Source organism: Solea senegalensis, linkage group LG13 (genome assembly GCF_019176455.1).
Source record: "Solea senegalensis isolate Sse05_10M linkage group LG13, IFAPA_SoseM_1, whole genome shotgun sequence".
Classification (NCBI taxonomy): Eukaryota; Metazoa; Chordata; class Actinopteri; order Pleuronectiformes; family Soleidae; genus Solea; species Solea senegalensis.
In genome coordinates this window covers 16137306-16281484 of record NC_058033.1, presented here as the reverse complement: position 1 = coordinate 16281484, position 144179 = coordinate 16137306, and the positions used below count along the sequence as shown (strand labels likewise).

At 39.9% G+C, this 144179-nt stretch overlaps 4 protein-coding genes across 14 annotated transcripts in view; all 4 read right to left on the bottom strand.

Moving 5' to 3' along the window:
* The window catches only part of LOC122779366 (RNA-binding protein Musashi homolog 2), a 315696-nt gene extending 243781 nt beyond the window's left edge, over positions 1 to 71915 (bottom strand). For 6 of the 7 annotated variants that reach the window (XM_044041611.1, XM_044041616.1, XM_044041614.1 and 3 more), the window contains exons 1-5: positions 71703 to 71914; positions 71216 to 71256; positions 70756 to 70837; positions 68079 to 68163; positions 53427 to 53468 (exon numbers count right to left, since the gene is read on the bottom strand). In XM_044041611.1, the coding sequence (XP_043897546.1) occupies positions 53427 to 53468; positions 68079 to 68163; positions 70756 to 70837; positions 71216 to 71256; positions 71703 to 71764 (312 nt within the window). In that variant the 5' untranslated portion in view covers positions 71765 to 71914. Of the gene's footprint in view, positions 1 to 53426; positions 53469 to 68078; positions 68164 to 70755; positions 70838 to 71215; positions 71257 to 71702 lie in introns of all 7 variants that reach the window. The other variant, XM_044041613.1, reaches the window with a different exon arrangement.
* Positions 71916 to 85798: 13883 nt separating this feature from the next.
* Positions 85799 to 90902, bottom strand: LOC122779719 (oligodendrocyte-myelin glycoprotein-like). The gene is made up of 2 exons (XM_044042305.1): positions 90688 to 90902; positions 85799 to 88778 (listed from the first exon to the last, which is right to left on the bottom strand). The coding sequence occupies exons 1-2, from the start codon at positions 90900 to 90902 to the stop codon at positions 87416 to 87418; spliced, it is 1578 nt and encodes a 525-aa protein (XP_043898240.1). The 3' UTR covers positions 85799 to 87415.
* A 2977-nt stretch (positions 90903 to 93879) lies between these two features.
* Positions 93880 to 97386, bottom strand: LOC122780217. 3 transcript variants are annotated; one of them, XM_044043075.1, is made up of 3 exons: positions 97236 to 97386; positions 94359 to 94997; positions 93880 to 94263 (listed from the first exon to the last, which is right to left on the bottom strand). In XM_044043075.1, the coding sequence occupies exons 2-3, from the start codon at positions 94987 to 94989 to the stop codon at positions 94256 to 94258; spliced, it is 639 nt and encodes a 212-aa protein (XP_043899010.1). In that variant the 5' UTR covers positions 94990 to 94997; positions 97236 to 97386; the 3' UTR covers positions 93880 to 94255. The 3 variants fall into 3 exon arrangements, with proteins under 3 accessions (XP_043899010.1, XP_043899011.1, XP_043899009.1); XM_044043076.1 differs by having other exon boundaries at positions 93880 to 94260; positions 97236 to 97385; XM_044043074.1 differs by having other exon boundaries at positions 93880 to 94997; positions 97236 to 97383.
* Positions 97387 to 102467: 5081 nt separating this feature from the next.
* Positions 102468 to 141916, bottom strand: ksr1a (kinase suppressor of ras 1a). Of its 3 annotated transcripts, XM_044042197.1 has the most exons (21): positions 141370 to 141916; positions 126428 to 126568; positions 122970 to 123117; positions 121342 to 121831; positions 113770 to 113951; positions 113423 to 113492; positions 112471 to 112554; positions 112159 to 112220; positions 111964 to 112073; positions 111025 to 111193; positions 110702 to 110743; positions 110329 to 110377; positions 110163 to 110226; positions 107697 to 107990; positions 107414 to 107610; positions 107226 to 107322; positions 106667 to 106800; positions 106048 to 106176; positions 105824 to 105959; positions 105363 to 105496; positions 102468 to 104180 (listed from the first exon to the last, which is right to left on the bottom strand). In XM_044042197.1, exons 1-21 carry the CDS (start codon positions 141601 to 141603, stop codon positions 104174 to 104176), a joined length of 2973 nt encoding a protein of 990 aa, XP_043898132.1. In that variant the 5' UTR covers positions 141604 to 141916; the 3' UTR covers positions 102468 to 104173. The 3 variants fall into 3 exon arrangements, with proteins under 3 accessions (XP_043898132.1, XP_043898133.1, XP_043898134.1); XM_044042198.1 differs by lacking the exon at positions 110702 to 110743; XM_044042199.1 differs by lacking the exons at positions 121342 to 121831; positions 122970 to 123117; positions 126428 to 126568; positions 141370 to 141916 and adding an exon at positions 116835 to 116897.
* Between the last annotated feature and the right edge of the window lie 2263 nt (positions 141917 to 144179).

The window sequence follows — 144179 nt, the reverse complement described above, 5'->3', positions numbered from 1 at the left end:
AGGACACATTTTTTTCATGTAGCATTGTTTTAAAAATATGAATTACTTGAATGAAAATTCAACAAGATCAGGTTGTCGTGACTATTTTTATCACAATGCATGATAAACTTCATCATCCAAGTCACAGTATACAGTACACAGGCACAGGGAGATGAAGGGCAGGTGGGTGGTAAACACTCACATCCTGATTCTAAGCACACAGGCAGCCACAACTGTGCGTCCAGACTTGTTCAAAGGGTTGGCAACCTTCAGACCAATTAGACATCACAGGACAGCCTGCACAGCACCCGGCTTTCATATAAACGGCTCTCCATGAATTTTTAATCAGCTATAATTTAAGGATTTAAATAAAGATCAAATTCTTCCGGCTGCACTGCGAAAGAGGTGTCTGCCTCCGTCTGTGAGTGTGTATCAAATGGAAGGGAGTCTGCCTGAATGTGTTCATCTGTTCCACTCTGTCTTTCCCTCGTCCTTAAAGTTTCCTTCTTCTATCTTTTCCCCACTCCCACCTGCTCCCGTCTTCGAGCAGAGGCCCGGCAGGTTGTCTAACCCACAGCAGAAAATGTCCTGACTGACTGGTTGACTGGTTGGCTGGCTGAGTGGCAGCATGTGAAGAGCAGGAGACAGATCTGCGGGGAATCACTGACAGATGTAATTAATGAGGTCATACTTGGAGTTGGCAGTCCCCTTCATATCCAATCCCTGACAATCACAACTGAACACACCTGCAGCTCCAACAGCAAGAGGGGGGAAAAAAAGACTACACCTTCATTTCACCAGACAAAGAGAAAGATAGATGTTCGGGCTACACAGACTCGGACATTATTTTTTACAGTGATAAGAGATAAGACTTTACATGGCGCCAACCACAAAACATTATCAGGTGTCATGGACTGAAATATATGGGTGGCTATATACTATATATATATATATGTGTGTGAGTGTGTGTACATGGACATCTAAAAAGACAAATGTGTTTTAATTGTGATTGAAAGTAAATATAATTTTGGCTTAAGACAGCTACAAACACACTTAACACCTCATAATTGGAAATCATAAAGGCTGCTCCTCTGATTCTCTAGTTTCTTTTTCTTGCTCTATTTCTGTAACACTCAGAGGTGTTAAAGGTACAATCTGGGTAATTAAAGAGCCTCGAGCTGTGATGTCTCTTGTGGTGTATATATTATGTTTTTTTTGGAGAGCTCAGACTTTCCTGAATGAATGAATGAATGCAAGGCCGCAGAATCATATGTGTTTACTCAGGGGAAAAACAACTATTGTATAAAAGTGGAAATAAGTTCACTTAAATCCTGCTATAACTTGAGCTTGAACTGGGGGCTCTAACTAACGATAACTTTAAGAATCCATTAATCTATTATTAATTTAGTCCATACAGAAAAACGTTAGAATATCTTTCCCAAACATTAATTGTTTTGTTTTGTCCACAAACCAAAGTTATTCACTTCCAATGACATCGTTGTTATATGGAGCAAATAAACCAGGAAATCTTCACACTTTCAGCTCATTACAGTAGTTGGTGAATCATTTCATTTTAGTATGGTTGGAACCATGAGCACGTATTTATAAGAGGAATGCATGTGCAAATGCCAGACGTTCCAGCAAATGTGCTAAATGACCCTTTAAGCTATTTCTTTCTTCTTCTTTTTTTAATTTATTTAGTTGTTTGACTATTCAGTTCAGTGAATGGCAGAACATCATTCACTGAACTGAATAGTCAAACAATTACAAGATTAGCGAATAGACATTCAGTGAATGGCAGAATGCTGGAGAAGCTTATGAAATACAACAGAAACATAGTGTTTCAGTTTTTCTCTTGAAATGATCATTTCATCCGTTACTGTTACTGAAATCGCAGCACAGTTTAACTGTTTAACTTGTTCTGGTTGTTTGTGGTGTTTCTGGTGGACGACTTTGACAGTTATTTATTTATTTATTTGTTTGTTTGTTTGTTTTGCAGTGCAAAGCAGCAGCTTGTAAAAGGCTTGACAGTGACTGCTGGTTAACCATTGGAATATGGTTGAGTCACTCCTTTTTTTTTTCCTGATGTCTGACAACAGAAACAGAACAACATGTAAATGAGAGCAGCTTTAAGGGATTTTGACTATTAAAATACTGTAGGTGTCAGCAGACAGGAGGAAGAGGAGAGAAGCAAACAGACAGAGGGATTCAATCAGCCGACACCAGACTGAACGCAAATACAACACAACTATGTCATGAATATGAAGATATGCTTATGACCCACAACTGTATGATACTATTCAGGGTTGCAACTAAGAATTATTTTCATAGAAGCTTTTGATCCTTTTCTCAATTAATCGATTAGTTGTTTGATCCATAAAAATGTATTGTTTTGTCCACAAACCAAACGTTTTGATGATTTCTTTGTCATATGGAGCAAAGAAACCAGGATATATTCACATTTAAGAGGCTTAACAATCACAAAGCTTGTTCTAATTATAAAAAAAAAAACTCAAACTGATTAATTGTTTATCAAGATAGTTTACAATTAATTGAATATCCATTAACAATCGATTAAACATTGCAGCCCTAATTATTATTAATTATTACTAATTATTATTATTCCGTGTGTTCCTATCTTGCCAAAGCTTTTTCAGGTATTGTGATTTAAATAACTTAACTGTTCTCACAATAACTTAACTGAGGCAAATGTATATAATCAGGAAAATGATGAATGTGGAACATTGATTTCACATTAATGACTTTACATTGCTGCCCAGCTCACCAAAATACAGTCCTGGTGAAAAAGTCTAACTAGTGGAAGTATTGTTAAAAAAATAATGAGCTTTGATTCACGATGATTTTCACTGCAGACATTCATAGAGAAATACTTAATGCAAAGAAAAAAGTATTTGTTTCTTACCAAAATATAAATGTAAATGATTATTTTTTTTACAATTCTCAATATAATTGTATAAGTCAAAATATCACATGAAATGATAGCGATAGATCCGAATGAAAGTTACAGCATATACAATAGCACTACAGCAGACAGACAGAATCCTAGCCATCAGTAGGTGTATCAGTATTCCTTCAATTCCACCTATACCATCCTCCTGACCTGGTTTTCTAACACCATAGTGGAGAGTATTTATTACCTGTAAACAAGCAGGAAAACAGGCCATGTCACGTTTCACTGGGGGCTCCCTCGCTCATCACTAATATGTGGAAATATGTATTCAGGTCAAAGATTTCCAGCCTTCCCCTGAGACTCCGTCAGTCTTTGTGCAAACATGCAAACAAATATGTACTAAAGGGCACGAGTTGCCCAGCAAATACTGTACACTCAAAGGAGAACACAGGGATACAGGGAGGCACATTATGAGCGTTACACACAGGTATGGCCATGCGTGTGTGTTTCCATGTTCACTTTCATTTTTCCTCCATTCAATGCAGCATCAATAGAACACTTACTAACCCTGAACACAAAGGAAGAGCCTTGGCAATACTCTTGTTATCCATCAACACTTCAGTCTTGCATAATCATCATCACTCTATTTTTTCTCATCACTCCGCACTGTCATCCTTTGTTTTGCTTGTTTTTTTTTGTTTTTTTGTTGCCTCACTTAGCATTATAGGGCACTAAATATGTTTCAAGAATGCAAGATTTCCTTAGACGTTTGGTTCCTGTGTAGTGAATTTATGAGGCACGGTCAATCATTAGGGCCCGTTGATTTCTGTGATGTGGAAAAAATGGATAGAATCCTGGAACTGAGCATTAAAAATTAAATACACCGTAAATCGCGGAATCGTGTGTATTTTTTGTCATAATTTGTTTGAAATGTATTTTTTTTGTGTTGCTGAGACAGAGGGGACATTTATGTGTGACAAGTGCAGCTTCCCTTCATATCAATGTCTAAGCAGCCACCTGATACAAACATGGCATGTCGTGAAATTCAAAATTAACTTCTAAATTCAGAGCGGATTCGCGCGACATGTTGTTCTGTGAATTCTACCACAACGCGTGCACACACACAAAGTCCACTGGACCACTGTACTTGCTATAATAATCACCAGCCTTAGATCCGGATGAGGTGAATTTTTCCCAGCCACGGCTCCTCTCATTTCTGGGGTTCCCCAAGGCTCCATCTTGAGAGGACTTGTGCACTTGACCATGTCACACATTCCTCTGAAAAAGCTAAAGAAGCTATACATGAGGGAAATTCTGTAAACAAGGAGGGGGGCGTGGCATGATCATGAGTCTTCTACAAAATCACCTGTATCTACAGCAGGGTTTCTCAAGATTGGTTGTGGGTCCCCAGGACCAGGGTTAACCTTGATCTAAAGTTCAAGAAGAACATCATAAAAGCAAGAAATATTACTGACAAACTCTGAAAGAAAATATTTTGTCTGAAGTTATGTATTTCATTCAGATTTATGTACTAGTATAGAATAGTAATGTTGTGTTGCATAAGTTTACTTTTAATATGTTGTTGGCTTTTATTCAAGCACATTTTTAGACATAATTTGCTGGTAAAGAACAAACAGGAAAAAAAACAGAATTTAAGAATTTTTCATGGAATTTAATACTTCCTGACATGTCACACTCATCATGTCTCAGTTTTGAAACAAACAATCACTATGTTTTTTTTCTTATTTCATATTTATTTTGCTGATTAAATGCTTTTTCATACAATAGGTTTAACCTTAAGTTACACACATCTGTATGTACTGCGGCTCTCACTGTTATTGCCTGAGAAATAAAGGTAAATGAGATGATTGAGTGTCAGAGGACACAATTCACCTGCAGTTTGACTTTGTTCAAATATTTACAAAAGGTGTGTAAAGCGTAATGGCGAGGGGATGAAAAGTAAAGCCATCAATGAAATCATAGCTGTGACCCTCAAATTAACCACCCTGACCTTGGTGCATGTGCTGCTCCTCATTTTGGTGTGAAATGACTTCTCTGTTTCAATAATGCGGGCGACTGTGAGTGTGTTTCTAAGTGTTAATATTTCTAAAGGCCTATGGCATCGCGGCTTCTTTTGTCATGTCACAGAGTGCAGCACTACAAACACAATGAAAGCTCCGCATAAAGCTCTTTCGAGCAGTAATTAAGAAATAGAACTTGAACACAACTACTAATAGGTGCTAGTGCTAGAATTGCTCGCTGAGTGCAAAGTAGACTGAACCCATTGAACATCGCTATTTGTTTTGTCTCCGCATCTTGTATTCCTCTTCATCACGTCCCAAGTGCTATCGTTGTTTTGTTTTTTTCGGTTCCCCTTTATACACTCCACCTCAAAGAGCTGTGACATGCTTTATCTGACCATCTCACACAAAGCCTGGAGAGCTCATCTCTTATCTGACCACCTACTTCTCCTTTTCTCTGTCTTTTTTTTTTTTTTCTTAAACGAAATGAACACACAAACCTACCTGTTGATGTGTGTGTTTGTGTCTGTGTGGATGTGTGTGTGTGTGTGTGTGGGGGTCTTTAGTGAAAATGTCAAAAAGTCAAAGGTTAAGGTAGCCTTCAAGGAAAAGGTTGTTTTGAGACGTCATGGCAACAGCCTTTGAGGAAAAAAATCAATCAGCACTTAGGGTAGATGGGATCGAATGACATCAGAGAGGTTTGCACAAAGATCTTAAATACGGACATATAGCTAAAAAGGTAGAGACAAACTTGGTTTCATCTGCACAAGCACTCAGTCCCCATCTCTCTCTCCCAGAACCTTTCCTCCCCTCCCTCCCCTCCCTCCCTCTGTGCTTTCCCCTTTCTTCTTCTTCTATCCTTAAATAGAGCTATTTCTTTCACCATCAAAGACACTGGTTAAGCCTTCTTGACTATACCCAGGTTATTTATAGACAGTGAAGGTTTCTCAACAGATAACTGTTGTCCAAAGTAGGAAGAAGAGGGACGATAAGTGCTAATTTAAACCCAAAGTGGCAGGACAACTTTGACCAGAACAAGCCCCCCCTGTTCACATAACCCCTTAATGTTGCAAAGAAGACAATGAGACTATATTAAGTGCTCAACTATTGGGTTTCTTAAGTATGATGAGTCCCACAGGGTCTGCTGGAGTTAAAGGCTGTTAAGGATTCTGTCCATTGGTCTGTGATGAATGATGCGGTACCCAGTGTACTTTTGCAATGATAACTTATAGCGCCATTAGCCCGTAACTACCAAGAAAGGGTCAGAGAAAACGGTGAACTCCCTGGCTACATACAGAGCATTGGCTGGCTGCAGTGGCCAGAAAGATTCATTAATCTAAGATGACGAGTCTTGGTGGGCATAATTAGGCCTCCTGACACAGAGAGCCTCACTAGAGTTGTGATTAAGCCCTTTATGGCAAAAAAAGAATCTTCCCTGATGTGCCAGCAATGCTGAGCCGTGAAACAAATAGAGCAATGAAGCTGTGATCTCATTGTTTACGAGCATGTGTCTGTGTTTTCCTGAGGTGCCGCACTGGGTCTGTGGGAGTTAATCATTCATAGGTGGCGGGTGGCTTTAAGACACAAATGCAGCTCACGCTGGCACCAGAGCTACCAGCATCACCCACACTTTCTATATTTAACTCTTTTTCCATGGCGAGGCCATCTGTAGAGCAGAGTTCACAAGGCCACTTCCCTGAGGAGATTTCTATTCTAATATTGTTCACTAGACCTAAGGAAACATAACAGTCAACAATCTCTTTCATGAGATTGGAAAAAGTGCCAGGACTAGTCCACAAATTAATATTATTATATTGTTTAATGGGGAAACTCAACTCATGAATCCAAACAAAGAAGGGGCTCCTCTTTTTTTGTTGGCGGAGTAGGGTTTGTTTTGGGAAATTCTGTTCGTATTCGTTGTTTCGTATTTATCTTGTTGTGCAAATTGTGCTATTAATATTATGCTGCAGTATCTGTTCATTTTGAAAAAAACAATGAAACGAACAAAAGACATTCAGGTGCATTAAGCTGAAGAGCACACACCTGCCCAGGCCAGCTGGAACAGAGCAATGCAACTGCCTCGATAAAAGCCATAGCCACAGTAGCAGGCAGTGTGGACTAGCTGCGGGGAAAATTACTCCAGTTCTTAGATGCATTGTAACTCTATCTCAAACAATTATAAATCAATGCAGAAAAGTCAAAAAACAGCAACAGCAACAACAACAACAACAAACATCCCATCTGTCTGTAACCATTTCCCTCGTGCTCTGTTGTGATGATAACATGAAGAAGTTAAATACGCCTCATTAAGTAGAATTCCAAAAGAACAAGCAGTGCTATAAATATAGTTTAAATTTAGGAATTATTTTTTGTCAAAATCAGCTGGAGGACTGACAAATTAACAGCTGGCCACTGTGGCGGGTCTCACATTTGCTTTATACTCTATACAACTAGAACAGCTTTACACAATTTTGTTGTTCTCACTATTTTTGTATAGATGTAAAAAGTTTAAAGTCTCGAAAAATACAACAGTGAGACTGAATGAATTCTGTATTAATCGCAGCTGTAAGAGGGGCACTGTTTCTTGTTTACTTGGGAATACGCTGTTCCATTTGCACTAATAAAAGATAATGGAAGTAAATACATCCTAATACTAAATTATGGATAATTAAATACACTATGTGTACAAAGAAGGTTTCTGATGCATCAAGACACAAAGTTAATTGTTTTATAAGCATTATGGAGATGTATGGATACATTATTTTGAAAAAAAAATGTGCATTAGATGTGATTCATTAGCCAAAAATATCTGTTGATAATACAAAAATATATATACAGTATATAAAAAAGGTCAAAATGTTTATTATCCCAATTTATGAATACATTTTTGGAAACACTGGCTAATATGACACTTGTTTTTGAGCTGAATTAAAACTGTAGCTTAGTGAAGACCAGACTATGAACTAGGGCTGGGCTTATCACAACATCCTTTTATATCATTCGGTATCGATTCATATCATGATATGAATCAAATCAATGTTTCTGTCAAGCTAAATGGTAAGGCTGGCCAACATGGCTTATAAATAATATCTGGATATGTTTAGGCTCTATCCCAAAGTTATATGGGACATATATAGCTGCAAACTGGTGGTTTCTCTGGACTCAAACTTTACTCATTAAGGTTTTCTTTTGAGATGGAGGAAGGAGAGTGACAATGCACTGTAAATACACTCTAAAACAAAATATCTACTGATCATGATCTGTGTTACATGACATACTACATGGTTTACTTATTTGGCTTTTTAATGTCAAATGAACAATATTTATATGTGTTAGAAACAATATAATGTACTTTAAATATGGTCAAATTCTGGTATAACACAAATAATTAGGCTTAAAATTTAAATTTTAAATGTATAATTTTGTCAATTCCATGTATTCTTTCCATATAGATATTATTATATACATGATATGTCGATATCCAAAATCTAAGACCATATCTGGTCTCATGCCACCATATAGATATAAAATTAACATATTGCCCAGCCCTACTATGGGCAATAATATGGAGTATTTGAGTGCAATGTTCCACATATGAAGGGGATAAGAGTCCTGTTTTTGCTCTGCTGGACAAGCAGGAGAGCAAATGTTATGCCCTCGAGGTCAGAAGTTCACAAAAATAATGAAGCAAAGAGCCGAGCCGAGTGATTGAGCTACTACTGCAGTTGCATGCAGATGGAGACAAAACTGTGATCACGTTTGCGTAAAATACATACATTTAGCAGCGTGCACCCTCTTTGGTATAGCAGAGGACGAGTCATTTGAAAGCATCAGTAAACACACAGAATGTTACTGATGACACTTAAGTGAGGGCTGCTCTTACAGCCCCTGCCTCCTCTTAATAACCACTGCCAGCCGTGTCCATGGGTAACTCAACAAGCCACAGCCGAGTGCACCAATTGGGGACCCATTCCTTAAAGAACAATTAACACGGCCATTTAAAAAAAATCATCCAGCCCACACACTCAATTAACACAGCCCACTTTTGCACTTTCCCCTCTATTGTGTCCTAGAATAGCCCAGTTGAATTGGCACGATTAAGCTGTGTTGGTAAGAAGTGCATCACAGTAGGCCCCGCTGTTATTCCCACAGCACCCTCTCTGTTTGCCTGTGTAGCCTTAAAGAATACTTAACAGCTTTGGGGCTCACCTATCAAATGTGTGTCTTTCAAGGGTCTAAATGAGATGTAATTATCGTCTGCTTATTTTTCCTTTTTCTTTTTGTTCCAGGACAAGGCAGTCTTAATACGTCGGTTTTACAAAATGGAGTTAAACAAAACAGAGAGATGAAAGGAGCAGCCGTTGTAGTTAAAAGAGAGAAAGAAGGAGTTGTTTTTTCCGGCTGCTCCTGTTTGCCCTTGATGCGTGGTGACTGAAAAGCTTTGCATCAATATTTACCGTCATCAAAAAATCATCTAAATACATCTGTGCTGAGTCAGATAATGTCGCCATATATATATATAGTATGATGCACACAGTCCTGGCTCTCTTAAAACACAGTGGTGCTTTAAGACTTTAGCACAGTCCTCCAAGTGCAGTGAGTCCACGGCAAATACCACCACCACCAGCACCACCAGTGTTCTGTAAAATGAAAACTCGGTGTCCTAAAAATAACTCTTATCTTGCAGCTGTCATTATCATTGGGAGCACTTCAGAAAAAAGCAGCCTGCAGTTGTGTGTAAATAAACAGTGGAAAGCGGAGGAAGAAGAAGAAGAAGAGGAAAAAGAAAACACACTGCAAGAAAAACTGATCAAAAGGCAGAGTGGGATGACTCATGAAAATAAGTGACTTTGAGTTTATGTGGGGAAGGACAATAAGGAGCTTTGAAGCTCCCAGATTGCAGAGAGGTAGCTGATGAAGCAAAACCAGGGTGGCCGGGTGTTAAGGCAGAAATGTAGCACACACCGTGCACCAGCTCTGGTACTCACTCTTCTGAAAATACATGTAGGGCACAGCTTCATCAACCCCCTGGAGGGATGCAGCCATTACATTAACACAGCTCACATAGTGAGAAGACAGACTGGTGTCTTTTATGCAGTGCAAGTTCACCTATAGGTCCCACGAGACTACCCTGCATTCATTGGTCATTTGTCTCTGTCACATGACAGGATATGTTCTACCTTAGTTCGCAACACTTGATAAAAATGAAGTTAGAAGTTTGGGGTATAATGTTGGTGTCACTGATCAATAATTCCTTTAAAATGAGATTTCAGCATAATGTAAATCAAGTCATCTGAGCGAGAACAGCCCTCCTGCACCTGTTGTGGCCTCTGTTTACAGTCTCACAACTAAATGTGTAGCATCACAGGAGGCATCGCCAATCACAGAGCAGTTTAGTGTACGATGAGACACTTGCACAAACATACTTATGGGTAGTATATTCAATTTCTGCCAATAAACCCTTCTAAATGTTACCCACTGGACCTTTAAAGACCTTTGTGGCTTACAATAGAACAGGGCAGCCAGACGTGTTTCACGCTGCCTGCTCCGTACAAAATGTGCATGGCATTCATAAACAACTATCCAGGACAATGGTAGATGATAAATTCAATTCAATTCATTTGCACGTCAAAAGTTATATGGAACAACAAGTCAGAATTCCTCTGTGACAAAAGGACCATATACTGGCTTTTGCCATGGACCGTGTGACATGTCAGTTATGGTCAGTACGTCAGTAATCAACTAGTGTTAGCCAAGCCACAGTCTAATTTAATAAAGAAAACTGTTCAGTACAAAAGGTTTTTTTCTGCCTAGAACAGTTTGCCAATTATATAAAACAAATGTGCAATAGAGACACATTTACGAGATCACTAAAAAAAAAGAATGTAATCCTATATATATACATATATATATATATAACATACAATTTTTACTCCCCTCCACAGACAGACAGAATCCAGCAGAACATCACACATCATTCTATCATGCAGTGGGCATGCATGAGCGCAAACTACATACATGTTCACAGGAAAATCCCCCAGCATCATCAAACCTTTTAACTTTGTGCCCTGCATAATCTCCACCAAAACCAGCATACCTGTATATATAAAGATAACAAGTACATATGTGGCTATCAATAGACTTAGCCACTCACCATTCTGTACCTGCTGTATGTGTATGATTGATCCGTCAGCCCATTCATCTCTTTAGTGCTTTCTCCTTTCGATGGAAAGCAGTGAACCATCTGAGCCATGTCTTTTGTAGTCGCAAGTCATGGCCAAAGATGTATAAAATCTACAACTCGATTATTAATCAATTACTAAATGAATCATGAACTGTTTTGATAATTGATGAATCGTTTTGACTGTTTTTAAAAGCTTTCTGATTTTCAGCTTCTTTGCTCCAAAGAAATCATTCAAAATCATTTCTGTGATTAATACATTAATACTAGTCTTTGAAATTGTGATGTTTTTATGATTGTCTGAACTTGTTTCTCCACTTCACGTTTGTCCGTCCCACCTCTGAGGTTTCTCTCACTTGTTGTCCCAGTTCAAGGGGTTTTTGTGGATTGTTTCCTCACTCGATGTGAGGGTCTATAGGATAGAGGGTGTCACTTGCTGTACAGACTGCAAAGCCCTTCAGGGCAAACTGCGTTTGTGATCGAAGGTCGGCCATATAAATAAAATTGACTTGACTTGATCAATTGAAAAAGCAACCAAAGGGAAACAAAACATGAATCAATGTAACAATGTCACTGTGTTTTCTTCTTCCTATTTCTATTTCTGAAGTGTTCATGACATCATGAATTCACACAAAAACACCACAGGGCAGACCAGAATCAGTGTAACCACCTTTTGTAGATGGTTAATAAATCCCACATATGATGACTGATTTGACTGTGAATATGTAATTATTTTGGTTTGGTTTGAAAGAATTACCCAATGAATTTAACTGGTATCTGCAATGCACTCCTATGACCACTAGGTTTCCAAAATAGGAACAGCAATTTCTCAGCCAACACCTGTTTTATGTGAACAGGTGAACACAGAGACTTAGTAATACTCTCTGTGAGTGTGTGTGTGTGTGTGTGTGTGTGTCTTATCGGCTTCAGGCATGTTCATATACAGTACATATTAGTCCACACGTTGCTCTGTGTGAAACCTCTGCCTCCATCTCCAAGGGTATCCAGGTCCAGCAAATACACCTGCCTGACCAATCACGAGTCAGTCTCATCTGTCAATCATGGCACTGCACGAGCATTAACCGACAAGAAAGAGACAAGAAAGAGAAAGAGCACAGCATTTCTGAGATGCGATAGATCCAATCCATCCATCTACACAGTGGTGAGTGGGATGCTTTGCATATGAGAAGTATAAGTATGGGAACACCTGAGGGTCCAGTAATGCAACTCACAGCTTGTGGAACTGCAAAAAAAATGAACAATAAATTGTAAAATCATGTCTACTCGGGCAGGACAAGAGTGAGACTGAGTTAAAAGAAGAGTATGGTTGTTTGTATGGATGGCAATGAGGGACCGAAAAAGTGGGTTACTGCACAGATAAAGTCTGTCAACGTCAAGATTATTCCTACACACTGTAGCTGCGTTGGCAGGCGCTCACATGCAAATGCATGGAAGTATATCTTCACTATGTTTTGAACACAGCTGTGACTGCAGATCGTTTAGTGAAGTCGAGGACAGTGCAATCACGTTCGTTTGGACAACTTTGCAGTGGGGTGACGCTGGACATGCTGCACCGCTGTATCGCTCTTATGAGTGATGGCTCTCTCGTAGATAGGTTTGGCAGTGGGTGGTTGAGTTAGGCAGGAGGATGTCTGAGTTAATGAGAGAGGCAAAAACTCAACTTTGTGGAGTGTTCTTTTTTTCTCCACAGAGTTTTATGGCATGTAGGAGTACAAACGGCAGTAAGCATATGCTTAATTGGTGACGGGATTATGAGGGGGTCCTTGGAAGACTCTCTCCCCTCTGAGGAGTCCCAGGCATAAAAAAGTTTGAGAGTACCTTGCTAAGTGGAGATGTGTTTGTGCACATTAGAGCCCCCCCAAGTCCTATTTTTGCTTTACTGCAGTCACTAATTACACTAAATATACATTCATTCATTCATTGTCAGCCACTTTATCCTCCACATGAGAGTCGTGTGGCAACTCGAGCCAATCTCAGCTGACACAGGACGAAAGGCAGACAGGTGGCCAGTCCATCACAGGGCCTACATAGGAAGAACCCATAGAATACCCAAACACACACACACACACACGGGGTAAACACTTCACACAGAAAGGCCCAAACATATGAAACGATATGCAAAAGTCACAGTTCATGGCCCACAATGGCCCACAATTTCCTGAATGAAGGATGTGTTTTTATTATTATTTTTTTAAGAACAATAATAATAAAAAAAGGTAAGAATGATTACAAAACAATTCTCAATATTGCTGCACCTACTAAGAACAACACTTAAAAATGAATGTCTGTTCTCAAATAAATAAAAAGGAAGTATAATAATAAATTGAAGATCAATTTTAGTGCAGCAGGTAGAAAATACTGTAAACATTCAGTCAGTTTCAACAGTCCCAGCTTGTACTGGGAGTGTACAGATTAATTCAGTTTTCAAAGCACATATCTTTCTTTGTTATATATGAAAGGGAAGCCATAACAGAGGAGATTTATCCAAATTCTTAATAAAGACTGCTTAAATGTCAGGTTTATCTGCATTTGCACTATTATTTCAAAGAGATCATGTTTGACGCACAACCACAGTGACAGTGACGTCATGTTGTCTTCACATGAACGTCAGCAGTCTTTCTCTGCTGCTGCTGTAGTTCACTGGGAAAACACAGCGCTTGTATATGATTTGAAATGTTTTGGGTTTTTTTTATCTAATGGATACAGCATGGAACAAACAAGCATTTTAAGATATAAGGTAACAGCACAGTTACACACATACATGCAATCTCGTATCCACACCTACTCTGGAAAAAAAGAGGAGCAAAGAGTGCAAGAATTAAATAGAATCTCAAATTTAATAGCACCAGGAGACTCAGTGTGAGGACTGTACCCGTCAGGGTGAGCAATGAGTGCTCATGAGAAGGGCAGAAAAGCAACTCTAGACCATGGGTTCAAATAACAAACTCCCACCACAGGTGGTGTTCAGCTGTAGTGCACCCCAAGGCTCTCTCAGTAGCCTGCATGGAGGTATCTGTCATGTAAATGAATCGACTAATGAAATAGAAAGAGACTCCAATACAGAACCGACCAGACTGAGAAGACAGGTTGAGACCCGCTCTGTGAAAGATTTTCGAACGTGGGATGCGGGTGGAAACATCAAAACAACACGCTGTGGCTCCATGAAGATGTACAATTTTCAAGTGTTACAGAGGTCACCAAATTATTATTGCTTAGCTGATGTTGACTGTGTCTATAAAAAAAAAAAAAACATCCTGAGCAGTGAGGCAAGAAACTGAGCCATAAAGTCTGCTCTGTTTGTGGTATTACTGGCTATGACATCAACATTTGATGTCACGTGGATGCCGAGATTTTACTGCACTGAACAAGAAAGCAGGGGTATCCTGGAAACATACATATTGTTCGTTCATCATTAATGTACTAAAGCAGGGGTGGGCAATTATTTTCCCCAAGGGGCCACATGAGAAACAAAAAATATTGTTGAGGGCCAATTTGAATTAATTTGTATTTATTATTTTAATTTATTAAAAGCAGTAAATTGTATTGTTTTGGTGTAAATTTGGCAGCATTCAAACGCACAATAAACACAATTACTAACAAACTCTATTAGAAATATCAAAATATCAAAACACCCCCCGCACAGAGCGCACCTGCACGCTTATGCACGCACACACACTAATGCATACGTCAGGCTTTTCAAAATAAAAGCAACAGTTGTATTGCATGCGCAGCATAAATACTTGTTCATCTGTTTATGACTGACATACCGCGGGCCGGACAGGGATGCGGACTGCGGGCCGTAAGATGCCCAGGTCTATACTAAAGTGACATCCAGGACTACATAGAGACAAATAACCATCAATTCTCACACACACACCAGTGTCCAATTTGCCTAATCCCCAAATCTGTAGGAAAAAAGAGCTGCTGGATGTCCTCCATTTTGTCACATTCGATGTCATGCTAAGTATCACGCTGACGCAGAACACTCCAAACCATACTGTACTGTACTGTACTGTACCAAAGCGGAGTGTACCATGATGGAAACTCAGTTTAAAGGTAGCGGCCCTGCAGGTAGCTAGCGTAGCATCACCATGAAGTCCTGAGACAAAGTTTGCAACATTTTTTTTCCAAGGTTTTTTGTAAATGACGGAACACAAAGTGAACATCACACAAAGCACCTGAAAGTGATTTGGCTGGAACACCTTAAATTGGACAGGTGTTTGATGTCAAGTGGTGGTGATGATGATGATGATGATGATGGTATTCACATCATCTTTGCAAGAGGTTTGAAAACTCCACAAGATAGTGATGCAATTGCAGCAAGGGGATATTGCTTTGTGAACATGTGAAGAGCTGATGGAGGGACAACCATTACCAAACAATGAACAGGAGAAGCTTAGACCCTTTACTTGGAGAGAGAGAGAAAAAAAAGGGATCTATGTTTATGATTCAAGTCTTGTATATACACCCTTTAACCAAGCTTTGGACAAAGAAAGAAGTCAATATTGTGTTCTATTACAAGATGACAATATTTCCACTTGCACCAAGTATCTTTTCTTATCAAACCAAGAGTGCTGTGAATAGCTTTTCTCACATTGAACCTGTTTCTCTTTTACCTTGCAGCTTCACCACCTCATGATTTCTTCCTTGTTGTGCTTGGCAGACAGATGGTGAAAGGGTGACAAAACAAAACTGAATGGAAATTAATTTTATGGTATATACAGTATAGTTATTTTCATCACAGCATTGTGCATCTTGGATTTGGCTTCAAAACCTAGGATTGTTAGGGTTAGGGTTACTTGCTGTGCCGTACTAATTAAATTTCAAGATTCAACTCAGGATTTGCTGGCTCAGCAGATGCGAGGGTCAGTGCCAAATGCTGGCATTTCTTATCATATCGTCTTTCGCCTCAGAGTTAAGTTGCAAACCACCAGTCAGGGCTTCCAAGACTAGAACTGTAATTTTTCAAGCATTATCTCTAGCCCATTTCTCTCGTGAGTGTAAAGCCAAATCTGACGGGATATGTTATTTTGCAAGAAATGCTTTTCATTTTCAAATTCTATTAAAACTAATAAATGAATAAATAATAAATAAATACACTGACAATTTCATGAAGATACAGATGCTGTGGATATACTTAAATATACATATATATATATACATATATATATATATATATATGTATGTATATGTATATATATATATATATATATATGTGTGTGTAAAAAAAAAAAGATAGTATCTTGACAGGTAAATTTCCTTTTCAATAAAGACAACTGCATTGAAAGTGAGGCATCTTCATGCAAAACCAAATAATTAAAGATTTTGAAATCCTAAGTCGACCGTTTCCTTGAAATGACAGACTCAACACTTCGTTCTGACAGGGTGGTCTATCAACTGTGAGATGACTCTCTATTTGTGGTTTATATGCGTATATAAGATCAATAAGGAGAGAAAAGCAATCATGCAAGTTTGTCTAGAAGCTGTCATCAAGCACACTTGGTCCCGACCTCAAATACAAAGAAAGTTTGATGTGCTGTACATTTCAAATGCACTTTATTAGTATTGACTATCAAGACAATTACAATCTATCATCAGACATTACATCTGCAGCAACAATAGCAACAGCAATAAACACGGTCTATATTCTCCCACTATCACATGCTATTCAGTGAATGCACTTTCTATAAGAAAACAATGACATTTACTATAAATAAAGTTAAAACGAATTAGGTTTAAAATGAAAGAAAAGTGTATAAAGTGTTATTAAGTGACTTATTTCAAAATAATTATGTCTATTCTATGTATTTTTAATCACTATATATAGTATTCAACTTATAATTATTTGTATTTTTATTTACTTTACGTATGTGTGTTTCATTCATCACGATTAAAAATTCAGCCTGTCTTTACATTTTTTCAGCTTCGTCATTACAGACCTTTACAAATCAATACAAATGACAATATCCAAAATCTATATCTTGTCTCATGTCATGATACAGATATAATATTGATGTACTGCCCAGCCCCACTTACACTTAAATAATACTTATTTTAGCACTAGTGAGGATGGTATAGAGCATATGTTCCAGGGTATCAGTATAAAGATTGCAATTCTAGTATCGCTGCAAACCCCACTTACTATATGTCCTGTGTAAAGTGCACAGAGCTCTAGGACGCCCTTCATGCTGTATACTTATAACTCAGCCGAACCACTCCAAGCAAGCTACTAATGTTGCTCCTGTTTACATTCAAACAATGTGAAGAGCTGCAGCCAGACTGGCTCAGTAAACAGGGACAACAGCACATTTTCTCATTACCAGGATGCGTGAGGGAGGCCAAGGCTAGAAATTAGCGCGCAAAACTGCATGGAAAGCAAACCAAGCAGGTCACCTGCACTGGTTGGAACCCACTGATTTTAATTTTAATATTATCGTACAAACAACGAGAGGAGTGGATTAGACGATAAACATGCTCTTTATCCTCCCCGCTAGTCAGAGATAGTGGTGTGTACAGTGGGTGATCAGAGCGAGGGGGGGGTGGGGACCAAAATGCATCTCCCCAGTTAACCTTAAAACACGGTAAAAAAAAAGGCAATTGTGGTGGAGAGAGGGGATAAAATGCACTCGTAAAATTAGAAATGTCACAGTTGTGGTTATGGTGTCATGTAACAATGTCCTCTGGGAGGTGTGCATGGGTGTGTTTTGGTTGGCGGTGTGGAAGCAAAGATAGACCAGCTTATCTTTGAAAATAATTCTTTACACTCATCCAGGTAAAGCATTTTCACTGGTAGAAAAGTAAACCCATGGCCTATTGTTTGCCCATTGTAAGAAGCGGTAGGCCCTAAGGAAAGAAAAACAGCAATCCCCATAGTCACACCTGCTTATCCTCACAAGCCCCCAGGGGAAACCACAAACCTTCCCCTTTATGCTGTCAGTGCACCAACATCCAATATCTGCTCTGTCTCGAGCTGCATTTTGGCACAGAACAATATGAAAACTACACAGCGCAGTTTATGGTATCATTGCTTCACGTGTAGTAATATGCCTTAAATTTTTGCATAGGAAAAACAAGAATCTTAAATAAGATCACTATAAACCACACAGTTCTGGAATGACTAATGCAAGCTCCCCATTGTGGCACTTCAAAAAACAAGTAAGAATAACAATTAAGAAAGAATTTTCAAGCCACAGGTGAAATTATAACAATTCCCCTCACTCGTGATTATCCTGATGATATATATTTACCACAATCAATTTATTCTAAGTGTTTTTAGCGCAATTAAAAATACATATTTTATCCCTAGAAAGCAACACATTCTAGAAAAGATGTACAATGTACAAAATTGAGAGCATAATTATGGTGACATTGTGAATATTTCTATGTCCATTGTGTACTTGTTGCATATTTTAATGATCATTTATCCGACAAACATTGTGACTGCAATTAAATTACCGTCAAAATATCAACTCTAATGCAAAGACAAAAACTTAAAGCCATTGTTTTTAACATTCATGTATTCTATTTTTTAACTGACAAATCAGGACAATCAAAATAAAAAAGATTAAATTGCAGGCTTTGCAATTTGCTGATTGCATTGATTCTAATTGCGATTTCAATTTGAAAATGACTAATTATTCAGCACTAAATAAGATCTTCATATATCACACAGTCCTAGAATGATTGGAGAAATGCAAGTCTCACCTTGTGGCTTTTTCTTGCAATTTGCAGAAATGTGTGTGTCGCCTAATCCCTATCCGCATAATTTCAAAAACTTGTACCAGCGACTGTCACACCTTCAGACAGTTTACATTTAGAAACACAGTGACGCTGTCTGTTTTCATTAACAACTGTGACGAACATCCTGCCAAACATCCCATGAGTCAGCGTTGAAAATACAGTGAAACTACACCTGCCCGAGGATAACTGCTAAGCACCAAGCATGGAGTGCGGGGATAATGTGCATTCTTGTAAGATCATGCTTAGAGCAAACCAGAGACTCCACTTTTTTACCCCTCACTGTTTCAGTACAGCCACATACTGAACATATAACAGAAAAATAAGCCTCTTCGGCTGAGGTTCCTACATGGTGGGGTAGATTTAGCTCAATAGCCAGAATGATTGAAAAGGTAATACAGCAACTTTCAAAAAATAATTGCTGTAACTATTGGAGAACACAGAGCAGCAGCCTCTGGAAGTGGCTGGTTTCATTTTTCAACCCGACCCGCATGTTCTATCTTATGAATATCAAAGGAATAAATCCTGCTGTAGTGAGTTTACGCAGCATCACAAAATAACTAAGCCTGCTGAGCGATGAGAGGAACCATGATGGCAAGTTATGAGTAACACATAATGAAACCTTGTTGTGCACGTTTCACACTTGTTAAGAACAATATGAGCAATATCTCATAATCTAACATTCACATTTTTGCCACTGTGTCACTGACAGCCATGCTGAGTGATAATGTAATAATAAAGTATCCTGTTTTATAAGATATTAGCCAAGGTATGGATTTTATTATGTCATAAAAATAAACACAATTTGTGCATATACTGTATTAGTGACATTATTTAATAATAAATATTACACACAACTTACTTAATATACAGTGTTTATCCAACATGGACAGATACTGAGTTTTTTTCTATCTCTAGTATGTTTTTCTTTACTGCAAAGGTCATGATTTTAATAAAGTTTATGGATGTGACGTTGTCACAAGGACGTCCAGTTAACAATGTTGATAAAAGATGGATTTCTTGCCAAATATTAGCGAGAGTCTGTGAGGGAGTTGATGTGCAAATGATGCACCATTCTTGACCCTCACTACCACAGAAGATACACAAGTGATGATACTGCTTTGGCTGAGATAAAGAGTGCAGTGCAGTGGCCAGTGTGTGAAGTTTAGGAGGGAGATGCACAGTGGATGACGGTCAAGCACAAAAAAAGGATGACTTAAATTCATTCATTTATTCATTGTCCAACGACAAACGCTTTATCCTTCACATGAAGCTCCCGGGGGAGTTGGAGCCAACCCCGACTGACATAGGGTGAAAGGTGGGGTAAACAGGTCATAAGTCCATCGCAGGGCAAACATACAGAGATTAACTTAAGCATGTCCAATAAACCCCCACACACACAGGGAGAACATGTAACTCCACACAAAGGCAATTTGTCAACCTTCTTGCTTTGAGCTTTTTAACTGTTGGTGGAGGATGGTAAAATATAGCAATACATGTTCCAAAGTTATTTATTACAAGGTTTTTAATGTATTCAAAATTGGATATTGTTTTGAACATGGGATGTAAAGTTCATGTTCAAACTGCAACTAACACACAGCAGCATCATGATCATTTGAAATTGTGCTGCCTAGGATCCAGCAGAGGGCGCTTGTAAGATTTCCGACTATATCATATGACAGTGACCTGTACAAACCGTGTGACTTTGGCATAGGCAGCCGCAGCAGTGACAGCACCTTGGGGATGCAGGCCAATTTGAATGAGATGCAGACATCTGTGTTCTCATCCGCAGGTGATATTGTAAATAAAAAGACAGCCACACTCGATCCCGATCAAGTCGACATACTTTGGGCCATTTCTTTCTTCACTATCGGTTCTATAATATTGATTAGAACTGATTAGTGAAAAGCTGTTGGAGCTTCCTCCTGTCATCGGTGATTGCAGGTAATTTTAAAATTTAATTGACCAAAAAAAAAAAGAGCATTATGATTTCAACATAAATATCTTACAAACAGCTACGTTGTTCAAAAGAGGTAAAAGACAATGAGAGACATCGGCACAGTGAGTGCTATTCGCATTGGTAGGAATTCAAACCAGTGATATCAATATCCTGTTAGACACAAACAAAAAGTGGTATTAAACCATTCCAAGAATTTAAACAGTATATGTTGATTGGCCCTAAAAATAAACCAAAGTATCTACTGTGTCGTTGTTGCATTTGTTTCTTAATCGTTGCCTTTTTATTTTAGCACTCCCCTGGGCCCTATGACATGATTTAATAATTAGTAACTACAATACCATATACCCTAGGAAAATATGGAGGTTTCATATTAAAAATGTGGATATACCACCCCCACCAAAATTGACAGTTTTCCTCTGAGCACATGTCAAAGTGTTTGAAAGGCACCAGTTAAAAGTCATATCGGATCTTCTTAGATAAGCCCAGCTGACATTTATCCCCATCACACATCACACCATAAACTACAGCTGAGTGAGAGTACGGTGTGCAGAGCATAGTGCTGTTACACAGGCAGACACCCACCGCATCATTTATCCTGCCCATAAATCAGCCCTCTGCTCTACTGCACTACCTGCTCCTCTTGTCCCAGCAGATCTCACTGACGTATAATTATATCTCATATACATCCACTAAAATAACCTCTGCTGAGCCTAAGAGCCTGGGATGTGTGAAAAGGAGAACCCTACCTTCTCTCCATCTGTCTGCCTGGATGATGCTTTGCATAAGAGCGTCAATTAGGCCTGTGATCTATGTGTGTTGTTTTACTGCCTGCTATTTGGTCTGCGTTATGGTTGGGATGAGTAATGCTTGAGGTTTTATAACGCACCATCTCTTCATAGCAAGTCTAATCTTGGGTCTAAGATATATCACTGCAGGTGAGAGTGTCTGCAAAATGAGGACATACTGTAATAATGTGGATAATTAAAGAGCCGAGCTGACACTAGGTCCTGCATCAGGCTCCACATTGTCTTTGCTGCTTACCTTATGTGGCACTCATCCCTGAATTTGAATTTTGCATGATTCCACATCACCACATCTTCCTCTCTGATACTAGCCTAGATTTCCTTTTAAACCCCCATAACACACATATGGTATGGCAAGTACAAGTCTCAAAGGACAAAGACAACGACGGCCACATTAAGCTTCATGGTTCATGTACAGTATGAATCACACTTGTGAAAATATTATATAATCTAATTAATAACAAAACTCATTTCATCTTAATTCTGAAGCTTGTGATAATTGATTTTTTTAAAAATGTAATATGATAATTAATTTAGGAATCAACACAAAGGAAGCACATTTAAACTAAGACACTATTGTTATTGTTATAATAGATTCTCTGCTGTGAACTCCAGATGGAACTTAACACACTCTATGCAATTACATGCATTAACACAAAAACAAAACCCAGGCCAAACTAAAGAGACATCAGCACCATTAAAGGGATGTAAAAGAAAAGAAATTTCATTTTCTTGTGTGTCTTCATTTTAATATGGTGCCGCTCTTCTGTTTTATTCACAGTTAGTGCAAACGACTGCAGTTTCCAGTCTTCAACAGAGAAGTGACATCATTACTCGCAGAGGTCTGGTGCTCTCATGGTGAGACCAAACTGTGTAACAACTTCATCATCGTCATGTCACGTGTGTGCATGACATAATGGTTCCTCTGGAGGGTAGAGGGTCACATGTTTGCCTGATGCTATTTGAATGTTTATTTTCTCACTCCGTTGTCCTCTATTATGCTAATTTGGGGAGCCGATTTTAAACTACACTCCTGCTAACCACAAGTTATGCACTCCTGCGTCGTTAAGACTGGTGAGCTGTAAAAAGGGAGTCTCTACGGGGTGTTTTGTATTGCATTGCTAGAATTGGAGAGTTTCCACCTACAACTCCATCATGCATAGTGGCTTTTTCTTTTGAATGATATGGTGGCATTCTTTGTCAGCTGTCACTGGGGTTACCACATGCACAAATTTGATTTGGCAGAGATTTTTTTTTATTTATTTTTTTTATGCCAGATGTCCTTCCTGATGCAACACTTTATTAGTGCTTGGGAGAGGTTGGGGTCAATGCAGAGTGTCCAATTAACCCAATCAATGTGGAGCAATGGGGGATTGGGTACCTTGCTCCAGCCCTTGACCTGTCCAGATTCAAACAGACAAAACTCCATTTCCCAGTTCCCCACTAGGCCATGGGCAACCCACAGGTCTGCTCTCACAGTATGTAAACAAAACTCCAAAATATTTGAAATGAATTGTCAGGATTAACATGTTAATTTCAACAGCACTAATATTGCACGTTAAAATGTTAAGTGTTTGTCACATACCTCTGACACGGAGACACTTTTGTCTCTGCTAGTAACGTTTGGAACATTATAAGAAAGCAAAGAAAAGCTTTCCAGTTCCAGAGATGTAAAAGGAGAAGTTGAGTTTTGAGGTTCTCTGGTGGAAGAAGCTGCCATGTGGGGACAACAAGACATCATTTAAAATGGACAGAGACATGCGCGAGTCCCTAAACTGCTGAATGGAGATGATGGTAAAGAACAGAAGGCCTCAGGGGTTAACATCTGTAGGGATTAGAGATGCTACTCATCAAGCAGGCAAAGGAGGCTGAGCAAAGCCTGGGTCGCCTATCAGCGGGAGCTGAATCAAGGCTCTGTGGAGAAAGGCAGCAAAGCAGTGCAGCAGCACTCAGGCCTGCAGACACACTGTGTACCTCTTCACTTAGCCAGCACTCAACTTCTGATTCAAGTGACAACGTCAGAGGGGGAGACAGAGAGAGGGAGAGAGAGAGAGAGAGAGAAGCAGTACAGAAGGTAAGAGGCTGTCAGTACAAGAGTGAAAGATAGAAAAAAACAGACAGTTTTAGAGGTGAGACAAAAAAAAAAACAAGGACCAATTTATTTTCCAAACTGAAAGCTAAAATGAAAGTGAAAAAAGGGCAAACACCAACGAAGTTTAAGAAAGGAAAAGTTTAGGAAAACACCACCGATTCACTTCAAAGTGGTAGTTGAGTTTTGTGGGGTTTTCTTATAAACTATTGTTGGACACACAATCAGTGCCGACAGTGAATGCCTTCAACACTCAAGCTTTTTCTGACTGGAAACTGAGGTTTGGAAACCTCTCACTCTCCCGCACCAAAGTCCATAGCGAGAATCAGCATTTTTATCTGTACCATGAGGTCAAATTTTCTCTATGGACTTTTGTGAGGGGAGTGAGCATTTCACTTTCCAGTCAACAGGGAATCATTTAATTAGGTGAGGCTTTTGTTAAATGGCTAAAATCTTTGTGTCCCCCCAGCAGCCATGCTTAAACTGAGAGCTAGCATCCATGTCTCTTGCTGGATGTCAGGTCAGGGGGCATTCTAGGGATACACCTTGGCCCAGTCAGCTGACTATGATACTGTTCAGACCTGGTATTCTGGTGATCTTAGTGGATTAATGAATGCATCCAATGTGTCCCGAATGTGTCTTCGGATCAGATTGTGTTAGGTCAGTTGTCGTGTAGGGAAACGTGGACTTTTTGAGATAATGTTAGTTAAAATAACAGATATTGTTTTTTAGAAGTTGTTTTAGTCGTTAGCTCTGAGGGATTCAGCATGGCCTAAATTGAAAGAGGTGTTAAAAAGGTGTTTAAATTTAAGCATCATGAGGGGACACAAGTGGGGCACTGCTGCATCCCGCTGCATCATTCATCACTGAACAGTTCTGGTAACTTCTGCAGACACGGAGTGTAGAATGCAGGCTGTACATATAGTCATGTGACACATCTGCAGAGCCAGATGTGTTCTGTGTCCTCACAGAACACAAATGACATCAGTGTTTGTCACATGAGACAAATCCAAGCCTCTGTATCGATGCCACATACCATAACCACACTTCAAAAAAGAATACTTTAAATGTCTCTTTAAAATTCGGTAGAGGAAAAACACTTATTCAAAACAAACTCCCGTCCACGTGTTGACTTTTCTCCCCTTGACTACTCATACCCTCGCCATTATTGCTCCCCTTCCTGCCTCCACTTTGAAGAGAGGGTGGTGTGTTTGTCTTGCATCACACCTGTTTGTTTAAGCTGCACATGACGCTGGAGACGGAGCGTAATCGTCTCTGTGGACCGGCCAGACATAAGCCTGTGGTTGCCAACAACACAGGACTCCCTCTACCTCTCACCCTTTTCGTCACTCTGGCTCGCCCCCTCGGGGTCGTTTTTCTCCCTTGCTGCCTAACGGGAAATGGAGAACACGGAGTTTCAGTAATATTTCCTGCAAGAACAGCAGAGCGCTAAATACTCCCAGGGCACCTCAGCCAAGTCCCGCAGATAGTCTGAGGTAAAAACACTCAATGCAGATGCACTCTGGCTCGTTTAACTTCCACTTATAACCATATCAGCCGCCTATCATGGCTCATAACAGACCTGTAAAAAAAGATTAAAGCAATCACTTCTAGGGTAGTACTATCATCTATAAATAAAGCGTAGGCTAAAAGCCAACAAAATCTCGATCGCAGTCAAAAATAATAATCCACTGTGAAAGATCTTCGACCTAGAGTTATATAGAATCACCAGCTCTCCAGCCTTAGTCAGCACTTTTAGATCCATACCATACAATGAGATAAGAAACCGAGATGTGGAATTTATTTAGCACAGCTTTATCACAGAGAAAGCCCAGCACTTCTGATTTTACACTCACAATAGGTTACGGATCAAAGCCCCTGCTATCAGCAGCCAACATTATTCTCTTATATAAGCCAGAGAAGAACCACACCGTATTTGCTGTGTGCATGTAATTTGATTAGATTTTTTTTCCAGATGCAAGGCACATCAGCACAATTCACACACACACACACACAAACAAAGACGGTACATATACAATCAAAGCCACAGGACAAAGCATTAAAGGGCGAAGGCAGTGGAAGAAATGTGTAGGTAAAAGTTGAGGTCAAAGGTTAAGGACATAAATACATCATCAAGGTTAATGGCCCTGCTTGTTTTGGCACCCAAAATGGACTAAAGAATCAATCTCTTTATTGACAGTCTGTAAAGTGAAAGCAGTGGCAGGCAGTTATTTCCTATGACTGAAAGGTCCAGTATAAAGCCTCTTTCACACATAAATTATTGGGTTGGGTATACCTGCAATTTGTCAACCAGGGTGAAACCACCAAAAAAATAGGGTAACTAACATATTCCAATTTTCAGTCCTGTGTTTTTGTTTTGTTTTGTTTTGTCTTGTTTTTACCCCCTAGCTTCACCCCGCACATGAATTGTGACATCACAAAAGTGGTAGAAACAAATCCGAGTCTGGAAGAAGACACCATGGAGTTCAATGATAATGTTACCATGGTTACTATTTTGTACCTTTTACTTTGGTTCCTCTTTCAATCGGTGATTTGATTGTGTTTAAATGGGTTTTTTTTAACCAGTGGGAATATGGACAATGACTATAGTGGTATAGCGTCATACTGAAAATTAAGATATTTGTTATTAATACTAAAGAGGCCATCAACGTAGTGATGTTACTGTGTTTTGTACGGATTAGATAATTGTTTAAAAAGCTAACAGTATGTGAAACCTTTTAAGTCACACAGCTGATGATAGAAATTAATGATTTATCTTTTCTTTATTTTCCTCCTTGCTTCATGCTTGATACTGCGTTTCCTTCTTTTTTTGTGTGTGTTTGTTTCTTGTTTTTGTGGTGCTGTATGTGCCCTTCAGCTTTGTATGTACCTGACAAGAGTGGAATTGAAGTCAGATGTGTTCCCCTGGGGGATTTCTCTCTCTCTCTCTCTCTTTCTCTCTTTCTCTCTCTCTCTCTCTCTCTCTCTCTCCTCCCTCCTCTCTCTCTCTCTCTCTCTCTCTCTCTCTCTCTCTCTCTCTCTCTCTCTCTCTCTCACTCACTCACTCACTCACTCACTCACTCCTCAGAGCATGTATGGGTGAAGTTTTATACAAAAAAGATGTTGTCATTTGCAGCCACAGATGGACCAAAAACCACGGCGAGTGAAAACCAAGAATGAGTTGTGAGCTGATTTAGTCATCCACATTAAAAAACATTTAACAAAAGCGAGAATTCATATTTGTTATTTCATATTTCAGGGAGATGTGTATTCCATTATTGTATGTCAGGGAGTGCTATTTGTTCCATTTGCTCACATTAATATTCAGTTACAACATTTACGCTTACACTAGTAGCCAGCCCAAGAGTAAATAAAACATTTGCAGCTTAAACATTTTTAACATGCATCTAATCCCATACCGCTTGACATTTACTGATGGAGGCAGGTCAATGCATAAAAACAAATCCCACAGCTGAAAAAGGGCTCATAAAACAAAGGTTTAATACCCCACATACATACATACATCCATACAAACAGCAGAAACTATTATTAAATTGGACATTTGGGTTTTAATTACTTGGTTTACTGAAGGAAACAGTTTGTATCTACACCTACAACGCTTTCTACCTTCTGTTCTCACATTTTCACATTGGCCTTATAAAGTCAAGAAGCACACCCAGGTGTCCTCTCACTCTGTTTTCAGCTCTCTTTCTTCTGTGTTCCTCCTTGTGCACAAATCTCTCATGATTTCCAGTAATGAGTCATTCTTTTCAGAAATCACACTCCATTATTAAAGCTGAGCTTAAAGGGATAGTCCAGCATTTTTTATCTGTGGCTGTAAGAAGTACTGACACATTACTAGTGCTGATACTGCCACAATGCTCCCCACTGCAAGGAACCAACTTGAAATGTGGACGCTTACTCATAGACACAAGGAAAAACCACTGAACAAAAGCCTCATTAAACTATGTTTATAACTGCTTTCATCCAATAGAACTTAAAAAATGTGTTTGCTGCTTAATCTCACCACCACAGCCTCTTCTGACTGGAAACTGAGGTTTGTGAACCATTCACTCATTGCACCAAATCCCATTGAGTATATCAGTGATTCTACATCAATGCAGGCAGCATTAGACATTCAGCTCCTGTGTCCACATGGGCTAAAAATGCAGATTTTCTCTGTGGTATTTGGTGCAGGAGACTGAGCAGTATACTAACTTAATTTCCCTGTCATAAAAAAAAAGCTGTGTAACAGAGAAATAGATGGGGATGTGCTTAGCTCAGTGAGTGCTGACAATATAACTCATACAACTGCGCTTCAAAAAAAAACCCTGAACTGTCACTTTAAATTGGGGGTACAGCTAAACAATCAACATGAATGTTTCTGAAAGAGGCTCTGAATGTGGTTATCTCATTAACATTGCTAAATTGAGTTATTGTAAATATGACAATGATAGATTCAACCCGTCAAACATTAAGTGCACTCCAGCTGGAGAAGGGGGTTACACACAGCTTCAGTGGCTCTAACATTATTATCATTTCAGCCACAAGATGGAGTGACAGGTAGACAGCCACAAACACTGCAACCCAACCCCACCTCACTCATCCTTCCCTCTCCTCCTCATATAGCGAGAGTCTCCCTCCATCTGTGAGCCTGAGGGAGAGAATACCTGCTACCAAAGGCCAGTAACATGGCAACAGGAGTCAAAAGGCCTCCATGTCTGTTGCACAGCAGGGTGCTGGCATTCACTTCCCCTATCCTCCCCACTTGTTTCATCCTCAAGGCCCCAAGCTCCACCCATGAGACTAAAAGAAATTGACTGTCCTTTGCTTTCTCAGCTGCCTTCCATCCAAGCAAGCAGGGAAAACAATATTCCACAAAAGAGCCAACAAGGACTTCCTGTCCTTTTTTGTTGTGAACACTGGACTCTGGGATTCCTGTCTTTACACACATGCAGCCAGTTGATAAGAGATGAAAAGTAATTCAATAAGTGATGTTGCCTTTTTTGGAAAAGGACATGTGGACATAGTTTAGATTCAACAACACGGAAAATGTTTTCTTTCACACACACATTGTGTCAGAGAGCCAGTCAGTGCACTGCAGCTGCTTGTTGCTTCACAGTATGTGGACAAGTTTCCCTCCAAGCTTTTAAATGGGTCACATTCTGACTTGTAAGACGTTAGATGTTATGCTCACACAATTGATAATCTGGTGCGCTTTGTTCAATATTGTGATCATGATTTTATCTCATTTTGCAGGAAACTGAAATTTGGTGCATTGTGTTTTTGCACCTGGCACATTCTCAAAGCTGTTTTTTCCAGTTAAAAAAAAGGCTTCAGATAAATAAAAGAGGTCAAAAGCACTAAGGTACACATTGTACCTTATATTCAATTTATTGGATTATTTATTTATTGTTTTGTGTTGTCACCCATTTTATTTGGATCTGTCTAGACATGGGTGTAACCAGTTAACCACCTTAAAGAAAATAAACTGTTCAAATATAGCGGTGTTCAGAAGTGAGTGTGATTCAGTGAGATCTGAGTATTTTCATTTTAAGATTTCACTTGTACAAAGTTCCCACTCACCCATCATGGGGGTATCAAAGAGTACTTAGGACCTTTGTTGGGGTCAAAACATTTAACCAGTCAAACGTCTCTGTTTCTCTCTGACATGCAGAAAAAAAACAAGTGATATCAAACTGCAAATGAGCACAATAATTCCTCCTCTCCACGCACACTCTGGATTAAATCGTTATTATGTGTGGGAGGAAGGATTGTTGTTGGCTTTTCCCAACAGAGAATACGTCTGGCAAAGACATTAACGCTAAAGTGATAGTTCAGGTTTTTTTTGAAGAGAGGCTGAATGAGATACTGACACACGCCGTCAGTCCCAAGAACCAGTTAGAAACACAGATGCTCACTCCAACTGAAAACACATTTTTGCCACATAATAAGAGGCTCACCAAATAAAACCTCCACCCACTTAATTCTATGACATATTAAACGAAATAAGAAATACAACAGAAGGCAGACAATGGTTATATCATTATATTAATGGTTACTAAATGCTAAATAAATTCCAATCAATCAGAACAGAAATGAAATTATACCTACTTGCACTGTAAGAAAGTATTGTGATATTTTATGGTAATGTGTGATTCTTTGATGCAATTCATTAGCATATTGATATGGAAATATTCTTGACAGTGATTTTGTCTTGTATTTAAGCCTCCATCCACTATCTGGCAGCAGGCTTTTCAACCACTTCGACTCACTCACGGTGCTTCAACTTAGTGACGGGACAATATATATCATGAAAGGGAGAAAAACATTAATATTTCACAGTGAGTGACTTGAAAATCCTGTCTAGCTCACCAGCATACAATTTAATTTACTTTCTTAATGCGCCACAATGAGATTAGAATCAAATTGCCAAATTATTGCCAATAGACAGACATTTCTTACACATTATTAATTGTATACAACTGATAAAGGATTGCAAGAATGCAGAGTGACAAAGAAAAGGCTGGACTTGAAAAATGAAAATCATGCATGTATTCAAAATTTACATATTCAATGTAATCAGTGATGGTGCCTCAGGGTCCCTGTGTTAACACAACTGTTTGTCACGAGGCTTTGTGACATTGGTATTTTTACATTTCCTGCTTTGCACCGGCTCTACAGGGGATTCCTCCAGCTCGCCGTGTAACACAGTGCATTCAGAGGAGGAGAGGAGAGGAGCTGTTGTGCTCGTTTAAGGAGGCGCTAACCCACCATCTTGTGCAGTTCTCAGTGACAGGAGGAGAAGGACTTGCCCAGAGTGAAGGAGCCAGTGGCAAGCTCATCGATCAAAGGCTGGGAAATGTCAGACACAAAGTACAAGGCAGAGTTTTTTTTTCTTTCTTTTTTTTTTTTAACCTGAGAAGCTATTTCTGTGAATTGGAATTTATACTTCTTCACAAATTCAGTAAAATGTATTTTATTTGTATAATAGTGCCAAATTACAACATACTGTATTATTTCAGGCCAAGACCTACAGTAGGAAAGAGGGCCAAATGTAATTAAAATTAAAACAGTCCATGATTCCATTTCAATATGGTCTTCACACCCTTTGGTGTTCCAACTCTAAAAATCTAGTCCAGCCAAAAAGTATTATATGGAACACCAACTATTTCAAATACATTTTTAATTATCTAATTATCTTAGTGCTTTAAAGTTCAAGTATTCTATCATTTAGATTTAACCCAAACCTGAGACCCAGGCATTAACTGATTGTCATCCTCTCAGTGACACAGCAAATAACGATAACATAACCAGATATTAGTGTCATCTAAAATATGCAATTTAGCATTTTAGGGGAACATTCTCCAAAACTGGCATATTGTTTGTGAAAGTTTGGGGAAATTGCTCAAACCTCACATATTTCCACAGAAAACCCGACACTGGAAAAAGTGCTTGTCAGATTTTCTTTCTCCCCACAGATTTGTGTCTTTTGAAAAAGCCAATAAGGATCGACACTGTAAGAGAGGGTCAAATAAAACTACCCAACAGCACAATGCATTGTGTGAAACACCTACAGTAACACGTGTTTTGGACAGGATCTGAATTTGGAATATGTTAATTCTGATTTGGGGACATTTTTGAAATGGGCTTTTTCTTCCCCCTGTCTGATCGATTATTAAAATAATCATTAATTGCAGCTTTACAGTGGATTACTCCAAACAAACAGGAGCAAATCGAATAAAGTTATGGCGTAAAAACGTAAACTGAAGAATTTCAATTAATTTATATTCAAAGCCCTATATTTGATCTAAATTCAGCAACACTGACCAGTCATTCAAAACAAAACTATTGCACCTATTGTAATGAAACTATGGTCAATAAAATCAACTGTGACTGACAAGGTGAGCGTGGCGCAAACATTTAATTATGAATATCAGTTACATACGTAAAGGTGGATAGGGAGGATTTCTTTGTCATTATTGATCAACAATTCAATCATAAACTTTCAGCGTGATGTAAATCAAGTGATCTCTTTCCAGCCTTAAAACTAAATCTGTAGCATCAAAGGAGGTTTTGACCAATTGAGAGCAGGAGCCCCTATTGTTCCACTACACCTGCTTACAAGACCCTATACATATTTATACACTGCAATTAAACCTAAAAGTGTGTCTAAAAGACTGTCAGACAATAAGAGCAATAACAATATGTGTCAATATGAGCAGAGAGTTTCAGATATGGAGAGATCGCCTTGGGTCATCTCTTGCCTATGAAACAGCGTGTGTCCCTGTGGTCATCTAATGAGAGAAGCACAGGACAGAGAGCTGCGAAAACGTAAGCATTTTAATGAACTGCTCAAGAAACTCAACAATCAACTATTTTCCAGCGATCCTGTCTTCTTAAAATTCTTCTTAAATCCAATCAAATGTCTCATTTGTAGTTGTAAAAACAGTGCGTGAAATTTCCCAGATTAAGAAACTGTAAAAATGACATGCTGATGATGTGCATCCATAAAAACAACACTTTAATGCAAGAGACTTTTAAAAAGTCAATGAGTGTGTTAATGAGCGTGATAGCTTTCCTCTCCCTTTAAGTGGCTGATGCTGTTTACCCGATGGCTCCTAAAACGATCCAGGATCCAGCAGGTAACTGCAGTGTGTGAATCACAAATAATTACTTTCATTCGCTCTGAAAACAAATGTACAGCACATTATAGTAGAACGCCACTGCAGGATGCCACTTTACTGCACAAGAAGGAGATATTCCCTCCTTCATATTCAACATAAACAAGACACAGAAATGTGCTACAGAGGAGAGAGTAGAAGAAGTATTTCAAACAACAAAAGGTTATAAAAGCAGCAAGAACATGATAAAATGAGAGAGACGAGTTTGTTTTCTGTCCATGCCAACCTTACTTCTTCAAACACAACAATACTGTACAGTGACTCCCTCTCGTTGGTTTATTGTAGAGAACAGATGGAGAAACTCTGCATTCTAATTACAAACTCCATTCTCTGCAAACACAAGCTTTAAAAAGTACACTAACGCAATTACAGGAAGTTATATATCCCCGCATAATAAATGTGCATCGTCTTTTCCTGTGCAAGGCTGCAAGCAACACATTTTTCACAGCATCCACCACATGAAATAAGCAAAGTAAAAATCGAGGATAAGATTAAAAAGTGCAGCAGTTTGGTGCATGAAAGAGAAACACTGTTTTTTGTTTGATTAATTTTAAAACAAAGTAGATCCAGTGTTTAATCACTTCATCATGAATAAATATGCAGTGTAAGAGCTGTCTCGAGATGTGGAAGGGTATGTTTTTCTATATTTTGATTTCACTTCTGGGAACAAGATCTAAACAACTTAAGTGTATGTGTATGAAAGTGCTGAACCACTGTCATTCAAATATATCAAATTCTTGCCCTTGTTACTGAAAAGACAACGTTTTAACATAAAATGTCGGCTGTAATGCGTTCTCAATCTTTTCTGGTGTCTTTTGAACAAATGTGAGTATACCTGTTGTTTGGGACAACGAGAGCAAAGCTAAGAAAACACAGATAAATGCACTCAGGACGGTGCATCATCTGCACCACTTCCAGTTTTTTTTATAATTTTTTATATTATATATAAAATGGTCATGGAGGAAGTACCGAACAAATATGTTTAATTAGCTGATGCATTTACAATGAAAACTACTGCTTTACAAGTCCCTAGTCATTCGTTTGTGACGAAGTAAAACGAAGTAACAGCAGTTTCATGCAGCCGCGCAGTGATGACTCCGCCCACGTTGAGTAGGTACTATTTTGCAGAGGTAAACCAACCTAAACCGTGCCGTGCTGAGGCAAGCTGGGACCGTAGGTGGAAAAGGGGTTTATGTGGCTTATAATGCGACACAAACGTCATTCTTCTGTCGGAAAATGCAGTCAAAAGGTGAGCTAGAGTGGCGAGCATGTTCATAGATATCATACACCAAAGCTAATATAAGGCCAGCCTTTAGCTGAATTTCTGAAATTTGTTTTACAATCACACTTGAAAATTGAGCTATCACTTTAAAGCGGGATGCATGAACGCTCAATCCTGCTGCACTCGGAGAAAGCACATTAGCAATTTGCAAGGAATATTCTACTAGATATATATACTAGAATCTCACCCTCCTCTTAATTTTATAAAGCACACCTCACTGAGCTTAGTGATGTCTTTGTGAGTTTAAATGTGGCCATATGAGACAAGACCGTGACCACTGACATTTGACTGGGGCACAGAACAAGTTATGGTGGCAACAAAGAGACAAAAACCTCACATTTTTCAAACAGATAAATAAAAGATGATATGCATGGATTAGAGAGAGGCCATTTTGTCTGTGGTCTCCTCTCTTTCTAGTCCTGGTGACTTTGAGAAATATGTCTCTAAATTTAGCTTCGGTTTTATCAAGCCCAGGCAATCCAGGGATGGAGGGACTTGGGAATAGAGAGCGCAAAAGACGGAGACAAGGTTGAAAGGTATCTAAAAGACAGGTGCAGCAGACAAAAAGATTGAGGGTAGTGGAGTGGGAGTGGGGGAGGGGGGTCTTTGTGTGTGTGTATTCCTGTCAATCACTTGCCACGTTTAGAATGAAAATACATCTCCACTAATATCTGCAAACCCCCCCCCTCCCCCCACCCCACTTCCTACACACACACTCGCACGCACACAAAGAAACGAGCCGGATACATAAAGAGAGATGAATTTCAATTGAGCTGGTAAGGAAATTAAACTAGAGTTACAGGTAGTCCACCAAATGAAGACTGATGAAGGTGTATGGATGAGACAGACAGTCGGATGGACGGACGGACGGGAAGGCAAACGCATCGTCTTGCACACAACGCAAGTAAACATAAATATGCTATAACCAAAAGAAAGCCAGACGGAGGACAGGCAGAAGGTAAAAAAAAGGTCAGGTGTTTACAGCGCTGCTGTCCGTCTTTACTAGTGTCTGTCTAATAACGGTCCACACTGTGGAGCGGGGGGAGGGTTGGGGTGGCCTTATTAAATGGTGGTGCAAGACATAATTACCAATAACGTTAATGAATCCTTCCCTCCCAATTTATTTTCAAAGAATTTGTAGATGCTATTGTTTGCCGTTTTCAGTCACCAAGTGTAGGTTCTTCTTAGTGCAGATGAAGTGCAAGTCAATGCTGCCTGAATCTTTTCAGCATTCTTTAAGTACAATATGGTGACCAATTATTGTGTTCCGCCATCGAGTGGAGCCATCAACTCTGCAATGGCAGGTTGCAGTGACTCATTCAAGTAGCATGGACAGTCAGATTAGGCCAGTGGTCACCAACACTGTGCCCGTGGGATATATTGGCAGCGATATTACCCAAAGTATGTTTGTACAAGTGTATAATTGACATGTGTTTTTTGTATCATTAGAGGAAGACTTTTATATGTACATCAGTGCAAAAGCCCCCGCTTGTTTTTTTTTCTCACTCGCAGCTGTTTGAACTGCTCGCAGTTGTTTAATGTGTCGCAAGGACCTATGTATCTGCACATGTGCAGTGATATTATTTGCTCGTGGGCATGTTGCCATCACATTAGAAAGGGGAAGCAATCACTTTTCTTTTTTTTTTTGTTTTTCCCCTGAAGTGCTAGAGGTGGGTTAATGCAATGAAGACAGAGAAGTCTAGCAGCTATTGTATACATCCAACACGGCGGCCACTGAAGAGCAGCTATCTTTAGATTAGACCGTTGCTTCCATTTTAAGTGACTTGGTCGACATGGCTCCCCCGAGCAAGAGTCGTTAGATGCCATTACCATCTCTACTAGAAAACTACAACGAGCACGTTTGTTGACATGTTTTCTGTCACTCTGCACAAGTCATCCTCATCATTGGTCTGATTGGTTGTATGTCTATCAAACTGCGTACAGAGGCCTTTTCATCTACGTCTCTTGGTCGCGCCTCTTGGAAGCGAGAGGTGACAGCACCATTTCCAGACTGCATCTCACAGGCACATTTCTTACTTCCGGTACTGTCACTGTATTTGTCTACGAGGAAAATAAATGACACAAAGTTAAAACTAAAAATATTCTTAATTGAGTCAGAGCTTTACTTCCAAGTCTTATTCCAAAAGCATTTTTCGAAACTGCCATTCAAATGCTGAACGTGCGTCAGCTTTTAGTCGCAGAGAATTGCATCAAATGTAAAGTGTTCTCACTGCTCTGGGTAGTCACATTTGCCAGCTCGTCGCTGCTGTTTTCTTCCAATTGCAATGAATTGAATCTTGTCATTCAACTCTATTTTACAAGTAGGAGTAAACGTTCCTCCTCGCGTCTCCTCTGCTGTCAAATTATCTTTCCTAAAATGTCACCGTTTGGATTGAAGATTTACATGGGATTTAAATTTTTTAAAAGAGTAAAGCGTTTGACACTGGCACAGTAAACAGCTGACTGCCGTGTCTCAGACATTTCTTTCTGATGTGTTTGATGCTCTGTCACATTACGTTGACGTCATAAAAAAAAAATCGCTCAGTGTCACAGTGGAATAGTAGGAGACCTTGCCGCTACAAAATCTGGTGATGGCTGCATGTGCTGCATGTTCATTCAAATTTAATATTCGTTCAGTAGATGAATGGAGTCCAAATGAATACCAAACACCTTCTCAATTGAGATTCATCTGAGGTTAGTGTTTATTCGTTTACCAATACACACATCTGCTCATTATTACATGGGAGATTAACTAGTTCCATATGAAGGATTTATCTGAGTGGAGAGTCATCATGCACCTGTATTCCCTAATGACGTATGTAAAGGCTTTCCCTCTTAGTCAATTAAACAGTTAAGTGGTTGTTATAGCCTAATTCCACTGAGGTATGTGTTTTTTATTCATAATTTTATTTACCTATTATGTTATAAATATTCCTATGTATATGTATTATTTCTGTGCTGCCTTTCACTTGAACATATCTCTGGGGTCAAGAGCATTTAAAAGATATCCATTTCTCAGATGATTTCATTGTGTGTAATCAATCAAACAATTAATTTTACAGACCATCATTAATTCATTTCAGCCTTTTACGTATTTCATGCAGTGTATGTGCGGTTTATAATGTTGTAAATGCCTGTATTCATTTGACAAAAGTTAATGAAGAAAGAAGGTGAAAATAATTTGGAGCAATATAAATGCAAAGCGAACAGAAGGTCAAAGTTGGTCTAATTAAAAGTGCTATAAAATTGTCCCACACTATAAAATGACTGCATGTAGCTATCAATTAGAAAATCACAAAATGGTCTTAGTGATAGTAGCACGGAAATGAATCTGTCAACAGTCTTCGTTATTGTGTGATAACAGAGGAGAATATGAAGTGGAAAAAAAGAACTCTTACCAGATGGAGTTAACCTGCTTACGTTTGATTATTGCACTGTTTCCACTACGTTTCAGCAAAAGGTAAGAAGGCTAATTTTTTCTATGTGAGTTTGATTTATTGCATTTTTAACAAGGGGTCTTATTTTAATGAATCAAGGTGAAAGCACAGTCTGCAAACTTGTGGCATAGAGCGTTGCAGGTGTGACAAAACATGTTTTGGCGATTTTGTGACCAAATAGGCTTGCACAGCAGTGGCACACCAGTAGTGCCGTTGCAAAAAAGAGAGGCTGGATTAGAGGGAATAAATTAACAGTAGATCCGAGGCCATGTCAATCACAGTCTATGAAATTAGGTCCTCTCACTTAGTTTTAAAAAGGCACTGACATTCCACCTCCCATCCATGTGCCAAAGACTGTTTCACCATAAATGAAGGTCCAAACAAATTGCCCAGAAAAAAACTGAAAAAAAGATGTGAGAGGCAAATATTAAATATTAGATATTAAAAATTAGATGACAAGACGAATGATTTCCAATTTTAAAGTTGAATTAATTGCAGTGGGGTACTGAAATTGAAATCTCACATTTGGCACAATAAATCAAATCTGTGAACAGCCAAGCTTGACACCAAATGTTTTTAAAGATTGGATAATTACTTGACTTAGATGTTGGCTTCACTTTAATAGAGAGCATGGTCCTCGCTAACAGTAGTTAAAATGTTCTTTTATTAAAAACATAGTGTTTATGATCAGTGAAGTGGGAGAGTATTTAGAATGACAGAGAGTTGTAGGACAAGGTCATTGACTGCAAAAGACTACAAAACACAATTTATTTAAGTGCAGGCCTGGGTGATATGGCAATAACGTTACTGCAAAAGAAAAAAAAGATTATTAATTTGTGATTAATAGCAAAGACTTTTGCAGATTTACATTGTGTTGTATGTTCAGGCAATGCATGGAGATTTAGTAAAAAAAAAATTTAAAGTAATTTCTGCTTTATTTCTATTAGTAATAATTATTGTTATATCACAAGTTTAGTACAAAACATATCCATCTACTGCTGTATTGTTCGGGGAAAAATGTAACAACACAAAGTATATGCTGTTTAAATTTTACACGAGAAGTAAAACAGCCACAGACTGACTGCTTTTATTACAAGATCTACTTAATTATTTGAAGCGCTCAAATGTAAATAGCTGTATTTATGACGGCTAAGCTCAGAGTGTACTGCATTAGGTGCATTTGAAAACAGCATAAATACAGTTTTGCTAACCATGAAAAGTATTTATTTATTTTTTTGCTTTAAAATGCTTGCCTAGGAAAGAAAAATAAAGTATTAGAAAATGGTTCAAACATATAAAATAACAGCACTAATTTAGTAAGAAGTAAGAAAAATAAAACAGAAAAAGCTCTTTTTTTTCATAATCGTGTTTGTCAATCATTTCTGTGCAAAATAACTGTGACGACCTGTTTGTTTACACACACACACACACACACACTCACATACACACAGGTATTCATTCACACATTTACATACATATACACACCTTATCAAATCATGTTACATATCATTCATTTGACGTCTAGACATGTATTTCCCCAGTGACGGCAGATTGTGTTTAGATCTGTGTTTACATTATTTTCCGAGTTAAATTGAATATAGAATGGAATCTCTGGGACAGGCACATAAACAGTCGAACACAAATTATGGAGAGCCCACATGAAAACACAACAGAAATTTATCCAGATGATAAAATATGATGTGTCTGACATTGTCTGGTATGAAAAATTATTGGCACGAGCCAACATGTCAGCGGTATAATCGTGAGTGATGCATGGAGGAGAAAGGTCACAGCTGAGGAGCGAGGCATTATGTAGAGGAACAGCTAAGCTCTTTAGCGCGCCCCGACTTAGATGCACTAATTCCTTATTGAAGACTTTGTGTCTTACACATATGCACCATACATTTTTCATACAATGTGGCACTGACACACAAATGCAACATGTTGTATGAAAAATAGGAAGAAAAAAAAAGAAGAAATCATCCAACTTCAACTCAGAGCAGGTGGGGGGATAACAAAAAGGCAATTTTATTCCATCTCCATTTAGGATGAAAAATTGTGCACATTATTATGGACATGAATGACAGACCACCCTGCAGGGAAAAAGCAGGTGAGGCTCCCCACAATAGATGTGGAGCAGCATGCCTGACTGCCTGAACTCCTGCACATCCTCCCTGTCATGCTTTGTTATGGCTCAACCACCAGATTCTATCTAGTTCTGCCTACTGGCAACATGCAGATTTTCTGCCACTGTGGCCATTTGGGAGCCATTAAGCAGTTCCTGCACTAAGTACAGGCATAACTGTGGCCTTTCAGTGGCTCCCAACAGCTGGAAACCCCAGAAATTCAACATTCGGAGAGAAATGGGCAGAAAGTAGGGACGGGCACCAAGAACAAGTATTAAGTTGGTACCAGTTCCTCAATGGTCAATACCAAGGAATATGTAAGTATATGAATGAAGGCTGCTGTGATGGTTACTTATGTTATATTTATTTAAGATTCACTTCATGGTCCAGTGTCAACAAATTAAGCGAGTATAAAACACATTTTACAAGTATTAGGTTAAAAAAAACATTGGTTTGCTTTGTGTGACCTTAATGTAAGCCTTCAGAGGCCACAATGTTGCACCACTATGATTCTACACCAGCCCCAACGGACATGCAGTGGGCACTTTGAAGCAGAAACTGGCTTTTCTAGCAAAGATAAAACAGGTCCATCCATATAAACCCCATAAATCAACAGAAAGGTTTAGTAGCAGTGTAGTAGTTCCCTGACGAGAGCGAGGGGTGAGAGGAAGAGTCCTACCATTCATCCCTATAGCTGAAAGGTGGGCGTATGATTCCCGTTGACCTTTTTTATCTTTATATCAAGACACATCTGTTGAAGTGAAACAAATCGCCCATAATTAGGGCTTACTTTAATTAAACAACAAAGCATCAGTGTTCTGAATGGTTTCAGCTAATTATGCAATATTTATCCATGGAAGTGACAACAGACACACAACTGTCACCTTCTACTTAAGATATTTGGAGGTTTAGCACACACACACAAAAAAAAAATCACAGAGCTGCTACGGGTGACAAGTAAAATAACAGTGGGAGTTGTGAAATATGTAATTATACAGCATGGAATATATTTCTGCTGCTGTATTTGCTGATGATTATTTCTTCCCTCTCCACTCGTGTTTGGTTATTGTTCTAGTGTTGTTCTGTTAACTCTGAGAGTGCAGTGGCAAAACCAAACATTAGACAGGTTTTTAAAATCAACCTAGATATATACTAAATGTGACACCGCTACATTCATAAGACGTGTGATGATCCAAGAACTTTTCTATCCAGCTATTATGTATTCTATGACACTAATTGTTTGAGGGTCACAAGGTTAGGGCTCGAGCTGACACTGGATGGGAGGCAGGGTACACACACAGGACCAGTCACCAGCCAAACAGAGGACCAACATACAGAGACAAATAACTGCTCACAATCACATTCACACCTACTGTCAAATAAGACTTACATAAACCTAACCCACTGTCTTTAGACTGACTCTGGCCTAAATGAGATTCAACCAAAGACCCATCTTGTTGTGAGGAACCAAGGCTTAACACCAGAACACTGTGCTACCATCACAAAAGTATTTTTTCAATTAATTTAATATATAGGACTGGGCAATATATCGATTGACAAGATATGGTCTTAGATTTTGGACATTGTCATATTATGATAAGGTATCTGTGGCTCCTGCTGTTGCTTGACAGTCATCACATTTATTGTATTGAATAAATTACTGAAATACCGTTAATATTTAAAATTAAATATTACATATTGACTAAAAAATACATTAAATCAACAAAATGATATTAAGAAAAAGTCATTGAATAACATTTATTTAATTTTGAGCCAAATTGTATGTGTTATAGCAGAATTTGACCAATATCAATAAATAAACCAGGTATTATCTGAAATGAGAGGTGATTGATTTGATTTAAATGCTCTCGGTCTCCTTCTTATCTTTCTTCTCTTTGCAAACGTGATGTTTTGTTTGTAACCTGCTGAACTTGTTTCTGTACATGTGAGAGCTGCTTTATCGTCTGGGAGAGGGATCCCTCCTCTGGCTCTTCCTAAGGTTTCCTGAGGTTTCTCCCTAAAGGTTCTTGTGGAGTTTTTCCAGGGTCTAAGGAGGGTGTCCCCTGTTGTACCATGTGTAAAGTCCTCCGGCAAATTCTGTTTGTGATGTTGGGTTGTATATAATACAATTGACTTGACTTAAATTGACTCTATGACCAAGTAACCAAGAAATATTGAATATTTTTTGGGTTGGGGCCAAAAGAAAAGATACGAGGGTGAAGTTTTGGAAGATTTTTATGTTTGGATCTCTGTATATATATGCTTTTTTGTGCTGCTTTTTCTCTGACTTCCTTCAACTCCTAAATAAGTATGTTTTCAGTAACAAGTAGCAAACTAAAATTTCAACTGGGGAAAAAAAAGTGACAAAAATCTATCAGCCATCACCATTAATCTGACAACAACAATGGCACAACTAATAACCTGACAGGCTTGTCTTGCTGCAAGAATATCATTCTTAATCCGAGAGGCTGGTGCCCCAAAAAGAGAAAATAAAAAAAAAAACAGGACATGAACTGTCGCACGACGTCAAAGTGACAAAGAGCAATCTGGCCTGTGAGATTCCAATATCTTCCTCTACAATGACAACTGCATCCAATCATGGAGGAACACTTCAGTGAGCCAGTCAGCCCATCCTCCAATCTGACACACACTAAATGATCAGACTTAAGGCCTTTGCACACAAGACACAATTTGATTTCTTTTTTCCTGTGCACACATTAATATTCTTTTTTTTTTCAGACAAAGGTTGATTTTTTTCAAAGTTTTGAGACGTCTAACCAATCAAAATGAGTGATTAAAAATATTCAAATAAGCAAACGCTCACTACAGCTGCGACTGTAAACAAAAAACGTTTGTGATGAGGAAAGGCAAATAAGTTTAAGATTGTGAACCCAGCAAGGTCTCCTCTCTCCTTATAAAGACATGGCCAACACTGTTTGTGCATTTGGAGTTTGAAATATCTGAATCGGACCCCAAAATGTGGTATTGTGTCATCCCTTATAATTATTACATTTTTTTGACTAATCTGAAATAGATCTGAAATAGACAGAAACGCAAGGGAATCTTATGGTGACGGAATAAAAGAAAGTCTTCCCTTGAACATCATATAGATGCATCTAATTCCACACCATCTGGAGACGCTCTTCAAAACATTTTTAAATCTCCGTATAGGCGCTTCTTCAATGTTTTCCTGACTGATTGGACGATTTACTCCATACTGCCCCCGCAATTTCTGGCAGTATTGTTTCTTCCATTAAGCTCCTGGTATACTTCCGCGTAGTGTTGTAGTCAAGACCACCTAAACCGTGACCAAGTTGAGACCAAGACCACAGTGTATCGAGACCAAGAAAAGACCAAGACTTTGAGGGGTAAAGACCGAGACAAGACCAAGACTTTGAGGGGTCGAGACCGAGACAAGACCAAGACCGAGGACTTGGTCCCGTTAGCGTTGCTTTGCAGAATTTACACGCTGCGCTGTGTTTTCTTCTGGAGGTATTTATGCACAAAAAGTCTTTGTGGTTCAGGTAACCACATTTTATTATAGATGAGTTGGCTGACATCTTCTCACGGCCTCTTCTCCTGTCACTCACATGCACTTTTGTGGGGGTGTGAAAGTGGGCGGGAGGGGTGACAGCCATTAACGGTGAGAAAAATTTAAAGTCAAGTTATTGGTTGTACCCGAAGCAATACGATTTACACAAAATCACAGTAATGATATTACCAAGTTAATCCAAAAATGCACTGGGGATTTATTGATATCCCCACAGTTGAAATAAAATCCCGAGTCTGCTATGTCCAAGACCGAGATAAGACTGAGAAAAATGCACACAAAGTGCGCGCCGCACATTGCAGACCCTGGTATACTCGCACGTCAGGGTCCTGTAGTATCCCACTTCACCATCCGAGGGTGTCTGGACGCAGGGAATAACACGGATTCCTACCAAAGAAGAAGAGAACGATGCTACAGCTCCCCCAGACTTGTCTAGTTCATGTGGCTGGAAGGTCTGTCGGGTGGGGGTTTCGGGGTGTGAGCCAGGTCGAGGCTCGGATGATTATCCTTGGCGACTACTTCTTCTGTTGTTGAAATGTTTTATTCTGCTTGGTGACCAGGGCTAATAGTCCACTACCGGTGGGGTGGAGCTTCAATTTGTGCATGCGCTGACCACACGCACATGCACTCTTTGCACAGTTCCCCACAGTTCTGGGCTGACGCAATGTATGCCTTTATTGTGCATGTCGCAGGAGAGCTTACAATGACGGCTGAAACAGAAGTACGAAACAGAAGGTTTTGTCTGTCTCCATCTTTCGCATATAAATGACCCTTTAACCAAATTGCATTAAAAAGTCAGCGTAACACAAAAACAGTGAATTTTCACACACAGGAGTTACACACTATAGAATCATACATTACTGTGATTGTAAGAAATCCCTGTATTACATGCCTGTTAGTAATAATTGCACAATCCTGAGCCTCTCTTATTGAAGAGAGCACACCTCACACCTTTGTTGTGCAAATCGCAGACAGCGTGTTTTGGAGCAGAAACAGCAGTGAAGGTGGACAAATCAAAACTAGGTGATGATGTGTCCAACCCCACAGTGGAACTCATCACCCTGATTAAGATGTTCTCTCCTTTTTAGTCATTTGTAGTATGTCATTCCTTCACAAGTTCACAATAGGTCAATGTTAAAAAAATAACATTGACAATAACATTCCCTATCTCATTCCCCAACCAGAAATGATGTCTTTTATCGTTGTCTCTTTTAAAACCATTTTTTGTTTTGTTTCCCGTTGCATGGAAAGAGACTTGAACTAGTCAGGAAACAAAGTGTACATTTAATCTGACAAAAAACAAACATAAATTACTAATCCACCAACGCGTGTCATAGTCAGTTCATGCTGACCGGAGCCACATGGATCATCACTGACACAGTGTGACCTCTAACCAAACACTAATATTTGATTACTGTTACCTGCTACAATCAATCTTTTTTGACCTCACAGTTACTATGGTGATGCAAACAAATGGTGTTTACAGACTGGATTTTTCCAACATATTTGAGGAAATACAATAAAACATAAGATATTATAAATGGCTGGGTCTTTTCAAGGTTACAACAAAATAACAAAAACAAAAATTGAAAAAAAATGCGTTCACTGAAATAAAAATAAAAACCAGACTTAAAAAAATTCTAACTAACTGAAACTGAATTATGTGTTTGTAAAACTAAAATATGGTTAGTTTTCATCTTTGTAAATTTATTTTTTACATAATCCTCTTATTTTTTCTCTGCTGGGAACTTTGAAAGGTTGTATTTGAGACAGCATTTTCATTCATTCATGATAAAAAAGGTTTTTAATTTGTTTGTGTTTACAATGTGGAACATAAGGCTGTGCAAGTTAAACATAACATTCATTTTGCAGTTGATTGGGTTGAGTTGCTTCATCTAAGTCAATCAATAGTCTTCTATTGGGTTTATTGTTTTCTTTTTTTTTAATTTTGCTCATGTTTTTCCTCAGATTGAGCAAGCAATAAGCAATGTGATGTGTTTTATGAGTTATTTATTATCATTATTATTATTTATGTTATGTTTATGTGTCTTTAGTGTGGATATATTTTTACCTGGCACACTAACTGCATCCAAACTCTGCACTATGATGCACACTTAGCACTTCAGTCTACTTTCATGTATAGTAGACTGTTATAGTTGATTCAGGGATGGTTGTTCATCTGTCCAAATAAACTTTTAAAATGGCATCTGTTGCTGGATTTGTATGACACACAATAGTTATTATGATCTTTCTGAATCTTGCACCTGGCAAATAAATACTCATTATTACAAAAAATGCAAACTAACACTAAAACTAATAAAAACTAAAACTAAGCATTTATACAAAATACGAACTAGCAAGCACATTCTACAAACTAATTAAAACTTAACTAATTTTAAAAACAAAAAGTCCAAACTAAATAAAACTAATGAACAATCCAAAACTATTATAACCTTGGTCTTGTTTAATGGTTTAGCAGCAGTATTGGAAAAAAAAACACTTTCAGAATGGTACTGATCCCTGTACATATTAATATATGTCAACAACATAAAATAATGGCTTTTCTTATATTATTTGACGAATGTGAACTTCAAATTAGACAATATTATTAGACTATATTCTCTCGTTAAATACATAGTGCTTTTGAATATCACCATGTTTGCATCAAATCCTCATTTGTGTCAGATCTGATTTCTCCAGGTGAAAATAGACATTCAAATCAAACTTTTAAAAACAAATGTCAGTCTTGTAGATACCAATCAGTATCATATTGGGACCCAGTTTTGGTGGCCTACCCTACCTTTAAGCTATTACTTGACATTCATGGGTCAGGTGTTGTTGTTTTGCAGTGACTGAACAGAAACTCAAGGAGCCGCTGATATAACATAGTATATTTTGAATGCTTGACAGCTGATTTGATTTTTTTAAAACCCTGCTCTGCAGTTCAAGAGTAAAAACAAACTAGACTGATGTAACAGAGCCCAGTGATGCATGTATCATGCGCTCTGACCAACCTTGCGCATTAAACTTGTTTTTCTGTGTGTATGTGAGTGTGTGTGTCCATAGAGCAGTTTGATAAGAGGTCTTGAGAGTTATAGTGGACCATGCCCTCCTCTCCTCTCTATCCTGGCTAGAAGGCTGTCCTCATTACTGTCAGTCAGCATCAGGTTTAGCAGTGACATGCTCCTGCACGGCCCTCTGTCCTCTGTGCCCTGCCAGCACTAGCCTGCCTGACTGCTGCCATTGGTAGGCAGAAGAAGTAAGAATCCCTCAGTCCCCTAGAAAACCTAATTACTCACGATTTGCAACCAAGGAGACCAGAGAGGAAAACACGGAGGTTGGGGAAAGAAGCATCACACGTGTGTACTCTACACTCTCAGGCAATTACTCAACAAAATAAATGTGTACATGCTATTTGTACATGCTATTTCAGCAGTAAAAATATAATTACACTTGCATCTACACTTCATTCACATCATTCATCTTTCCACAGAAGAATAAATACGAGAGACACAAGACACTTTTAGAAAAAAAACAAACATGCATGAATCAAACTGAGCATCGCTTTGACTAGCCGTAAACTGGGTCACTCAGTTGGTGATTGTGTCTGACCACCAAACAAACAGTCATTCATATGTCTGTGCCGTGGCCCCATTTTCATCTGGAGCAGTTCCACCGAGGCCAGTGAAAGCAGCGGAGCTGACGGGTCAGGGATTTAAACCCATCTTCAGCTTCAGCACAGGAGCCATCACCACTGAAGGGAAAACAACTCCCTTTGACATCTTTCACCTAAAGAATAGTTAACTTATGTTTGGCTGTGTTTCAGGGGAGAGAGAGAGAGAGAAAGGGAGAGAATGATGACAGTGAAAAATTCCCATCACCCCACTTCTGTCATCTTGGGGTCCACCTTGGTCTACCCTGTTCACTATCACACTGTCTTAGTCGCAGTGAAATATCAGTGTGTCCGTTATAAAATGCAGAAACAATTCACACTATATTCAGTTTCTTTTTTTAAAAAAAAAAGAACTGCATGTCCTTTTTAAAGAAATCCTTTTGACATCATGGCCACTCATCAGAAGAAAACTTGTGTCCTTTCTCTGAACTGGTTTTCACAATGCAATACTGTTGCCGTTGACTGTGCTTTTCCCACAAATTGTCTTAGCTGAAGAAATGACACTGATATGGCATTCTGTTCTACATGAAGGACTTATGACCTTGAATATTCTTTCAGTCTCATGCAGCTGTGCGAATACGAGTTGGAACAGGGAAGCTGGTGCTTTTAATAAACTCACAGGGACATTCAAAGGGGCTGGCAGCCACAGAGGTTTCATTTTCCCAGCAGTGAGCTGTGTCATTTAAAATGAGGATCGTTTTGAGGAGCTGAATATCAAAATACTAAATCTAGATCAAATAACTGAGCAAGGTGTAAGACTGGATTTACGAGGCCTTGTAATCCTAACAGAATAAAAAAGCAAAGAGAGAAGAGAGCACAGAGAGCGAAAGGTGGAGACAGAGTGAAAGAACTTGCATGAGGTTGTTTTTTTGTGTACATGAATTTGTGTTGTTTTTTTTATAACACACACAGTTCAAAGGTACATGGGCTGAGAATGTGTGTTTGCTTCATGCAGATTTATTATTATTATTATTATTATACTCCATTAAAAGGTTTTAAAGATTTGAAACCTTTAGAACGATAATACACCTGAGAGTCTGTTCTTCAGGTAAGAACATTAAGTACACACAGTTCCTGAGAGACAAGCAGGAGGGGGAGGGACAGTGGTCAATTTGATTTGCCATTCACACAAAATGTGTGTGAGACAGCAAAATACAGACACAACGGAATAAAGAGAAAGTGACATGTTAAGATGGGAAGTTAGACAAAACAGAGGGGGGAAGGAAAGAAGGAGCACATGCTGCCAGTGACAGAGCAACAACACTGTGCAGTGGGAAGCCACACGGTTGCAGCATCATAGGGTGGAGTTGAAATTGGGACATTTTTGACTGACAGTCCAGATGCACCTCAGGCAGTGGACTAGCTCAGTTCCTCCATAATGTCACTGATGCAAGCAGTTGAACCTCAAGGGAGATGTTTCAGGGGAGAAAATGGTCATTACAGATCAAAACACAAGATTGCCTGGACATGCTGCTGCAGCTGCATCTCTGTGCAGTCCTCTCTGCATTGTAAAAGACTGCCGGAATTATCATAGCGTCACAGGAACAGCACAGAGCCTACACTGTACCCTACAAAAAGTGGACTACACCAGTTTTGAGAATTCAAAGCTCTGCAATTACACTGCCCAAAATTCTCACTAGCATGTGGGGTATCTATGCCATTATGTGCATCAGATTGACACCAAGCACCATGCTGTAGATTAGGGCTGCAACGATTAGTTGAAGTTTGTGGTTTATGCATTGTCAATTTGTTTAATTAAAACACTGCATCTCAGGAACCACATTCCATTACTGCAATACACCACAGGAAGTGCTGGGGGCAGTAATCCTACTTGTTCCATCTTATACGTATACCACATTGAGATATTATGGAAAACACAAAACATGCAACTGAGCTCAACAATCACTAGGACTGTTGCAGTCTCTGGATACTCTCCACCGCAGAGTCAAACTCAGTATTATGTCACCAAAAAATAAATAAAATAAGACGTGCTCTCAAGCTTTTGCTGATTATTGTAGATCATAACTTATGAGGACTTATTTCCCTTCCCGTCAGTCATTGCAGTCAGCTCAGCAGATGGGTGAGTGCATCTCCTGTCAGATCAGCTGCTGAAACTGACACGTCACGTGTTTCGTCTCCTGTCATGTAGTCTCCCTGATTCAGCTTTGAGTGTTTTCTTACTTTAAGAGCACATGAGTTTTAAGGAACATGACTGTGACCTTTCTCTCTCTCTCTCTCTCTCCTTGTCTCTCTCTCTCCCTGCACTAGCAATAGAGCTCACTGCACAGCCAGAACAGCGTATTATAGGTCAACATATATATATATATATATATATATATATATATATATATATACATATATATATATACAGTATATACACACATGTCCATAATAAAGAAAAACAAACAGTAAGTTTTGTAGTAAGTTGAAAACAATTGATACACCATCCACAGCATGCAGATGAATTTCTAGAACGCTGCACATCAAACAATGGCATCACAATACCTGTTTTCATGCAGAAGTATAAATTGGCCTTTAGTAGACAAAATCCCTTCATCAGGTGCAAGGCAAGGGCTACGCCCATTGCTGGGGAGATGGCAGTCATTTACATGGCTCTAAATGTTCCTTCCTTTCATTTCCATAACAAGCTATCAGAACTCATCTCCCACTGAAGTGGCCACAGTCCCACTGGCAATTAAAATCATGCTGGGACATGCCATGGTAGTGTGTGACTCCACTGTGGGAAACAAAAGCAGCGGCAGCAGTGGTAATGACGCCAACAGTTGAGTGGTAAATCTCAAGCAATGTCGGCGGAAACAGCCACTTTGATTCCTCCAGGAAACTGAGAGCATGCCTCGTTTACATCTTTCACTGCAAGACTTCGGTCCAAAATATCAAACAAGGACAAAAAGAAACCACATCATCTCCTCTCTGTCCTCTTTAACACTTTCCATACACAGCTAAAAGAGCATGTGGGTTTTAACAAAGAATAATCTGTGCAGTGTCACAAAAAACGTGGTCTGACAGAATTAAGACCTCAAAAACACACTTGAATGATTTTAGTGCACGTTATAATCTCTTTACGAGAAACAGTTTGTCTTGATTTGAAGTGTCATTTACAGGTTCGTAATTTTATTTTGGGCTGTGACAAGAATAGCTTTGCATGCTATCATATTCAAAATCTACATTTTCATTCCAGTTCCATTATGTGCCTTGCTATAGTGCCACTATATTAAATAGCTGACGTCACACAGCCAAGGTACCGTCCGCTGGCAGGACACGACACTTCAGCTTTGCAGTTTTTATTGTGATTAGTACTTTGCAATGTAGATATTAAGAATGTACTGTGGAAAACATCAAATCAAATGTTTTTTTATTTTTAATTTTATAATTTAGTTCATAACATCTGCTCTATCTGTTTTCTAGACTGAAGATATTGTTGCATACCTACTGCATGGAGTGACATTGAATAAAAACACTTGTGCCGTTAATGGAATAAACTGTGTGTGGTTTGTTGTGAAACCCAATGCTGAAACGCTGAAACATTTATACAGAACTCCTGGCATTTTAAAGCTACTTTTAGCTGCCTATCTAATAAAGCCATGGCTATCTCCAGTCTGGCTGCATGGGCGAGGAGGAAGCAAGGCATAAATGAATGTGCAACAAAGCACTTTGCATCACATCATGATGTTTAATCCCTTCAGTCTCATGTGTCAATCACCCACACATGCAGACTAATCCCTGAATACTTGTGTTTTAGTCTGCATTGATACAGTCACAATGACACTGTACACACAGCTTCTATTTCTAATAGAAAAATGTTTTTAATCTTCAAATAAGCCTCAGTTGGGTGGCATTTATTTCTAGTGTGTGTGCCAGTTTGCAATTCTTTAGCATGTTTTGTTTACACGGCATGACCTGTGGTTACAGAGGGGATGACTGTCTGTGTCTATGTGACCCTGTGATGGACTGACAACCTGTCCAGGGTGTACCCCACCTCTCGCCTTCTGTCAGCTGGGATTGGCACCAGCACCCCCGTGACCCTCATGTGAAGGATAAAGCGGTAGAAGATGAGTGAGAGAGTGAATGTGTGACCTGTGGTTACCGGTGTCCGATTCTTTGGTGCAGTGGAGCACCAAAAAAAGACATAAAGCCGCAGTGCATAACTCTTCTTCACGAACATAAAAAATGTAACATTATTTGATGACTGCATCTGAAAACTCTGTCAAGCACAACTATCAGTCCTGATTGAGAGCGTGTTCCAGTCCTGTCAAACTGCTGAGCTGTTTTCAGTCACACGCCAACATGTTGCAGTCCTCTCACTTTACTAGTGCAATGTTGCCTCCATCTGTCCGGATATAAATTAAAATGACTTCCTTCCAAGAGTGCAGCGCAGTAATGACTCGAGAGATCTAAACAGGCACGAGATCTAAACGCCACCATACTGAGAAACGCAGAGAGAGTCGTGTGGAGCTTAATCAGTTGTGTGAACTTATATGACAATGGTTTGAATGGAAGATTTGTTGATATTATAAATTACACACTTTTAAATCAAATACAAAATTTGCAAACAAAAAGCAGAGGAAATTGGAAATTGGCACACTGTGGGTGATTATTAAAACACAATCATGAGAGTAACATGTCCAGTGTTCCATGCTCAAATTCTCCATTATTATTTATACCTTAAAAATGATATAACTGGTCACTCTTCTCATTTATTTCACATGAGATTCATATAAAACCTTCTCGAGGCGGTGTACTTTACTATAGTCTAATGATCAGTTGTTGACAGGGTGTCTCTGACTGTCTCTTTACTGTGGGGCTGCCTGTGCTTTGGGGCCGTGTCAGCGATTGCTGCTGATACAAGTTGTTTTTCCTGTGATCCTGTCATCCTGGTGCAAACACCTTCAGTTGTTTACAGTGAAATGTCCTCTGTGTTCACCTTCACTTCCTGTCTGTTACTCTACGTGTTGTACATACTGTATAGTTTTGCTGTACTGCAGGATTCAGCAGAGGGGAGGTCATTGGCGGGGTTACTAGTGAGGTCATAGTTAGCCGTGAGAAAATGAACACTGATTGGTCTCGTTGTGATGTTGCTCCCCGCGGAACCCGTGCCAATGAGGCACCTGCCAAAAAGAGATTCTTTAAACAAGAGCGAAGACTATTCAACAGCTGCATAAGCAGCCAGATAGACAGACAGCGAAGGAGCGACAGGGACAAAAGAAAGCAAATGAAAAACAAAGAGGACTTATTCTAAATGGGAACCTTTAAGAGTGGGACCTCTTTTTGAAGGTCTTAAATCAATTAAATATAAAGTGCAATAACATGCAGTGTTAATCTATCAAGCTTAATCCCATTGCTTTAAGATCCTTTATAATCCACATTCAATACAACCATTTTTCTACTCTAACAAGCTTGCCCTATAGCCATTTTATAAATCATTGGTACAAGGCTTTTGCAGTGCCACAAATTCTGTTATGGGGTCATTATTTCACTGAGTTATGAATCTTGTGAGGCATAATGACAAATATGTTTAAGACCTGAATGACACCAAAATACTGTATTTGCCTTTCTGAGTCATTGCCAAAAAAGTACAGCACTGTTTAGAAAAGATTAACAATGACAGCAGAAGGAGTTTCTTGTTACTTGGAAACATCATCAATAATTTGACCTGCTTTATTGCACAGTTATGAACACAGAACAAGTTAGAAGTGATATACGTGCCATGTTATAAAATGTGGAGAAACACTGGTAGTTTCTCAGCCGTTTGCCAATATTCTTAAGTCATGTGCTGTAGCTTTGAAAGCCTGCACTGCCAATTCCTCGTCTGAAACCTGAACAACTCTTTAACAATGCCTCTCTCTGATCTGGTGGAAAGGAGAAAATCTATTATCGATTTCCACCTGGTGTAGGTGGAAAAAGCCCAGATAGCAGCGCTGAATAGCGCTACACTGCACTGTGCTATACTCTACACATTAAACACTGGGGGATGGTGTAAGAAGACATGTCAACAAAGCCCTTAACTACGCCACTGCACCATCTGCACACATTGAATATTTAATTGTCATTAGAATAAGCTCAAGACCAGTAATCAAGAAAGAAAAAGATGATACGCATCATAAAGAGGTCACACGACAGTTCCTGTGTGATTGGAGCACAGCGTATTTTTTGTAAATCAACTATTGTTTTTAATGCTAATTGTGGTGATTTCTGCATGCATGCACCACAATTCAAGATATTCCTAAATCTCTTGTGTCATTCAGTGCCATTCAGTGCCATTCATCTCCAAATGCTACAGGAAAACAATTCAGACTTATTACTCTGCCAGCAACTGTAATTAGTCACTGTCAATGAGAAGTTGTATATTATTTCTTGCCCATTTAGTCTAGTATCAGGCAATTCACACACAAAAAAATGGATCACACTTGTGTGCACTTTTAAAAATATTCCAACAGCCAACACAAGAAAGGAAAATCAAGACCCCACTAACATTCACTGCATATCTTTAAAGGCTGACTCCTGTTGGTGACAAACTCAAGCTAACAATTAAGCTTCATTTCATGAACAATGGCAGACTAAAACTGGAAGCCTCTGCCTCAAAGTAAATATACTGCAACTAAAACACAAATCATTTCAAAGCCATTTGTGCCATTTAAACAAAAATGGCAGGGGAAGAAATGCTTAAGTAAATATGAAAAATGATGATGTATATAAAACACAGAGGTAATGAAAAAAAAAAAAATGTGCTGAACAGTTCCTTTAAGTGTAATATGTCCAACCTTAATTGCTTTGGCAAAACAGCACTGACAAAATGAGCACAATGGAGCCAGACTCTGTATTTCTCTACAATAACAAAAACAGACAAGCACAACCTCTTTGTATCTGCTGTGTGAGAACACAAAATTAGGTAAGCTAGTGACATGAGACATAATCATTTTCTTTGAGCGGGGTTAGTGACCAATTTATTCTTACCTTAGGCTGGGCGCGACGGGGAAAGGCAACCTTAGGATCAATCTGAGAATGAGAAAAGAATAGCAAAAATGTTGTTAAAGGAGTAGCTGTGATATTTCAAGGGTGAAAAGCAATAAACAGGTGTTGAAAATGTTTCTCCAACCGAGCCCGAAAATAAAAGAGCCAGAGAGCACTCCTCGCCGAGAACGTTCATACATTTACATTTTAAATCCTTTGTGAGCAAGAAATTATACACATATTTTGAGAGCACTAAGACCTGCTAATTAGATTTATAGGAATTTGATACTTGCAGTGATAATAATTTATTTAAGCCTTTAAGATAAAAAAAAAGCTGTATAATCAGCCTGTGGCGATTGAGACAGTCTGCTTTCAAATTAGAGAAGAATGTTCAGTCAAAACTGTTGTAATTGCAATTTAAATGCACATGACCAACTCTTTGGTGGTTATAAGGACATTATATAAGACTGAAGAAAGGTTTGTTGCACATGTGGTTGAATATTTCACTGATCATTGGTAGCTTTCAGTTTTTTTGATGTGTTGTTGTATGAAATACTGACAATCAACACTGACGGTGCTATGAGCATCCTCTGGGCAAGGAGCAACCTTAAGACATGGTCACTTCCTCTTAGTGAAAACATAGCTGCCAGCCGGGGACACAAGATAAAACAGATTTTAGACATTTATCTTTATCTCCCCATGAGACAGCGTTTTCTTACTGAAACTGACATTTGTAAACAGCTCACTCTCAGCTTTGGTAAGTCACAAACACACATCCGAAGTTCCCAATGGAGGCAGCAGTGACTCAGCAACTACCGTTTGCCGTGATGTAGCATTTTGAAATCTACTTACATGCAGGAGAGTGAGCGGTATACAGCGCAACACAAACTTCAGCTTCCAAAATTCATAAGATATCGTAATCCAAAGCAGGTGTACATTTAATTAGGTGAGCTTATTTGCTAAGTGGCTAAAATTAGTTTTTCATTTTCTCCCTGCGATAAGTTATGTTTTCAGTCGGTGTCTCAAGCCGTAGCCTTGGGCCCACTGGGATCATGCACAGCACGTTCAATACAGACCATGGAAACTATCCCTTTAACCTCCCAGTAAATGTTGTTAATGAGTTGTCATGTCATAAAGCAGAACTATGCAGGATTGTTACCCTAATTCAACAGCTTCAGAGTCAATGTGATGGTTAAATGGCTTGTTGCAGGAAGACTGAAGGCTCGCAAAGTGTCGGGGTCTCGCAAGAAACACAAATTGCTTCACGGCACTACAAACACATCTCTCAGCCAGGTACCTGCTATAAGATCAAGGCAGTGATAGCATTATTTTAGACGGTCGTCATGGCAGAGCTGGCGAAAAACAAGTAGAGACAATTGTTGTTGGAGGAAGCGAGGAAGAGGAGACGACTGTCTGACCGAGTGAGGGGCCACATACTAGCAAACTAGCTTTTTTCTAATGGCAAGAATTGAAAAACACAGAAGCATGCAAAACAGCAGGGAACGGCTCCACGGCTTGTGTTTGCCAGCTCCGTTGAAAACAAATGCACATGGCCAGGAGTGGGGAAGGGAGGGGGAAGCGACAGTGGGGAGTTTTTACAACATCAAGGATAAAGTGATGAATGATAGCTGGACGTTTACTCCAAAACTGTAGGGGGAGCTCTGTAGAGAAAAAGGCAAAAAAAAGCATCCAGACTTGCAAAGTTCCACTTTAAGTGTGCTGTACTTTTTTCTTGTAAAATACCATTTAATAGACAATCCAATACAAGAACCTCATTATTTAGTGCAAATTCATCCCTATTTTAAAACATGAAGTCAGTTATATTACTGTTGAACTACTGGCTGTCTCCTTATTAATTATAATGGTGCATCGGCTGTTCAACTCTGGTTTAATCACTGTACACCATCTTGTTTAAGTGGACTTTGGGTGCATTTGTGAGAACTTGATCCACTGGGTTCATGGTCACCCCTATCACCAAGATCCTTTTTCTCTGATAGTTCAGTTTGGCAAGATGACCAACTCTATAAAGAGACCTGTTGTACCAAACATCTGACTTAGGAAAAGTTCAATGTAGCATAAATGTTTGTATTCAGATCTATGCCTCAACATAAAACATAAAACCATGAGTTCCACTGTGTCCAGTTAGTTCCATTTATCTGGGGTGGTCTCAAGTCAAAGTGTAGAAAAGAGAATTAAGAAAATGGGAGCCAAATGTCACAGCATAGGCTTTTGCAAAAACATGTTGGAATTGGTTTTGTGTTGTCATATCAAGGTAGTCATTTTTGAGAAGAAGAGATGTATTTATCATTTTAGCACAAAGTTACAAACTGACTGACATAACCTGGTGCTTTGCACTTACAATTTCAGATCTTTTAACCTTCTGTTTTTACAGCTTACCCTGCACATTTGTGTTTATATTTATATTTGGCTACTGTTGCTTTGGTCTTGTTTTGCACCAATGACCAGAACAAATTCCTCATATTGTGCAAACTATACCTGGCCATAAACCTGCTTCTGCTTCTGAATGTAATGTGGATTATATTATAAAAATGCCAGTGTCACAAAACTTGTTTGTAGTGAGGCTGGTCTGCACGGCCGTCGCTCAGCTGGTCATGGCCACAGCACAGACTCCCTTTTTTTTAGGCAGGAATGCCTGATTGAATATGACAGGGAGAAAATGAGAGTCTGAGGCCAGTGACGCCTCCAGATATTGCCAAATAACCAAGAGGATGCATCAGATCAGCCTCTTTCTCCAGCTTGTGCTTGTTATTTCATTAGTTTCATTCTCCTCATTAATTTCACTTGGATGAAGGTATATAGGGTGTCTCATCAACCTCACACTTAAAGTGAAGAGGAGCAATGTCATTCTACATTGACCTTGCTTGGATATTTATGAATTTGGAAATGAAGTGGATCAAGTTGTAATATTTGGCAGAATATTGCTCATTTGTATTTAACAAAGGATCCTGTGTGTATGTTGTGCTGTGTGCGGTATTGGAATATTTTCAGTGTACCAATTCGATGTATTTGTAAAAGTCACTCCTTCAGCACTGATGGATTTTTCTTTCTTTTTTTAAGTGAAGTCTTTCTGCTGAAGAAAACAACGGAGAGAGAATGAATTAAGGAACACAAGACGAAAAGACACCATCTGCGCGGATCAATTAAGCCAATGAGACTGACTACATTTTAATGTGTTTGAAGGGAAACCATGATGTGCACTGCCATTGTCATCTTTTCTGTCAGTCTGTTATTACCATTATCTTTCTAAATCAGGTCAAAATGAGAAATGAATTCAATAACACCTGGGTATGGCAACCCTGCTTGTAATGAATTTCATTTAAAGATTTGTTTTAGCACTTAGCCCCGAGCATAACCAATTTAAACTCAATTATTTTGTGCTCCCTATTGAACAAAGACAACACGTTACGCTTTGAATACCAGCGTCCTGTTGACGATACATCTCACTTTTTAAACCTATACAGAACATATCAAGCTGCATTTTGTCTCCTATTCACATGCGAGCAATATTGTCAGTTTGAAATGTTATGATTATCACAAAGACAGTTAAAAACAAGGCGGATATTTAAAGATTGGTTAAATCACACTCAGAGCTATGCAGCCAAATTAAGCAATGAGGACTTAGTAACCAAACCATCTGAGAAATGCTGTAGCAGTACCTTTTTAGGTCATAACGTATGATGAATGACTCCTTTGAGAAATGAAATTCATGAGGGGGGGAGATATTGCAATTGTTTTCCTTTACTTTACATATTCGCATGCATGGGATTTCTGTGCTGAGAGTGCCTCCATACTTAAGGCCAAGTGAGTTCATTTTACACCATGTAACTGCACCACTGAAGCAGTGATTATGTCGTCTCTGTTTAACCTGATACTTCCGTCCCTGAAATATTTTTTGTTATTCAACACGTACTATACCACCAGGTTTGAGATCAGTCATCCAGACCTATTTGGCAGTTTTACAAACTTTAGTCTTAAGTCAGAAAAGACTGTCCAAGAGTGAGATAAGCTGTGGACATATTCTTAAGATGTCATAGACTTAAGAGGGTGTAGATTTTGTTCAGTGAGTTTTATGCTCAGTGGCTAACGTCCATGTTTTGGGCTGGTTCCCAGCACCAGTGGTGCACAGGGGCACACACAGCACAGACAGTGCCTCACACAACCACACTTCAAAGAAACTCTTCTCTTTGGCTTGGATTCTAGGGAGGTTTAAATTAGGGGGACATTTGTACCAAGAAGCATATAAAACACTTTTAATATTATTTAAAAACCCATTAGCAGAGTGTCGTGACTGTGCCATTGCTTTCACTTGAATTCAACAAGTTCAGGCGTATTCTCTGTGGCTTGAATTTTAGTAACAAATCACAAGCTGTTGTGGAAGCAGAGAGGTCAATTATGGCAAACATGTGCACCAAGAAGCATATTAAAAAACACTTTGGCACAAAATAATTCCCGTAACGTATTAAGTGCTATAAACTGAAGACACATAACTGCAATGTAGAACACTAGACCTCCCATCCAGCTGTAGCTGTATCGTTATCATTTAGTAGCAGTAAACGCATTTTATTATTCTGCCTTTAGGAAACTTATCACAGAAACATCACCAACAGAGCACAAGAACTAAACAGCACATAGATCAGAACGCTGACTCTAGGGTGTAGGAACAATCTGCTCTGAATTTGAATTGAAGTTTTATTGGTTACCATATGAACTGCTCAAACGAGGGAAAGTCGCGTTACCAAGTCGATAAAAGCCAGGATTTACCTTTGTTTATTGTTTTCGTACTCTGGAAGAGTGAAGGTCATTTGAACCACAGCACTCATTAAGGGTTGATTGATTGTTTTGACCGCTGTTCAACAACATCTACTAAGTAAGGATGCCCATTGTTTTTGACTTTGTCGTGAGCAGGGTTTGTACACATTGCAACGCCCTTACATCGATCATAGTGTTTTGCACCTGAATGGTCCAATGTTGCCTAAGGCCGGAACAAGAGGTCGAAATATTATATTGTGATTAAAGGTTCAGTAGGCAGAACGTTTTGGTGTCCTTTCAGCATACTGTAATCAAGTGATCTGACAGAGAACATCATATCTGAGCCTTTTCTGCCTCAAAACTAAATCTGTAGTGTCACAGAAGGCATTAATCAATCACTGGGCAGTTTAGGGAGAGAGTGGGTGATTCTATTAGCTGTTCCATCACACCTACTCTGCATACAGGAGCATTCTGGTAGCACCAACTTTCTATGATTCAAAGAAACCTACAAAAAATAAAAAAATCAGTGACCTACTTTCAGAGGATAGAGAAATTAGGTGCATTTACATGCATGTTATAAGTCCAATTTTAGTCGTAATAAGACAAAAATCAGTTTTCTTAATCGTCGGTACATTGAAGATTTTAATAGAAATATTGATTCACTTTATTTTTATTTTTGCAAGGAAACAATTAAAAAAAAAATTAACCGTTAATTAATTAATAGCCAACATTAAACAGATGCACGGAGCAAGTCGCATATTTTAACCTGTGTGCAGTAATAACGGATTGGAACAATCAGCAAAGAGGATCTGAATATTTTGTTGAATTTTCATACAATAATTTAAATAAATTGAAATTCACAAAAACACAATTTATAATGAGCTTTCGAATTACTAATTTTACAAGCGAGCGCAGTAGCGCACACCCATGGCGCGTACCTCTATGTCAGATCAAGCAACTAGAAAACTAAATATGTTTTGTTGATTTTCGACAACTGTAACACCACCATGTTGTACTTAAACAAAACGTGAACCAAAAACATAACAAAACGACAAAATGATAACAAATTCCACGTCACTTTATTTTTGTGAAAAAGAAAAGAAAAAAAAACATTGTCGTTAGGAGTGAGATCACAGTATAATCATAATTACCACCATGTGTTATCTACAACTGTAGGATGTATGAGGTCCTGTTTTCCATTGATTACATTAATGTAGCCATGTAATGGTAGCAGAGCCTGTTGAGCGCATTTGTCTGGGAGACTAATGTAATGTCATCATCAAAAGGCCATGCAATTATGGCATGGGTGTCATTCGCAATATGGGTGTCTGGTAAATCTTAAGTTTATGCAGTTTATGAGGGCTATATGAGCATTAATAGTGATATGTGCAGGTGGAGTATCTCACAGTACATCACTTTTTATGTGTATGTTCACCCTATAGCATTTTATTACCATAACGAGTGATTTTTTCAAATGAAAATGTGATATATATATTTTTTAAAACCACTTGCACCTTCTATGCGACCATGAGGCAATGCGACCTCACACAGAACAAAAGTGCATTTCCTCCAGACATCATACAACCTGATATGTCAGCGTAATAAATGAGAACAGGCCAAGAGGAATCCCAGCAACCCCTACCCCGCGATCTTTTATCTTCCCCATCCTTTTACTGCAGGGTCTCAGAGGGCTGCTTCTGCATACGGCTGTGGGAGATCAGGGCAGGGAAATGGCATATATCTTAAGTTCACATCTTATATTACCACCGCTCCGGGGTAAACTCCCTTAAAACATATCTAAACTATAGCAAGATGATGTGGTGTTTAAGCTAAAAGGAGATATAAGGAGATATAAGCCTTGTCAAAGCATGTCGTCTCTTCCAATTTAAGTGTGTGTGTGTGTAACATATGTTTCAATCTTAATTTACTGTTTTATTTTGAAAGATTATTCTCTTGTCGCATGTCCGTTCACTTCCTTTTATCATTCCACACCCACCAACTTGATAATGTACTCCACCTTCATTACATTCACCTGTGTTCCATTAGCCACACCTGCAGTATTTAGTCTTGCCTCATCAGTCAGTCTCTGCCAGTTTGTCTATGTAGTCACCAGATAGCAATCCAGCATTATTTCCTGTTTTGTCTCCTGTGTATGAGCCTTGTTGTTTTCTTTGACTCTGCCTCTGGCCTTGTGATTATTGTACCTTTGCCTGCTTCTGCTTTCTATAGCCTGCAGTGTCCTAATTTTGAGTCCACTTCCTGCTCCACTTGTTACTTTGTGAGCAGGTCAACAGGTAGACTGGTGTGATACTACGAATTAGACCAGAAATTACAACAAACTAGGGCTGGGCAATATATTCACCATTATATCTATATGGTGACATGAGACAAGATATCATGTCATACCGTGATAATGTATCTGTGATGACTTGATAATCATCATATTTATTATATCAATTTGTGAAATACATAATAAATATGATCAATTAAATATTATAGTTATTGATTAAAAATACATGGAATCAAGTAAATTATATTTAAAAAGTCACTTTATAACATCTCTTTAGTAATAATTATAACTTATTATAACTTTTCACAAGTCCAGTGAAACAACCTGTGTGCAGTTGTATATCCCTAACATCTCATATATCAGGATATAGACTAAAATTATCCAGATATTATTTATAAGCCGTATCGCCCAGCCTTCGTGAAATATTGATTTGATTTGTATTGTGATCAAATGATATGAAAAGTATGTGCTGATTTTTTTCCCCCCAAATCAATAATCAATCACTTTTACCAATGTCACACTCAACTACTTTTTTTTTGGTCTTAAAAGTTTGCACCACCATTATGAGTATTATCCAGATTCACTGACAAACAACAAACAGCTTATGTTCTGTGAGACCAAACAAAAAACACAGGTACAGCACTAGCTCATAATGCTTTGAAATTATAATTAACTGCAGGGGACAAAGCACCTGCGAGTCGGGATTTTAGCTCACTGACTCAACTCTACTTGCAAATCCTTTCTGATGAACAAGCTTTAGATTTGTCCAGAACAGCTGTTCGTTCAAGTCTTTTCTCCTCCTTTTCTTGTGTCATTTCCTGTCTCACCTCTAACATCAAAACTGTGTGCATGAGGCTGACCTCGGGGTCATTCAATAAAGACTGAAATTCCACCAGCTACACGTACAATAAGTTTATCTTACATAAAACATACTGTCGCTGTATGTGAGTAGTACAAGTTGAAGTGAATCAAACACTGATGATTAGTATACGACATATAGATGACTCCATACCACTTTTTCTTATCCCATACCAATATTAGAGGTCAGCTGATATGCTTTTTTTTTCTATGGCTGATGCTGATCTTTAGAAATCTGATATGATACATGCTTTTGATTATGTTGAGCTGATTTGTCCTCTATCTGCTACAATATAACACTGATAATAACAAATATTACTTCAGGATCCGTCTCTTTGTGTCTGTACATATATATATATTTTATATAAAAAGAATAGATATTAGAATAGAATAGATACCTGAAAGAGGTCGTCAAAAAAACAAAACTTTGTCAAATAGACAAATGTGTGTATACTTAAATAATGATAAGCACGGGTATTCACTAATTTAATTATTAGCCTTACATACATACAAAACAATGTTTTGGTTTGGTTTTTTGCATTGCATTTACAAAATCCAATTCTTCTTCTTAAAAATAAGAAATTTACCCTGGTCTTTGAATGCATCTTAATCACATCATTTATTTTCAATCATAACTGCTTTATGTTAAACAATAACAATGCTTTCCTGGACTCAATCAACCATGCTTTTAAAGCTCTGAGCTGTTGCTTCTTAAATGCAATATCATGTTCCATTATTTCCCCTGTTCATAAACGGTCTGCCTTGAAACATCTTCAGGAACAGATGCTACGAGTTGCATATTTCTAAACTGAACAAAAGCATCATGAAAAATGGTAAATATGTTCTGAATTACCAGCATGTGTGTTTTGAAGCCCCCGGCTGTTCTTCCCCATATGTCTCATTCACATTCATCCTTGTCTTCCTAGTGTTTTCATAACCGGACCAAAAGCGGAGCAAATGATTTAGAAAAAATAAATAAATAAGATGTTTTTGCCAAAATGACGCTCCATCCTGGAATCCTTCAGAGGAATCAGTATGAGTGTGAAAATGCATGAAAATGTACTATTTAGCTGAAATAATGTGTGCAGCGCAACATAACACTGCACATTACACACTGATTTAATTCAAAACTTCTGACTGATAAAATACATTCCCCCGTACAGAAATACTCCTAATAACGTATGAGTCAACTTGCTCACAGTCACAGCACCTCCAGCCACTGCATCAGTTCAAGGTGACGAGGGACAAAAACACTGCTGAGGATTTTATCAAACACTGCAAAGGCTGGCATCAAAGCAGCATGTGCGAGCTCATCCTGGACCAAATGAACATTTGCTGGACCGGTTTCATTTTCTTCATTATTGCTGTACAACTTCATAAGAGATATGACAGATCCCAAAGCAATGCAATCTTGATAGTATGAATGTTAAGATATACAACCATGCATCAGATACAGCCCAGTGACTAATGGTTAGGGAGACAACGCAGACAGCTTAGGTTTGTAATCTTCTCCTGCACGCTGACAAATAAACAGCACATTTGCAGTGAGGAAATATCAATTTCTGAATCAGCAGCATCTTAGCTACATCTCATACACAAGTACTTCTATCTAATGACACCCAATTGCAGAAGTTAATAATAAATAATAATAATATTGTATTTTTCCAGTTAAAACTAGCAATCAATCAATAGAGTGAATTTGACCTCGGCATTGATCCCATCATTTTTACCCAACAGTACTGAACGCAAATAAACCAGGCATAGGAGCAGTGATCTACCCGGGGGAACAATGGGGGATCGGGTGCCTTGCTCAGGGGCAATCCAGCCCTTGACACATCCTGGGATTTAAACCAGCAACCCTCCAGTTGCAAGTCAATTTCTTTTCCTCTTGTCCTTGGGCTGCCCCCAATAAAAATAAAATAGGAAAATAAGAAACAATTGGAACAAACACAATTATGCCATTGTTCTAAAATTATTCAACTTATTAAAACTAATTAAAAGTACACTAATTAAAGACTTATTTACAACATGATCAGGAGAAGTTTGTTCCAAAGTGTTGAGCAAATATCAACAAAAACAGCAAACAATCAGCTTCATTGTCGTCAGTGAGAAAAATCCATTAGTTATCACTATCATTTCTGATCAGTATAATCAATATATTTCATGTTTAAGCGTGTGGACACAAAAAAAGCCTGGCCATATGAAAAAGCAAATGAACCACACACGTTAACACTCCATGAAGGATAATCTTATTTCAAATCCAGATGCTGTCAAAATCATGAAATCCAAAATTATTATGTTAATGGTCATTAGAAAACTATTTATCCAGGGCAGCCTGGTGGCCTTCATGATTAAGACAGTGACCGTGTAATCACAACATTCCCTGTCTGGTCTCTCCTCCTCCTCCTCCTCCTCCTCCTCCTCCTCCTCATTTCCTGTCAGCTCTGCACTCTGAGCTCGTCTGAATAAAAACCCTCTTTCAAAACTTCTGGATTCTACCGAGAGGGAGAGAAATACCAGAGAGAGGTAATGATAAAAAACCATGATAATGATAAAAAAATAAAGTGTTTTACAACAGGCCTGGAGTGATTTATTTAGGATAGCCCAAGTTTATAAAACTTTGTCATGTCAGTGCACTAAAAGGCCACACTTCAGACAATGATGATCAGATGTCGAGCCTTAAAATGTCAGCGTTCACATCTCAGACTGAGCTGCTGTCAAAGCTGAAGAATATGACATAAGTCTGTCAAATATGACCTATAGCCTGCAGTAAGTGAGATATACTAGGATTGTATTTTTTCGTATATAAAACAGTGGCCAATAGTCCAAAGAAAAAGGGTAATTCTACATATCATACATCTTGAGTATGACACATTGTATATGAGCTGCAGGCACGAGTATGGTAACTTGAATATATGAGCAAGAGATCAGAGAGTGTTCGCTTACTGGGGTGGGGGGGGGGTAGCGATGACTTAATCAGCTGCAACATAGAAGTTTCAAACTGTGGTATGAGCAGGAGGTCGTTAAGTTAAAATGAAGTGAATATCTTACCAGAATAATTAAAATTTAACTATAACTTTAATTTAACTATCTCCTGCCATTATGCTAAGGATGCCTTTAGGCACTGAAAGGAAGACTGCTCCATTTATACTGCCTCAGTACCAGACTGGCTTGTTCAGTACGACACGCAGGTGGAAGTGTATTTTTAATATGCACTCTTCTCTCTAGTGTGTACATATACTGTATATATGGATGCACCAGTACTGAGTTCAAGAACTATTACTTCAATTATTATTGCCGATACTTAATAATACCATTACAGCAAAAAATATATATACAGTCTGTTTTTGAAAACAAATGTTATTTGCCTCACTTCGACAAGATACGACTTTAAATAATATTGCCGCTAAACACTTACATCGTAAAATATTAAACAACATTTAGACGATGCCCTGGTTTGTAATGGAATGCCACATTTGTAGGTGAGTAAAAGTATAGCAACAAATAGACTTGAATTTGACTTAAATGAATACTTAATATTTAGTGCCAAATCCCTTGCTCTGTGTCATGTTGGTTCTTCAGATGTTTTTTTTATCAAACGACTTGTGTTGAATGAGCTACTTTTCTCCTCTTCTTCTTGACAGTCTAGCAGAGCACAGGTTACAGTCTGTTCTACTTTTGTCCTCATTGTTTATCTCAAAGTATTTCCAAACTGCTGACATTGCAACACACGCACAATTGCCGCACAACTGCTCAGCTCACTTGAAGATACGTAAAGTGGTATCGGGTTCAGCAGTACTGGAGTAGTTTTACGAATACAAATACAAGTACATGAGGGCAGCATTAGACCCAATACCCGATGAATATATATATATACACACACACACACGTGCTGTCAAGCTGTCAAAGCGCTCAAAATGCCAAAGTGTGACATTTTCAGAGTGCTCTACTTTCTGCATCAAAGTATTTTTGCATCATTATCCCTTCGAGCAGCTCTTAACCTGCTTCCATGTAAAACCCCTCTGCATAGGTGTGCAAGATTTGCATTGTCATAACTCTTCCCTTGTCTTCTCTCTATGTGCACTCCTTCAGAACAGAGGGGGCAGTGTACATTCTTATTACCACTATCCCTGTAGAGCACAACTCAACTGAAGGAGGTTAACACAACACAACATGTCTGAGACACTAAGGCATCAAGTTTGAGTGACAAATACCGCTACAAAGTTTGGGCCCCATATGAATTTAACACACACACACACACACATATATATGTACTTCCAAATTTTACAACTCAAAACCCAAAACTAAATCTTTCCCTGAGTGCAGAATATACAGTTCAAATTCTGCTATAATACAAATTAATTAAATTAGTGTTGGAATGAAAGATGTTTTACTATAATTGTATCAATTCCATGTAAATCTTTATCAATATATAATATTACATTTAGAATATTCTGGGTATTTCACGAACGTTTTCAAAATAATAAATATGATGATTATCAATGCAACAGATGAATATGATGATCTAAAAATCTAAGACCATATCTTGTCTCATGTCATGATAAAGATATAATATCCATACATTGCCCAGCACAACATTATGATAATGCAATTATATTAATATGTCTTCGTTGAGATAATCATGAAAACAATAACGCTACCTCGGGGGCCCCCTTTCAGTGCAGGGCCCTCGGAATTGTGAATTTATAATAGTGCTTTTGAACAAAAAACTAATAACCTACAGTGAGTTTCAGTTGCATATCTGCATCCATTTCAACACACCTGACAACTTATATCACATGGTCATTCAGGTTCCGGTGTCAACAGGAAACAGATTCTCTCCTCTGCAGTTGCAGTTGCAGTTTTTAGAAAGGACGACAAATGAGAAAAAAACAACTTCACGTGTCGCAAAACATGGTGAAATTGAATAAGTGTTAATGGAGCTTTTTATTCACAGCTGTCAGTCGTTATGGCCAACGACAACCAATCAGGAAGTAAATGTGGGTATCTGCGTCATTGTTTTTCAAAGGCCCCCACGTTTATAAAGAAAAATGGAGCCTTCTGGGTGCTACATTCATCTATCTATTATTGTTATTACAAGGGTTTTAGGAGTAGTATATTCTTCTTTCTTCTTTTACTTTATAACTTTCCCTCTAGTGTTTTTCATTTGCAAACTGGTGAGAAAGCAATTTCCTCCACTCCCTTTTTGGGTTTTTACATTGTTGTGTGTTTTCTACCTAGTGCGATTAAAATATTAATAATGGTTAACAACTCATAGTTGACCAGGATAAATTATGAACTCATAAGCCCCAATGGGGAAGTAAAGCAAGCATTCTGAGCTACCTAATACAGACAATAGAAAAAAAAGGAGTAGATAAGGTCCACTGCATGACAAAGGGCACATTTTGTCAGCTTTGTGCTAATCACACTTAAATAAGAATTTTCATAGCTTATAATATCCTTTAAATAGTATCCACAATGTCCTATATTTGTCTTTTAAAATCGAGAAAAACAATCTGCTGATTTGCCTTTGGTCACGGTGGCACACACAGCATGTTCCCTCAACATGCACTACTCCATTTCCAGAATGACGCTGGCAACACGACCACCTGCAGTGCAGAAATCCCAGACAAATATAACTTCAGCTGAAGCCCGTCTAATCTATCATTACAGACATCTCTCAAGAAATGACTAGCATGCTCAATTATTCATCTACTGACAAATTTCAAAAGGCGGGTAAAATATAGTTCAAGGTTTCTCATAAATGAGCGTCCCGGTGTATGTGTTTGCGTGAATGAATTGCCCTTCATAGGAGCACCATTTAAGAATTAAACAAAACACTTGCAATATAAAATGCACTGATATACTCCCCAGGGACTCTATTTTTAATCTGTGGAACTAGATTATTCCATATGAGAATAGACATTTAGAATAATGTTGTAAAAAAAAATAATAATTCAGCGTTCGATTAAAAATATTTCTTGGGAGATAGCATATCAGCACGTCAGAGAAAATACAATATGTTAGATACTTGGTCAAACAGTAGCAGCGGCGGCAGCAGCAGCAGCAGCAGCGGCGGCAGCACTTCTGAACTGCGCGCCCTTCAGTGCAACATGAGATATGTGTGTGTGCATACACACAGCGCACATGTGGTTGCAGTAAAGAAGTGGGTGTGTCGACCCCATTCATCCAGGGAAGTGAAAGTGAACACATAATATTTATTCAGCCTGGAGTTGTGTTTTATTGCTGAGGCTTACAGTGTTGACGGGACCGTCATATTCTTTTAGTCCTTATTCATGACCTTGATCCAGAAAGCCTCCTAACCTGCTAAGAGGCATTTCCCATGAGGCCTTGAGAGCCACAGAGTTACAATGTGACTGAAGAGCTTTGTCAGCAAAAACAGTGTGAACTAGGGTTGATTCATTGTGTATGAATCGATACCAATAATTTTGATGACTGATTAATGTTTGAGTGGGTAATAAAAACAAGTTCTATGATTTAATTGTGAATTAGTTCTGGTGTCTTTGTTCTTCAAAGACACTAAAACAAATATGTTTGAGGTTTGGGAAACACTGATCCATCATTTTTCACCACTTTCTGAGACATTGTGGACCAGCCACCTTATAAATGACAGATTAATCAATAATGACACACAATCGTTAGCTGCAGCTCCACAGTGAGAACACAAAAACAATAAATTAACACTGCTTCAAGGTGCAAATAAAGTGTGAACTCACCGTCTTTGAGTCTAATTCGTGGTGTTGTTGGGCTAAGACTTTATCTACACTGGCAGCATCTGTAAACGTAACAAACCCGAATCCCCTGCAAAAGGACACAAAGATAAAAACAACAGAATGTTATTACTAAAAATGCAGACAAATGTTGATTTAATATGGAAATATGGATGAAAATAGATGGTTCTGCTGTAAATTCTAAATATTGACAAATAACAGGGCTTTGTTTGCTTTTTTAAACGTATGTTTGTCATATTACTCCAAAGCTTTTACAAGTTAAATTCATCTAAAAAGATCAAACTCCATATTTGAGAAGTATTTCTTTACTTGTTTCTTTCCCTTAATTCAATGGCAGTGTCTTTTCAGTCTGATTTTGTTTTATTATGTCTTGTTTTGCTTTGTGTAATGTCCGGTGTTTATGATAGTAATGCTTTACTTTGTTTATTCACAGCAAACTGGTAAATAAAAACGTTTAAATCACCACTGAGGAACATTGTGTTATTGCACATTGGCCATGTTATTCCTCTTTAACACTACAGTTTTGCCATTCACCCATTCACACTCATTCACTGACACATTTTCATACAGCCTATGTGCAGTGCATTTTCTATTGCTCATCTTTCTAACCAATTTACACGCTGCCTGCACAGCCGCCAGGAACAACGTGGGGTTAAGTGTCTTGCCCAAAGACACATCTGCATGTGGACAAGTGGAGCCAGGAATCAAACCCACAATGTTCCAGTTGAAAGACAGTGCCGACCACTGAGCTACTGTCGCCCCGTGTGTATCTGAACTTGAAACCGAGGACAATCACACTCATCAGTATTTGCTCTGTTACAGTGTGTCAAAGAGACTTTTCACTGGGGGTCAAGTGAAGAAAAGGGCACCAACTCATAATCATTAACAAAAAAATGACAGTGCAAGTAATCTTTCATTTACTTACAACACTGCAATTACGACTCAAATGGCATTTTAGCCATTATCACACACTTTTAATTGAAAACTGACCCTAAGAATGACTTAAAATTATGACTTTATTGGGAAATCACACTTCTCTCTTACAATTTTAAAGTCTATTTTAATTTTAATAATTATTTTAATGTTTTGACCTTATCATCGTTAATGTAATTTTAATGTCTTGCTTTTATTCTGTGAAATGTCTTAACATATTTCTATGCCTTTGCAAAGCCCTGTGTATGAATAGTGCTATACAAATAAACTTGCCTTGCCCTGCCTGAAAAAAAACATTCAAATGTTTCTTTTTTGTAATCCACAGTATTGGACGTCCTGCGTGTGTGTGTGTGTGTGTGTGTGTGTGTGTGTGTGTGTCATATTTGAACTTGAAACTGAAGACAATCACTATCATCACCATTTGCTCTGTTACAGTGTGTGAGATGACAACACTCCAGTGGCATGCACTGACATTTCTGGAGGTTGGGGCTCAAATGAAAAAAGGGCAACAACTCATAATCATTAACTAAAAACAAAATTGCACTGCCAAATTGTATGTTTACTTACAAATGTATTCATTCATTTCAAACCCAAACATACAATCTTGCAGTTGTTTAACAGAACTACTCAACTAATCACTGTACAAAAAAACGACTGCAATCCTGAAGAGGTTATGACTTAAATTAATGTTTGGCTGTTTGCTGCACACTTTGGATTATTAATTTATTTAATCACATGGAACACATGAAATAAAACACAAAATATGGAAAATTCAAAACAAAAATGAATAAAAAGGTCTTTCAAATGTGGTTCTTACATGGTCAGATGGCAAAAGGTCACCACCTGGTATCTATATGTGCACATTCATTCAATAGCCATGTTCTTCTTATATGACCTTGTTGTTATTGTTGGAATATTTATTTTTTTGTAATGCACCGTGTTGGACGTCCTGTGTGTGTTATTGTGTGCGTGTGTGTTTACGTGTGTCACATTTGAACTTGAAGCTAAGGACAATCACTATAATCAGTATTTGTTGTGGTAGAGAAGTGTGTGAGAGACGACAACACTTCAGTGGCGTGGACAGACGCCACTGAAGGGGGGGGCTGGAGCTCAAGTTTGAAGAAATTATAACTGAAATGAAATATTTGCCATTATTCCACACTTTTATTCGAGAATCGATCCTATGGACAACGTGAAATAAAAAAATATGAATAAAACAGTCTCTCAAAAGTGGCCCTTACATAGCCAGATATGGCAAAAGGGCAGGAGCTTGAGCAAAACCTGGAATCAATGGTCATCTTATTCGTATGACCTTGTTATTATTGTTAGAATTTTAATTTTTTTTTTGCAATTCACAGCGTTGGACGTCCTGCGTGTGTTGCGAGTGTGTGTTATAGTGTGTGTCACATTTGAACTTGAGACTGAGGACAATTGCGATCATCAGCATTTGCCGTGTTACAGTGGGAGAGACGACAGCACAGCACAGCACCAACAGTGTGGTGGTGCAGGCAGCAGTCACAAAGTCAATGTCAAATTGCATTCGGTCGCAGCTTTTTACAGCAGCGAGCATTTAAGCTTATCTGGCTTGCTGTGAAACCACACACACACACACACACACACACACTGGATTAATACTCAACACGGACTAAGTGAGCGACATGGTGACATGCAGTGGGAAGGAGAAGAAGTAGGAAACAAAAGCCATAGATTGTTTGTTTGTTTTTTTTACCTTGAACGTTTTGTCGTGGGGTCTCTCATCACCATACATTCTCTTATTTCTCCGAATTTACTAAAATAGTCTCTAAGGCTGTCTGTGGAGAGAGAAGACAACAAACATGTCGGGTCATTTTTACACAAACATACGGACACATGGCTGTTGTCACAAAAATAAAAACACCCCCGCGATGCGCATAGGGGTCGAATAGAGGACTTGAGAGCAAAAATAACATGCGCACACACTCTCACACACACACACACACACACACACACAGTATAGTCACATATCCCATACACTGACTGACTCCACTACAGTGACATACACGGCAGCAGCAGCTCCACCACCGAGCTCCCCTCTCTCTCTCTCTCTCCCTCGCTCTCTCGCTCTCACTCACACACACACACACCGAACCACAGTCACGCAAAAACAAGGAAAACGCAGGACACGGTGTCAAAGAGGAGAACACTCTCACCTGGTGAGGTTTGCCAGCTGAGGCCACCGATAAACATTTTACTGTAGGAGGAAAACACAAGTGAAGTGAGTCCAGATGTCAGTTCGGCCATTTTGACGACTAACTACTTCTAAAAAGCGACCTTTAAAAGGATAGAGGAAGACTATATGGAAAACAACACTCGCGCTCAGTAATTATGTAGATAAAAAAGAAAGAGAGGGAGAGAGGGAGGGAGAGAGGTGGGGGTGGAGGAGGTGGTGGAGGAGGCGAGTCTCGCTACAAGAAAGCGGAGCTCTTTAAAAAAAAAACTGCATGTAGAAACAAAACCCGTGCGGCGTTTAAGTACGTACTGAAGAAGAGAGAGAGAGAGAAAGAGGGGACAAACACAGCGCGACTGACACGGTCAAGTCCTCTCTCTCCCTCGCTCTCTCTGTTAAGGTGTTGTAACATTGAAAGAAGGAAGGGAAAAAGACGTACCTAAAGCATTAAAATGTGAAAAATGTCTTACCCCGGGTCATGTTGTGAGTCGTTTAGGCTTCCGGATGTGGCTTGACTCCCGTCTCCTTCCATATCTATTCCAAAAAGTCTAGGCTGGGACTACAGTAACAGTGACAGACACACACAGATACGGCAGGAGATATGCAAAGCCCCGCTATGAGAATATTACTGAGCCGGGAATGAAAGCGTCACACGTGGGATCAGTTCAGCCCCCTGCTCCCTCCCTCCTTCCCTCCTCCCTCCGTTCCTCCCTCTCTCTCTCTCAGCACGCTTGCTCTACCTTGGCCCACAGGGGGCGGAGCCTACCGCTGTCACCTAACCAATCCAATTGACGTCAACTCGGCCAATCTGCAAACCCAATCCTCCCATTTGTCATTTAATTAGTCAATAAGCCACTAGAGGTGAAAGTGGCTTATTTGCTCTTCTAAATCGTTGGACACACTATACGTAGGCAAGTTAAAAATAGAAAACTATAGAAAACAGCCCAGTGAATATTAAGAAGTAATTAGTTTAGTTTTATTTTATAGTCACTCAAGAAGCAGTGCAAATGGAGCTGCTCCCTACAATGAGCTTATTATTAGTATTATTATTAGTATCAGTATTAGTATTAGTATTATCATTTTTAGTATTATTATTATTATTGTCAATATTATTAGTAATAGTATTATTTCATGGACATGCACTGATTGACTCCCAGATGGCTAAATGTTTCATTAATTTTATATGTGAATATATGTGTGTATATATATATATATATATATATATATATATATATATACACATACATATATAGATAGATAGATAGATAGATAGATAGATAGATAGATAGATAGATAGATAGATATGTGTGTGTTTTTGTATGTGGCCCATGGGCCTTTGCCACTTTTTGTCAAATGATTTATTCACACACCACTAATATATTTCAGCCCTGTATCCCGTCGATGTGAGCTCTCACATCAATAATGGAGTTTCACTGAGAAACATTGGGGCTCTTTATTTTGTCAGATCGAGGTCACAATTTAAGCTTTTGTTTCCAGCTGGTACACAAGTAAGCAATCAGAACACAGATTGTTGATGATGTGACATTAAAAATATATAAAAAAATAAATAAAAATAGACAAGCCCTTGCACAGTTGGGACTTGTTTTCTAAAGTCTGACATCACATCTGATCACTTGTGACAAGGATAGCAGTGTGTGATGGGGCATGGCTTGGACCACATCATACTTGCTTGCAAGTCTAAAAGATATTATAGGTCATTAAGTGAGGTGACAGAGGGGGCTTTGTAAAATTGTCAGGGTGCAACATATTTTATGAAATAAATTAATTTAACCAAAGAATAGCATCAGAAAGGTAAAATAGTAATAGAGTAATGTTTCAAAATTAAAAACACATTACTTGGAGTAAGCGCAGTACAGCACAACATATTTATGAATGACTTTCAGTCAAAGGCAGCAGGGGGAGTTTCACAGAAACAGCTGTTTGTGATTCCCACCTTTCCTCTCTCCTTCACTCCATTTTTCAGTGCAACAGTGTGGTCAATTCTTTGTGTATTTCCCATCAAATAATGCTCTCAATAGTTTTCTATAGATGCGTAAAACGTAGACAGAGGGGGCAGCAAACACAGCTGAAGGGGCCAAACCTTGTCTTGTGCCCCCCTGTCCCATGTCCTACTGCTGCCTGTCTCAGCAGCAGTGTTACTGACAGGCAAATAACAACATACAGTAGAGTCTGCATAATAAAATATCACAATATACACCAGAAAATTGTTAGGATTTAGTGATCAAATAATAACAACCAGATATATGTGAATAAAAGTTAATCAGTTTATAAAAGAGCTTCTAGTAAGACCCAATTATTTCAATTGTTGTTCAGTTATAATTGTTATAAAATATGGCTCACATTTAAAGAAGCAATTTTATTCAAATAAATATTGCCGGTAATGTACAGGGAAAAGGAAAATAGATACTAGGCTACCTGTGTAAGAAAACACTTACTGTGACTTGAAAACAACAAGGCTGTAATTAAGAATCGATTGCTAATCAATGACAAAATGTATTGCTGTTAATTTACCGATTCAAAAATCAAGGTCTCAGATTTTTTTTAAGCTTCCTTCTTTGCTCCATATAATAAAAGATGCGACAACGATGATGGACAAACACAGCTCCGATTACACAGAGAGTCAGGTTTTTAAAACATACAACAAGGCGCCTGCCGTTTTTTTGATGCCAGGGTGTGCTGAATATCAGAGTCGACCAAAAGGTCCATGAGAGGTTTGACCTTTAAATGCTATAGTCGTTATGATAGTCAACCAAGAATGTTCCTGTGGGGATCAATATGGTATCCATACATACAGAGGGGCAATTATGGATTACTTCATTTAGATGACCTATAATGAGCTGCCAGCTCTGCCCTCTGTGCGGTGCACAATTTGTGGCAATAATCTGGCCTCGCCCCTCGTGACCCCAGGGAGTAAAAAACGAGTAAGAAATGAATTAGAATGCACAATATGCAGAGGGAAGATGCGTTTGCATGTTGCATCAAAAGTCTACAGAAATAACATGTGTAAATGTTGTGAACAATATCAGTGTTTCTCCCACATTCATTCAACGCAGCTGCTAAAATGTCACACCACCATTAATATCAATGTGCCAAGAGTTATTATCACTCATAACTTGCACAAGTGGGCACCAAAAACTGTAAATTAAGAAAGTATAAAATTAGAAATGTGCAATGATCATGAAGGCATTTAATTCAAAACAAATTTAACTTGAAGGAATATGGGGCACACTGTTGTGGCGGTCACTGGCCCATGCAACACAGGTTCTGAAAAAAATGGAATATTGAAAAATAATAGTAATTTTATCTTAGCTCATAAGATTTGAACCTTGTTTTTCTTTGAAACGCATTCAGGCAAATACTGTACATGAAAAAATACTGAATAAATTGCATGTGTATGTGTATATTCAAATATTCAGCAAGGCAAAAGTTAAAAGTTGCCAGAAAATTGGTATAAGTCAAATCTTATTATCCCAGACCTGCCTGTGCCTACTGTTCATGGCTCCACCAGAGGGAATGTCTCATCTGTCCAAGTAGCATGTTTTTGGAACATTTTGAAATAAAAATTCCCTAATAACACATTTGACAGTTTAACAAGTGAAAGATTGTTATGAGGTGGGAGACACTGGAGCTGTCTGTATCCCTGAAACAAAGGTATAGAAGCAATCGGCGGCAATTCTTTTGTAGCACAGCAGTGTCAAAGAAAATGGAAATATGACACCTTGTGTGAAAGACTATTATTTCTTCCACCTCCTTTGCGTTCGTATTGTTCTGCCTCATGCCATTCGGCGCGACGCTTATGATTACATTACCGTTACATTTTCTCTTAGTTGTCATCTGTGTGGCCTACGATATATATATAAATATACGTAAAATGTGAATGTGAGGAAATCACATCCGTCCAGGGCAGCTGCAGGGAGAGAAAAGTGAGTGAGGTTATAAAGTGATGTGGAATATGAGCTGAGAGAAACAACTGTTTATAAAAGGCCATCACAAGCTGTGCAAGAAAAACACATCAAGTGCATTTTCTGTCTTATGCTCATATAAAATGAAGGTATAGGTTTCACAGTGTGGCCTGTGTTTTTGATGGCCTGTCTATTCTCTGTTGTTATCAAATCAAACACGACAGCAGGAGATGTGATGATTTATGGCAGTGGTCAGAAACTGGCGGCTCACGGGCCAAAACTGACCCGCCAGCATTAGTGTCCGGCACGATAGTATTCAAAAATCAGAAAAATTCAATGTTTTATTTTTATGGTTTTCAAATTGTTTGCATTTCAGTTTAAATACACAAGTAACATTCTGTGGCAAATTCAAGTTACATCTCTCAAATGTGACACTTTTGTACAATAATGAACAATGTTTAGATTAAAAGAAAAAAGGTAGACAGGTTTTGACCAATGAAGACATCATGTTTTGGCCCAGTAATCAATTGAAGAGAAAAACATTGGCTCTAGGCCCATATTTACTTGCCGACCCCTGACTTCTCATCGACAGGTTGTGAGCCAGATTTGAACCCAAAACAGCCTGATGCAAAACCATACGCATTCACACTCCATATAAAAAGATTTGTTCGTCAAAATGCACCTCCGCTTTTTTTTCAGCAAAAACCTTCAAGTATTTATGGCATAAGAGTTGTATAGGATTCGGGTCTCTAAGTCTCTTTTACACTGATTGAGGGAGAAACATGTATAGATTTTTAAATTGAGCGGTGTTCTCCTTTAATCAGAGCCGCCACTACTGCCTGATGAAAGTGCCTTAAATGTTTATCCCCCTTTAAGCAACTTTAGGTGCTCTGACAGCTATGCTTTTGGAGCAGCTGAGCAGAAAGTGCAAAGGGAGAAGGGCCGAGAAAATTTTTATATATATTTATATATTATATATATATATATATATATATATATATATATATGTGTATGTACATATATGAATAGGAAGAAAATTCACAAATTCACAGCACAACAACTCAGCTTGGTGGCATTTATAAAGGCGACAGCTGTGAGACATTTTGATGAATGAGTGGATGAAGAATTTCAAGGGAAAAGACAAATTTTACGTCCTGCGTGTTTCAAACTCGCCTTTTTTCATTCATAATTCACTATTTACTCTAAGGTGAAAAGAAAATGCAAAGAGTCAGTCAGCGCTGAAAGATGAACGGCTTCTCAATTGAGAGGAAACTCAGCATGCAAGAGGCAGAGGGTGGGGAAAAAAAACCAAGAAAAGCTTGTAACTAAGCGAACCTTCGCGTGACGACTGGTGGATTTGGGGATCGAGAGAGAGAGAGAAGTAAAAATTGATATTTTGTGAAAGAGCTGAGGAGAAAAAGGAAAGTGAGAGAAGCAACAGATTCGCTGACAGCGCTATGAGATGCCGCTTTGAGAGGAGGCATCCTGTTTCCTGTTGCAGTAATTATTTTACAGACTCAGAATCTTCACTTGACCTTGGAGAAATTGTTCTTGGATCACATAAAACCTCATTTGTTATTCATCACATATTTGGCCACATCACTCCTTCAATGCGATACCTTTTACACGTTTTACATGTAGTCGTAATGTTATCAGCATGCACTTCCGCGTGACAGAATCCAATACATATTAATCCAACACTAAAAGACAGCTCAGATGAAATACCATCCATCACTACATGAATTTGTCATGGACATTAGTCAGGCACTCTTGAGATGTTGCTATTTCTAATCCATCAGATTTTTGTAAATGATTTCTCATTGATCACCGTGGGTTTGAATGATCTCTGCTTTCCTCAGGAGGGGCCATTATACAGTGAAATTCAGAATCAGGGAGAAAGCTGTGCAGAAAGAAGGCTGTAAGATGTGAACAAATTGTCTCCCCCTAGTGTCCCCCCTCCCCCCTCATCTTTGCTCAGTTAAAGAACCTCTTAGACTGCAGGGAGGGGGCCGGATTGAAACATGCATAATTGACAGTCCTATTTCAGGAATTAGCCTGTCTACCTGCTCTGTCATCTTGCCTGCAAAGTCTTAACATACTATAAAAGTCCATTTCTGCCATATGTAGTCTGAGTATTGCTCAAAACTGATTTCTAATTAATAATGTTTAGCTAATATTGCTGTTGATTAGGATATTTTAGGTTCACTGGACACTTGCACATTCGTTACCACACAGATCTGAAGACGGATCAGTGGGGTGGATGTTCTGGTGATGAGAGATTCCTCTCCCTCCATTATGATCTCACACATCACACGTGACTCAATTAAGCTGTGTCAGAGGTCACGCAGTAGAATTCCGAGTCGAGAGGTGACTGTGCTATTCATTATTTAAAAAGGAAACATAACACTCCTCTGTGCTCGATAATTATGGCTGAAAAAAACTTACAAAATTACAGCCTCAAAGGCCCAAGATCAACTCGAGGTCGAAAAGCCCGAAACATACTCCGTGAACTAATGAGATTTTAATCAATTGCATTCATTTCTGTTTTATCAGTGTAAATCCAAGAAGATGTATCTGAATTTGTGACCTCGCTGACCCACAGTTTCCTGTGGTGGCTTTTTAGACCAATCAGACTCCAACTCAAATGGATGATGACGACATCATTTACCTGCTCCATTGGGCTGAGAGATAAGCTCATGCCCCCGCTGCTCCTTGGAATTTTCCGGCTGCTGTTTGTACGAAAAGAGAGAGAGAGAGGGAGAGAGAGAGAGATGGGTGTTACAGATGACAACGGGTGGCATTAAAGCACAGCGAGGAGCCTTCCTATCACCTGTACAGTCAGCGTTGGGGAGTAAGATGTACACGTTGAACTTTCACAGAGAGCTTTGTCAAGACAAAGCCCAGCCCTGTCTCTACATCTAGAAGAAGTGATTTTTTTTAAAAACACAGATGTTGATTTGCATAATATGTTTTTTTTTCTTTTATTTTGGCTTCTCCCGCTCCTTCTCTAGGGGTCGCCATAGCAAATCATGTGTTTTTTTCAGTCATATGGGCCATTTCAGAGATAAGTCCGTTTTTGAAATGTTTTCCCCGATCCCTCCCTGTGCTAGGAACCATTTTGAGATACTGACACTCGCTCAATGAAAAAACTGATGTTGGCTGCTTAGCAAAAGACTCACCTGATAAAATCCACACACGCATGAGTCAACAATATCTTAAGAATATGGTCACTGCTTTATCTGGTTACCACAGAGTGGAAACTGACATCTGTGTCACCATGTACACCGCTCACCCTACCACGCCAAAGTCCATAGAGAAAAATCCACACTTTCATCACAGTACACAGGAGGTGTTGGTCCACTTCTGTCCCCAACAACAAGTTCTGACTTCTGTATTTGAAATCGTTTTTTCAGATTTACTTACACTGCTTGCCTAATGGGGCAGCAGAAGTTGAGCTGCCTGTGTCCCTGAGCTAAAAATGTTGATTTTCTCAACGGACTTTGGTGGGAGAAAGTGAGTGTTCTAAATCTACAAATACAGAGCTGACTATGTGTTACCTCAACTACCTACTACTGTCTTTAAAATAGCCCTTTCCACAACACCTGTGCTCCATGTTCTGAGTGTGCAGATTTAACATGAACATTTACAGTACACACTTGAGATTTCCATATCATCATCACGTTGTTAAAAATACACTCATTGCAGGCACACAGCTGCAAGTGCTGTTGCTATCCAGACAAACCTATGGACTACTATCTGCAGAAGTCTCTCACACACACATGCAGCCTTATTTACCATTGTTAAGTGTGTTAATATAGCGCATATGCTGTGCACTTTTTATTTCTTTAAATGAAAATGGTAAGCAGGCCTCTCTGGACTCAGTTAAGCAGTCATTCTTTGTTTCCTATAAGCCTCCTCCTCCCGCTCTCCTTTCCATTTTACTTTCGTTTTTCTTCCCTAACTGGCTGCCATCATATATTTTCTCAGTTGCCAACCACTTCCTATTCTGCAACCACTGACCTTAACACTGACCTTGCCGTGTCTGTGCCATTGAGATGAGAACGAGAGATAGCGTATCCTCAGCTTCCCCCCGCTATGCTGCAGGGCTGAATTTTGCCTGTCTCATCAGTCTTCTGGCTGCTGGAGTGTGCCTTGTTATTTCCTCCGCATTCCTACACATTTCACTTTCTCAGCTGATCAGAGCCCAGACTGGAAAACATTGCTCTTGGCTTAAAGAGATGGTGAGCCGTGCCATATAGACCCAAGCTGTCAATAAATGGACTGGTAAATGAACTGCACTTACATAGCGCTTCATCACTCTAGACTAAACAACACATTCACACGTCCATTCATCCCATTCATCCCATTCACACACACGCACAAACACACACATACACGCACCTTGCTCAAGGACAATCCATGTGATGTTGAGAGATCCAAAGGTAGAATGCAAAACAGCAAGTATAGGTAAAGGAAAAATTGTCTTTTTACTGAGTTTACAGGCAATGGTCAGTGCATGGGTCAACAATCGAATGAGTGTCCAGTTACTGACAGGCAGAAACAAAGTCTGGTGAAGGCAAGAGGAAATGGCAGGGACTTGTGATTTAAATGTTGACGATTCCTCTGACTCCATTTAACACGTCTGGTGCCAAGTGATTTTAATTTTTGATTCCACTCTCCAAATATTAGATCACAAAGTCGTACTCTTTTAGCACTGACATTGATGTGTGACGTTTACATGTCAGATGCAACATTTCCCACCTGCAGGTTGTTTCTGAAAAAAAAGTGAATAATAATTCAAATTTCTTTCATGGTTACCTGGTTTCCAGCACCTGCTATTCCATTCCTAGTAATGGTGAGAGGCAGTGATATACTGAAGGGGACACAGGTGATCACAGAATAGGGAACAGAAAAAGATCAGGCCAAAAGAGAAATACAAAGCAAAAAAAAACACAAAATAAATCATAAACCTCATTAACACCAAACCCATGAAAGAAAAACTGAACTAAAAGTCCAAATAAACAGAAACTCTGAGTCCTACAGAGACCAACAGAGTGGATTGGAGGAGCTGGGTATTGAACCAGCAACCTATCTCCTCAGCCACAGCCACCTCCAATACAGATCAGGTTTATCCGATAACCTTCATCTGCAGCATTTGATTGGACACCGGCCGATTCTTGGTGTCAAAGGATGTTGTGATGCAGGATCAGAGGAGGTCACCCTTGGCTGCCACTGTCTAAGCCACACTTTCTGCAATGATGCTCAGTGATAATGGCTGTCACATTAGGCAAGTTGGCTTCTATACGTTGCTGGTTATCAGCAATAATTGCCATGCTTTTACTGTACCGTGAGTGCCATGAGACTTTATCCATTTTCCTCTGCTCTTAGTCTTTATATTTATTTATTTTTTTATTATTCATTATGTGTGAATATGAATTTCTAGACCAACAATATTCAAAATTGGAAACAAACGCCTACCAGCAATTGCACACATTGTTATGATGCATTTACTGTTTGTATAATAGTCATATTAAGTTATCAAATAAGTTCTTATGCAGGTGATTTATATATGTATATATATATGAATATATATAGATACGTATATGTAAGTACGAACATGAAAATGTACACATATGAAATGCATGTACATATATAGTAAAACATATAAATACAATACAATTAATACAATAAGCGATAGCAATTTAAAATTTTACTACATTTATATTTTAAACCTTCATCTTTATATAGGATAATTATAAGTGATACTAATATACCACTATATACGTATTACTGTATATAGTATATCACATTTGGTATAGGGAGATATACTCATCAGCTACTTTATTTCATGTGCTGTACTTTCAGAGATGGTAACAATCTGGTATTTGGGTTCATGTTGCCTTTCTGTCATCTTGAAGCAATGTGGTCATTCTTGTCTGACCTCTGGCATCAACAAGCCCACTGGATATTTTCTCTTTTTATTACGACTTTCTGGAAACCCTAGAGATGGTTGTGTGTGAAAATCCCAGTAGATCAGCAGTTCCTGAAAAAGTCGGACCAGCAACCTTTCCATGTTCAAAGTCACCTCAATGGTAATTCTGTTGCTCGGTTTGAACTTCAGCAGGTTGTCATGAACATGTATATATGACTAAATGCCATTGAGTTGCTGCCATGTGATTGGCTAATTAGATATTTCAGTTTAAACTGCAGTGCAGAGCTTAAAATACGTACAAATGGCTTTAACATTCAAACCCTTGTCAAACGAGTTCACTCAATCAACTCCACACGACTCTCAAAAAAAAAATCCAAAGACAACACAAAGAAGTGCCCATGAAAATGTATTCAGAAGTGAATTCTGCTGCTCAAAAAACCCAGTTGTTCAGCAGTTTGACAGGATAAATGCCTTTTGTCCCCGTCCGCCCCTGCTCTGCTGGTGTATACACACAAGCGATCCCTCAGGCCTGATAGTATTGCTTCATGGAGCCTGTTTTCAGATGAAGGACAATTAAGAATCTGTTCACAAATAACAATAACACAAATCGTCAACATTATGCACTGTAGGTGTACCTAATAAAGTGGTGAGTCATTGTAATTTCTCCACGCAAACTACATTTGTTCTTGAGGAAGTCTCTGCCAAGGGCATGATGTTTCCTGGTGATGAGCAATGTGTTGGATCAACATTCATTTTTGTCCCCTCACCACAAGAGGGCACATACAGTACATGCAATTATAAAGAAGGGAAGTGTCATTTGTGTTTATGTGACTCGGTCTACTCATGTATTCATAGACACAGTCCAAAGTGACAACTCATCCGTGTTCCTTCATCGAGCGGGCAGTCTAAAATCAACCCCAGGTTCACATGCTACAGTGACCTGCTGACCTCTGTTAACTTCACGGAGAGATTGTATGACTCTCACCTGCTTCCGAAAGAAAAACAGTTGGAGTGCTGCTCTGATTTCTGGACTGTCTGCACATGTCTAAAAAAAGAAAAGGGGGAAATCAAACTAACAACAAGAATCCCTTTGTTTCACTGGAAGTTTTATAAAAGAAGCTCTTCAAAAAACAAAAGAAGGAATAACTTGTTTCTTTTTTTCAATTGTTAAAGATGTAAAAGGTAAAATAAAGAAAATATTTGTGCACACCTAAGATTGACCTGATGCAATACACTATACACTGTAAATGAAGTCCAGGATTTCATAGGCTTTCACTGCAAATTTGCAAATGGTGCATATTTATCATTAGCATTTCACAAGCATTAACTGTGATACATATAATACAATATGATTGTGATTTCCTGTTAAATTGCCATAGGTGAGGCTAATACAGTAAAAGCTTTTATGCAATTAAATACACTATTTATACAAAGAAATACTAAAGGCACAGTATAACACACATACATCATGTGAATCTGCAGTGAAAATACAATGTTTAAACAGTAAAATTCTGCCAAATCATGCTATAATGTAATGTTATGAACACAAAAGAAAGAAAAGATGCTGTATTATTGTTCATAATCTGAAAAATTACGACCACACACAAATTCTGCTAGGTTATGAAAACATATGCGCACAACTGTAACGGTAACAAAAAAAAACATTTAGCCAGGAAAATATAATGTATGACACCAGAACTGTGAACATAACATATGGGATAAATGTAAAGTTACAGTCAACTGTTGTCAATCAGTAGTTTACTATAAAATAATGACTAAAAGTGAAAGTTCACTATCTAGTATGCAGTATTCTTTACAGACGTTTACAGTAAAATACTGCATATTAGATGCACAGCGCTCCCCCCGACCCTCATGTGGAGGATCAAGCGGTAGAAGACGGATCTACAGAGTCATTCGCAACTAGTAACCAGTAATTCAGTAATTCACTGTGAATGTACCGCGTGTATGCTTTTAAAGGTTTTATGTGTGTATATGCAATTGCTGGAACACAGTGAAGTTGGCGGGGGATTAAAAGCACAAGAACTCAAGGGCAGTGGGGTTACTTGCTACAAAGAAGTACACCAAGGGTGAGTGTGATGTGGCTGAGAGAAGGAAGGCAGCTCACTCTAAAATCCAGGCCAGGTCTGGAGATGAAGAGGGGGAGGCATGGCAGCAGTAAATGATGCTAGCTGTCTACACCTTGTCAGTTATCACCAGAGGCCTGCGGAAAAAATCTGACATTACTTTGTGTTGTCCACAGAGAAAATAATTGGCCAGGAGGCCAGCTCACACACTCAACACACACACACACGCACACACACAGTACTTGGAAGAGATGTTTTAAAGTTGTGCAGCCAAAGGCACACGGAAAGATAAAAACAAAGAACCATAAATAAAGAATAAAAGAGAAATGCTGCAGTCACAGTTTACAATTCATCTTCAATTTTCCCTGTCATGCCTCATAAATTTGGCTTATAGTGTATGAAACTATACCCCTGTGAGCGAGCTGGCAAAATATAGCAAAGATGTACTTTATAATTTGTCAAATTTATTCAACTAAGTTAAAAGCTGAACCTACGTTGAGAATTTGCGTGTGAAATGAAGACTTAGTTAACTTTCTTTGACCCTTGTGCTAGACTTACATATATACACATATATATATATATGTATATATATACATATTGTTAACCACATGTTTCTGCCTGGTTTAGCTTCTGTTTATAGTCTATAAATATGTAGAATTTATCGAGCAGGGGTTTTATTTTGCAGAGTGAAGACTGTAAAATCATCAGACATTTGTTTTCCACCCTCTCTGACTTTTATTGTACTGTTTACAGTCAATAAATCTAAAAAAAAAAGGTATTATTCTTCGCAGAATCGCTGCACTGTACTATTTATCTACTTCTACATTATTTATGACATGTCAGTTACAGTATCTATACATACGGGAGAACACATTTTTGAGTCATCAAGGCTTTTTTTGGCAAGCTCTTCAAGACAGATCCACGGCCCAACTGCCATGACATCAGATGTTTATCATTGTGTGGGTGGTAACAGTGACTCCATATTGCTTTTTCCAGGAGGTGCCACGCCGTCACCTGTTCACAGCCTCTCACTGTTCCTGTGCTGCACAGTGCCAGGAGGCAGCCATGGCTTCTGTGTCACAGATGTTTCAGCATGAGAGATTTTCTCACTTCTCTTCCAGGCATCAATAAAGGTCATACAGAGAGCACACACTCCTGGGATAGTCTCTGTCTCACAAAGTCTTCTCGAGGAGAGCGGATTATTCCTTTCTACGAGAAAAGAAAAGAAAAGAAAAGAGAATAAAAGAAAAGAAAAGAAAAGAAAAGAAAAGAAAAGAAAAGGAAATGCTTGGAAGGGATATTTTAGAATGCTTGCTCAGTGACCAACAGTTAAGACTGTGTTTGTTCTGGGTAGTTTCCAGGTGCGATTAACTGTGAGGCAAAGTCTAGCCGGAATAAATGTAGGTGACCTTCCCTTGATAAATAATACAAAAAAAAACCACAACATTTGCTGCTAATTGAATCTGAATAAGCCACAGTTTGATGCATTTCATTAACATAACCTTGGTGATTTTTCTTAAATGTGTTCTGAGCATTGAGCAACTACAGCCCTCATGAGAGTTGACACCAACTGTGTGTCAAAGACTCATGGGAGATGTAGTCGTTGAATACTAAAAATAAAACTGCGTCTCCTCTGAGACACGTATCGCTGCAAACAGTTTGAAAGCAAAAACAACCAGACACTTCCACTTTGTGCAATCAAACAAAGCTGTGGCGTAAAGAAGAGTCAGATCCACACATTAGTCAAAATATGTGAGTAACTACATACATTTTATTTAACTTTACAGAGATCATCTTGGAGAAGGATCCAAAAGTAAACTTTAGTTTATCAAATGCCGCTGGCTGTGTAATGCATCTCCTCCCATTTTGGCACGTCTAACGTGAATGCATTACCGAAAAGTTAAAATCTGTAGGCAGGCACATCACTGCCATTTCCACTTAAAATGCAATCACAATTTGAATATCTTAACATTTCACACAAATAAGCTGAAAATGTCTTGTGCTTTAATGCTCTGCAGCAATATACCAGTAGGTTAGCATTCCTGGAACGTTCAATCACCATGCAGATAATTTTCACGAGCGCCACTGAATCATGAAGGACACTTAAGTTGGCGATGTGATCAAAATGCAAAAGCAAGCACATGGGAGTTTGCTGAAGATGTCGTGACACAGCACTGTCCATTGTTTGCCCTCTGCTCCACAGCGTCATGTCCTGTTATTATACACTGTACATGTTATGGCTACCGTAGGTTCTCACATCATTATTTTCCCCAGAAGCTCCTCTGGTGAGCGATATGATTTGTCACACGAAACAAGAAGGTGACCACTATAGTAACATAGGCTTAAGCATCAGGATGAATAAATTATCTGCACAGTCAATTTTGCAGTATAACACTAAAATAGTCTATTTAAACTATTACTTCACCACTAAAATGTAAAATACACCCTGGCGTAGTGTTAAATTGGACTCTTTTGGAGCAAAAAGAGTTTCATTTAACAATTTTTGTGTTAAATGAACTCTTTTGGTGTGACTTAAACACTGTGTGTTAGTGTTAGTCAAAGGAAAAAGAAAGAAGAAAACAAAACATGACGTTTACAGTTAAATAAAAATGGAAAAACAGAGTTATGTGTGCACTTTATCATTGAGCAGAAAACTCACTGAAACAGAGAGACTGAAGAGGTGGACGAGCACTTCAGTTGGAGAGTAAACTGTTACCTGGATGTATAGTGCCATCATGTGCTTTGCTGTGCTCATTACATCAGGGATAGAAAAAGCATTATTATTAGAAAATGTACTTGTTTTAATGTATAATCACAGCACTGTGCAAAAAAAAACTTAAGCCACCACTAACTATGTTGTTTTAGCAAAGTTTCAATGACCATCCATTTTATTTTTGTATCTTTGAAACTGAAAATATACTAAATATGTGGACTAAAATAAATAAAATCATACAACATTATTAGAACAAAATGGTTTCTTCAGGCAAATGTCAATAATAAGTGTGAACTCATTTGGCACTTAATGCACATCTTGAACTTCTCTTTATTCTGGCAAATTATACCAGGCTTCTTTCAGCACTTTCTAGAGTTCTCTTTTAGATTTAGGCTCTTTCTCTGTCCAGCTGATCCCATACTGCCTCAGGTCTGAAATCTGTGGAGGTCAGTCTGTGTTTGTTAGTGTTATAATCAGCTGATTTTCTCTCCAAATATGATTTCACTGCATTAGCACTGTGGTAGTTTGGGATCGTTGTCATGCTGAAAATGAACCCATTCCCTCTTGGGTGCTGTCCCGGAGGAATGGCAGAACTTTCCTTAAAACATTTTGAATAGCACATGTTTAATACCTCCTGTGATCTTTGGCATTTTCAATGGAATGATTTGACTGCATGTTGGTCTTATATATTAAGAAGCTTCTTGCGAGTTAAACTCATGCAACGATGCTCAAGTCATGTCTTAAATAGACCTGGAACGTGACCATTTTAAACATGAACAAACACAAGTGTTACCAATTGCATTATTTAAGGTTCTACTCCATTTAGATTTGAAAGAGTCGTGACCAACGGACGTAGATCAAAATGCCTCTGTACGCGATTGGCTAGACCTACAACCAATCAGACTAATGATCGGGATGACGTATGCAGAGGGACAGAAAAAATGTCAACAAATGTGCTTGATGTAGTTTTTCTCTCTCGTTTTTGGCGTCTGGGGGGAGCTAGGTGGAGCAAGACGCTTTAAATCGAAGCAACGGTCAACTGCTCTTCAGTGGCTGCCATGTTGGATGTATACAAAAGCTGCTAGACATTGTTTTTTCTGTCGTCATCGCGTCAAGCCCGTCTCTACCGTGCCAGGGGTTTGTGATTGGTTCCCTTTTTCAAGGAGATTCTGAAGTTGTTTGCAGAGAGAAAACACACCCATTGCTACTGTAGAAGCTCATTTTTTCTGAAATGGTTTCCTTTTTCATTCTGCCTACACGTTTCCTGTATTTTCGGATTCAATTTGTATAATGTCTGAATGAATAAATAAATAAATAAACAACAAATCTAATGGTGGCCTAAGCACAGTACTGTATAAAATTAGCATCATATCATATTTAGCATAGCAGGAATTAGAAGACGTGCCTGTAATTTCTATTGTAAATGGTCTTGTTTTTTTTATGTGCTGTAGGAACTACATCCGTCACCAGTCAGTGCTGTAAACTGAAACACACAGCAATCACTAAGCTGTCAGTGTCATCATGTTCATTTTCAGAGGACATTTTGCAGAGTGAGTAGCAGAAGCCCTAGGTTGTAGAGAAAGAGCACTGAGGGACAGGAAGTGAGAGCTGTGCTGCTGCTGCCGATGCCCCTGGGGTGGGACTGATTGTGCCTCCTCACACTCCGGGTACGAAGTGTTGTTGTTTTCTTTGTTTGGCTAAAGGTGCTCTCTGTTGTAAAGAATCGGTCTGCGGCCAGAGTCACGTCGGCCCTGCTGGGAGTTTCGCTGCTGATGGAAAAAGAGGATCTGTCTGTGGCGTGGAATGAGTCAGAGGGTGAGTCTTTGTCAGTGGCAGGAAGGACTGGAGAGTCAGTGTGGAGCATGTGGTCGGAGGCAGCTGGGCCGGCAGTTGCAGAAAGGTGATTAATAATAGACATGGTGGAGATGATGGAGGGAGTGGTGGGGACAGGGTAGTGCTGTCTACGGGTATTTGGGATAAGCAACCACCCAGTAACACTGACTCCAGGAGCAATGGAGCTCAGATCCTGGGCATTTGCTTCCAGTGGGGGCAGGTTGTAGGAAGCAAAGTGCCACCCTCCAGTCCTGCTGGGGTGCATACCTCCACAGACTGACTGGGTATGGCAGGGGCAGCCCAGGACATGAGCAGACGTTTGCTGAGTCCAGGACATTAAGTAGCTGATGTCAGAATAAAGGTGACAAGCCCAAGGGTTGTTGCCCATGGTGATGACTCTAAGTGATGTTATCTTGTCCAACGCTCCAGAGGGCAGAGTGGAAAAGCGGTTAGCGTGCAGGTAAAAGTGAGTCAACCTGGGAAGTCTGTCCAGAGAGCCGGGCAGCACCTTCACAAGCAAATTGTGGGACAGGTCAATGGCCTCCACATGCATGGGCATGTTGGTGGGCAAAGTCCAGAAGTGATTGTGGCTTAGGTTAAGGGTGCACAGATTGATGAGCGTGTTGTTGATGAAGATGGCTCGCTCCAGCTTGTTCCTCGAGAGGTCAAGGGTCCGCAGGTTCCACTGGTAGGCTGTGTCGTTCTTGTCCAGCAGCTGCAGGCGGTTGGAGGCAGCATGGAGGTGCCAGAGGGACCGGGGCAAGCCAACGGGCAGGCGGCTCAGCCGGTTGTGAGACAAGTCAACGATGCGGAGGTGGGTGTACATGGTGAGCTGGTTGTCCAGGTCGTGAAATCGGTTGTGGGACAAGTTGAGGGAGCGCATGTTGTGCTGCAAGCCATCGGGCAGCTGCCTTAGACCTCTCCAGGAGCAGTCCACCTCCCGGTGGCTGCGGCTGCAGGAGCATGAGGAGGGACACACGGCGAGGACGTGCCACCCAAGCAATGACACAAGCAGTAGTCCCAGGAGGACACGCCTGGGAGAAAGCCTCAGGAGCACATGTCTGGTTAAAGAAAGACAGGGAGATGAGAATATCAGTTCATCATCTAGCTACATGTGAGTTCAAACAATCTACACTGAATACAAGACACAAATGCCATGTTTCCTTCATGGTACGGTATGGTTTGGAATGGTAAGGCTTTCAACTAAGAAACACCAATTTTGTCGTTTTTCTGTCACCTAATCAGCTGACTGTTGTGGGTGGAGCCAGTTTAGCTCTACACTGACCAACCATATCATTTTACTCTGGTACCCGAAGGGAAGGGTGGCAAAAAATATTAAAGGTAGGGGCTGGTTATTTTGATACTCTTCCTAATGGAAACGTAAAACTATAAGTGCCATACTGAACTGTTCCACTCTGGACTCTCGACCATTGAGACCTGGTATCAATATCTATCCTCCGAGATCTGATCGTGTGCGGACAGAACTAAGTATAACTGCTCACACCTGCAAGTGTGACCACATGCGTTGTATTCAAATACATCATGAATGTTTGTGAGTAAAAAATGAAAGCTTCAGTGTGTGACATTTGGTTTGTTTCTTTGTTGATATTGTGTTGTTGTTGTTGATATTATGTTGTTTGGTCATAATGGCCAGCACCTTCATGAACAGAAACGATGCAATACTATCACCCCTAACCGAGGCAGCATTTATGTTTATACAGCAGCAAAGTCAAAGGCAGGTGTGGGCAAGAAGCATTTATACTGCCAAACTGCTGAATGACCAGGGATTTTTGAGCAGTAGAGACTTTTTGTGAGTGCTTCTTTTAATTTTCAGTAAAACTCCAACCTAGCACAAAGTTGCTGTTGCTGCCGTCTGCAAGAAAGTTGCCCGGCAACACAACATGAGATCTAAACACCGCTATACTGAGTTGTGTGGAGCTGATAGATTCAATCGACGTTGTGTGAAGTAATTTGACAATGGTTTCCGACCGTCAATATTGTTCTGAAGCTTGACTTAAAATACATTATTTTGCGACTCACAATATACCGTAAGTTGTGTATAAAATCGCAATTAGACATTTGACCCACATTGCACGGACATGTTCTTGGCGGTGTCCACGTCTGGATTGCAGGTCTGACAGGGACCAAAGTTTTTTTTCATAATAGCTCCACCCATTGCAAGAATATCTGCACAGTATATGTACACACACGGTCTGTTTTCTCCAGGCTTTGCTGCATAGCACTGCAGTCCTTGTAGATACCCACATTGATATGATGCCAGACTGACTCCCCTACAATTCTGTTGGCATGTTTTAGAGCTGTATCATCATCACCATTTATTCATGCACCATTTATTCCTGCACTAAAAACTGAAATGCATCCCACTGGTACATATTTGACCTGGTGTGTGTACAAGAGGATATTCTGGTCTATCCCAAAAAACACCATTCTTCACAAAGGATGAGAAATCCCACTAGTCATTTTCCTTGGCATGGGTTTGTGTGTTCAGTCATCAGCGGCTGTCAGACTGCAGTCAGTCCCCAGAGGAGGAGAACTAGCTCAATAGATGGGTTTTAATATTGACTCCACAGAGGACTCATGCATCAGCTGGTAGAAAAAAAAGAAAAAAAAAAGCAGCCAGGAGTGCTGCACTGCTGAAACAGCAGTATCCACTGTACTGTATGTGCACCAGGGTGTGACTGCATTTGTGTGCATGGAAACAGTCTTTACATTTGTTCATTACTTACCTTCTCATCTTATCATTCCAGTCACTTTTCTCTCCTTGCTCCTTCCCTTTTTCTCCTGCTGTCCAGTACCTCTTCTCTCTGCTCTCGTGCTATTAAGCTAAGGACCAGCTGCTGCTCTGCTGAAGGTGATTTTTTTCTTCTTCCTATGCTTGAAGTCGCTTCATGTAATTGGACACTCACTTCACTTGTCCAGTGCAGGTTTTGAAGTTGTGCCCTCACTTGCCTTGTGGTCGGAATCCTTTTCGTCCTCTTTAGAGAAGCTGGGAGTGGATACAGCAGCTTCTTATATGGATCTTTTGGGTTAGCGCGATCAGGCACTGCAGGCTCTGTGTGCTTTACTCTGTGCTGTAGAGGGGAGAGATGGGATGGGATGGGTGGGGTGATGGTGTGATGGTGTGGGGAAGTATTAGGAGGGGGGTAAGGAGGTTTCCCCTGCATACAAGTCCATTTTAAATCTGGCAGCTTCCAAGAATGAATTCTGTATTCAAACTGACTGCTGATATTGTGTTTAAATGTATTCACTGGTTCATTAATTTCACTCCAGCTTGTATTCATAATAAATGAAACTGCTAGATGTTTCCCCAAAGTGTCCCAACAACAGTGACCTAATGTAAACTTAACACTTTGTAACTGTTCTTACATTTTTTATTTAATTCATGTGTTTTTGGGGTGGGGGGATGTACTTACCTCAAGGTCATTCCCTAAATGAACCTGTTCTATTAAGGGGTGTCACATCAAGCCAGGCAATTGTCTGGGGGCCCCATTCTTCTTGTTTTTTGACGAAAAAAAAAAATATTGGCAAGCAAATTTTGCCCAAGAAGAATAATCTCATTTTAAAACTTTGTCTTAATAAGTTAGTATGGCTTACATTAAGCTTTAATTACCAGTAACAAGCTACAACAATGGTTTTCACAAAATCCCAAGTGGTTTGAGTGTTCACCATTGGTGTGCACATTTGTTTTGCTTGTTTTAAAAAGCTATTGTTCCATTTTAAGACACATTAAAGTGTAACAAAATGACACATTCAAATCCACTTCTTCAATGCTCATTAAAATAAAATACAAAATAATAATACATCCGTAATGAAGTTTAATAGGTGTGCTACACTAAAGTGTTACTAAAGTGGTATTTATAATGTGAATAAATACCAATATTAGAGCTTATAGTTGCAGATTCAGTCGCACACTGTATTCATTTTTAGAATGTGACAGACTACTCAGTACTGCAGCTCCAGAAGGACAAGCCAGTACTTTTAGTTTCAGATAATGAGGGATCAGGAGGGAGAGTGCTTGGTGGGAGGGGAGAAGTGGAAAAGGGAAGGGAAATTTAATTTTGTTTTTTATCTTAAAGGCTTTGAAGACAATGCTTAGGTTTTCAAAGTGTGGCTTTCCGGCACTCCATTAACCACTACCCTTCACAAAGTACGATTATATTGTCAGTCATTGTAATTTCCATTGTGTATGTTTATATATACAGTAGTTGCTGCTACAAAAATGTATTGCAGAAGACCTCTGACCTTTACTGCAGCTTCCTACATGTCATCAGCAATACAGTCAACTCTCCATCCCACACTGCACCGCCGTGGGACAGATCAGTGTCGATTCAGATGTTAGTCAGTGTTTAAACTTATACAATGTGACACAATAATACATTCTACTGATTAGAGTCTCGTGTTACTTCTTCAGTCACGTACGTCTCTCTTTCTACCGCTCTACCTCTCTCTGCTGCTTGACGGCTTATTCTCAGCCATGCTGTGGACGGGAGGGGCACAGCCATGACGACGTCACGGGTAAGGTGGACAAATATCTGCACAAGACGTGCGGAAGCCGCTCCATATTGTTTTTTTGAAAAGAGTTTTTGTGTTGCTTTGTCAGCACAGGCCGGGCTGAAAAGAGAACATTCCCTTTGAGTTGAGTGGCTCTGCCCGGAAAAAAAGCACAGTCTCTGCGTGCTAATTAAGTAGACACCCCCACCCCATCTCTCTCTCCCTCTCGCTTTTTCTCTTGCCTTAAATTTGAACACAACTGTGAAAAGAAAATGTGCATTTATGTGTGATTCTGCTGTTATGCAACAGGTCCAGAAGCCTCTACTGAAGTGTATGAAAATGTTCTCCACTTTTCTGTTAATAAAGTTACATCAACTTTTGTCCCCCTACTGTGCTGTCTTTATTCAGTCTGAGCTTGTGAACCCCTCCACTTTAAAATTAGATGATTGATCTTATGAAACCTGCGTGTTGCTTTCAACCCTCGTCTGTTTATTTAAAGTCTTGGTCTTGAGCTTGCTGTCATTAATAGTAGTCTTTATTTTAGTATTGTAGCTGAGGTTTTTAAACATGCACTAGTGCAGCTGCTTTTAAAAGAAAAGAAAGAGCAAAAAAAAAAAACTTGCATTCACCCTTCTGCTTGCTCAAATGTCAGGCCGATGTCAAAGCTACCACTCCTTTCAAAAATCCTTTCGAAAATTGTTCTCACCAGTTCGTAGCCTTCCTACAATAAAGAATTCAAATGTATAATAAACAAAAACAGTCAAGTTGTGTATGAGAGCTAGAACATGACTGGTTGTTGTTTTTTTAATGTCAAATAGTTGTCACAGTCCTTGTGTAGTCCATGAATGTGAGCCTCTGACTGACACAACTATATGACTACATTTGAGCACACTACAGGCCCCACTCACTCTGGTAGTTACACACCGTTATATTTGTCTGTACAAAATCATTTAATAGTGGTGGGCAAGCCCATTTAAAAAGCAAACAAACATCTGCATGTTACTAATGACACTGCATTACATTACATAACATGTCATTTAGCAGACACTTTTTACCCACAGCGACTTACAAGGGAATTGAGTACAACCTGCCAGGGGTGGAGTTGAAGTTACAACCATGATACCGGTCTTAACCTCTGAGCTACCCCACCCCTGCAGTTTCCGGCCCAGAAATTTGACTGCTAAGACTCGAAAGGACCTTGCTTGAACTTGTAAGTGGCCATTTGCACTTGTATTTTTCTTTTTTTTTTTTTCTTATTGAAAATGAAATTTAAATCAAAAACCCCACCAAGATCCTGACAGATATGACTTAATCTAGCAGAGGGCACTATTGAAAAGTAAAAACCTATTATAATAATAATAATAATAATAAAAAGAAGAAGAAGAAGAAGAACATTTTGAAAGAAGCACATCATGATTAATGGTATGAAAAACTAATTTCAGGTCCAGAAAAACAGCTCCTGCATAACCACCCTGGTCTAGTAAACTTTTAAGATTGTCAAATAAACATCAGGTGGCTGTCACTTCAGTTTTACAATTCAAATCGTATACCTAAAGTTCACCAGTTCCTCGGAAATGAGGTTCCACTTAGGGCCAGGTTCCGGTCTCCATGAGGACACACACACACACAGAGGCGCACACACACACACAGTTTTCTGTTAGCGGAGTTTTATTCTTCTACAAATAACGCTTCAAAATGAATGTTTAAAACATGCACACATTTATCTGCAGAAATAAATATTATAATATAATATAATATTCAAACATGCAAATTAGACAGAAACGCAGCCTCAGCTGAACAAATGCAGACCTGCGTCACTCTGGTTTGACCCATTTAGGAAGTCTGCAAAAGCAAAAGTTGCTGTGAGTACAGAGTAAATCACAGTTCAAGGGGTTTTAAACGCCACAGACAAGTGAAAGGCAGTCACTCTGGAAACTCCACATGCACACAGTGCTACACTGCAGCCTCAGAGGAAGAGGAGGAGGAAGCAGCTACAGCGTTGCTGGACTGGGAATCGGTGGCATCCTCATGCTGCTTTGAGGAGAGAGAATTTTCAGTCACAGTCATCTCTTTCTTTTTCTCACCTGACAAAAATTCCTTGCTGCTGACAGCATCTGCCACCTCCTTACTCTTCTCTTCTCCCACTTGCCCGTCCTTGTTCTCCTTGGCTTCCCCCTTCCCGTCTTCGTCTTCATTATTATCATTGCCCGCGTCCTCCTGTGTCTCACTGAAATCGCTCATTAACACGGCAGTCTGTTTGGCTTCCACCTCTGGTTTGCTTTTGTTCTTCCTGGCCGTTCCCATCCAGTACTCAGAGTTGCTGATCAGGTCTCCGTTGCTACTCAGTGACTTGAGGCGTTGTCGGAGCTGACACACCTTCCATAGCAACAACAAAGTGGAGAGCAACAGAACAGTGCAGACTAGGATCAGCACTCCACTCACCAGGTACACCACCCCACATCCCTTTTTGGCCGATTCCTTGGTGGGTGGGATTGTGGTTGTGGTGGTCCTGTGCGTTGAGACAGGTGCAGTCGTGGTGCTGTGGCTGCTGGAGGCTGAGAGGACAGGTGTGCTTGTCTCACTGGTCATCATGCTGCTGTTCTCAGGAACTTTTGTGAAATTAGCAGGCGACGCTGGCCTGCTGGTGGGATTGACAGCTGTACTGTTGTTTGGTAAGAAAGAAGTTTCATCTTGGTCTCTACCATCAGCGCCATACAATAGTGCAGATACACAGTAGAGCAGGAGGAGGACGCCGTTCATGTTGTGATCTGAGAAAACATGGAATGGCATTTAAGTTTAAAATACATTTTGGAATTTAGATGGCTGATAAATATGAGCCTGTGACCCTGCTAACCAAGACCAAGCCACGATCAATCCATGACTAAGACATTAAGGCAGAAAGCAGCATCAAGACCAAGTCCAGCAGCCCAAAATGCACATACTCCTAATTCTTGGTTCAGATACCATACAAGCCTGTTGGGCCAGTGTTATAATCTGGGGTCACTGCGGTTGGTCAATGGGAGGGGCATGATATTTAGAAAGAGCCTCAGAAGTCAGTGTGTGTTGGGTTTCATTATGTGTCCAAAAAAATAGGTCAGCCGATGACAACAGTGACAGGATTAATCAGGCTAAAGTTGTGAAACAATGGTTGACTCGGAGCATGAGTCATCATTTTCACACATGGAGTGGTCACCACAGAGTCCACACCTTTTTTTTTTTTTACCATGGAGAATCTTGACTCACCAAACTGACAAACCTGACGCCATCATAAATATACGAGATCTTACAAAAAAAAAAGATCAAAACATTAATAATTATAATGATTAGACTAGAATAGGAAATACAAATCTTTACTTGGAATTGAGGAATTACGCACACACGTGTACATATATATGCATATGCATGTGTGTAATCAATTAATTACACACACACACATATATATGCATATAAGTGCTCTGTAGCTGGGAACATATTGGTTTTCATTTTTTATAAGGATTTTGTATCTGTAATATTCTAGTACAGAGCTCAGTTTTAGATGGGGGCCCGCTCACACTCTGAAAACACACTATGGGATTTGACAAGATCGTATATTTCATCTATAATTCTGTACTGAGACTCAAAATTACCAATAATAAAATAATGTCCTGTCTACTCATACATACCTAGGCAAAGCAGCCAAGGTAATAGGCTATTCTTTTTTTCCCATAGAAATGCAGGTGCCTTCATCAATCTCCATTATCTGCTGTCACATCTCAGGGCTCTTTTTCCCAAATGAGGGAGTGATACAGCAGTGGGTCGTGTTCGCTGTCTTTTCTTATTCTATGTGGATTAGGCGATCAAACTTTACAGTAGACAAACATACAACTCCTCCTCGTGAACTTAACTTCAGGGGGGAAATGCATCGGCTGGCTTACTGATAACTAAAGATTCTGACTAATTGTGTTCATGGTTGCATTTAAAGATGTTCTTTTTCCATCCAGTGACATTAATGACTCATACAAATAGGTCACTTGAGGTCTTGACCAGTCTTGATTTAAACAGAGTCTCAAAATGCAGCCCCAAAATCAATTTCATGCGGCCCGCCACTTCAAATCAAGTTACACGGGGCTATTAATCTCTTTTTTTTTGTATTGATTCATTTTGAAACAAATACAATTCTGTGGAATAGCATCATGAATATTGATATAAACATTGATATACAGCACAAATAATACTACTACTAATAATAATGATAATAATAATAATAAGACATAATTGGGGCCACATAGTTTGTATGTTTTCCCCGTGTGTGCATGGTTTTTCTCCCACAGACCAAAGATATGCAGATTTGAGGATTAGGCAAATTGGACACTAAATCCAACCTTTTTCTTCTACGGGGGGCTACGTTGACAACATGAAAATGGAGAGCGTCTCATGTCTTTTAACATTCATTCTCAGAGTTTATTTCAACCCAAACAAACTGACTGAGCTTGTTTTGCCCCGAACATTTAATGTCGGTGTCCACAACTCATATTTTGCAATAAACATAACAAAAATATCAATTAATTCCCCTACATGTGTATTTTGTATTTTTCTATGCATTTATTTTAGTGAATCTCACACACTATTAAATTAAAAATCAAAAGCTGTCAAAACAAAACACATATGTGTGTTAACCAATGTGTTAACCAATTATTTGGGTTGAAATAATAACCCAATGCGCTGGGGTGTTTAACCTAACCTCCTAATTATTGTAAAATTACTAATTAATTAATTAATTAATTAATTAATAATTCATCATTTTTAAAAAGTATTTGATTATTAAAAACAAAATACAAAATTAGAATCCTTTCAATTTGTTTGCGCCTTTAGATTATGATAACCATTTAGAACAGAAACAAAAGTTATGATTATAAACACTCATTTCTTCTTCTTCTTAAATGTGCCATTATCACTGTTCATCTTTGACGCACTGGTCATTGTGGTAACAGAGGCAAAAGTATGTATGAAAAGACACGGTCACTTACACTGTTGATGTTCTTGTTCTAGTTGCCAGAAGAACAATGTTTGGTATCGGAATAAAAATGTGCTGCCAGTGAAAAGAAACCAACGCTGTGTTTGTTGAGGAACAGGGAGAGAAAGACAGTAATCCAAATCAGTGACAGACTCATGACGCTGTCTTGTTCTACTTCTCTATTTTGGTCTATTAAAAGTAAAGGAAGTGGCTTTGGTGTTGTTCCGTCAGTTGGTCAAAGAGACATCTGTGAAACATGAAAGACGACTGGAGAGAAGAGAATGAGTCACTGAGAAGCTCACGACCAGCATGATTTTACCTTTATATTATCGCAGATGGTCTGCATTTATATCGGGCTTTTCTAGTCTTGATGACCACTCAAAGCTGCTTTACATTACAGTTTCACCCATTCACTCACACTTTCATACAGCACATCTACATGCAGCACTTTTCATTCTACGTTCGCACGCTGCCGGCACAGGAGCAACGTGGGGTTAAGCGTCTTGCCCATGGGCAAGTAGACTAGCAGAGCCAGGAATCAAACCCACAACTTTCAAGTTGAAAGATGACATGCTATACCACTGAGCTACTGCGCACCCATATATTAAATACCCATATATGGTGAAGGTTCTCATAATCTTCTACAGTAATTAGCTGTGGGTGACTGGACTTGCTTGAGTTGAAGATGTTTCACCTTTTTATATTGAATCCCTCAGCGCTAACTGCTAAAACAGCTACTAAAAAAATGTAAACAGTACCGTAAAAAGTCCCCTTAGTTTCCCCTTAGCGAGGAAGGAACTAGTTAATATTTTAGTGGAAGTTGTAAATGACGCTCCCTGCATAGAGTCAATTGGTTCCAAAGATCCTAAGCAGGCCAATCACCATCCGGGTTGTTTCATAACTGTTGATCAGCTGAGGACCTCAGGCTACCACCGGATAGTCCATCCTATCATTTATTCCTTACCCTCACTGGATAACTACATGAGGTTAAGGAAAGATGACAAGAAAAGTGCATTCAGGAGTAGGAAATAACAATTGTGGTCCCTGACTGCACTTACTTGTTAAGCTTACACTGCAGACTGGACCCAGTCATGCAGACCCCCAAGACACAGAGCAATGCTCAGCAGTTTGAATTGCAAAAGTCAAGAAATAAAAGGATTTATCCAAAGCAGCGAGGTTGGTGTCCAGAGGTCAAGTGTGCAGGCGGGTGAATATGAAGAGAGATGGTTTGAATGGAACAAAGACGGTGAGGTAAACATCTGCGGCAGAGCAGAAGAGAGCAGGTAAGACAATGCAAGACGTGAAGCAGAACTTGGCCTTGATGTTTCCACTGAGGATTAATGACACTCTGTTGAAGACTAGAGCTGAAGAGCTGGTATTTATTGCAGGAGGTTGAAGAGCAGCATTCAGTGAGATGAGCAGCAGGTGTGTGCGTACAGAGCGGACGAGCAGGAAAGTAGTAAAACTATAGACAGTTTTGGAATCGGACACAGTCTGGCGTAGTGGAGCGTAGGAAGTAGGATGGAAGTAGCAATCAGCCACCAGAGGGCGACTCCACTGGTAGCGAAAAGAACGTTTACTACAACTTCTCACTTGATTTCTAAAAGTAAAATCAGTAAATGGTCTCGATCGCTAGTTCCACCTCTTCTTCAACAGAATATGATAACAACAACAAATCGTCCCATGTCCTTTTTCATATACAAACACAGTTAACACTTGATCTTTTTGCAGTGACTACTAGGATAAACTACAAAGAGCTATTGTTGGGTAACATTGCGTGTTGCAGTGGTGTGTAAATTTGACACTTCCTCCTTTCTGTCATCGTACGTTTCTGTTTCCTGTGGAATTTATTTGTCACTCGTTTCATATCTGCACCTGCACATGTAACTCATTTCTATGAAATGCTTCATTTGGCATATGTATTGTGTCACCCCTGCATGTGACACCAGCAACACACAAGACCTCCAAACACAGCCATCAGTAATTAGCACACTGCACGCTCCGCCACCAGCAAAGACTGCAGCGAGCATCTTCTTGGTCTTGGTCTAATGTCGCAGTAAATAGTAACGTAAATCATCCTTTTCCATACGCAGCAGCACACTTGTAATGTGGCTCTTTTCAACCTTAAATCAACATGTTTCAGTGTTTATATGCTCTCTCTCTCTTGAGAATGAGACCTCGTGTCTCAATGCAATAAATAAACAGCTGTTAGGTCTAACACCAATGTTTAAAAAAAGAAACGGCAAGATTACTTCTTAATTCGGTTTTTATAACCTTGCACGACCCACCTGCAGTACTAGCACGGCCCACAAGGGACCGCAGCCCACACTTTGAGAGTCGCTGCTGTAAATAATAATGAGTTTGCTCGTATTAGGTTAAGGAGAGCAGGAGTATGTGAAGAGGAAAGCATCATTGAGTGAACGCCAGTATTTTATTTATTTAGTAAGTGTGGTTGTATAAGTCACTGGCACACAGTCAGTGCTGACTGTGACCAGAGCCTACACTGAGACATATAATAAATGAATAAATCAATAAATGACACTTGTTTTAACTCTCCATTCCAACAATTTTACACTAACCCTAACCTTGACCTCCTAACATTAACCCACAGGAGTTGTGGATCCACTGCTGCCTCCAACAGTAACTTTAAATGCTGTTATTTTGTTATTAGCAGCTCCTGTGTCCCCCACAAGCTAAAAATATTGAATTTATTTATGGACTTTAGTGTGGGAGATGAAGTGTTTCCAGCAGCAACTTCACATTTGTCATTTGTGATTTTGGTCGTCCTCCAGAATGATGCAAATCACACAAACTTACCAAACCCTGCAACAGTGGCTACTGCACTCCAAAGCAGCCCTAGATGTCAATAGGTGAGGCTTTTGTTAAGTCGCTAATATCTCTTTTTCCCTTGTGTCCACGCTGGCTGCCATGTTTTCACTCAGAGCTTGTGTCTGTGACTCAAGCTGGTACTCGGGGGCGCAGGGGATGAGACAGGGACGCGCACAACGCAGTCCGTGCTGACTCTGTGCCAGGGCCTTATGCAGACCACACTAGAAATAACTTTCTCTTCAGGTCATTTCAAAAGGAAATGAAAACAGAAGGGAGACAGACGACTTTACCTCAAAAAGACCTTCTCTTGACTAATGGAAAGTCCCACTTGTTCCGTTTATATCAAATGACAATTTGCATATTTACCCTCACAGCCAGTGTGTGTGTGTGTGTGTGCGTGCGCACATCCTAAGTGAAATGTCGTGTGTCGTCTTTTTTACCGTCATGAATAACTGGATGTGATTGTGGGCAGTGTCATTAAGGAAAGTCCCAGGACCATCAGATAGTTGCCTGCCTGTCTGTCTGCCTGTCTGTCACCCAGATTTCACAACAAATTTATGGAGATGAAAGTACACACACACACACACACTCACACTCATCGATATATAGAACAAAGCATACAAAGGCAAGTGCTATACCACATATACCCTATACCAGCTCGTCCTGACCACGTGACTAAGTGCATTGACTTGCCACCATGTGATTGGCTGGTCAGATATTTGCACTGACAAGCAGGTTGAGCAGATGTACCTAATAAAGTGGGTCTGAGAATCTGGTCGTGGCACATCAACAAACAAATGGTTGTGGTATTTTTAGACTGACTGACCAGGAAATAAAGGACATTTTGTGTCTGGCGTGGCAGTAAAGGAAGTCATGTGACTCAGTACCAGTTGGAGTCAGAGAACGTTTAGTTGCAGTTGAGGATACAAGGTCCTTTCTTTTCTGCTGGAGCGATACCAGTATTCAGAGCCCATCCATCATTCTTATTAGTCAAAGCCACACTTAGGATGCAGCCTCACTGATAACAGGCTTCAAGGTCTGAATCCGAGCAGTATTTCTCATTTCACTGGCAGCAGCCAAGGCCTCGTATTATACACTTTTGATCAATTCACCATTGAAAAGCTGGCTCAGCAGAAAGGCATAAAAAAAGGCAAACTGTTTCTTTGGAGGCTTATAAAGCACTGACTATATGAACCGTCCTCAGATATAAATGAACTAACAAAATTCTCACACCAAATTTGGACGTGTTAACTGCAGATGCCCATTTGGTTTCCATCATTTTTTACATGAATGAAAGTGAATTAGATGTCCCAAGTTATATAAACATGAGTGTGTCACACTTGAGTGTTACATCATACAGAATAAAAAGAATGTAAATGTTCCGAATGTAAAAAACACTCTGTGGGGTCAGTGTGCCACCTAGAGGCAGAGCAGGGTGTGACTTCTTACTTTTCAGCAGCTTCTTCTTCAAAACCATGCACACAACAGTACTCACAGGCTTCATTATAAACCAGAGAGTGAGTAAAGTTTCTTTTTGACTGTTTTTTTTCCGTTTGCAGGGGCTAAAACAAGCAGCTTATTTTCAATCATGTAAATATTTTTCTCACTGTACTTGTGATCAAGTTGAAATTCTCAAAATGACTTCTTGATCATTTAATCACTTTAGTTCACGTCATACTGAGACTCATTCACGCAAATAATAAGTGTCAAACTATTATACTGCTTCTCTATTGAACCAGATGTAATAATCTGTCTACCATATTTCCCTGCATTATACTACACTATACTATACTATACATAAAGCATTAAAAATGTTAAAAATACAGATCTGTGCTGCTGCAGTTATTAAATATTGCAGTAAATAATGCAGTTATCTACAATATTGCCTAACATAATATATAAAGCAATACAATACACTAAGATGGATACAGAGCTAAGTGTTGCTTGCACTATAAATGCACTGTAAAGACGTTTACGCTTATTTGTGGCTTTTAAATGATCACTGAATGAAGTTTTATACACATCATTTGAGTATCATAACAAATTCTATATTTCTTTCTCCAGTGCAGTGCCATAAAACATGTCTTTCGCGTAGCTGTTAACATTTATAAAGTCACATAGAGAAGGTAAACTTTCTATCACCGTCATAAAAAAACCTCAGCCATTGTTTCCATGAAAAATAACGTTTGACTATCAAACAATGACTCAGCAACCTCTCATTGTGGTGACGCCGACATATTCATTTACTTCTTTAAAGGATTTTGAGCACGTGAGAGCAATTGACACACTTTTCCATGTAATCCACAATTGTGCCAAAACTATTTTTCTTGCAAATACTAGTGATGTACAAAAGCGGCTCATGTAAAAACATAATATCCAGTGCAAACAGTAAAAGAACGGCATATATATCCTGTAATTACATGACAAGCCTCATTTTATTGTCTTCCATGGATGAAAACAGAAACTGTGTGTACAGAATGGTAGTCACATGCAATTACAAAAATATGAATTTTTTACAGTAACATAAAAAACATGTATTGGCCCATTCTAAAAATTGCACAGCTTTTTACACAGTATTTTGTACATGAAAAAAATATATAAATATATACACATCTGTCATCGCCATAGCAGTACCTATTCAAAAAATGTTGTGATGTCATTTACATATAAAACGTTTGTACAAATATTAGAAGAGTCCTGTTAATCTGCTATACATTAAATAATGTATTTACATCACATACGGTTGGATTTTGCGACACAAAATTTGACTGCGACCGCTCACAAAAACTGACCCTAGGCGTTCCGACACAGTACGCTCACTCAGTCGACCGTGCGCACCCTCACACACACACACACACACACACACGACATATAAATACAAGCACACCAACTGAAGCCAGCAACCACAAACAGTTTGCACAAGCGCGCACAAGAGGTAATGTTTTACAGAGATATAGGACACTTTTGCGCCAGGTTCCTGATTTATCTTTTGTTTTTTGTTTTGTTTTTGTAGTCTGACCTCTTGAAAGAAGGCTCTTTCTAAGGAACTCGTGTTCTTATAAAGTGCACTTTACACTTCAGTGGATGGACATTACTATTAATCATAAACGGCCAGCATTATTCTTTCTATTCCCATGTAGATTGTGGATGATGACGGGAATATTCCTTTTTATTTCAGCTGTCACTCAGCATTTACACCAGGTGCCCCGTTTTCAAATGCATCCAATACACAGTGACTTTAACAGGTTAAACGCCATAAAGACAACAACACAAGTGAGCATATATTATCATGTGTCTGATCCTCATCTGAGAGCGTCCTGAAGTTGAAAAGAAACCACTGCAAATGGAACTATGCGACAACTACAAAACAACAAAGAGGAAAACTGCATATTGTGTCTAGACATGAGCAGGTGAACGTCTCAGCACATGCCATCACACAACATGAAAAAGCTTTGAGAAGGTAACGAAAGCAGCCGGTCACACACGTGTCAAACACTCGGGGTAAAACAGAAGGACAGATAAATGAAGGTGGTCCATTTGGTAGCAGGGTTCATTTCACGTTCCAGGTGCGTGATTTGTTTTGTTTGTGTGCGCCTATGTGTGTTTTTCTCAAGAGGAAACAGAGGCCGTGTTGGTCAGGGCCTCCCGGCAAGAACAACCACATCATCATCATCATCATCATCATCATAGCAGCAGCACAGCAGCACAGAGAAGGTGAGCAGGCCAAAGAACAGGGCATAGCAGCCATCAGCACAGGCACAGACCACAGCGCACCGGTCAGTCTCAGCACAGACACCACAAAGCCTCACAGCCCCCAACGACGTCACACAACACAACCAAAAACACAGGAAGGCAAGGAGATCTTAGACGACGGGAGGGACCAGTGGTGGAGGACGATGGTGTTCCGTCCCCTCCGCCACACCTCCGTCCACCAATCCTCTCTTCCCCAGTGACAAAACGCAGCGGTTAGACGTGGAAGATCAGACTGTGGGATTAGTGGAAGCAGCGTCTGTTTCAGGCAGAGGCAATGCTTTGATCAATCCTGTAAGAGTTAAGGATTCAGGAGCATGCAAGGCAGAACCAGGCTTTGTTGTGCATTGCTTATATTTTTCAGTGCAACGGCTACAACCTAGATTAGGGAAAGAGAACAAGAAAGAGAGGGAAGAGCAAAAGGAAAACAAACATTAGGTGGTTAGTGAAAGTGCAACAGGCCTCCAAGCTCATTTCTTTATGTCAGAAGACCTGGTTTTCTTTCAAAATAAAACGCATCTTCCGTCATCTTGCTACAAAACTGACATTTAACCGCATTTTATTAAAAAATAAAATGAAAATTGGTCACATTTAGTCTTTGGGCAAAGAAGACATGTTTGTGTAAAAAGCGAAAAGAAGCGAGAAGCAGAGAAGCAGTAGGAAACACGGTGTGAAAGTGAAGCTGTTAATCATGCGATGGAGGTGTAATTGTGGAAAGTGACATGGAAACTTTTCTCCGAGGAAAAAAAAGAATGAAATGATTTGGGGTGTAGAATAAAAGTGAAGTCTTCCTATTTAAAATGCTCTCTTTTTTGTCATAGCACTGTGCATCGGTCATATCATCCTTAATGTGTAACATCCTCCTTAATGTTACACATTAAGGAGGATGGCAGACATTCAATACGTCACTTATATATTATTTTTATATGTACGTTAAGCATCTTCGGCTTCCACGTTTCTTGTGTGTCTGTATCTATTGGAACCTAATCAGCTGAAAACTTGGCCGAGGCCACTGTGGTTTCCTGACACACTTAGAAGAGAGAGAGAGAGAGGGAGGGAGGTAGGGAGGTGAGCAAAACCATCCTCCATTTAGTGCAACCTGGATCTTTAGGGGACTGAGAATTGCCATGACGACAAACTATCCAATCACAGACTACAACACTGACACTTCATTTAAATTAAATAGTACATCTAGGAGACGATGATGAACTATACTACTGGTTTTTTTTTCTGATTCATTCAGTCATTGTCATGTGTCATCATCTCATGTGGCATGTGATAATGGAGGCTTTATCTACGGCATGTCCCACTGCAGTGACGGGGGGCATAATATGAAGTGTGAAATGTATTCAAAATATAGAAATCAAATATCCAGGTACAGTATGAATGACATTTTTAAATAAGACGGAATAAATAAGACTGCTCGGCTGCTTCTGTCTCTTACTCAAAGAATCAGCGCTGAGTGACAGGTCTTTGTACCAACAAGGAATCTGAAGATTGACTATTAAGGACTATGTCTTTGTTTTCCAGTGTCTTCACATCGTCCAGCCTGGATACCTACTCTGCAGACTTCCAGAAGTGTCCGGGGTGGGACAGCCTGCGGTTCAGTTTGGGCAACTTCTCCAGCATGTCGGCCAGCTGGGTGAAGGTGGGCCTCTCTCTCAGGTCATACGCCCAGCAGGCAGACAGAATCTCCTGGGGAGACAGACCACTCTTGGTTAATGCACCTGACAAAATAGTGGACACTGCACTATGGACGATGATGATGATGATTGCACCTTATTAGGATTGTATGAAGTAGGTATGGTGGTATGAGTGTGTGCACCCTTGATCGGCTTGAGACATTCAAGTGTAGCAAGTGTTTTGTCACTGTATGTGTGTGTGTGTGCGCTGCTGCTACTCAAACACCATGAAGTGTTCCTTTAATAACTGTACATCAGTAGAACACGCTTCATTATTTGCCTCTTATAGAAGAAAAATGAACGCGTGTCTTTTTCTCAATGAGTTTCTCATTCAACTCACAGTGACCTCCTTGCCCAGGCTGATCTCTGCCAAGACCTTCTTGATGCCCTCTCCACTCCCCACCTGCCAGATGGTAGCTTCCACAGACTGGTTGGTGATTGGCCAGTCCCTAGCTTGAAGCTCATACCAAATGGTGCTTTAAGGGGGCAGGTAAGATTATTCTGTATTAGTAGCACAAGCTCATCTAAATCTTCAGATCTTATTTGTGAGTGTGAAGGACTCACCCAAAGGCATACACATCTGCTGCTGTGGAGAAAGGAAGGCGGTCCTCGTTACCTGGGCTCATCCTCCGCACAATTTCCGGTGCGAGATAACAAATCCAGCCATGTGGCAGTTTTAGTTTATTCTCACGCCTGGGGGAAAAAAAAAAAAACAGCGACAAATCAAAAACTGAGCACAAAGACACATTTGAATTACACCTTCAAATTAAAGGTCAACTATTAATGTCTTCAATAATCAGTGCAGCCACTGGCTGACATATAACGCTGATAGAACAATTTATATATATATATATATGTATACACAAAATTCCTGCACTCAAATTAACATTAACACATAGTCTGTGCCTCCTGTCTGCACTTGGTGCCTTCACTACAATTAACTTATATATTTGGAATAAAATGAATGTATAAGGTAAATAGATTAAGTTTTACAATAATCGACAAAATAATTAAATCAATGCCGATGATGAAAATATTTGGTAAATATTAGCGAGATCAAATGGCCTTGAATGTGCAGGAAATGATGGGTGGTTACTACAAATCACTAGACCTCCCCAGTAGGCAGGTGTGTAAATTAAGTGAGAAGCAGTAATTGAGCCATTTAGCTGACGTCGCTTCTTACCTCCCCTCCTGAACAACTCCCGAGATTCCGAACAGCCCGAAGTCTGTGATCACGACTTTATTGGTGTCGTGGAAAACGTTCTTCGACTTCAGATCTTTGTGAACGATACCTTTAGCATGGAGGTAGCCCATTCCCTGCACACAGACGTAGAAGGCAGCAGGTCAGTCTCATGTCGGGAGTTATTTCATGAAGTAATATGGTTGTATGAGGTACTGACACACTGTAAGTGTGCTTGAGACAATCACTCTTACATACAACATGGCTGCCAGCAGAGAAACAAGGAAAAACTAATTGTAGCCACTTAATCAATAAAAATCCTCTCCCACACCAAAGTCCATAGTGAAAATTGTATTTTAACATTGTAACCTGTGCTTCAAAAAATCATAGCTGGCATATATGTTCTTAGATGAGTCTTTGCTTAAGTGGCCGGACATGAGTTCTACCTTGTGTCACTGGCAGCCATGTTTTCAGAGAGTGACAATATTTCTGAAAGTCGGTCACTTCTAAATACTTTCAAAAGGAAATGAAAGCTGTGAAAAGATACAGGAGCAACATTTACCTTTACAATCTCCTGAGCGATTTGTCTCGTCTTGTTAATATCCAAAGTGTTTTTAGTGTCCCTAACAACTGAATACAGCGTCCTCCCTTTACAGAAACTGTGTGGACAGAGAAAGAAAAGGTCGTACATTAAGTGAATTTGTGTTCAAATTATAAATAAAAAGGTGTGTTTGATACTTCTGGTCTCACCTGGTGATGATGGCCAGGTGGGGTGGAGCCATGCAGGCCCCCATGAAGAGCACCACATTCTCATGCCTGGTCTGTCTGTAGTTCATCACTTCCTTTTTAAAGAGCTTTAGATGATCCTGATTGTTCCCGTCGATCTCAAGGAGCCTAATAGCTACCTCGCCATGCCACCGGCCCTTATGCACTTTACCCCAGCGACCCTGCATGGATAAAAGATAGACTCAGCAAAAATGTTTTTTGTTTGTTTTTTGTAACTATGAGATACACGTGTGTCCCGATCCCTCACCTTTCCTATGAGTTCTCCAAGGTCCAGCTGCTCAAAGGGAATGTCCCACTCCTGCAGGTAGACACTGGTCTGACTCCCCTTGCGGGAGATGGGGCCCTTCCACTGGTTACCCCGAGAGTTGGGCAGGTCGTCAAGCTCGTCGCCGTCCAGCTCTCCATCTGAGCCCATGTTTATCCTCATGTCCTCCCCGTCCTCCTCATCTTCACCTTCATCCTCGTTCTCCTCCTCCTCATCCTCATCCTCCTCCTCCGCATCGGGGTCTTCATCTTCAACCTCAATGTCGTCGTCCCCTTCCTGCAAGTGTATAGCGATGGCTTTTTTTTTTAATTCTACTGTGGATAAGTCTACAAATTAAAGTTAAACCATTACAAAACATTAAGGAGGATATACATGCTTTAAAATAAAACAACAACAATAATAACAATAATAAAATGCCCATTCACAACATAAAAACAAATACAGGCTCCACCCACAAAAACCCAATGACTCTGCATCCCCCCATTTTGAGATTTCAGGTTTTCTTAATATATTTCATTATTATTTTTTTTTAATGTATATATATATATATATATATATATATATTGTTTTACTAGAAATAAATAAGTTCTTTACAGCCCTGAATCATATTTTGTGTTAATCTTTAACACCTGGGTCATTCTTTAATGTATCCTGTGAAATGGAAGCCACTTTTTTTTTTATAAACTCTGTGTCTTCAGTTGCAAAATGTCATGTCAGCAAAGCATGCTGGTGAAATGAATAACAACACAAGCTCAGCATAATCACAGCCAAACAGGTCAGTCTGGTTCCGGTAAACAAATGTCAGAGGGGACGTTGTTTTTCTTTAATTCTAGGTTCCATTTACAAGAAACCTGTCATTTGTGTATTGCAGAGACATTAAAATCATCATATCACAGAATTCATTACATTAATAAGTAGAGTAGACCTATGCTGTGGTAACGGTGCACATATTGAACCTTTGACAGAGGTGACTGTGGCACATGCTGCTCTGATCAGTGACAGATCATATTCGATACATCCATTCCATGTGCAATTATAACTATAATAGTGTCATTTTTTTTTAAACAATAAACACATTTGGATAACAAAGAATACTTTACCAATATCAATAATTTGCTGTGCAAATCACATTTGTTTGTTTTAGCTAGGGAAATGCTGTTCCCTGCCAATGTTTTGAGACACAACACACAGAGAGGTCTTTGGTGGCATTTTCTCGTCTTAGTTGTCGGTCGTTGTGAATCATTGTTCCGTTCGGCTGACGTTGGCTTGTTGTTAGTTTCCGAAACATTGCACGTTGTTTTCTTTTTGCCGCCGTCTTCTTCTCCATTCTCCATTCATTGTCACCGGTGTAGATTTTGTTGTGGTACGTCACTTAAATGAGTCCGGCTTACAGCGAGACCAAAAGTTCCGCCTGCTGAACTTTAGTTATTTACTTAAAAAAAACAGAACTCGCGCCCCCCGTTAAATCTCCACGCCCCCCCAACAGTTTGAAATAGGCTGTGTTAAGAGGTCGCGACTGATATGGGTTTCTCGTCTTCTTATGTTTGTCTCTAAACTAAACCCTGTCTTCTGAGGCCAACTCCGCCCAGTGACTGAAGAGGGAGGGACAGTGGAGATCAGTGCAGGGAGCACGCGCTGGTGCTGAAATCTGACATCAAGTCGCACTGGTGGAACAAGCGGCTGGCAAAGAGTTTACCAGTGACAGAAGAGTGGACTAAAAAAAAGCCAGTGGCAACATATGAATGGAGTAGCTGGTGTTTGACCAGAGAGTAAGTAGATGATAGATATAGATTTATTATCATAAATGCATACCCTATGAAATGTCTTCCCCTGTAACCATTCTCAGTCATCTCTTTCAATCAATATCCATAACATCTCGAACAAATACACCCTAAACTTTGCACAACAGTCTGTCTTGTCTTGTTCATTGTCACATACACGTTACTTGTCAATTAACATATATGAAAATGGATGGGGGCATGAGCTCAGGGAGAAGACATTAAACTTGATCAGATATGATTAGTAGGGTGGTCTATGTTTTCATTTTCTTAAGTAGTGCATCACACCAATCACAAATTTGGTGCTAATCGGCATAATCAATTATTTTAACATTGTAATTTAATTTAGTTCCTGTACATGTACTGTCATTATTAGAAATGACTACATAGGATGGAAGAATATGATATGATGTCTACTGATTGTTTGTTTCATTTCATTGATTTTTTTCTTGCACAGCGAGCACCTGGGTTCATACGAAACGACATTTCATTCAGACGTGTAACAGGAAGAATGACAATAATGGTCGAGTTGAAATTCCATTTCATTAAAAACGCTGATGTTTCTTGTTTGGCAGAGGTTCCGATTTCAAGGCACATTGTAGAAAAGCATTCTGAGCTCACTGTCCTTTCCACACACACACACACACACACACACATGCTGCTACATTACCTCTTCATCTTCGTCTTCCACCAGCTCAGCATGCATGTCTTCCACCGATTGCTCTATCTCAGTGCTGTGACACAGAGAATTTAAAGGTCAAATGTGACCAAAAGCTAAATCTTTTGATGACTGTTGTCGCTCTAATTGAATAAAACTGAGTTTTAAAATGTCTTACACAGTGTCTTGTAGGACATCAGAGTGCAAATGAGCGGGACTGGAGACATCTGCAAACGGAAAATAAGAAATGTTAGGCAGAAATAAGAGGATAAAAAGTTCGAGCCCTCATGTGCTTCTTCCCTTTTCCTTTGGAAAAAAAAGTCTCTTCACATGTGGAAACACGACACCTCATGCAATTTCCCACGACTACCAGCAGATGGAGACAAAACACTGCCCAGGAGACACGCAATTCTAGTGCATGCACACAGTGACACTGCTACGACACGCGAAGCAAAACACAGAGGACAGAGCAAGATCTGAGGTTTGAAGAGAGAGTGGAATATTGGGACACTAGAAATGAACAAAAGACATTTTTGGGACTGTTAACTCACCGGGGAAGATAAACTGCTGTCTATGCTGAAAGTAACAGGCAGCTTTTGCAAATAGAGAGGGAAAGACTGTCAAGCACGGCATAGAGGGAGTTAACAAGACTGTAAATGAACAGATCTGGTAAAAAGGCAAAGTTGCTCTTTAGTGTTAATGTTGTATAAACAGGAAAAAGGAGTGTTAGTGAGGTCCAGTATTATATCATACAGTATCTAGCTGTAACAGAGTTAGGAACATAGAACTGGTAAACTGAGGAGAATAATACTAGCGCGCACATTTGAGTGTGTGCTCTGCGTGACTGTATTTGCCCCTGTGAAGCCGAGCTTACCTGGGAAGTTGAAACGACTGTCTCGATGACCTTTGGGCGAGGGGTTGGGTGGCGGCGTGGCACTGGGAGGGTTGCTCTGCTGGAAGGGAGCTGGGGACGAGGGTGTGGACGAAGTGGTGGAGGACGGATTGCTGCTGGAGTCCAGCTGGTTCAGTACAGGTGGATAATCCTGAAGGAGCAGGGACGTGAGCACACGACATTGAGCAGACCTGACCGATAATGGTCATATTCTAATTTTCCTACAGCTTGTTCATCCTGTGACATGGATGCTTGATCTATCTGAAAACATGTGGGGCCACATGGGACAAGGAACAACTGATTTCACCCACTTAAACACTCTAATGAACTCTATGCCTGCTTAAGTCTATGATGTGTTCACCACATTTTCTCAAGAAAGCCTTTTTGGACAGGAAATTGAGGTCTGTGAAGCCTTGTAAATCACCGACTGTCCCCATACCAAAGTCCACAGGAAAATGATGCAATTTAACGTCACAGGTCACAGGAGTCGCTGATCCACTGCTGCCTCCATCAGTAAGTTGTGTAATGTTTAAAATGCATACCTCCAAAAGAGGCAGAAGTGAGCTAAAAATGACAATTTCAGGCCGGCTAACAGTGAGATGAAGTGGTGAACAAATTGTGAAGTTGCAGTCATAAGATAGACTTAAGCAGGTTTTTCTTTGGCAGCCATGTTTTCAAAAGGGCCACCGTCCACGTCCCAGGCTGGATAAAGTCAGCGATGACTACGTTTCACTATCTCATACAACCACAATTCACTCTCTTGCAAAATAATTCGGTTTTTGTTTTCAGGACACATGCATCTAAAAAGAGAGGACACCTATCAATGGGGAATGTGCTTGTCATGTGGCCATGACTTGACACTGTCCAAAATAACCGCATACACATAGTATGTGCTGTAATGTGAAAATCATTTAATGGAACCTTTTTTGTAATGGCTTTTGGTAGCGTGCCAAACTGCGGCGCCTCCGGCGGCCGATCCACCGGATTGTTTATATCAGACGGGACAGACTCAGTCCTCCGAATTTTGGCAACTGAAACAGAAAGCGGGAATTTCACATTAGATGTACGCGTAAGCAAAATGTACTCCGCAGATTGACAAGTAAATAAATAACTGACTTGGTAGAAACGAAATCCTGCAGGATGGGGCTTCCTTTGTGCATTTGTTGTGGCACTTTAGCCTGACAGCACAGACAGAAAACAACACATGAGAGACTCATATAAGATCAGCAAATAAGAAACATTCTTCAAGACTTGATCAGGTTCTACTCAAAGCTTCAGATTCCCCAGATCACACGTCCCCCAGTGATCTCGAATTAACCCCAAACAGAGTTTTCTCATGCTACTCCTGGTCAACCAATGTCAAACAATGACAAAAAAATCTCTTCAAACTGATTTAAGTGCCCTTTAAAAATAAAGTACTCAACTCACCGGCAGTGTTTGCACTTAACCCCAAACATCATGTTCTTCTGGCACACCTGACATGTCTGAGACAACCACGACCTGGTGGAAAACCTTCACAAAGACAAATAACTCCTCCTTACACGTACATTACTTTTATTTTTACACATACTTAATTGCAGTTTGCTCAAGTACATATCTTACATATCTAAAGCAGTTAAAGCATTTCTCACAAAGACGGATTATCACACCAATACTTCCTGTATGTCACATGAACATCTGTTGTATTGATAAAAAGTAAAAGTGAGTTCAGAATATAAATGATTATGACTCCAACTCTACCACATTTGACTGATGTGGAAAACTGGTGGTAACAGTGGAAACCATAACATTCCTCCACTTCGTGAAAGAGGGCAATATTACTACAGTACAATTCATAGTAGATAGAAATATCTAGTAGAGTAGACATTTTTAAAAGAAGACTCAAAAATTATCTTTTTACTCTAGCCTTCAGCTAGTTCCTTTTCATTCCCTCCTGTGTTGTGTTTTATTGTTGTTCCTTTTATTGTGAAGCACTTGTTTCAATCCTTGTATGAAAGGAGCTATACAAATAAAGTGTATTATTATGATTATTATTATAGTACAGTAACTGCATCATCAGAGGAAAGCTGGCCTTCTAACACCCAATATTCACTTCACAGCAGTGAATAGAATCATACATAGAGAGTGTATTAAAGCTGCCAGAATTGTTGAGAAAGTAAAATGTAAAGCCATGTCGTCAGCATGACGGCAACTCTGCACCTCTGAGCTGTGGACGTGACGCGTGTCTACATGACGTGGACGCTGAGCGGGTCGCCTTACAAAGAATTGTAAGTTTGATCAGTGACTCTAGAGGGAGAGAAAATCCAACGACAAACGCCGTGTGTTTTCTGGATGATTAAATACGCTTATGACAGAAAATGTTTGCAGAAGGAAGGTGTACCTGTGTGTGACGGCAAGGCCTATGTCCCTCCTCACTGCTTGTGGGGAGCTGCGATGCCCTGCTACATTATCTGGTGAGAGCGAAAAGAGCAGGGAGGAAGGGAGGAAATAAATTCACCCTAATGGTTAATCATTTGCAGTTGTGATACCATTTCACACACACACACACACAATAATGTGCAAGTATAAGAACCCATTACCTAGACTATGTGGCCTAGATTTTGTTCTATCTCAACATTCCGGTAACTTTCAGATAAGCAGTCTAATCTAAAATGTGCATATTCACCAATTCAGCAAAAAAAAGGGTTATTTATTTATTTATTTTTATTATATATATTTATGACTCACTCTTGATGGTGCTGTGCTCTTCCATTAGTGTGGGTGTGCCAGGCAGGGTGTAAGGTGCTGTGGTGGCAGCCGGGGTGACTCCAGGAGTGCGTGCAGCTATGGCCGGGTAGCGGGAGGGCAACTCTTCACATCCATTCCCGTTGACTTGCATATTTAGGAACAGCTTATTCTTTCTAACACATCTGCAGAGACGAAGAAGTGAAAATAAATAAATGAAAAAGTAGGGATTTTACAGTTATTATGGCAACCCTAGATTAATATACATAAAAAGATCCCTGTCCACTGCAGAGATTCATCATCAACATTGCATATTGGTCCAGGTGAGATTGGGATATAAAAATGTAAGACCTTGTTTTTATATTGAAATGTTAAATGGTCTGTATGTACTTGTTTATTTTGTAGACTACTGTAGACCGACAGCCAGTTGAAGGACGACCCACTGTACCCACTGAGCCACAGCCCATTTACAAGGGCTTGTGATTCATGTGGAGTAGATCTGCAAAACACGTCTGCGGTCACAGATCAGTTCGATTGATCGACTGTGATCACTGAAATCAAACCAATATAGTGAGCTCCCACATAAACAAAAATAAAAGGGATAGAGCAACATCATGTATATTACAAATGAGTATAGTAAATAGTAATGGTCTGTATTTATATAGCACTTTTCTAGTCTTGATGACCACTCAAAGCTGCTTTACACTACTGTTTTGCCATTCACACCCATTCACTCACACTTTCATACAGTGCATCTATGAGCAGCACATTTTCTATCACTCATCGTTCATACCCATTCACACACTGCCGGCACAGCCATCAAGAGCTACTTGACCCAAGGACACGTGGGCATGCAGACTAGCGAACCCACAACCTTCAAGCTGAAAGACGACTCACTCCACCCAGTCTATAGTAGAATCTCAGTGTTTCAATGCTTAATGTAGGAGGGAAAATTCTAATCTTCAACCATCTTTAAGTTTACTTACTCACATATTCTTATAACCAAACCTAGTGTTCAATATAAACAGCCATAGCATCTGGATCTGATCCACTATCTCAAGGCTTACTAACTATACGTAGCAGACAAAGTCACAGTTCTCCTCGGATCTCTTCAATAAAAACATTCAACTTAACTCGTCGCTGACTCCAGATGTTCCATCACAAAGCTTTACGTAGATGGGAAAGAAAATGGATGATCTATAACTAATCTAGAGGAATTTCATGTAGCTTGGAAAAAAGCCTTACACAAAGCTTCTTTACTCATCATTCTTCTTTAAGTGAAGAGAATAAATAAATGTATTTTCATCACTGTAGCCAGGCTGACAGAGTCACTGCTCTACTGAACCATCCCTTCCTTCTTTGTCAAAAAAAATCAATCACACCTTATATATGCTTCCTTTAGGGAACATTATTAGGAAGCATAACATACACCTCCACTGTTATGCAGATGACACACAGCTATAGTCATCAATAAGGCCGGATGAAATAAATCAGGTTGTTCAACTCCAGGAATGTCTCAGAGACATTATGTCCTGGATGAACTTCCTACTTTTAAACTCTGACAAAACTGAGGTCATTATACTCGGTCCAAAAAAACGTATAGAAAAAGATTCTGACCACATTGACACATTATATGATATCGCCATGGCTTCCACTTCCACTGTGAGGAACCTTGGAGTTATTTTTGACCAGGATATGTAATTTGACTCGAACATGAAGCTAATTTCAAGGACAGCCTTCTTCCAACTGCAGAACATCATGAAAATTAGAAACATTCTGTCCTTAGAATGACACTGAAAAACGAGTTCATGCTTTTGTTACATCTAGACTGGATTACTGCAACTCCTTATTATCAGGATGTTCCAATAAGTCCGTTAAAATATCCAGTTAATTCAAAATGCTGCAGAATGAAATATGAACTAGAAAGAGAGGCTCCCTGTACAGTTAAGAATTCAATTTAAAATCCTCCTCCTCACATACAAAGCACTTAATGATCAGGCCGCATCATACCCTAAGGACCTAGTTTTACCTCTCACTTCTGTCTCTACCTCGCTCTTTCACTTTCTCTCCCCCCTTTCTGTCACCAATTTTTCCTTTCACCCCAACCAGTCAAGGCCAATTGCTGCACATCTTTGACTCCACTGATGCCCAGTGTTTGCTCATTGTGTAAACTGTTGTGCTTCTCTTTTCTCTATAATACTGTAAAGGTTTCTGTCTTACTATGTACAGCGCCTTGAGATAATGTATGTTGGGATTTGGCGCTATACAAATAAAATTGAATTGATTTGAATATACATATATATAAAATTATAGTAACAATAGTTAATTTCTAATTTCACTACTATAGAAACATATGCAAAGAATTTGCTTTGTTGACTGTGTTCATTTTTATTATTATTATTATAAATTATTAGAATTAGAAGTGATGTTCATGTAGAGGTTTGTTGGTATGTCAGCAGTGATTACACCTTTGCACACCTACTCCACCGAAATAATCTAAGAAATACCACATCATCACTGCTGGTTATGTAAGAGATCAAGAAACCTAAATGACCCTGGCACTAGACAGCCAGGGTCACATCCTTAACACCAAGAGTGAACTCAAATCAGATTGAGGCAGTGCCAGCTCTTTGGTGAACTTTGGTGATATTCTACCTATATGCTGTCCTCGGTATATGCACTGTATATAACTTGACAGTTAGATAAACGACTTCCTGACATCAAGACTCTGTAGACAATTGTTCCTTTGTCCACAGGTTTAATGACTTTGCAAGGAAATGTGAAACTAAAACCTACAAAAAACATAATCAATACTTCATGCTAAATTTATACACAGTGTAAACATAACTCAGTCTTTACTGTGAATCAAATATTTTTACTGTTTTTATGGTTTTATGTATTTTAACATGTCTACTCATATATTTATTATTCTTATGAACTTCCAAAGGCCTAAGAACAGTGTTTATGTAACCCGGTAGATTTCTACCATCAAACTTCACAAAATGTAACATTGTCCCAAAAATAATAATCAACGGTTGTAGGTAACACATAAAATGACAAATACATACCCAAGATGCAACCAAAGATGTATGCAGATGGCACTGGCTTAGCTTGAATACAATAAGCAACAGCTCTCAAGAGTCATGCTCACTTACTTCCTGTTTACTGATCACATGCACAACATAACTTCCTGTTACTGACATCTTGTGACTCTTAAAGTGACCACAACGAAATACACAAACATAAAGAAATTACTTAAGCAAGAAACAGAATGACTTTTAACATTACGTTGTAACAAAACACTTCCCGCCTGGTGTGATTACGCGTCACAAATCCATGACGCATCATCTATCTAGGCATCTGGGGGAAGAGGAAGTACAGTCTCTGTAACAGGCCTAAGAAAGAGTGAAGTTCCTCCAGGTTTGATGACCTTCGCTTCGACCTGGCACACCCTCCCGTCTTTGCTAGGGAAGGTCCGTGTTACCAGTCCAAGAGGCCATCCATTTCTTGGTACCTGGCTGTTCTTGAGGAGAACAACGCTTCCTGGCTTAATGTTTGGATGAATGGACTGCCACTTCTTGCGTGCCTGTAGCATCGGCAGGAATTTCGTTTGCCATCTGTTCCAGAAGGTGTTGGACAGGTGTTGAACTTGCCGCCACTGACACTTGAAAAGGTCCGAAGCGCCAAACTCATCCGCAGGTGCAGGAACAATGTTCACCTTTTGTGTGAGAAGAGCAGCTGGTGTGAGTAGGAACAAGTCCTCAGGGTCACTTGTCACAGGAACCAGAGGTCTGGCATTGATAATGGCTGCTACTTCTGCCATGAAGGTCACCAGTACATCATGGGTAAGGTTGTCTTTCAGATGGAGAAACATGGATTCCAGAATTCTCCTGGCAAGACCAATCATTCTTTCCCATGTGCCACCGAAATGGGAAGCATGCGGTGGATTAAAGGTCCAAGAGCAACCTTGGTCTGACAGGTAAGTCCTCACAGTTTTGCTCTCAATGTTTGAAGGTATCTTCAAATCTTTACAGGCACCAACGTGCCACGGTCCGAACGAATATGTTTGACTGGCCCACGCATGCTAACAAAACGGATGTGTCGAGGGATTCTATCACTTCAATATGAACGGCTCTGGCGCTCATACACGTAAAGATGACAGCCCACCATTTACTGTGTGATAGGCCTCCTCTGGTCCGACGTGAGGAGACACTCCAAGGGCCAAACACATCAAACCCAACATTTGTAAAGGGAGGATCCGTAGAAAGACGATCTGCTGGAAGGCTTGCCATTTTTTGGACACTAAATGGAGTTCTAAGCCGTCTGCAAGTTACGCATTGGTGGATGATGCTGCTCAATTTTCTGCTGTCTGATGAGTAGAGTTGCAATGTAATGTTTCCCAGGAATAATCGAATGATTATTGATGGAGGCGGCCTCCGACTCTCAGAAGCCCGTGTGCATCAACGAAGGGATCCAGATCTTTTAGAGGACTACTTTTAGGAATCTTTTTGTGCTTTTTGATGCATTTGATCTCTTGACCGTAGGATTCCTCTTGCACTGCCTGAATGATGATGGCTGAAGTTTGAGTGGACTCCTCAACAGTGATTTCTGCTTTGCAGTAATGCCAGCCCTTGCAAGAGCTGTTTGATGTGTACAAGGATAGTAATAGCACAAGTTAGTGACTTCCAAGAAGAGAACTTGGCAAATCGTTGGAACCAAGTTGCCTGGATGATGTTGTAGTGCTCAAAGTTGTCACTAAGGTCCGGATGTCTGGGTCTGAACTTGGATCGACAAGATCAAAGGTGTTCTCAGAGACACCTGGCCCTGGTACGGCCAAAAATGAGGGCCCAGCCAGCCAGTTGGTGTCTTTCAGATGGCCTGCAATGACAGAACGTATTGCATGATCTGCTGGGTTCTGGCCTGTTGGCAAATAGCGCCACTGGTCTGGACAGGACAATCTTTGGATATGTAACACCCGGTTACTGACATAGACTTAGAATCGCCTTTCATTACACATGTAACCCAGAACAACCTTGCTGTCTGAGTAGTAGGTTACAGCCTTGAGCTGAAGGTCTAGCTCTGCTGAAATCAAGTCTGCTAACTCGACAGCAAGTACTGCTGTGCAGTGGGGGCCAGCTTGGCGTTGACCAACGTTGACCAACGTGATTGTTCCCAGAAGCATCTGTGACTTTCAGATATGCCACTGCAGCAACAGCTTTGGTTGAGGCATCAGAAAAGACACACAATTCTCTTCCGACAGCTGTTGAAGGTGAAGTTTCAGTATATGGTCTGGAGATGGAAAGATTGGACAGTTCTGTCAAAGAAGCTCTCCAGCTCGTCCAAGCTTCCTCCTTGTCTTGTGGTAATGGCCTGTCCCAGTCGCCATTCTAAGCAGTGAGTTCTTTTAGAATAGCCTTGCCTTGTATTGTCACTGGCGCTACAAACCCAAGAGGATCGTAGAGGCTATTGATGATAGATAAAACACCTGTGGCCAAGTGAAAAGGGAACTTGGCTTGTAACTGGTTCAAGTCCCCACCAGGTCAAAAGGGTACTCCTGGGGTACCCCTGAGCAGGGTACCCAACCCCCATTGCTACCCAGGTGCTACTCAGTGTGGCAGCCCACTGCTAGGATGGGTCAAATGGAGAGAAATATTTTCCCTAAGGGGAAGTATAAGATTTAGATTTAGAAGAAGACACCTAGTGTAAGGTTTTATCTCATCCGAGACTTGGAAGAGAACGGTCCATTTGGAGATTCCAGTTGAGTCCAAGACTGCGTTGTATTGGCAGCATGTCTGCATCAAGGTCAATTTCTTTGAGGTTGTTTGCATGATCCTTGGACAGAAAGGCTTCCATGACCTCTTTACTGTTTGCTGCAATCTTATGCAGTCTTAGGTTTGACTTGGAGAGAACTTCCTGTGTCTTTTTTAGCAAGTTGACAGCAGCTTCAACCATGGGCAGGGACTTCAGACCATCATCTACATAAAAGTCACCCATCACAAAGTGCTTGAAGTCGGGGTCGACATGGAGCTTGCTGACCTGAACAGACTGTTGTAGGCCATGTATGGCCACAGCAGGTCTGAATGTGCCTTAGAAGCCCTGAATCTGTGCCGAGCACATTTACTTCTGCCTTTGACAGGGTTTTTATGCCCCTCAGTAAGGCTTCCCATAAACAGGCGGGATATTATAGATAAACATGTGGCTTAATTGTATAGTGTGTGCATCCAATCACGTTACAGAAAGCGAGAGAGGGAGAGGGAGAAAGGGATTGTATTTGTCTTACCACCACAGAGCATTTGTCCTAGGAAATACTTCCTGTTTTGACATGACTCATAATCTCTGGGAATCTATGCCGGGATTAGCTCCATGCATACAGTGAGAGCAAAGGTGCAACAGGCAGGATGTGAAAGGATGGGAAAGAGGAAGAGGGTGAGAGAGGGTGAGAGAGAGAGAGAGAGAGAGAGAGAGAGAGAGAGAGAGAACTTTTCCAAAACTATGGCAATCACTCTACTGTGATGCTACATTTATCTTAGCGCACCCTCTACTGCCATTTGCAACTTCCTCCTTAAATGTACCCACTTGTGTGGTATTTTGAAAGGCTAAAGGGACAGTTCAGGTTTTATCAAGTATGGTTGTATGAGGTACTCTGCCAACAGGGACACAAGGAAAAAAATATTAATAATAAAATAAAATGTATATATTATTTGGTTTTGGTTATCTTACAAATATGATTCTCACTCCCAAATCAGCATATTTTTTTACATCACAGCACACAGGAGATGTTGATTCCCTGCTGCCTCAATCAGTAAGTTCAAATGTGTAATTGAAAGTGTTTACCTCAGTGACACAAACAGATGTCTAACAGTGAGATAAGGTAGTCATCATATTCTAAAGATGTTGTAGACTTAGGTGTGGATCCTTATGTTAAGTGGGTAAAATCTGTTTTCCCTTGTGTCCCTGCTGCTGGCCCTACAACCTGGACCATCATTTTCAATGTTTCATTTCGCAGTGCTGGAGGACAGTTTGAATTCATCTGTGTGTGGACATTCGGAATAAAAGTGGAAAAAAAGCGGTATTCACAGAGTCTTCACATAGCAGAAAAAACAAAATGACTTTAGAGGTATTAATGGCTGACTCCTACAACATACTGCATGTCAGCGCTACAATGATTCCCTAATTTATTCGTGATGGAATAGACTTCTATTAGAAACATAAAAAATCCTCAGTGGCTATTGGTCATGAGTTCAATTTCAGATTCTGCATAAGGAATATGCTGTTGGTTAAAAGCTCACTATCAGGCTGTAATAATGTATTTTTACCCTAATGAAAGAACTACAAAGAGAGGCAAAGAATCAAGTGTAAGCAAACAATAGCACAAGTGCAGCTGTGCTCTCACTGAACATTTTCCCACACTCCCTCTGAGCCCACAAACCTGTGCTAACAAAGCCAGCAGTCGCAGTCTGTTACAATAACAATGTGATGTGAGGATTCCCACTCAGGTCCACTCTGACCTACTTATGAAAAGCGTTTGGCAAGGTGAACGAGCGTTAGTCCCTACAGCTTGACGTGAGCACCTACTTGTTGGTGGGAGGGTCTTCAATGCGGTTGCCCAGCTGGGACTCGTGGCTCTTGCTGCGTGTCAGTGTGATGTTGGGAAGCAGATGCAGCACTTTGCGGGAGGGAGGCGGAGGAGTGCAGGGGGGCTTCAGCCGGTGACGCCTCTTTGACGGCGGAGTTATGGGTGGGGTGGACGTGTGTCCGTGGAGGCGGGCCGTGCGTGCTAAGGAAAATGGGAAAGGATCTGTGAGTGGGCTATCGCCGTGGAGGTGCGCTGCCAGGGCCTCAGGCGTGGGCGCCGCTGACATGGAGCCTGAGCGGGGGTGAGGGAAGGTGGCGCAGGGCGTGGATGGCGTAGATTGGATGGTGGATGGTCGGGCGAGAGGTGAGGGACTGTGAGGGCGGAGGGGAGTGCCCAGGTTGGTGAACAGGTCTGCAGTCAGGAGAGAGCCGCTGTCTCTCCTGGTGGGCTCCGACAGCCACGGACTGCTGTCTTCCCTTAGTTCACCTCCTGCAGAGGAGTAAGGAGATATGAAATAGCATTGGTAGAAAACCAACAAGGATTATTATCCTGTAAAGAAGCATTCTTTTCTGCAGAAGTTGGGGAAACTAAGAATCTCGGGGGTAGGTCGTCTTTACGGAAGACCATGTAGAGCAGCCACACCCAAACCTTAAATCAGTCTACTTCACTTCATTTCTGAACCATGGAAAAAAAAAGGACGATTCCCTATTAATAATATTAAATAATAATTATTAATAAGAGAGAGGCTATGTTCCAGTGTTAATTAGGCAAATTAACAATTGGAGTGACACCTGCTATACTTAAACACCATGCCTCGTTTTATTCCTGTGAATAGTTTCTGGTTTATTTGCTTCATATACCAAAGAAAACATTAAACCACATTAATATTGGGATGGAGACTAAACAACATTTTGAGGTTTGGGAAACAGTGATCAACATTTTCTGTCATTTTAAGGACCAAGTAATCAGCAGATGAATCAATTATGAAAACAATCATTAGTTGCAGCCCTAGATAAAACAGTTTGATAAAAACAAATGACACACAGAATTGCATGACTTAAACAAATTATTTAATTAACATAACTTTCTTATGTTTGTGTATTTAGTGTCTGTGTGTGTGAACTAAATATGAAATATAATAAAATAGACAAAAGAATAAAAACATTTTTAAAAAGATACAAGTTGAAGCAAAAATGTGTGACTATTTATTGAAAAAGTCTTTTTAGTATAAGTTTCTGAGAACAAAAATATGTAACATCTGCCATAATTGGCCAATTATTAAATAACAATTATGATTAAAAAGCAAATATTGTCTTGACTAATCAGTCTGCCTCTATATTGTATGTTAATTTCATGAAAAACTATAGGGTGAATTTGAATCATTCTATTTCTGATTATTCTTTAAAAATGTAATAGAAGCAGTTCATAGCATTCAACCTTGCATTGGAGTATAGTAGATATTTTGATGGAACAGTTAGTCTCGTTTAAAATCTATAACACAGTCAATAGTGAACAGTAACTTGACTGAAAACAAAAAATACACTTGAAATCGAATTGAAATTCTGCCTGAAAAAAAAAAAAAAAGTTTCATCGTCATCAAAGTCAGTCACACTTACTGCCCACATACCTGATTCAGTGGCACTCTTTAGACAGGAGAGGGCAGCACTGAGTCTTGCACATTCTTCTGAACTGGACCCAAGTCTTCGCATTGTATCCCTCACCTGGGGACCTGTCATTTGCAATAAGGCATCCAGCGACAACTTTGCTTTCACCGCCTGTAAACCAGCGATAAAAGGAGAGAAGAGTTAATTAAGCCATCCCTGCACACTTAAATCAACAAAGTTGACCAGAGTCCATGATGCTGTATTTGTATTTTAAGAATACGTCTGCTGCTTTGCATTGACTATTCTGACAGTAATTTCCCTTTTCAACCCACTCATTCCCCACACCAAAGTCCAGAGAGAAAATCTGAGATTTTACATCATGGCACACAGGTGTTGCTGATTCTAAACTGCCACCATCAGTAAGTTTAACTATGTTATTGTTTTACTAAAGTGTATGAAAATCTCATTTGGGATTTACCGAAGTGACAAAAATGTACCAAACAAGGCAGCAGTAGATCAGCAGTCTCTATGGACTTTGGTGTGCATTTGGTGAGCATTTTGTTCAGGGGCTAAACTCAGTTTTTCTCTCAGCTGGCAGCTTTGTTTTCAGTGAGAGCAAGTGTCCGTGTCTCAAGCTAGTTCCCAGTGCAGAGGGTGCACAGTGCAGTCAGTAAAAACCGTGTAGCACATACAAACACACTTCAAAAAAAACCTGAGGTCCAGTATGGGTCCAGTATACACAGAGCAGGAGATAGTACTGTGATTTTAGGATGTTCTTTTGACATGGGAACTACGCAATATCTTATCATTTAGGTTAAACCCTTGCTCTGAGAGGGCAAACACTGATATACACACTGGAATCAAAGGGAAAGACAAACACATAGACACACACACAAATGCATACAAACACAAGGGTTAGTGATAGGATATTCAAGGGGATGTGGGCCCTTTGCTCCCATTCCAACTCCATAAACAACCAATGAACAACTAAGCTTTAATATCTGAGTCTCATTGGTGCTGTACTGCTGAACACAATTAATATGAATATACACATTAGCCATTAAAGGGCTAGTTCAGGGTTTTCACATAGTCCACGTCGACTGTGCTGTGTAGTGGGAACCAGCTTGAGCCATGGACGTTCACTCTTACTGAAAGCAGGGCTGCCAGCAAGAACACAAAAGCAGATTTTAACCACTAAACCACAGGCTTATCCAGCTTAAGTCTACGATATCATTAGAATAGCTTCGCTTTTGTGATTGGAAACTGAATCTGGTAAATCTGGTAAAACTCTTCCGAACCGAAGTCCATAGAGAAAATCTGCGTTTTCGGAATGCAGTGACACTGGAGCTGTTGTTCTACTGCGGCCACATTTGGTAAGTCTGTGTCACTTCTGAATTAGGAACACAAAAGTCACAAAATGACACATCTGAACGTACTAATGGAGGCAGCAAGTGTGCGTGTTTTCTCTACGGACTTTGGTGTGGAGGGTGGGTCCGTTTCTCAGAGACTTACCCCGTTTCATTTAGTGATAGGGTTACTTACTAAAGCCACAGACAAATTTAATTAGTTCACAGAAAGACACAGGCTTATTTAAGAAGCTTGCCAACGTGGCATCCACATGCTTGTACAACATTACGTAATCCCTCATTGTCAGTTGCAGCATGTGAGACGAGAGGGTGTACTCCGCTATTAAAAAAAAAATACTACACTCTCTCTTTGAGTTGTGTTTTCAGGCCATCTACTATATAATTATGGGCCTCTTACATTACATTACATTACATGTCATTTAGCAGACGCTTTTTATCCAAAGCGACTTACAATGGAATCAAGTACAATTAGCCAGGGGTGGAATCGAACTTGCGACCATGATGTCTTTGGTACACAAGGCAGGGTCTTAACCACTGAGCCACTCCACCCCTTAGTATACAGAAATGCTCTACAGTGAAGAAGCCACAATCTAATACTGTTCTAATACTGATAATGGAACTCTCCGCTTTCTTTGTTAAATATTACAGTAGTAACAATTAAACATATTGCTGAACTCTCAATTGTGAGCTAATCTCTTACAAAGCAACGACTGGCCAGACCAGCCACCGTGATACTCGTTTGTTACACATTATATACGGACTCTAAATGAAGGCTCTGGGAATCAGGCTGGGAGCAGAGTTGCTCTCCAAGCCTTCCAACGTGATTTGAGGGTCTCAGAGGGAGCTGGAACCAATTCCAGCTGACAGTGGGTGAGAAGCAGAGTGCAGGATGCCAGCCAACATACACAACAAGACCAACATTCACACCCAATTATGCATGCCTTCAGACAGTAGGAGGAAGTTAAAGTACCCTGATAGCGATAGCTTTTTTTTTGATATCACAAACTCCAGTATCCGCTTCTAAGCGACGAAGCTGTTTGTAGCATATTTGTGCTAGCCGTGTTCGAGCTTCAGTATCATATTGGCTCATACCCATGAGAAAAGCCTTCCACTCATGCAAACATCACACAGAAAAAAAGCTATGGTTGAACAAAGATTAGGACCACTGTACCACCATTTAATACAGTGGTTCTCAATAAATAGCAATAAATGATCTCGGTGGGACAGTAAACATTGAGATTTCTAGGTGTCTTATGAAATCTGTCAACCTTTGTGCTGCATCTACAGACACCTGCATTCAAAGACACGGAACTAGATCTGCATTCCATTTTGAAAACAGCCGTTCTTTTTGTGAAATCAAGAACACTGCAATCAGGTTTGTTTGGACAACTTTGCAGAAGACAGATACTGGACATGACGCGCTGCTGTATCACACAAGATGTTTGAGCTACACACACACACACGTCAGTGTTCACAAGAGAGGAAAACCCCAGTTTTTTTGGGCTTTACACCATCCAGGAGTACAAATGGCTGTAAGATTTGAGCAGAGTACGTTCTCCTCTGTAAGGGGCCACAAGCAAACCAAAAGGATTGCGAACCCCTGGTTTGACACTGGAAAATAGTTTACTCTACACTGAGCTCACACACACTTTCACAAACATGACATAGGGATACAAATGACAGATGGCTGGGAACCAGAGGGGTTTGTTTAAAGAAGGACAAGTATATCTAGTCTGAGTGATAGTGAGCAGTCACTTTGACTGCCATGTGAAATATGTTTTAAACTACCATGTAAATCCACGCATTGGGAAAAATAATTTCACCTCTAAAAAAAAAAAATCTAAATGACTAAAAATAAATGTGTCTAGGGCTGCAACTAAAGATTATTCTAAGCTATTAAACTGTCCATTATTCATCAGGTACTTGGTTGATATGAGAATGTGGAAAAAAAACACATTATTTTGTGCACAAAAAGAAATGATTCAGTTTTCAATATTTCTTGTGCAAGGAAACCACAAAAGAAACATCACATTTAAGAAGCTGAAAACTGTCGAGTAATCATTGCAACCCTACACGTGACACAGATGTGTGGTCACATGAGTGCTATCCCCTACCTCGATCAGCTCCGGTCGCAGGTTGATGGTGCGCAGCCAATCTCGTAAGTGTGGGTAGCTGTCCAGGGCCTCGGGCCTCTCTGTCTCTGGCACTTTCTGTTTGCACTGCAGCTGTTTACAGATGTATTTCATCAGCTTCACCTGCAGGGAGCAATAGAGAACACAGCACAGATGGGAGGAGCAGGTTAGAGGGGAGACTTCACTGTGAGCTGACGGTTCAGGCCTTCGCAGGATTCAGGATGCGTGTCACACCTCTGTGTGGGCACTGAAACTGTTTCATCACATGACACTAAAAGTGGAGTACATATTTTAATATTACTGGAATGTCACATGTCATCATCTCATCTGATATGTCAGTGACAGTCAAACCATTGTCTGAAAGCTCTCTCCATTCCTCAGTATAGCAGTGTTTATATGTTGTTCCATATATTTCAGTAAAGTAACTGGTTGGAGTTTGACTGAAAACACAAATAAGAGCCCGTGAAAGTGAATTCTACAGCTCAAAAACCTTGTCATTCAGCAGTTTGACGGGATAAACACTTCTTGTCCCCGCCCCTGCACTGCTGCTGTATACACCCAAACACTCCCTCAGTCAGGGCTCATGTACTTTTGCTTGAGACAGTCGAACCGACCAAGCGACGCCGAATAACAACAACAAAAATAATCACCTACACTTATGCACTGTCGCTTTAGCATGTAAATGACTTCCATTATAAACTCAGTATACCTGCAGTAATGACTTCACTGTTTGTTTAACCCAATTTCCCAGAGTCCCCAGTGCACAAGACTCTTAATTAGATATAAACAGCTATTATAATACAGAGGGAAAAAGAGCAGGTCGTGTAATGAGAGCATCTGTGCTGCTACTGGCACAAGGAACAAGGAAACAGCTTAGTGACGTCAACAATGACAAAAGTGACACATCATTTAGTATCATCATCAGTATTAACCCAAGAATAAATGGTGCTGGATTGTTCCATGCTTAAAGGTCCAGTGTGTAAGAATTACTGGTGAGGCTGCATAATTGTATCACAGCAGCGACATAAAAGTTTGACGATAACAATGACAAAGGAAGGTCACTGTATCTTTTGTCTCCCTTTTAACACAGATGGTTCTGCCGTTTTTAGACTTCTCGTCTAGTCATTGGTTTTATGTCATGAGAACTCGTTTTATTTTTTCAATTCCCATATTGATTGTCTATGGCGATAATAATGTCCATCATGTCTTTGCAATGTATTACACTGAGGCTTTATTGTCAAATTTAAATAATTATTATTAACAATATGAATGTGACAATAACCGGAAACTAACTGTGTATTAACTAACCGCATAACGCAGCTTACACACCGTGGTTTTCTTGTCCACAATGTGTATGTTGATGTAACAAAATATTTCCACACCGGGGATTTCAGAGAAGCTGGGGGGGGGGGTCGAGTTTGGCCACCGTGTCGCCCAATTCAGCAGTTGCTATGGTTACTGTTAGTCGGCAGCAGATTCAGATTAGCAGGGGGAGGTAATCGTGCTACAATGGCTACAACCACAACAATGTGTGTTTGCCCTTAGGCACCCATGCAGGACATCACACTGGGGGCGTGGTTAAACCCTTGATTCCACCGTTGCTTTCGAAGGTCGAGATCGTGACGTCGCTTTGATTGATATTCGATTAACAATCGAGATTGTGACACCCCGAAAAAATAGTGTATCACGGCTCTAAAAACAATTTCCATGTGGATGAAACACCAATACAGCTCCTCGTTCTTTCTTTCTTTCTTTCTCCTGTCCAGAGAGCATCCCCACCAGTTTCACACTGTGCTACTCCTAGAGGTGTGAATTGAGCAATAACAAAAGCTGCACACTATGATTCTTTCATTTATTTCATTAAAGATGTGAGGCTAGTCCAACCTTTTCTAAGTCAGTGACAAGTACAGCGCTCCTGTGAGTAAGTATTACAAAGAACACTATGGTATTGGTTTGCAGTGGCTCAGCGCAGCCCTATAGAATGTCTCCTTATCTCACAGTCTATCAGTAAGAGTCCATTACAACAGGCAGCACCTTCAGATGAGCCGCGCGACACCAGCTAGCTGTTAACCCACCACACGCCTCTACAGTATCTGAGTGACAAGTATCCGTTGGAGCACCGAACGTCTTTCCCCCGCTCATTCAGCTCCCTTCGAGACACGTCGGCTCTCCAGCCACGCATTCAGCATCTCTCAGAAAGAGTGGCCTTGGGATGTAAATGGTCGATTTGTGGCAGATAACAGAGTCATCCCTGTGATATGACAGAGCCATGAAAGAGAGAGAAAAGAGGATGGAAAGGAGGTAAACGCTCTCAGCGTCTACTCTGATGGCAGCTCTATTGTTCGGCAGTAGCTCATCAATTATAATCACGCTTCCATTTTGAGAAAGAAAAAGACGTTAGACACCGTTACTAGACAGTCATCACTCCTAGGAAACGACAACAAGCACGTTTGTTTCTACATACGTCATCCAGATCATTGGCCTGATTGGTTGCAGGTCTATTCAACAGCATCACACTCGTCCTCTATCTCAAATGAGATCTGCAGTCTGACGTTAGCCACGCTACTACTATAAGATATAAACACATGTAAACTGCTGGCCTTTGCATGAGTTACAGTTTCTCATGCTCTCTCATGCCAGCAGCAAAGGCCGTGTGCTCAGTGTGGCTAATGAGCTAGCCTCCTGCTTTACCTACATACACTCGTGCAGTGCCGTGACGTCAGGTTACCTAGCAACCCCTCTTCTGAGTCGTCAGCAACATTTCAGTGGGATTTTCCCCATACATGTGAAACACAGAGCTGAGACACAATACATCTCAACATGCACGCGTAGGTCTGCACAGGATAGTGACTATGGCAGTTTCACCAACATGACCAACATTTCTGTCTGCACTCACACACTGCGCCGTCACTTTAACCTATTTTTATCTTAAATAAGGAACATGGCCTGGATTACACAAGCACAAAAGTCCCCAAGTCCCTCAGTGATATCAGGGATGTTTGTCTTTGTGCAGAGAGCATAGTGAAGCACAGCAACAAACGCAGAGATAAGGACAGGCCCCCATGCAGATTATTTTTGCTGCAGAAAGCAGTGCTTGACGTGTGGCCTAGAGGCAGGAGGAGGAGGAGGAGGAGGAGGAGGGGGTAGGGGAGAAATGGCATCCAAGCCCACCTGTCAGCAGAGCTAAACAACACCATGGCAACGGCCTAATGCTGCAAGTAGATGAGTGACAGCCGGTGTGTCAGCTAGCAGGGAGAGAAAGAGGAGGGAGGAGTCCTTACAGCAGCAGTAGCATCGGTGGTGGCGGCGGCGGTGGCGGCCCGCCTGACACAGCAGACCCCGGGAGCAGATCCCACTGCTCCAATTGTTTTCTCAAGGCTCCTGCTGACACAGCCACTGTCTCTGGTGCACCTGCTATATCTGAGTACTGAGAAATAATGTTCTGTCCCCTAAAATGAGATTTGCTCAGGAAGGTCAGTTCATTTCTCCCTGAACTAAAACCAAACCGCAAACTCCCTGAATATGAACTATTAGGATCAAAGGTAAAATGTATTCACTTTCAGAGAACGTCAAACAAAAAATGGACAAACATTTTCTTGAAGACCGAGTCGGTAATTTGTGTCTGTGACACCTTTTTACTGTTATTTAGTCAAATCCTCTTCATGTCTAAAGTATAATAAGAGTCTGATTTTGTTTTCAGTTGCAGCTTGAAAGTGTCTTTGTTGTAATATATAATTTGTGGCACCCACAGTCTGTGTCATAGTCACATGTTAACATGAACAGTAACAACTGCAGCAGTCGAGCTGGGACACAATGCAAAGTGGATACAAATTTTAACATCACTTTTAAGAGCACATTTCTTTTAAAGGACCAGTGTGTAAGAATTAGGCCTGGGGAATATATCAATATTTATCTTTATAATAGTGGCATGACACAAGATATGTATGTATATATGTGTGTATATATATATATATATATATATATATATATATATATATATATATATATATATATATATATACATATATACATATATATATACACATAGATATACATATATACACGTGTGTGTGTATATACATATATATTGAATGATGTAAAAAGTACATTGTACAAGTACATTTTTAGTTAGTGACATCTAATGCAGTGTGAAAAAAACAATTGACCCCCAAGTGTTTCAGGGAACTACGGTGGCCTTCACATACCACAAAGGATGTAAACGCTCTTTCACCACAATGCTCTGTGCTGTTTCCTCTTTCTTATTTGTTGGTTTAAGCATGCTTCTACTTCAAAATGCATACATACTTATACAAGTGTTCCACCACCTAATTGTATAAATTGTTGTTTTTCATTACCCCACAATGAGCCTCTTATATATATATATACACACACAGAACCCAGTGGATTATGCAAAGAAACTATGGTGAATAGACATATGGTTTATGGCTGATGTAATTTCATCTGTACATAAAAAGTTATGACAATAGAGACGGGCAGGCCTCATTATGCAGAGGTCACATCATGTCGGCTGTTTAGAGTGGTGAGGTGGATATACATTGTTGACAGTCCCAGACAATGGCCTGCATGCTGCCCCTCCTCCATCATTGTTATCGCTGTTGTGAGTTGACCCCCAGCAGTGGGCTGGGTGAGGGTGGAGAGGAGAGGGTGGGGAGGGGAGGGGATAGAGCGGCTGTCAGCGCTCTGCTTCAGGGTTGTGTGAGGTTAGTGTCTGTTTAAGACTCGTCAACCTACACATAGACAGACAGAAAATCTCGTTTAAGCTCATCCCGAGACTTATCTGAGAGGAGAACACGAGGTCAGTGGGGCCAGTTTATAAAAAAAATGCTCAAATCAGGGGAACAAAAGAAGGAATAAATTTAAAATTAGAATTTAATATATTTTATATTCAAATTCCATTTTAAATATAAACATTTGTAGTTTGTTTCTCTTTAAAGCATAGGGTCAGATGAGATGAGATGAGATTCAACTTTATTGTCATTACTCAAATACAAGTTCCGGGTAAACTCAGTGATGGCTGCTTAGTTTCTCCAACACACTGGGAACACAAAGTTGAGGTGAGGGATATTCAGCTGCAACTTCACCAATAAAAACATTAAAAACTCTAAATTCAAAGGATTAGTATGTAACATTGTAACATTTAAGAAGGTAAATATGCGACTGCAAAGTATGTTTGTATAGGTGCACAGTTGCTTTATTAGAAATATCATTTGGTTGTCGTAGCCTTGGCATAACAATAAGGACCTTGTTTTATGGAGGCCGCTATTTTGCACCACTATTTTCCACAGCAGCTTGGAATCTGTGGTTAATGAGCTACTAATTATTAGATTACAACCATTCTTTTTTTTTATAGTGACTTTTTGTCCTTTCTTCCTCACCTCACTTAATTTTACCCTTGATGTCCGAAAGTACTGTAAATATTAGACAAAGACTGTTTTCAAGAATGTTTGCTACTATCCATTATCAATGTAATGTCTTGATAGTCAATAAAGCAAGTCCAAAAAGTGGACGAATTAGTGAAAAATGAGTGAATAGAACACTTTAATAATATAATACTAATAACAAATAACTAAGGGAATAGCCAGTGAAATCAAATGACTGATTCAGATTTATCAAAAATCCTGTCTGAAGAATAGTCTTGATCAGTTCTAAACTACCAGGCCAGGTCGCCGTCGCTAACCTACAACTTTCTGGAGACGGTAACCAACAGAAATGCTCTGCCTTCACCGATTTCAACATCATGCAGCCCACTCTTACTGACAACACCACCAGAGCTGGAAATATATTAAAAAAAAAGGAAACAGAGGCAGGGTCAGTGTGGCTACAGTCACTAGAGTTGAGTTTCCTCTATACTCTTGTGTGAGCGACATTCTCCATTGTCTTCTCTTTAGACCCTGACACACACACACACGTTCGACATTCATGACTTGAGGGGACATTGCATTGACTTACATTCATTTCTTGGAGACTTACTCTAACCTTAACCACAATTACTACTGGCCTAATCCTAACCCTAACCCTAACCCTAACCTAAAAACATATCTTCACCTTAAAATGTAGTAATTTACGTTATGGGGACTTGCTTTTTGTCCCCACAAGGAGGACAAGTCCCCATAATGTGACTGTGTAAACAGGTTTAGGTCCCCACAACATTAGTAATACCTGGACACACACACACACACACACACACACACACGTTGTCATGTCATTAGAAGCCAGCCAGCTGATTGGCCGAAGCTTCTCCCTCCCCTCCTCTCCGCTCTCCCCTCTTGCCCAGGCTCCTTGCGCGTCATTTGATTTTCTTATTTAACAACCAACCCTGAAAATGCGTAGGAAGAAAGATGTCTAAATATAGCTGCAGCCACAACAGCTCGCACAACACTCGCTCTCTCTCTCTCTCTCTCTCCTCCCTCTCTCCCCAACACCACGAGGAGACAAAACAGAGTGACACTTTGCTGTTTGCTGATCATTCCAGGCAGCAATGATAACAAAGACAAGATGTTGGATTAACGGCAATGAACAAATATTTAGGGATACTTGACAAATGTTAAACGGTGTGTAAAACACAGCTCGTGTACATTATGCAAAGCGCTTCTACACATGTTGTGATGAAGTGTCTGGATAGTCTTGGCTTTAAAACGTTGTCACAGCCGTGTACGTGTGGATATGATGAGGCCAAAGACAGTAAAGACACAACAAGCTACAATAAAATTAACACTGAGGCAGCGGGAGAGGCGGCGGCGACCAGGCTGAGTGGGATTAACATGTGAAAAGTGAAGTACCAGTTCACACTCCATTTGAGAGGCCAGTATTCATTATCCTCTCACAAGCAAGCCTGGAAAAACACACAGTTCAAGTAGAATAATAAAGCTCTCTCGATGAAAGTGTTAAGTGTGTTTGAGCCTCTCTCGATTGCCCTCCAGTGCAACATGGGAGTGATACCCATTTGCACCAAGTGTGTGACAACTGCTTTGACCTCACACAGCTCAATTCGATTCGTCACACAAATTTGACTTCAGTGGTTTCAACATCTATGTCAGAATGATCTACACGGGAATACCTGGACGCTGATATGAGAGTTGCTTGTTAGAGTTTCAAGACCAAGGATAGTGAGCCACTGGGGCTCTTCCACACTCTTGACATCAGTGGTGAAGGTCTGAAATGGACCCCCTGGCATGTTGACTGTACTTTGGAATTACAACTATACCAGATTTAAAGGACCATTTGAAATCTATGATAAAGCCCCAGTCAAAGAGATTTGTTTGCCAACGTGTTTACCCCCCTTAGTACAGTGTGGATCGGTGCGAACGTGGTCCAAACCGAACCGAACCCTGGTCCACTTAAAAGAAATGGTCTTGGACCACTTGCAGGTGAACTCTGGAGTGATTCATAACTGGTGTGAACTCTATCCACATCTTTCACTTAGAGGTGTAGTATTAAAGGCTACAGCTTCAGTGGTCTCATCCACATCCGCAAGTGAGGAGAAGAGCGAACCGGGAGGAGAGCCCGCTAGATCCCAACTCTTCCACCTCTACAGGCAAACTTGCGCATTTAGCTGCCCCCCTCCCCCCCCCGTAGGATGAGGACGAGGGCAACACGTGTGGCTTAGCACCCTCCTGTGAGGGGGTGAGAAACAGCAGCGTGTTGCCGGTTTTGTGGTGCTCCAGGCTAACAATGCTAGCTCGGGCTAAATGCACTATCTTACCTGCGGATGGGGAAGGGTTGGCAACTCACAGACCAGGACGATAAACACCTTTTAGCAGCATAGATCCCAGTTTCCATTCTCGTGCCTCACTGGGTAGTGTGGATGAAAACACTGCGGCCACAACGCCCTCCTGCCGGCCACCTGCCGGCCATCTGCTGGTCTTCAGGGCACTTCTAATCACCAGCGTAGCAAGGCAGATGAACACTTACCTACAGTCTACATATCCGACCAATAGCTGAATGTCATGTCTGATCACATGACTTTGGTTCACAATTTATGGTGCGATTTGCCTTTGCGAACGTGAACCAAAGCTAAAAAGTAAACAATGTATCAAATTTACAGCAGGAACAAACCAACAAAAACACACCATCACATACTACATCACTTTGGGTGCTACGTGTCTCTTAGTCAAAACACAAACGGAAGACCTAGCGTGATTACACGAGGAAGCAGCATGACATTATGAAAATTGTTGTCTTGTTTGGTTTCGCTGTGCATTTGCACTTTATGGGGAGAGCTATGGCAACAGGACACGCACCAACCGGCAATGAGTAGTTACAATAAGTGACACACACACACACACACACACACACAATAAATACAAACAAGGTAACACACAGGCTAACTAGAATAAAAGGTTAAAGCGGAATGAAGAGGTTCAAGCAGAGACGTCATTAAAAAAGGCCTCCAAAGTGAAATGGTTACTCAAATACAAATGCATAAGGATTCGTGTGGGTTCATGTGTATGATGACATGCCGTGTTTCTAGAAAACGTTTAAAGAACGGAAAAAAAGAAAATGATTGTATGAGGAAAGTTCTGCTTCCATGTGGATAAGGAGCAAGCACAGTCCCAGTGTAGCATTTTTCAAGCTTTTCATACATCATTTTATAGTTGTGTATCGTTTTCTGCTTACTTACAGACTGCTCTGCTCACTTAAAACACAAGACACATGTGAAATCTGAAGGAGGGCTAAATCAAGAAGTGAAAGTGCCTGCTGGTTTCCACACAGTGTGCCAGTAAGGACATAGGAAGTAAGACTGCTGATCACTCATCAGAGCAATCATGCCCTGCCAGCTCACACTTGGAAGACGTGTAGACCGAGCATCTACAGCTCACGTTTGGTCAATTTAAACTCCCTAACTTAAACAATTGCGTATCATATTGAAAGTGCTGCTAAAGCATAGGTTAATGTAGTGGTTATCTCTTGTTGTTAATGTTCACTGTTACCCAATAAAATGTTATTTCCCTCACAGAATGCTCAACGGCAGCTGGCAGACTTGACCACGTCCATATAAGGTCAATTTAAAATGGCATATAGATTTCAAAAGAAATGATGTTATACTGTCACTTGACCTTGGGAGCTGGAAACATGTCTCACAGTTTTTCCATTGTTTGCTTTAACATCTCTGATGTGACTGCTCTGAACGGCAGGAAATGACTTTCTGTCAAAAGACACATTAATAATAATGTATCAGTATTTTAATTGGTAATTCCTGCCCGAAAATACAAGTATGGATGAACTGCAGCTAGATCTATTTAGAGCCTCAGGAATAACTGCAACCAAAATTATCAAAATATTACAAGAAGAAAAAGGCAACTGACTGATATCTTCATGCCAAACTGCAAGTGCGGATGCAAAATGATGAAAATGAGTAAGGACCTAAGAAATTGATAAGAAACAGGAAAAAGGAGTTTGCTGTCAGCAACCGGTTATCAATGAAGCTTTAAAAGCCAGTGAGTGTTGACAGAGGATGTTATTACTATACAAGGTGGTTTCCATGACAGAAGCTGGAAAAGTTTGCCGCTCTTTTGCTCAATGCAATGCAGAACGTTGCTAAACCACGACACTGCAACAGTTAAATAGAGGTTTAACAACACCCACTTGTGACTTTCAGGGACCCCCCACCCCCCGCAACAAAACGGCCTCATAACCACAGGAAAGAGACCCAAGAGGGAGACCAACATGTGTGAGCACGGCCTGTCCATTGTCACGTACAACAATGCCGGTGTGAAAAGCATCTGCAGCGTTCCTCAGGAAGTACTCTCTGCCAGATCATATCCTGCTCCACACAGTGACGGGGCACACGTGACAACAAATACATAGACGATTAAGTGTTAGGTTGGTTGTATTTGTATGGGGTACTGACACAAAGTCAGTGCTGGCTGCACTGTGTGCACCCCCTATGTGTGGCGGTGTGAATGAAGGTCTCATTTAGCCGCTCCACAAAATTCTGCACCTGCTTGAGTCTACAACATCTTGAGGATATGTATGTCGCTTCATCTTTCCGTTACACAGCCTTTTCCTGCAACTAGAAACTGAAGTGCACACTTTCCTGCACCAAAATCAATAGAGAACATCTGCATCGTTTTAGTTTAAAGGAACACAAGAGCTTCTAGTCTGCTGCTGCCTCGCTTGGACAAAACTCTATATTGTCTAACAGCAAGATAAATTAGCAAACATATTCTTAATATATATATATCAATAATATGTTATGGTTGGGTGACTATGTTGCTAAGATGTGACAAAATGCTAAGTTAATTAATGGATGAAAGTCAATAGATTTGACAGCTGAGATGGACGGTGTGCACAGCAATGTGGTCTGGTTTCTATTTAACTTTGAATTTTCCCTATAATACCAGGCGTCTTTGTTTGAGCCTGTGAAAATGTGTTCCCACAGTAGCTTGCCAACTCGCACCTGAAGCCTGCCAGCTAGCAAGGGAGCTACCAACTTATTTTGTCTAACGTTCATACCTTCCACTTCAATAAAAAAAAAAAAAACCTTCAAAGTACAAGACTGCATTGTCATGTCTGCGTTGTTCTGGGCTTTGAACACTTTGATGCTATAAATACATGTGTTGAGCAGGTGATGTGTCGTTTCTTAGCCAGGAAGTAAAGTAAGCTTACAGATTCACTGGAACATGGTGAATAGGAATAAGTATCAAGAGCTAATCCTTAACTGCTACTGGTTCCTCTGTGGTGCTAGCAACCTATTGATAAGCCTGAAAAAACAGCGCTACTATAGATAGTTACATTACGTTTATTCCAACTTTAGTGGTATTTCCAACCACTCACTATTAATGTAATACATTACATTAATGTAATGTAATGTAATGTAATTATGTGGAAGGTGCCACCTGTCAAGCCATTGTGTTTGACACGCCGACCTTATCCCTCTGGTCACCGTAGTGGATATTTGCTCAAATGTATGTACTCAGGTTGCTAAATTTTGTCAAAATTTGTATGCCGCTAACAATTAGTTTCCAATTACCAATTAAGCTGACAATTATGTTTCATTTAATTCATTTGTTGTTTGGTCCATGACATGTAAGGAAAAGTTGAAGTTTCCAAAAGCTTAAATGTCTTATTTGGTTGACAAACCAAAATTTTGGCAAAGAAACCAGAAGATATTAACATGTAAGACGCTGAAAACTCAGCGAGCATGTTTTAATTATAAAAAAACCCACTCAAACAGAATATCAAAATAGTTGCAAGTAAACTAACAACAGTCTATAAAATGATGTCCAAAGCAATGACTACTTATAGTAACTGTCATTATGACTAAAGATGTTGCTACTCACTCAAGACACTGTTAGCATCACTTTTAAGAAGTTTTAATTTACATTATGAAAAAACAGACATAAAATCTCTTTTTTCTGCTCAAAAACAGATCAAAGTATCAATAAGCATATCAGTATCAGTATTGTGCCACAACTAAGCATCACATCACGCAATAAATTGCTACTCTCTTCATCAGCCTTGATTGATGGTCCCTTAAGAACTAGTTCAGTCAAGCTACTGCATCTGTGTGCAGCTGAAACTGAATGCTCGGAGCTTTCTGGAACATTAGTTTATAGGGGCAACAGCACAATTGTTCATGGGGTGTTCGGTTATACAGAAATAAAACAGACATGGATAATTGATAGCCTGCAGCCAATCAGGAGTGAATATTCCTTTTATCCATGGTATAACGCTTGAATAAAGCATGAGACAGAAAACCCATTTACCATTGTGTCCACAGTGTCAGTATCTTTGCAACCTTTTCCAACGATACAACAATCCACCTGCTCCAAGTTCATATTTGTAGGCCAATGCTCCTCAGCTGAAGGTGGGATCGCTGTCAACTCACCGACAACATGAAGCAATACTTTCCATGAAACGATTCCGTCAGTCATCTCAGTGTGGGACTGCACTGAAACAATTAGTGGAAGCATGCAGGCCCGAGCTATGCTAACCCTTATGAAAAGGCTTATATCATCATCATTTCCTACAGAATTCACATTGTGGGAATGATGATTAAAGCAACAGTAGACAGTATCCCTGGCTAGGGATAACCGAACACCCCATGAACAATTGTGCTGTTGCCCCTAAAAACTAATGTTCCAGAAAGCGCCGAGCATTCAGTTTCAGCAGCACACAGATGCAGTAGCTTGACTGAACTAGTTCTTAAGGGACCATCAATCAAGGCTGATGAAGAGAGTAGCAATTTATTGCAATGATGTGATGCTTAGTTGCGGCACAATACTGATACTGATATGCTTATTGATGCGCTTATTGATACTTTGATCTGTTTTTGAGCAGAAAATGATGTAAAGAGATTTTATGTCTGTTGTTTCATAATGTAAATTAAAACCTATTAAAGGTAATGCTAACAGTGTCTTGAGTGAGTAGCAACATCTTTTGTCACTTTTGCTACCGAAAGTCCTTCATCCCCACTGCTGTTCGGATATTTAACTCCTCTTAAATGTCCACTCACTTTCCCTGATAATACTCTATATTAGAGTGTAATTTCAATTTTATCTTTTTACTTTTTATCTTTTGGTAATTTTGTCCTACTATTGTATTGTATTGTATTTTTATTTTATCTTATTTTTATTTTTATTCTTATTTTTTTTCTTTTATTCGATTCTCACCTTAACTGAGCTGTTGTGAATGTGTGTTTCCCCCCTGGGGGAGGAATAAAGTCATTCAATTCAATTCAATTCATAATGACAGTTACTATAAGTAGTCATTGCTTTGGACATCATTGGACTGTTTTTTGGACTGTTGTTAGTTTACTTAATAAAGTGTTGAGTGTTGAGTCTTTTCCTGAGTTTGCTCATCTGCAGGTTACTCAAATATTGGTGTTTTGGGATCGTGGATCTCTTTCCTGAGCTCCTCTCATCAAACGACACAAGACAATCTCTCAATCTCTGTAAGTCCCCGCTGATATTGACACATCTTATTGCATTTATTGGCAAGTATTTTTTGTGCTGCACTCACAGGAGTGGTATAACCACTTTTATTTCAGCTGATTTGGGTCATGTTCACAAAGGCAAACCACAAACAGACTATAAATTGTGAACAAAAGTCATGCACATGCAAATATTCTTCAGATATTTGGGTAGGTACTAAGGCAACTCTCATGATTTCATGGAAAATCAGCAGGTTATATTCATGCTGGTGTCAACATAGAGTCTCTTACAGCAAACAAATGAACGACACATTTGAGCATATGCTTTGACATCAAGCGCAAGCCAATTTTTCTGTACGCAAATTGTCATAAAGGTTGTTATGCAATGCAGAAAATATTAAATGGAAGATGGTTAGTTCAAAGGAGATCTCATTACGACCTCTTTGAAATGCATGAATAAATACTCCATGTTTGTACCGCGCCACTCATTTTGCTAACCATGCCAACTTCACCCGTCACCAGAACAGGAAATCACACATAAATGCTACACTCCGTGTAACTGGTGCAGACAGAGTTCACATCAGTGATGACCAAATTCCAGAATTCGCTTGCAAGAAGATCCTGGTCTTGGTTTGCATGCACAACAACCAAAAATATAACACAGCAGGGGTGGAACACACTCATCAATCTGAATGATCCTCTTTTGCAGAAATAATATCATCCACACTGCACCTTTAAAGGCTCAGACGCAGAAATACTTCCATATTATGTTCATGGCACAGCTGCACTCACAGCTCCCTTGCACTTGGCTGGACAACCTGGTAATTTCTTCAATTTACATTTACATCCCCGGTGAGAAATTGGTATAAAAACAAACAAACATGGATGTCAACATATCTAGGGCCAGCCATTGTGAGCAGTGCCAGTCGATAACAACACTCAAACACAGACAAACAGCGAAGGTAGTAACATGTCTATGGTTAAAAATTAAACAGTACTATGTGTACGACTGATTTACTGTGAAACTCATCTGACAGAAGCAATGTTCCTACAACGGCAGCCATCTTGGAATTCAAATCGGTATGTGAGGTTGCTCCAAGTTGGAAATCAAGAGTCCAGGGGTCGTTCATGACCTTGGAAAGTCAGAGTTTCGGCTAGAAATGGAACGTACCATTACTCCGAAGCAACAGAAATGTAAATATTCGTATTTTAATAAAATGTCAATACATGCCCCTTAATGTTAAACACTGCGCCTTTAAAAACACACCTTTCTACTATGTTGAAAAGGGCATCTCCAGTCTGCATCTAATACCATTTTTACAAAATATACAAGTTAATTGCTGCAAAGTAAGAGACGATTGTGTGCGTCCCTTGCTGACGCCGCTGTGTGACCACTCGTGCAGGCATGACTTCTGTGCTGCACTGGCTGGGAGGATACCGTGTGATACGTTGAGGCCCCACAAAGCAATGTCAAGTCATCCTATCACGACTGAGCTGAATCTGCATCCAGATGCACGCGCACGCACGCACGCACGCGCTGCGAGACACATGGATACGTCGTACATTTTCGCTTTTGTCCTGCAGGCCCGAAAACCGCCGTGCAGAGAGTGGATCATAAATAACAGCATGGTCACATTATTGAATGTGTGCCATATTATAGGCCAGGCTGGTTTCTGCTGCACAGCATGGTGCTGCTCCCAACAAGAGGCTCCTGACTGAATACATTTACACCAACAGACAGAGCTCCCTCTATCTCTCTCTCTCTCACACACACACACACACACACACACACACACACACACTGATCAGGCATCATTGATAATCCAACATAAACTTGCGTTTATTTCAGACTCATCGTTCGCCTCATGGGCTGTGTAGTAGGTGGAGTAAAGTGTGCTTCGCTCCCTGATACTCTGTTTGCGGCCAATTTTCAGCGTAAATATGAGGCGGACGTAGCGTTAGGGCTTCATGACTCCGCAGTTTGCTGTGTGCGCTGCTCTGACATACGCGTGAAATTGCGGCTCTTTACCTCTAAAGTGCGGATCTCCTGCTGCGTGAGGTCGTTGGACGCGGCGCATTTGGTGCGCAGCCCCTGTAAACTGGAGATGGAGATATCAATCATATTCTGGATGAGTTCGCATTGATGAAGTGCGGCCATCGCTGCGCCACCGCCGCCGCCGCCGCCGCCACTGTCCCTCTTCTTCTCGGGCTGCTGGTCCTCACTCTCCACCATCTTCCCACCGTTCACAGACACACTATCCATTCCTCAGCATCGGGCACGGCTGGAAGGGCTGCAGTCAAAAACTGGTGCTCTCGAATAAAACATATGCAGCCCGTCACAGCGACGCAGCGACCTATTGTGGAAGTTCGCTGACACCAAATGTCCCCCAGGTCCCAATCTGGAGAGGATGCAGACTGCAGTTCTGAATGGATGTTCAGATTGTGACACAGTCCCGGACAGAGAACCGGTTCCAGAGCAGCAGACGCTCGATGAGTATTTCCAGTCCGTTCAGGACAACGACGAGTGGATACTCCACCGACAGCTCTCTGGCAGAGGCTTTCACCGTCTGTCAGCTGTTGGGAACATCACGGGGCGCGGTGCAGTCTGGGAAATGAAGTCATTAGCATTCTCAATCCTGCCCAGCCCCCCGTACACATGAAGAGAAAAATACTATCCAATAATAATCATCATAATCATAATAAGAGTATTAATAATAATAACAACAATAATAATGTGTTTTACAGGGAAATAAAACAAATTCGAAATTGAAATTGAAAATCCAGTTCAGCGACAAAATCTAATAATTTCTAAATCTGACCTTTATAAACAGACGTAACCTCTTCACAGAGGTAATAATAAAATTAATAATGGATCCACATACTTTATAATCCCATTTAAATGCTTTAGATTTCAGGGTAATGTTTCAATCCTATATCAAACCAGACCAAACCTCCCTCACCACACCCAAATATGAAACTATACACTTTGCTGTTTGTGCATTCATTACTTATTGTTTTCTCATATAGAAAAAAAATCGCATTGACTCACTACTACTGACTTTAGGCAGAATTCATTCTATAAAATAGCTGTTCTTTGCATTTAATTTAAGTAGGGTTTTCTCAAAATGTTCATTGCTGGGGAGTAAGGTTGTTGTCATGGCATCTCCGACTACTACTATCCCGATATTTTAGCTACTATGTTATTCATTTTGATATTTTAATGAGGCCATGAAGCCACTGGTTATGTTATGTGATATATTTTAATATAGTCCCTCAATCATAAAACACGGTTTATACAGACGATTCCCACCTGTGCCCAGGGGCCCTCTGGCTCACAATCCGTCTCAGTCTACGAGACAATTTCACAGTTGCAGGATCACTGTACGTCCCTCACTACACCACATGCTGTGTTATGGTCTTTGCAGTCTTTACTCTACATGAGTGACCACACACTGCACAATCCTTTTCCAACAAATGTGTCACAAAAATGCAAAAAACATGTGGCCACCAAACCTAACATGAGAAGTGACACAGGATATGAAAGAGAGACTTCACAAATGAAATACCATGTTACAGACATACAAGACAACAGAGGATGAAAAAAATGCAACAAAAAAAACATTTAATAGTGACATCATTGGGAAAGCACATCCAGTTATTTCATCCTGAGTTTGAAAGCAATTATTGAGATGAAGTCACTAAACGCTGTCTGTGTCTGTGAATATTTCACACCCAGCGACTGATGATCACGTGCTGATCACTGGCTGCAACTTGCAAAAACACTCGCTGACCACATTATCTGCCAGAAATGCGTCTAGCGTGAACTCAGCTTTAACACGCGGCTTTAACACTGATGAGGCATGTGCTTATTGCTGTTTGTACACTTACATCAGGCGCCTCAAACTCAAATAACCTGGGCCCAGTGAACTTCTAGGCTGGCCAGGAGTGGGCGAGTGAACAAATCAGACGGGTTGGGAAAAATGGACTAAAAATATTTATGCAGACACTGCACACCATTTTGAAATAAAAGTTTTGATATGAAATGTTGACGCAGTTTCAGTTTCAAGACCATGTGAATTATCTGCGGAGCATATCATGTGTACGAGGGTGTGATGACGGTGCAGGTTTGAGCAACCGTACGCGTGGCTCACTGGAGGAATGAGGGTGTGATGTTCCTTCCTTTAATATACCCTGATTATACAATGATATGTGAGTCACTTTTCATGGAGCCGTGTGTTCTTACCCTCCATCTGTCCGTCTTTCTGTGTTTCACACATTCACCAGCCTTGTGCGGTAACACATGGGCTGTGCCGAAGTGAACAACTAAACAAAGCCTCACCTCACTCGCGCAGAGACGTGCTGATGAACCGCTGAGCAAACCTCCCGTCATACAAAACTGTCCTCATGATGGACAATGGAGTTTGACATTAATATAACAGAGAACTGTGAGTGCACTGCAAAAACTTCAGTTATGAGTGTTGCTTGCTGTCTGGTGTTGTTGTATTAACAGCACAGCTTTGATGGGGACATGCCAGATGGACACCATGACAATTAAAGCTCTTCTTTGCGTTCAGAATAAAGAAGAAGAGATATAATATGATCACCCTATACAGACGTGAACTGTCAAACTAATATGACACTGAGAGGAACCGTGTAATGATACTTCATTATTCAACAGAGCCTGGTACGCTGCAAAAGTGAGGGAGATCTGTGTTATTTCTTCTTTTTCACTTTGATGGCAGCTAATGACAGACTATAACACTAGATAATTAGATAATAGATTAGCACTGACTGTGCCAAGAGCCGGCTTCAGACACGAGCGCTGTCTCACACTGAAAA

Bases quoted from the DNA above. Each gene is read 5' to 3' on its own strand.
- LOC122779719 (XM_044042305.1), bottom strand. From the start codon at position 90,902: ATGCAGGGGAAACCTCCTTACCCCCCTCCTAATACTTCCCCACACCAT. The intron at 88,779-90,687 runs GCAAGTGAGGGC...TTCTTTAACCAG, and splicing joins AAAAGGATTCCGACCACAAG to ACATGTGCTCCTGAGGCTTT.
- LOC122780217 (XM_044043074.1), bottom strand. From the start codon at position 94,989: ATGAACGGCGTCCTCCTCCTGCTCTACTGTGTATCTGCACTATTGTAT.
- ksr1a (XM_044042197.1), bottom strand. From the start codon at position 141,603: ATGGATAGTGTGTCTGTGAACGGTGGGAAGATGGTGGAGAGTGAGGAC. The intron at 126,569-141,369 runs GTAAAGAGCCGC...TGCTCCCTGCAG, and splicing joins AGGAGATCCGCACTTTAGAG to GTGAAGCTGATGAAATACAT. The intron at 111,194-111,963 runs GTTCCATTAAAT...CTGCTCCTTCAG, and splicing joins CAAAAGCCATTACAAAAAAG to GATTATCCACCTGTACTGAA.